Source organism: Sciurus vulgaris (genome assembly GCF_902686455.1).
Source record: "Sciurus vulgaris genome assembly, chromosome: 17".
In the NCBI taxonomy this organism is placed as follows: domain Eukaryota; kingdom Metazoa; phylum Chordata; class Mammalia; order Rodentia; family Sciuridae; genus Sciurus; species Sciurus vulgaris.
Genome location: NC_136478.1, coordinates 45,586,978 through 45,731,156, shown reverse-complemented (window position 1 = coordinate 45,731,156; position 144,179 = coordinate 45,586,978). Strand labels below are relative to the sequence as shown.

Genomic DNA, 144,179 nt, shown 5'->3' with positions numbered 1-144,179 from the left:
ATACCACAGTTTCTTTATCCATTCATCTGTTGATGACTTAAGATGCTATAAACAATGATGTGACTGCATCACTATGGTATGCTGATTTTCAGTCCTTGTGGTATATACCAAAGAGTGGGATTACTGGATCAAATGGTGATTCCATTCCAAGTTTTCTGAGGAATCTCCATACTGCTTTCCAGGGTGGTTGCATCAGTTTGCGGTCCCAGCACCAATGTATGAGGGTATTTTTCCCCCATATCCTCGCTAACATTTATTGTTACTTGTATTCTTGATAAATGCCATCTTAAGTGAGATGAAATCTCATTATAGTTTTAATTTGCATTTCTGTAATTGCTAGTGATGTTGAACAGTTTTTCATGTATTTGTTGACCAATCATATTTCTTCTGTGAAGTCACTGCTCAGTTCCTTTGCCCATTTATCAAGTGGGTTATTTATTTATTTTGGTGTTTAGTTTTTTGAGTTCTTTATATATCCTGGAGATTAATGCTGTATTTTAGACGAAGGTGGCAAAGATTTTTCTCCCATTCTGTAGATTCCCTTTCCACTTTCTTGATTGTTCCCTTTGCTATGAAGAAACTTTTTAGTTTGATACCATCCCATTTATTGATATGTGATTTTACTTCTTTTGCTTTAGAAGCCTTGTCGAGTAACTCAGTTCCTAAACTGACATGATAGAGAATTGGGCCCACTTTTTCTTCTAGTAGGCACATGGTCTCTGGTCTAATGCCTCGGTCCTTGATTCACTTTGAGTTTAATTTCATTTTGCTACATATGGATTTCCAGTTTTCCCAGAATCATTTATTGAAGAAGCTCTCTTTTCTCCAAAGTATGTTTATGGCACTTTTGGTCTAGTATGAAATAACTGTATTTATGTGGGTTTGTCTCTGTGTCTTCTATTCTCTACCATTGGTCTTCATTTCTGTTTTGGTGCCATTACCATGTCATTTTTGTTACTATAGCTCTGTAATATAATTGAAGGTCTGATATTGAGGTAGCATACCTTTTAGGCAGTTATATTAACTTTAACACAATATGTGTTGTATAGATTCATGTAATTACCACCATAGTCATCATAAAGAAAAGTCACATCAGAAAGTCCCTTTGTGCACCTCAAAAAGTTCCCTTGCATATGTGATTCCTTTATAGTCAAAAACTCTCCAGAATTCTAACCTCTGGCAACCACTGATCTGCTTATTGTCACTATAATTCCATCTTTTCTGGAATGTTTTTTAAAGGTAATTATGTAATATTTTGTCTTTGAGACTACACCCTTTCATTTGGCTGAATACCTTTTTAAAATTCACCCAAGTAGTTGTAGTTCATTCCTTTTTATTCATTGTTTGATGCACTGCAGTTTGCTTATCTATACACCTGGTAAGACTTGGGTTGTTTCCAGTTTTTTGAATTTGAATTTGATTATTCAGTTTGAGTATTCATGTATAGGTTTTGTGTGAATTTACATTTTCATTTTTCTTGGGCAGGCACACAAGAATGATACTGCTGAGCTATTTATTCATAAGCTTAGAGTTAACTTTATAAGAAAATGCCAAATAATTTTCTAACAGGGCTGTCCTATTTTACGTTCTCATCAAAACTTTTTTTTTGGGGGGGAGGGTGATACTGGGGATCGAACCCAGGGCCTCAGGCATGGTAGGCTAGTGCTTTACCAGAGATACATCCCCAGTCCCTGTCATCAGTAATTTATAAGTTTCAGTTCCTTTCCAAACTAACTGGTCCTTGGTATTCTCAGTATTTTTCATTTTAGCCACCCTAGTTTTAATTTGAACTTCTCCAATTGCTAATGATGCTAAACATCTGATAATTTGCCATCCTTTTATCATCTTTGGTGAAGTGTCTATTGAAGTATCTTACCCATTCCCACCCATCTGCTGTGGAACCTGCAGCCTTGCTCATTGCTAGGGAGCACTCCACTTTTGAAGTATACAAATTAATTTTACCCATTTTAAAGTTATATTGTTTGTTTTTTACTGTTAAGGTTTAAGAGTTCTTTATACATTATAGATTTAATTTCTTTGTCAGATATATGATTTGCAACTATTCTGTCTAGGTCTATAGCTTTTCTTTTCATTCTCTTCACATTGTCTTTTTAATTTTTTTTATTTGGTCCTGGGAATTGAACCCAGGGGTGCTTTACCACTGGGGCACATTCCCAGGCCATTTTAGTTTTTATTTTGAGACACAGTCTCGCTAAGTTGCTTAGTGCCTCACTGTGTTGCTGAGTTTGGTCTTGAACTTGAAATCCTCTTGCCTCAGCTTCCTGAGTTACTGGGATTATAGGCATGTGCCATTGCACCTGCCTTCTTCATATGGCTTCTAAGAGAAGAATTTAAAATTGATAAAGTTCAATTTATGAGGCTGGGGTTGTGGCTCAGTGGTGGAGTGCTTGCCTACCGCATGAGGAGGCCAGGGTTCAATCCTCAGCACCACATAAAAAAATAAATAAAATAAAGATATAAAAAAAAGTTCAATTTATTAATTTATTTTTTGATGGGTTGTATTTTTAGTGTCCTGTTTAAGAATATTTTACCTAATCCATATATTTTCAGTGGTTCATAGAAGGGCCAAAATTGATTCTTGGGGATTCAAGAAAATTATTCTTTTTTTAAAATATTTTGGTTTTTAGTTGTAGGTGGACATAATACCTTTATTTTTTTTAATTTATTTTTTTTAGTTGTAGATGGACACAGTACCTCCAATTTATTTATTTATTTTTATGTGGTGCTGAGCATCGAACCCAGTGCCTCATGCATGCTAGGCAAGTGCTCAGTCACTGAGCCCATCCCCAGTGCCAATACCTTTGCTTTTTTTGTGTGTGTGTGTGGTGCTGAGGATTGAACCCAGGGCCTCACACATGCTAGGTGAGCACTCTACCACTGACCCACAAACCCCAGCCCCTCACGAAAATTATTCTTTATATATAAAGCACATATATTCGTATAGAACATGAAGAGACATACAGTATATCTGTGATGTTAAAATTTAATGGGGACACAAAGACCAATTGCTCTTGAATTATGCAAAGACTTTAAAGATCTATATTGTAATGAAAGTTAACCTTTTAAAAAATGACCCAGTTAGTCAAAGAAACAATGTGCTCTAGATATTTTTTAAGCGAGAAAGAAAAACAAAACTAATTTAAAACTGCTTTTAAATTTAACTTTAAATGTGCTCAAGTCAGCCAGTCATAGTGCACTACATTAGCTACAAAGAAGTCTTAATAATCACTTCTAGGGCTGGGGAGATAGCTCAGTCAGTAGAGTACTTGCTTTGTATGCACAAGGCCCTGGGTTCGATCCCCAGCACCACAAAAAAAAAAAAAAAAAAATCACTTCTACAAAAATTTCAGGTTACCAGCTGGCACACAAAGGCTAATACTACATTCATTTTACTAAATCAGTTTTCCTTTTGAAATAGGAGGAAATAGATTCACCTTGTTTATGTTTATGGCAACTAATCTGAAATATGTACTAGAAGATATTGAATCATCACAAAAAGAAGTCTACTTCCAGCCAAACCCAACATGTTTACATTTTCTTTTGTAGTTTACAAATGTTTATAGTTTTCTTTTGATTTTCAGCTTTACTACATACTTTTTAAGGAAAAGTAACTACATTGTGTTGTTGAGATAATACTATTTGACCTGAGTACTTTTTTGGGGTGGGGGGGGGTACTGAGATTGAATCCTCGGGCGCTTAACCATTGAGCTACAGCCTCAGCCCCTTTTATTTTTTATTTTGAGACAGGGTCTCACTAAGTTTCAGAGGCTGGGCTTGAACTTGCAATCCTCCTGCCTCAGCCTCCTGAGTCACTGGGATTACAGGCATGTGCCACTGCGACTGGCTGATCTGAGCACTTTTAAAGTCAATTCTTAAGATTTTTCTGAAGATTACAATAAAAATATTTTGTGTTGTACTATGAATGTGTCTCCTGTAACAAGTAAATTTTTGAAAGTTTAATTTGGTATCAGTGCAAACTGTTCCTTTGGTAACCAATATATTATTTAAGGCACAGAGCTACTCAGTAAAATGCATTAGTTTTAGCATAACAGCCACAGAAAATCATGGGAAGTGGCCAATGTTTGACCTTAGTTATGCCAATTTTGGATGTGTATTTATTCTCATCTAAATGGAAGTATTATAGGAAGAAATATACTCCATTACTGTAGTAAAATGTGAGAATGATGGCAGACAGAGAGAGGATAACTGTTGCTTAATTCTTATGGCTAAACGCTTACTTTGATATTCATCTGTCTCTTTCAGTATTAATTTCTTATCTTCCTAATGTTTACCTTTATTCTTATTGAAATCTATTTGGTGATAAACTTGTTCTGTAATGAACTGCATTGTTCTAGGAGCTTTTTGTTTAGTGATATATGAATCAACCATTGTTTCTGCCCTTATGAAGCTTTAGGAATAAAGAAATAAATGCAGAGAACTGAAGACTAAAGAGGGGTGTCACCAAGGATAACAGACATAAATCTGAAGAAAGATTATTTAGCAGTTAACATCTTAACCACATATATTGGGCTTCTCTTTACAACTTAGAATCACAGCAAAAAGGAGGTAATGTAAACTTTGCAGGATTAGGGAGCAGGACACAAAGGGAAATGGAAGGGATAGAAAAGGATTAGGGAGGGAGGTGAAAGTAATTCTGCTAAAGACAACTTTACAAAGGGATAGCTCTGTTATAGCACCCCTAGAAACAAAGAACTTATAATTATTAGTTCCTCAGCATGACATGCAGTAGTCAGGCCTTATAGATATAGTAGTTCAAGTCTTTTAGAAGTCAATTAGGAGAAAACAGGGCCACAAAAGACATACAACCAGCTTTATTAGGTGGCAATTCACAGATGCATGAAAGGGGAAGTCCCTCCCAACAGACATGGGAGCATGAGACCACTGCCCAAGGGGAATAGGCGAAACAAAGATATTATGCATCTAGTGATGTTGTAGCAATAAGTGAGGCGTCTCAGAGAGTTCTGAAGGGCATCAGTGTTTGGGTGTTTTGTTTGTTTATAGTTACAGGGCTTGTCTGAACTGTTGTTAACATGTGTTGGGTTCTTCATGGGGTTTGCAAAGTAGATAGGATCTAAATGACCAAAAATATGTTTATATGATGTATAACTAATGCATAAAAAAAAGTGGAAAAATGTTTATGTGGATATGATAAAAAATATATTAATCAGATGTGTAAGAATTTATGTTTGCCTTTGGTGGGCTCTGAGCTAAAGGTCCTAGCCCTTCTGTGAAGAAGTACACAACTTGGGGGCCAGTTTTGGCTAATAAACAGGAGCCATCTTTGGTCCATTTATACATGAAAAGATTAAAAAGACCCCTAGTGTGGCCCTCTCATCATAGGGTCTCCTACCCAAATAACTCAGTTTGTTTTTTTTACTTCAGAGGAATTTCCTGAAAGCAATCAGTTTCAGGTGGTTTGCTCCTCCATGATATCATTTCATCTACCTCAGGACTATGAACAGATCTGGAAGTATTGCATGGAAAGTGCCAGAGCTGGGACCACCTTGAACATCTTATTGCTTTTACCCCAGGCTAAGTAGCTAGCTGAAGTTCTAAAAGTTCATAGTGTCTTTGAGAAGTAAGCTACTTTCTCTTAGCACTGGGAGAAAAGGAAAACTTCCAGGTGCAGTTCTGAAAACAACTGTTCTTACCCCGTAACCCCAGGCTTCCCCAGGTGCAGTTTTTGTCTTCTTTCTCTATTGTTACAACATCAGTATGTGCCATTATAACTTTACATTTTTTCTCATTATTTTTCTCATTCCTTTTGTTTGCAAAGGACAAAAGAGGGATAAAAGTATTTTCATGTTAAAATATTTGTATTTAATATAACCAGAAAGATACTTTAAAGAAACAGTTGGGACAAAATCCTGAAGCTTATGATTTTGTTTTCAAGTGAGTTCACATAGCTTTCCACCCATTTTATCCTGTTTATCCAATAAGTAACCCAGGAAGGAGCAGTTTCTTTCTGGGGAAATTTGTGTTTAATAATCAAACTGCTTTGCTAAAGTATGTGTGACAGTATAGATAAGAAATGCAGGGCTGGTGATATAGCTCAGTTGGTAGAGTGCTTGCCTAGCATGCACAAGGCCCTGGGTTCAGTCCCCAGAACCACAAAAAAAAAAAAAAAGAAAAAAAAAAAGAAAAAGAAATGCAGAGTCAGAGGGCTGTGGTTGTATGTAGCTCAGTGGTAGAGCACTCGCCTAGTATGTGTGAGGCACCAGGTTCAATCCTCAGCACCACATAAAAAATAAATAAAATAAAGGTATTGTGTCCATCTACTGCTTAAAAAAAGAAGAGTCTAGACTTTTGCCAGGTGTCCTTACAAACTTCATCTAATTTAGAAAACTGAATGTAACAGTCAACAATAGTAGTATATCTCCCAAGAAGAATGTAGTCTGTCAAGAGTGACATTCCCTGTGACATGACCTTCCCTAACTTGAATCTCTCAGAATGAATCATAAGTTGAGAATGAATCAATCTGTGCATCAGAATACAGAGCTTACCAGTAACTCAGTTTCAGATGGTCTCAACCAGAGAACAAGCCCTTTCCTATGGGCACCTGTAAGTGATCTAGCCAGTCCAGCTAGCATTCATGATGTTTTCATAGTTTAAAATTCTAGAAACTGGTGTTCTAAATCTTCAATACTTCTATATTCTGAGTCCCATTTATTGCAAAGAATCTTGGTGTGCTGAGGCTGAAACAGCTCAATGTCCAGTTTCAAATTAGAATCATATATAAACAATTTGGATATGTGAATTCAAGATTGCCAAAAAGCCATGGTTTTATTTATTTGACAGCTACAAAGCCTAACCTGCTTATAATTTTTAGAGTCCAAATGGACCCCTCAAAATTGTGTACATCAAGAGCCTAGGATGCATAAGGCCCTGGGCTTAATCCGCAGCACTGGGAAAAAAAAAAAAAAACAGAAAAAAGAAAGAAAGTGTACAGCTAAATGCCCAGCTGGTGAGTCAACCCTATCCATCCACTGGAACAGTATTCAGTCATATGAAGAAAAGGAAGTGATGATTCATGCTACAACATGGAGCCAGGTGTGGTGGTGCAGCCCTGTAATCCCATTGATTTGCGAAGCTTGAGGAAGAAGTATGGCAAGTTTGAGGCCAGCTTCAGTAACTTGGTGAGATGCTGTCTCAAAATTAAAAACTAAAAAGGTCAGGGATGTGGCTCAGTGGTAAAGCACCCCTGGGTTAAATCCCAACTACCCACCCAAAGTAAATGTGTACATGGTACAACATGGATTAACTCTGAAAATATTATCTTAAGTGAGAGAAGCCAGTCACATAAGGTCAACATATATAATTATATTTTAAAGAAATGACCACATGCCTTTCATCCCAACCACTCAGAAGGACGAGGCAGGAGCATTTCAAGTTTGAGGCCAGCTTCAGCAATTTAGTGAGACCCTGTCTTAAAATTTAAAAAAAATAAAAGAACTGGGATGTTTATTTCTGGGGAAATTTGCATTTAACAAACTGCCTTACTAAGGAATGTGTACCAATAAAGATAAGAAGAGTAGAGTCAGACAATTATCAGTCTGTCCTTACAAACCAGGTTCAATTCCCAATACTAAATAAATAAATAAATAACCAACCAGGGGCTGGGGAGAAGAAGGAACTGCCGTTGTCTGTAGTTTCTTTTTTTGATGTTAAAGTGTACCAGAGTATTAAATGGTGGTGATGATTGCACAACTTTGTGAATATACCAAGAACTACTGACTTGTATACCTTAAGAGAGTAAATTTTATGGTATACAAATTTTCAATTTAAATAATAGACTAAAAGGATATGCACATTAGCTGGAAGAGCATCACCCTCTAAGCTAAGTGTCAGGCATTTGATTTTCACAAGAGCATTAGCAAGATGATTGCTTTCTAAAACATTCAAAGTGTAATCCAGTTGACTATTCAAAGTGTAATCCAGTTGACTAAAAATTAGTAATGTAAATGATATGCAGAACCTTTAGATTTTGTAAAGACTCTAAAGATTAAACCTGGTGCAGTGGCACAAGCCTGTAATCTCAGAGGCTGAAGCAGTTGAATTACAAGTTCAAGGCCAGCTTTGGCAACTTAGTGAGACCCTGTCTCAAAATAAAAAATAGGAAAGGCTAGGGTTGCAGCTCAGTGATAAAGTATCTGTTGGTTCAATCCCCATTTGCAAAAAAAAAAAGTGGGGCAAGGGAAAAAGGATCATTGAAGAATTCACTGTTGTAAAATCACATGAATATTAAGTGGTATAGGAGAATCTTTAGAGAATTCATATTGGTGGTAAGTCTATAAAATTATGGAATATGGGAAGACCTATACTTGGGGAGAATACTCTTGAGTATATCAAAAGGTTTCTTGATGGGCTGGAGTTGTGACTCAGTGGTAGAGCGCTTGCCTAGCATGTGTGAGGCACTGGGTTCAATCCTCAGCACCGCATATAAATAAATAAAATAAAGGTCCATCAACAACTAAAAATACATATATTAAAAAAAAAGTTTGTTGATGAGAAACACTATGAAGTATATTTAAAATTGGATAACAATAAGATTTTAGTCACATGATGACTAGAGAATTTATATCTTGAGAAATACAAATGTAAGAAATGTATTAAGGTCTTTAACAATATTCCTCTATCAGAGAATTTTTTAAATATTTAACATATTAATGACTTTCATTTCTCTCCTGAATATCAGGATATTCATACTATAGAGAAAAATTCTGTGAATATAAAAATTGCTTTTTTTCATGAACACTTAATTCAGCAAAAGCAATTTCATGCTATTCATGTAATTTTGAGTAATATAAAGTGATGTCCAACACCATTCAATTCTTCTTTCATATAATCAAATTCATGCTAGAAAATAACCTCTTGGTATAATAAATGGAACGGGAATTCTTTTGACCAATCATTTATATAGCTACGTTTCTATTCTTCAATGTTTAGTTAGAATTTTTTTCACTATTTTAAAAGATAAAATATCTTCCTTTTTATGGGAGCAGAATTTTCTCTAAGGCATGTGTATATAAGTAGCATTAAGTCTGGACACAGGTGAATATAAATTGTTCATTTTCCATTGCAATAAAATATATATTTGGTGGCATTGCGTATATTCAGTTTGTTGTGTTTCATTAACAATATATGGTAATGAGATGGGGATTTAGGATAGAAAAAGAAATACTGAATCTTAAGGGAAATACCCATATGCCACTGAGATGCTGAAAACAGTTGAAAATCTTCAGCAAAATGCCCTTGCCCATACCCTTGTAAAATGAAGGAAGCACACAAGTGCAGGGAAAACTGGTATGAAATTGTGCAGCTCCACCCTGAATCCACCTCCAGTTCGGCCCCTGATATTAGTCCTTCTATAAAGAATATTGGACTACCGGCCCCAGGCAGGGCTGCTCACCCTTGAGATAGCCTGCAATCTCCCTTGAATGTGTGTCTGCCTTCCTAAATAAACCTGTCTATACCTTTGTCTGGCTCATGCTGAAATTCTTTTCTGTTTCCTATGCCAAGAACTCTGTTGGTCCTGAGTTGAGTTCCCCCTCTCTGGGAACTCCTCAAACCCTTCTCTGGAGACATCTCTTCTCCTGACAGTTTCAGGTGCTATACAAAATTGTAGTATAACAAGCTGCCTTAATACAGTATTTCCCATCAATTCCTTTGTGTCAATCTCCATCAATCCCTTCATGTATATCTGGGGTGTTATGTTGTCATGGATGGTTCGAGTATTGATTTTCACTAAGTAAAACTATCTTTTGCATACCACATATACAAATGAAGCAGGCTCAATTTCTAAAAATTACCTGTGCATTCTCACCTCATTGCCATCCTTAACGTATGAATATATAGAGAGAAAACCAACTCAAAATGGTTTTTCTTACTATAGTCCCATAATACAGATCACTTTTGATATCAGATATTTGGTGGTTTTCCCACACACCAAAGAAGCAATTTTTTGTTAACAGGGAGTATCATCTAATAAGTCCTACCTAGATTGCATCACATCCCACAATCTGAGGGCTGAGTACCAAAATTACCCCCCCCATGCTTTTGACAGGCTATAAATCAGGGTTACCACAATCCCCTCTTCCATTCTGATTAATTTTCTGGAGTTACTTAGAAAACTCAGGAGCATTTATTGTTAATTGGTTTAGTATAAAAAATATTACATAGATGAGATGCATAGGGCTAAGAATGAGGGAAGGAACTCAGGTCTTCCATGTCCTCTACAGGCACAATGCCCTTTAGGAGCCTCCATGTGTTTAGCAATCTGGAAGCACTCCAAGTCTTGTCATTTGTGAGTTTTTATGGAGGCTGACTTACAGAGGCAGGATTGATTCAATCAGTGACCACTGGTAATCAGCTTAACCTGTACACAAAACCCCACGACTAACCCTCTAATGTCTTTCAGGTGAGTAGCCCCCATCCCGAGTGAGCTCCTATCGATTGCAAGCCATCAGCTGACTCATTAGCATACACAATGACACTTTGAAGATTCTAAAGATTTTAGGCCTCATTTGCAAGGAAACAGGAAGAAGGCAATATCAACACAAGTAGAGTGGACGGCTCAGTCATAGGGAACAGAAACGTTAAACTTTATTAGATAATGCCAAATTGTTTTCAAGTTTATACCTCTGTTCTAGTCAACTGAGGGAATACATTAGTTCTAGAACCCTATTTCTTTTGGAGGGGGATTTATCTTTTTAAAAATTTGTTCTTTTTAGATACACATGACAGTAGAATGTATTTTGACATATTGTACATACATGGAGTATAACTTATATTTAGGATCCCATTCTTGTGATTGAACATGATGTGGAATTATGCTGGTCATGTATTCATATATGAACATGGGAAAGTTATGTCTTGATTCATTCTACTTTCATATTCCCACCCCCCTCCCTTCCCTTCACAATGAACTTCTATTCTTCTCTATACCCCTCGTTATTGTGTGTTAGCCTCCAAATATTAGAAAGAATATTGGCCTTTGTTTACATTTTTTTTAGTTGTCAATGGACCTTTATTTAATTATGTGTGGTGCTGAGAATCGAACCCCATGCCTCACACATGCTAGGCAAGCACTCTACCACTGAGCCACAACCCTCGCCCCTGGCCTTTGGTTTTTTTTGGGGGAGGATTGCCTTATTTCACTTATGATAAGTCTCCAGTTCCATCCACTTACTGGCAAATGCCATAATTTCATTCTTCTTTGTGGCTGAGTAATATTCCATTGTGTATACCACATTTTCTTTATTCATTCTTTTGTATAAGGGCACTTAGGTTGGTTCCATAGCTTAGCTATTGTGATTTGAGCTGCTATAAACTGATGTGGTTGTGTCACTGTGGTATGCTGATTTTAAGTCCTTTGGGTATATACCAAGGAGTGGGATAACTGAACCAAATTGTGGCTCCTTTCCAAGTTTTCTGAGGAAGCTCCATACTGTTTTCCGGAGTTGTTGCACCAGTTTGCAGTCCCACCAGCAATATATGAGTGTATCTTTTTCTCCACATCCTCCCCAACATTTACTATTTTTTGTATTTTTGATAAACGTCATTCTGATTGGAGTGGGATAGTGTAGTTTTAATTTGCATTTCTTTGCTAGAGATGTTGAACAATTTTTTATATATTTGTTGACTGTTCATATTTCTCCTGTGAAGTTGCTGTTCAGTTCTTTTGCCCATTTATTGACTGGGGTTTTGTGTGTGTGTGTGTGTGTGTGTGTGTGTGTGTGTGTGTGTTAAGCTTTTTGAATTCTTTATATATCCTAGAGATTAATGCTGTATCTGAGGTGCAGGTGGCAAAGATTTTCTCCTATTTGGTAGGCTCTCTCTTTATGTAGAACCCTATTTCTGGTATGATTCAGTCTTCCTAATTTACTAGTGACTTCAGTGTCTTCTCATGTGTTTATTACCAGATCATATTTATCATAATTTTCATCTTTGAGTTTTTCACTTTCATCCATTTGTTTATAGATTTGCAAGATTACCCAAATAAATTGTCTGTGTTCTGATTTTTCCGTTTTTACATAGGATATATTCCAGATATTCATCCAGATGTTTCTCCAGATAGTTAAAAATACTGGCAGACAGAATTTAGTTTTAAAAATTTGGGGGTTTTATTTAGCTGCTTTAATCTATGGGTCTTTCACCAAACTGGAAAGCTTTTAGACATTGTTTTTCATTTATTTTTCAGTCATATACCCTTTCTGATGACATTAATTTCAAATCTTACCCTCTATTATAGCTGGATATGAAATATTCCCTGACGACTCATGTGGTGAAGGCTTGGTAGTCATGGCAGCAATGTTCAGAGGTGGAGCTTTAGGAAATGATTGAATCATGATGATTGTAACCTCATCCATGTATTAATCCACTTGATGAATAATTTCAATATCCTACTGGGAGGTGATAGAAACTGTAGGCAGATGGAGTATGATTAGAGGAAGTAGATGGCTGGGGGCATTTCCTTGGGGACTATATCTTGTCCTTGGCCCCTTTCTTTCTGCTTCCCAGCTGCCATGAACTGAGTAGCTTTCCTCTGCCATGACCTTCCACCATAATGTTTTGCCTCACCTCAGATCTAAAAGCAATGGAGCCAGACAACCATGGACAAAAACCTCTGAAACCATGAGCCAAAATAAGTCTTTCCTCTTCCAAGTTATTTTTATCAGGTATGTGTCATTTTGATGAAAAGCTGACTAAACACACCCTTTTCCACTCACAGTTCTGTGAAATTCTATTTATATTTTTAAATATTTTTATTGCTGTTGTTCATATGAGTTAATTTCTATTGATGTGTCTTCAGGTTTGCTCAGTTCTTTACTCTGTAAGCCCATTTTTCTACTGAGCACAGCTGTTGAATTTTTCATTTGTTTTTTTCTTCTCATTTTTCTGTTCTCAAACTTCCACTTGTTTCTTTTAAAATATTATCTCTTTGCCAGGATTTCATGTTTTTCCACATTTCAAGAGCATTAATTGCTCGGGTACACTATAATCAAATTGCTGAAAACTAAAGACAAAATCTTGAAAGCAGCTAGAAAATAATAACATATTTCCTATGGGGGAACAATAAAAAGCATGATAGATTTCTCACCAGATATGAAGGATGGAAGGAAGTTGAGAAACAAAAGAACTATTAAGAACTATTGACTTAGAATTCCATGTCAAGAAAATGTCCTTTTAAAAAAAAGTCCTTTAAGCATGAAAAAAGAATTATAAGAATTTGTCACTAGCAGACTTGTTTGCAAAGAACAAATGGAAGCTCTTTTCAAAAAATGATAATAAAAGGGAATAAATCTAATGGACAACTCTTGAGTTTTAAAAATTGGGAGATGTTAGGGACCTAAATAGTGTTACAATCTCTACTTGTTGCTTGAAGTAATAAATGTTGATATTAGTAGACTAATAGTAGTGTTAAGTATAGGTATCCCTTGATACCTGTGGGGTATTAGTTTTAGCCCCCACCACACACACCAAGATTCTTGGGTGCTCAAGTACCTGCACCATTTTATATAAGGTGTATTTGCATGCCACCTGTACACATCCTCCCATGTACTTTAAAATCATCTCTATATTATTTGTGTACCTAATGTAATATACATGCCATGTAAATAGTTATAACACTGTATTGTTTAGGGAATAATGACAAGAAAAATATGTCTGTACATCATGCCCCTGCCAATGCAATTTCTTTTTCAGATATTTTCTATTCCCCACACTTTGTTGAATTCACAACCCATGGATATGGAGGACTGACTGGATATCATAATCCTTAGAGCAACTATTAACTAAAACTTAAAATACCTAGAAAGTACTCCCAGTTCTGCATTTTTTTGCAGGAGTTGGGGTTGTTCATTGTTATTAGAGTTTAATTACCAAATTTCTTATAACTTGTCTTGCTAAGGACAAAAAAATTTTTTTCCACGATATGCTGGTTTTACAAATAAAACCATGTTTGGAACTTTATAGGTAGCCATGAGACAATCACCAAGATTTGTTCTTGTAAAATGGGTGATGCTGGGCCAGGGTTGTGGCTCAGTTATAGAGTGCTTGCCAAGCATGTGCAAGGTACTGGGTTCGATTCTCAACACTGCATGTAAATAAATAAATAAATATCCATTGACAACTAAAAAATATTTTTAAAAGTGGGTGATGCAAAATCAAGTTTGTGGGCTAGGGATATAGTGCAGTTGGTAGAGTGCTTGCCTTGCATGCACAAGGCCCTGGGTTCAATCCCCAGCACACACACACAAAAACAACAACAACAAAAAAAAAAAAAAAAAAAAAAAAAAAAAACAAGCTTGTTCAGTGTATTCTCTGCAGATATTTAATATTATAAGAATTGTGGGAAGAGCTGTCAAATCAAAAAAGATCAACCTTCCCTAGATCAATTATGAACAGATAAAATATTAGCAGTATAAATATTTTAGAAACTATTCTCTACAAAAAGGCCTTGGGCTGGGACTGTAGCTCAGTGGCAGAGCACTTGCCTAGCATGTTTGATCCTTAGCACCACATAAAAATAAAAAGATAAAGGCATTCTGTCAATCTACAACTACAAAAAAAACATTTTTTTTAAAAAAAGACCTTAATGATACCTCATTTTGTTCAATATCCATAACACATTCTTATTGTTGGTAAAAAATTAAAATTATGTATTATATACTAATACAGAATTGTGATAATGTTCATCATAGTGACCAATTTGGATATTTTATTGGTATAAAGTAACCACATCCTTTTAATCTAATAAAAACAAGTTATTTCTGATTTCCTATCAAATTTGCTTGAAGGTTCTATAAAAGTCAGATTTTAGTTTTCTATAATGACAAGTATCAGAGACTCATGCAAATGGCTGTGCTTGGAATTTTAAACTGTCTAAAACTTCAAGAAATCACAGGCTTCCAAGATGACCCTGCTTATATACAATTATCAGAACAGATTTCCAGAACTCTTAAATCTGGAAATAAAATGAAAATAGACTATTGATTCAAGAGCCAGTAAAGTAGAAATAATTACATAAGACCAAAAAGTAATAAGGAAATCAAATTGTGAGTATTTATTTGAAATTATTTGGTATTGCCTTTATTGTCCCATTTTCTGATGGGCCTATTAGGAGGACTTTTCTTCACTCTATAATCAGCAATTTAGCAAAATATGCTGAAATAATGTTTTCAGTGACCTCCCCTTCAACTCAAATATACTGTTTTACTGAATTTCTTTGATGGTATTTCTTTGACTAATGGCAATGTTGTTTTGAATGTTCTGTCTGAAAAGAATCTGTTCTTCCTTTAGTCAGGACAAATGGACAAACTGATTATGCAACCAGGGTCACACTTAGAGAAAAATTTAATTTCTTCAAATTTGAGAAGCCTTCACGAATAGAACCAGGTCCACAAAATCCCTAAATACATGGAAGTTTAAAAAGAAGAAATGGAAGGCGGGCACAGTGGCTTATGCTATAATACCCGCAGCTCGGGAGGCTGAGGCAGGAGGATCTAGAGCTCAAAGCCGGTCTCAGCAACGTAGCAAGGCACTTAGCAACTCAGCAAGACCCTGTCTCAAATTAAAAAGAGGGATTTGGCTAAGTGGTTAAGTAACCCTGGGTTCAATCCACAGTACCAAAAAAAAAGGAAAAAAATGGAGCAGCATTAATCATGATAGGCAAAAAGTAGTGATGCAGAAATATGTATTTTGTCAAATTTTCTGAATTTGACTACTCTAGATACTTCATATAAGTAGAATCATATAAGTAGTTGTCTTTTTGTGATTATTTCACTTATCATAATAACCTTGAGGAACATCTCTGTGTTCCATGTAATTTCCTTTCCCTCTAAAGCTAAAAAATATTCCACTGTACGTATATTCCATGTCCATTCATTCATCCATTAATGGGCATTTGTGTTGTACCCCTCTTTGGACTGTTATAGAGCTATGTAATGCAGCTATGTTTATTCGTTTATAATATTGGTATTAGCATCCCTCAAGCAACATAGTATCTTTCAAATTTTGATGTTTTACCGTCACTGTCTTTTTAATTCAAAATATCTTCTAATTTCCCTTATTTCTTCCCTTGACCTACGGCTTACTGAGAAGTGTTATTTTCATGTGTTGAAGGATTTTGTAAATTTCTTATAACTGATTTCTAATTTATTTATTAAGATGTCAACCTTTTGAAATTTATTGAGACTTATTTTATGGTCCAGACCATAGTCTATCTTGGAGAATGTTCTTGTACATGAAAGAATACCTTTTCAGTTGATATGTCAGCTTACAGATTTGTCTATTGCTTTTGTTCTGTCAGCTTTTGCTTCATGAAATTTAACACTCTCATGATAGATTCTTTTTTAAAATTATTTTTAAGTTGTCGATGCCCATGATCTCTTTATTTTTTAATGTGGTGCTGAGAACTGATCTACAACCCAAGCTCCTCAAGGTAGATTCGTATCAGCATACCTGTTCTTGATGAATATATATATACACATTCCTAATGAATTGCTCTTTCATGATTTTTTTAGTTGTTGATGAACTTTTATTTTATTCATTTATTTATAAGCAGTGCTAAGAATGGAACCCAGTGCCTCACACATACGAGGCAAGCATTCTACCACTGAGCCACAACCCCAGCCTTATAATACCTTTCCTAGGGGTCTGTTATCTAATATTACTGTAGTCTAAATTCTAACTTTATTACACTTGGGTATACATTTTTCTTGGCTTTTTTGTTTTGTTGTGTTTTGCTGTACTTCTGATTCCACTGAGGACCTTGAGAATGGTAGGCAAGCCTTTTCCCTTTTCTCCCCTCTCCTTTCTTTTGAGATAGACCCTAGCTAAGTTTCTCAGACTGGTCTCAAACTTTCAATCCCCCATCCTCAGCGTCCCAAGTAGCTAGGATTACAGGCATATCCAGCACATCTAGCTTCTTGTCCAGTTTGTTGTTGTTGTTATTGTTATTGTTAGTCTGGTAAAGGGGATTGAACCCAGGGGTGCTTGACCACTAAGTCACATCCCCAAACCTTTTAAATATTTTATTTAGAGATGGGTCTTGCTGAGTTTCTTAGAGCTTCACTGAGTTGCTGATGCTGGCTTTGAACTTGTGACCCTCCTATGTCAGCCTCCTGCACCCTACAGGCATGCACCACCGTGCCCAGCTCTTGGCCAGTTTTTAAAATTTTTTTCTGTAATTTCTGTATCACACATGTAGAATTGAATATTTACATCCCATACTCCCAGATTTCCAAGTCCATGGTGACTTTCCCTCAAAACAATAAACAAACAAAATTTTCCAGTGACTGCCAGCCCTCTCATCTCTTTGGGCTACAGAGCAGAATTTTTCTAGAAATCTTTTTTTTTTTTTGTCCTGGGGATGGAACACAGGGACACTTAACCACTGAGCAACGTCCCCAGCCCTTTAAACATTTTTATTTACAGACAGGGTCTTGCTGAGTTGCTTAGGGCCTCACTAATTTGCTGAAGCTGGCTTTGAACTCATGATCCTCCTGCCTCAGCCTCCTGAGCTGCTGGGATTGAAATCTTTTATGGACTGAGTAGAGCATTAGTTTCAGCTCTGTGCTCTTGTGCCTGTACAGAAATTAGAGCTTGAGACCTCAGAACTCTTTTAAGCAGTCTATTTGGGATCAAAATCCTTTTAGGGTTTCTGAGGTGTTAGCTCAAGATTATAGTCAGTTTTGACTCATCTTTGCTTCTGGATGCAGAATTTTCCTTTCTTCTTTTCTTTTGAACTTGACAATATTGAAGACATTTTGTTATAGCTTAGTTAGAATTTCTATGTTTGTAGGCGAAAGGGACCAGTATCCATTTGTGTCCCTTTTTAAAAAAATTAAAACAAACAAATCCTCTCCTGCATTCTTTGTTCTTGTTCCTTACTTGGAGGAGAGTGGAGGGAAATGGGAATGTTTTTTCTCATTCTCATAAAAACTGTAAGGGAAGGTGTACAAGAAAAAAAAAAGGGCTGGCAGTATTAAATTAATGTCCAAATGGTGGTTTTTCTTTTTACACAGATTCAAGGCCTGCTGTTTTCCTAGGTTCCTGTCACTCTAGATCTGTTCCTCTTGTCCTGATGCTTTCCTGTGTAAAGGGAACAGACAGACTGGTGTTTTGTTTTGTTTTTGTACTGGGAACTTATGAACCTAGGGGCACTTTACCATTGTACATCTCCGTTCTTTGTTTGTTTGTTGTTTTCAGACAGGGTCTCAAAAATTTGCTAAGGCTGGCCTAGAATTTGGGGTCTTCTTACGTAAGCCTCCCGAGTTGCTGGGATTATAGGCATGTGTCATCACGCCTGGCACCAGCCCTGCTCTTTTAAACATAGATGACTCTCATGCCTTTGGTGACCATGGGAATGGACAAATGGGACAAGTTCCCTCAGAATGACTGGAAGGAGAGATGAAGCAAGATGATTCAGAAGAATTAAATGAAAAGTGAGGACATACTATAACAGGGAGACCGAACCTCTAGCCATATATTATAACCTACTGATTCAACTTCCATCTTTACTTACTAGAAGACTGAAGTCTGTGGACACAATGGTTTTCCCTTGTGTGGACTTTCCTAAGCACTTGCTTAGACATCAAGTCGCTGTATGAATGAGAAAGGTTCATTAAAGAAATAAGTGCTTCTTTAAGTGAGAATGCATTTCTGTTTATGGGAGTGAGAAAGGAACACAGTGAAATATCTGATTAATGAGTGAGCAGTAGTTAAAATTATGAGGGCAACTTGGAAAAGGGTACAGGTTTATCTGGCTAGGATAAAAGGAAATGGGGAATCTCCTGGAAGTTTCAAGATGAGAAAATGCTCATTTATGCTGGGATGAAAAAGATTATTTCCGAAAGGAGAAAAGGGGCATCATCTTTTAGATTTACAGGACAGGACCTTTGTTCTTTTGGATTCTTTTTTAGAAAACTGAACAAGACAAAGAAAAGGCAGGCAAAAGAAGCTACATGAAACTCCACTTTATGAGCTTCCATAGTAACTTGATTAAATTTGCCTAGTTATAGTAAATATATACTGTTCAGTATTAATAATAATTGTGCTCAAGATTAACTATTCAGGGCTGGGGTTGTGGCTCAGTGATAGAGCACTTGCCTAGCACCTGTTAGGCACTGGGTTCAATCCCCAGCACCACATAAAAAATGAACAAAATAAAGGTACTTTCAAAAAAAGATTAACTATTCAGTAATAAAGATTGGGGAAATAGAGAAGGAACTATACTATAGGCTCTAGACAGTTGGAAGAACTTTTTTCCTTTACATACTTTAAATTGTTTGAAATACTGATTTTTACAGTAAATGTTTTTCATTAGGAAATGATTTTTTTACTTACTATGAGTTTGATCTTGTGATCAGAACTATCTCAAGCACTTTTACTTGACTTAAATGTGCAAAGATGTTAATCACCCACAATTTCATCCAGTAATAGCAAGAAAAAATTCAAACTATTTTTGGTATGGGCAAAAGTATTTTTCTTCTGTGCTACTAACAATATGTCATTGCAATATATTGGCTTTAGTTTGTATGGTGTTTTTAATTATACAACCTTGTGATCTAGAAATTATAATTTACTTCTGTCATGTTTTACTTGCTTATTAGAAACAGTTATTCTGGAAGCAAAATGACATATATGAGACACATGAGTTTTTCAATAACTCAGTATTACATAGTGATCCACTTTCAGTCATCATGAAATGTACAAACACAACAATAAATAACCATTGGTACAGACACATTGAGTTTCCTGTGATCTCGTCAGAATCCCACAACTCACCGTGACATTCCATTCATAACCCCACTGAACCCATCTCATAATCCACATATGGACATCAAACCAAACTCAGAAAGCACTTGCCTTAAACATAACTCCTTTACAAGTAATATTTCTAAAAATGCATCGGTTTCTTAGAAAGTTAAATATGAACGTGTCAATTACTCAGTTGTTCTTCTAGATTTTACCCAGAAGAAATGAAAGTTGTTAACTTTATTCATAATGTTTAAAACCTGGAAATAAACCAAATGTCATGGAGAGTAAAATGAATACGCAAATTGTGGCACATTAACACAACAGCTCATCGGAAATTTTTTAAATGAACTACATTAAGAAATATGAGAGCCATTATGATCAGCTAAAGGAGACATGGAATTTCTACAGCTGAAAGGTGGCAAAAAACGAAACGGATTGGAAAAGGCCGCCAGCTAACTTCCTGGCCGCATGCTGAGCGTCCACCAGCGTGCGGGACGCAGCTCCGGCGCTGGGGCGGCCTCTTGGGGAAAAACTAACAAAGCCGGGCAGGAAGCCTCAGGTTCCCGAGCACGTACCGCGCTCGGGGTTCTGCAAGTACAGGCGGGAGTAGACAGAACGTCCCCCCGCCCGGCTCCCGGTTCTGGTCTCGGCCCTCCCCCGCCGGACCTCCCGCGCCCCTTTCAGGGTTCGGCGGTCCAGCTTTCTAGTGGTTGGGGCAACTCGCGCCCCCGGTTCACTTCCGGCGCGAGACCGGGCACGCACTCCTGGCTCCCTCTTGTATACTTTGTGGCCTGGGTGTCGGATTACTTTCTCGGCCGGTTTCGGGACGGCTGGCCGGCCTCAGCTCTCCTCCGAGTTCCTGGGAACTCCTGGATATTCCCGAGCCTGGTGCCGATTGAGTGGCCAGTGGGCTCTGCCTGGCCGTTTGGTCGTTGGACTACGTTTCCCACAGGGCCCAGGGCCACGGATGAACTTGGAGCGTGGGTTCCACTTCCGGTGTGGTGTGGCGCTCTGCCTGATGAGTGGAGGCGACCCAGGTCAGGCCCCCGCGGTGCGGAGCGGGATGGAGACTGCGGAGCGGAGAGCCACAAGCCTATGTCCGTGTGAGCTGCGCAGGAGGATTGGTAGTGCTGCTGTTTGTGACGGCGTCCTTGCCGAGTATCGGTGTATGACAGGGAAAGGCTGAATGTGTTCGTGATGGCGCCCTGGTGTGTGCCCTGACTGGTGCCTAATCGGGCTCCTTAGGTCGTGAGTAGGCACGGGGTCTGTTGTGTGACCCATCTCTTTGGTGACGTGGATGTTTGAGCCTGCAAGGTGCAGTCTGTTTTCAACAAGTCTGTGGCGTCTTTTTTCTTTTTGTGATATTCTCCGTATCCAACCTGGTGCATAACACAGAAGGGCATTTGTGAAGTGAGTGACCACCCAGGTTCTAGTTGTAGGTTTTGTGGTTTCTTGGAACATGTTTCCCCCATTCTCTTTTTCTGTCTCATGTAAGTCGTGCATTTCAGGCCAGAGTGGAAGTTCCAAGCAGAAAAGTACATTCTAAGTCATGAGGTGTGAATTGCACTGATCTCCCAGACAGCTCTGGGGAAGATTTTTGGGGGAATCCTTCAATGAACTTTGGAGGCATTTACACATTTCACAACCACAGTATTTCCTGAGCTGTGTCCTCTAGAAACTGACGTGAACCCTGAGGACAGGCTATAGGCATTTGTGATTCTGACACGGAAGAGTCAGCAGTTTTCTAGTTTGCCCTCTTAAATTTGGGTGTATGTGTATGATGGGTGCTTGTCTGGTGGTGGATAGTATTATTTAGCCAGTCCAAGATCTCACAAGTCAGACTGATCTCACAAATCCCCTTCTTCTTGATCCTCTTGTTCCTTAAGAGAAGGCTCCTGAAGTGGAAAGGAGCATTGCTGTTTACTGGCCACCTCAAGGACAGTTTGTTTGTTTTTGTTCTGTCAAATGCATTTTTCATTTTTTGTTTTTTTTTTCAGTTCTGGGTATCTAACCCAGGACCTTGTGTGTGCTATGTCAAATGCATTTTTGTTTTATGGAAAAGACTACTTTCTCCTAAATTGCCCTGCCTAATTATGACCTAGTCATTTACCTAGTTCCTAGATCTTCTCTTCCCAATTAAATTAATAACAGGACCAGAGAGATGGATCCCCTTTTCCTCCAGTGTCATTTATTTCTTGTTGTCCCAGGACCATTTCCAGAGGCCTTAATTTTTTTTTTTTGTAATAATATTTTATCAGTTTCACTGGGGAACATGCCCATGGAGCTCTACCCATTCTTATGCCAGAAGTGAAATTTCCTGACCAGTTCTTCACCGTTCTAACCATGGACCGTGTAAGTAATTTCTCTCTTCTTCATGAATATTTCCTTTTTCTTAATTCTCTACATGACAACTATAATAAAGAACCAATACCAGATCCTCATACTTTTTCATTTTCTAGTAAGGGCTAGAATCAAATGGTGTCCCTTCTGTGTGCCCATCTGTTCTCCAAATAACATTCAACACTCCGTATGTGTTCAGTCTTCTACTGTAGAGTAAGAATGGATTCCTTGGATTTTCCCTTGTCATATCTTTTTTGATTTTTTTTTGCTAATTTTTTTAGTAGTATATGGACACAGTGCCTTTTTATTTTTATGTGATGCTGAGGATTGAACCTAGTGCCTCACATGTGCTAGGCAAGCTCTCTACCACTGAGCTATAACTCCAGCCCACATATTCTTGAATATAGAAAAAGAGCAGATGAATATTTGATGACATGGGCAAACTCTAAAATTCTCCACAGACCTGAGTTTCCAGATCGATTTGATTTGATGTTGACGGGCCGGCCCCAAGTCATACAAAATGATGATTGAAATTAGAAAAAAAAAAAAAATATATATATATATACACTATATATATATGCTATATATATGACATATATAGCATATCATAAGGAAGTTATATTGTATTTGTTCTCAGAATTGCTATAGATTTGTTACGTTGTTTTCTTATCTACCCTGTTGGACAAATGCTTAAGTGTAAGTAAGGCTCTTTTAAGTAGGTAGGCTACTCTATAGCCATTAAAAAGCATTTACTAAATAATTTGTCATCAGAAGTAATAATTCTTATATAAAATATGAAATGAGGTTTGAATCCCCCAGCACCACCAAAAAAAAAAAAAAAAAAAAAAATATATATATATATATATATATATGAAATGCTACATAAAATATGGCATTGAACTTGGGGCTTCAAGAATTATGTAAGTTTTATCTTTTAAAGCACTGGGCATAGAACCCAAGGCCTTGTATTTGCTAGGCAAGTGTTCTGTTATTAAGCTATTATACCTCTAGCTCCTGCAAGAGATTTTTTCCTGCAAGAACTTATTTTCTAAGGATATTTTTCTTATGCAGGGGAATAAGAATATGGAAACTTAACCTTTATTGATAATTCATGAAGTGGCACATAACAACATGCAATGGCCTATGGACACTATTTCTTTGAATATGTGAACTTATTATTTTATTAATTTCCAGACATGTTTGGCTACCTATAAAATCCCACAGCATTCAGATTTCTCTGCATTAAATGGATTCTAAAGACATACATAGTCTGATTTGGAAGTACTAATTTCCTTATTTCCCAAACCATAGGCTTCTATCTACAGTGTACTTGTTTAAAATCTAATCCCCTTTCTATAATGCAGTGTTTCTTTTTCTTGAAAAGATTTCCCTGAATTTTACCTTTAAGGTTGGGTTTATTGTTTCAGGAATTGGTGACATTCAAAGATGTAGTCATCAGCTTTTCTCAGGAGGAGTGGGAATATCTGGATTCTGCTCAGAGGGACTTATATTGGGATGTGATGATGGAGAACTACAGCAACTTGGTCTCACTGGGTAAATTTATCTGCCTCAAATAATTTAGAATATGCTTTCTGGAATATAAGCTAATATTCAATGAAATCAAGACATCTTCTAAGAAATAACTGAATTTCTTCTCCCTGTTCCAAAGATATTGTTTCATTGTTGTTGCATTCCTGAGTATACCTCTACTAAACATCTTCCTGATATTCATACCAGGCAGTTCATATCATTTCTATCTTCCTTGATTCCAATAGAGCTAGAATTGACTTGTAGGACATATATAGCATATCATCGGGACGTTATATTGTATTTGTTCTCAGAATTGCTATAGATTAGTTACGTTGTTTTCTTATCTACCCTGTTAGACAAATGCTAAGATATATCCCAATTTTATGACTATTAGAAGAACCTCTACAATGTATACGTTGTTGGGTTGATAAACAGAAGTCTTCATATTCATTTACTGACACAAATATTACTATGGTTAAAGAACTTTGCATTTAATATTAACTACCAGTATGTCAATTTCATGAGAGTAGGGTTTGTTTTGGTCTTGGTCACCATTGTACAGAGAGCTATGTCTTCAACATAGACACCAAATAAATATGCCTCAGAAAGCTACTTATATTCCTCTCAGTTACCAAGTTTTTGTCCCACCTTAAGCTTTAAATAATTGACTCATTAAATTCTCAAAATAACCCTATAACACAAGTACTTTTGTATTACTGTTTTATAGAAGAGATTGCTTATGACAAAAAATATGAGGTACATCTTGGAGTTTACACCATCTCTTAGTATCAAGAGGCAGCTTTTCTACTCAGGCAGGCTAGCAACAAATACAGTGTTCTTACCTGTCACATTAAACTGTTTCTCAAGATGAAGAACCAGAATGGCTTTAAATAATACAAGACCTGTATTAAGTGTCTGGTTTCTCTGTGTGTTGTAATACTATAGTTATTCCCAAAGTGAAATATTCTTCTAATTCCCTCACATTTCTCTTCTATGAAGTGTTTATCATTATCATTTTGAGGACTGAGAATATAGCTCAGTGGTAGAGTGCTTGCCTAATCCCCAGTACCCCCCTATAATTTATTTATATATATGTTTGTGTGTATACATACATATACATATATATATTTTTTTTTTTGAACTGGTTATAATTTCTTTTAAACATACATTGTTACATTCCTCATTGTAAGCAGGGTATTGCATTTCTAAACCAATTATGATCCAACTTATTGGAGGAAGGGATATTGCTCTAGAGGATTTGCATGGTTGTGACAAGAAGACAGGGCCAGGTGAGTGAAGGCCTGTGAGGCAGGGGAAGGCCTGGCCTTGCTAGTCTGGGAGAAAGTGAGGCCCTGTGATATTGGCATACTCATTTCAAAAAGCTGTGTATAAAGGTCTGACAGTTAGGGAAGCAAATTAAAATTCTGCTGAATAGAACAAGCTCATCTGTATACTGTTATAGATTTGAATATATGTCTGTACTACACAAAATATAAATAAATGTTCATATACTTTTTTGATCTCTACACTGAAGACGGCTGTTATGCTAATCCTTTTTAAAATGGTGACCAAGACCAAAATAGACCCTACTCTCATGAAGTTGACATCCTGCTAGTTAAGAAGTATAACACAAAAGAAAACAAATAAGTAGAGAAGGTATATGGTGATATGTGTAAGAATAAAGGGCTTGAGGATGCTGGGAAATAGCTAATTCAGAACTGTAATCAGACAGGGATCTCTTTGGTCTTAGTCTATGACTATATACAGTTCCTTGTCGATAATTTACCTAATATTTTTACAATTGAAAATTCTCATCTAAGTCACTGTGTTTCTAAATTCATTATTCCTTTTCATGTATTATTGCCCTCATTTTTTTTTAAATTCTTTTCTGTATTTTTAATTCTATACTGAATATCCAGTCTTCTATCTAGGATAATGTCCCACCAGCTTGAATAACTTTCTTTGGTATTAGTTTTTGTAGTTCAGGTAGGCAGGAAATACATTTTTTGTTTTTTTTGCTTCAGTCTATCTAAAAATGTCATTATTTTACCTATTTTTTTTATGTGTTCTTGTTAGATATACATGATAGTACAGTGTATTTTGACATATTTTACATACATGGAGTATAACGACTCTAATTAGGATCCCATTCTTGTGGTTGTACATGATGTGGATTTTCACTGGTAGTGTATTCATATATGAACATAGGAAAGTTATGTCCAATTCATTCTACTTTCTTTTTCCCATCCTCGCTCCCTTCCCTTCATTCTCCTTTGTCTAATTCACTGAACTTCCATCTCCCCCCTTGTTGTATGTTAGCATCCACATATCAGAGAATATTCAACCTTTGGTTTTTGGGGATTGGCTTATTTCACTTAGTATGAGCGTCTCCAGATCCTTCCCTTTACTGGCAAGTCATATAGTCATTCTTTTTTACAGCTGAGTAATATTCCATGTGCGTATGTACCACATTTTCTTTATCCATTTATCTGTTGACAGGCATCTATTGGTTCCATGACTTAGCTATTGTGAATTGAGCTGCTGTGAACATTGATGTGGCTGCATCACTGTAGTACACTGATTTTGGTTCTTTGCGTATATACTGAGAAGTGGGATAACTGGGTCAAATCGTGGTTCCATTCCAAGTTTTCTGAGGACTCTTTGTATTGCTTTCCAGAGTGGTTGCACCAATTTGCAATCCCACCAGCAATTTAGACCTCATGCTTTTTTGGATGAACTTGAAATGTAATTTGAAAAGGAAAGGTAGGATGCAGGAAGACCATATCTTTTATATTATTTTATCTAATTAATGACCTTAAATAGTACACTTGAAATTCTCTGATCTTTTGTTTATATTTCATTATGAATTGAATGATTTTCATTACTTCAATATACTTTAGACTACCAGTTTTTTGGTTTTTGTTTTTGTTTTTTTGACACTGGGGATTTAAACCAGGGGTGCTTTTCCATTGAGCTACATTCCTACCCCTTTTTCTTTGTTGTTTTGAGACAGGGTCTCACTAAATTGCTGAGGGTCTCCCTAAGTTGCTGAGGCTACCCTTAAATTTGTGATTCTCCTTTCTTAGCTTCCTAAGTCTGGAATTACAGGCATGCACCACTGTACCCAGACAGTTTTTATTCTTTTATATTCAGTTATATGAATTTTGGAAAATTCCTTATGGTGATCTCCATGAGCCTTTAACTTGATCCTTTAATCTTTACATTTATGCTTTTTTGACACAGGCTTTCTGGCTATCCCAGTCTCAGACCTGACACCTAAATTAGTTATAAGTGTGTTTTCTAGCCTTTTGTAGTGTTTAACATGTTTTAGTACAAAAGCTTTTTTCTCCCTCTTTTTTTTTTTTATTTTTTTTAGTTGTTGATGGACCTTTATTTTATTTATTTATATGCAGTGCTAAGACTCAAACCCAGTCTCTTACACATGTGAGGCAAGGTCTCTACCACTGAGCCACAACCTATTTTTAAAATGGTGGTCTGCCTTAGTTTCCTCAGGTGATTTCTGCATCCTTTTGATATCATCCTTAAATATTTTCTGCTTTCTGGTACAACAGTTCGAGGCATATCTTGTACTTACCCTACTCTAGATCATAATTCAGATCTTTATTCTAGGATCCCTGGTTCATTACCTGATTTATTGTTACATCCTGGGTAATAGGCATGGTTTTGATTTTTTGTTCATGGGAGTTAAGTTTTTGAAATTTTTTTTCTCTTTCTAGCAAATTGATGTTTTTCAACTTTCATGGGTTTTAGGGTTTTTAATATCTACTTACTTAGAAATTAATTCATTATTCTACATTTTCAACTTTATTAGCATAGGGGTTGGGTATTATAAGACTTTTGTAAAATACACTCTGATGGTTTCTTTTACATTTTTTTCTGTTTGTTAATTCTGTTTTTATCACGTTCTGATTATTAATTTCCTCTTCATCTTTTCTACAGGTAAATTTTTTTTCTGTTTTTGTGAGTGGCATGTATACATTGGTCATTTTCATTTATTTATTTTTAATAGCATTTAAATCTTTTTATGTGACTAATATAATTTCATAAATTATGATTTATAAAGATTTCAACATCATGGTTCTTGGGAAATTTTGTTATTTCAATTACATTTCTACATTGACTCAACAATTATTTAGTAGAGAACTTTATTTCTAAGTGGAAATGCTTTTGGTTTATTGATACTGGTACTGGTTTACTGCTCTCATTAAATTATGGTATTTGAGTTATTTTATCTTTGTTATACATAACATAATTCACTTAAGAAATTATTCTTGACTTTTCAGTTTTCCTTAAGCTTTATCTCATTGCCAACCTGAAGTGTCCAAAAATATCTTTTGTTACAAAAGATTCTCCATGCTACTCTCTTAGAATATCTTCCTTTTCAACCACAAGACTTTGCTTAGAATTGCATAAGTTTAACAATATGGTATACACTGATTTTTGGATATCTGAAATATTGTGATACTTTTTGGGGAAACTACAGAAGTGACTGACTTCAAGTATCAGAAAATGGAAATAAATATCTGGGAAAGAGCATGAAGGAAAAAAATAGGTTTCACAAGGATAGATGAGTAATAGTAAAAATGTTACCAAAGAGAAATAAATAAAATATCTCATCTTGATTGACATGTGAGATGAAGAAAAGCAATCAGGGCTCTGTGTAGGAGGAAGAGCAATAGAAATGAAGATGTATAGGCTTAATGTGTGATAAGGTGTTGTTTTCCATTTGACATTTTTTTTTGTGTATACTTTCTTTTTATTTAAATTTCTTTCATTCAGTGATTTACTTTTCCTATAATTAATTGTCACATGCTATGTCCTTGGGGCCTGTTATTCATTGGCACATTAAAAAATTAAGACATTTGTCCTTGTGCAGTTTAAGGAATGAAGAAATTAATGGCATAATAAAAGTAAACAACTATTGAATATATAGTTGGAAACTGTGAGGGCAATGAACCAGATATTTGAATACAGACATTAAAGTGAACTTACTTTAGGGTCAGCTATCTGAAGGTAGTTGACTTTGAGACCTGAATAATGAAAAGGAGCTGGCATACAAAGAGATTATTTTTAAGAGATGAAATGCCCTTTGAGTTGGTGTAAATGATAAGAAATGTGTTTTTATCTAGGAGGTGAAAAGAGATTAAAAGAAAGGAAGGAAATTGATTAAACTGAGGTCTTATAAGCTCTACCTTTTTATCTTGGTAAAGTGTTAATCACAGAATTGTTGATATGTATGGATTATGAAATTTTGATCTGCATTAATAGTACCTCAATAAGATGCTAAGGATGAGTTCTGTATCTATATATTTTGATTCAGTTTGTCTGGATTGGTTCCTCAACATCAGTACTTATAACTAACTTACAAAGATGATCAACATCTAAATTTCAGATCCACTGACTTATCAAAAACCTCACACTGTTATGTTACACTGCTTTCACTGTCTGAATTCTCTTTCTTCGGATTTTGTAACAGTACTTTAACTATTTATTTATATTTATTTATTTAATTTTTTGGTACCAAGGATTGAGCCCAGGGGCACTTTACCACTGAGCTACATCCCCAGCCTCTTTTATTTTTTATTTTGAGACAGGATCTCACTAAGTTGCTGAGGCTGGCTTTGAACTTGTGATCCTTCTGTCTCAGCCTCCTTAGTTGCTGGAATTATAGGCATCCACCACCAGGCCCATGTAACCATTCATTTGTATTGTAAATTATATTGTTTGTTTCTTCTGCTTTCTATAAGTTCTGTTTTTGTGACACAGGGAAAAAATGTTTTTCCTTTTTTTTTTTTTTTTTCAGGTTTGGAGTCTAGGTATGAGACAGAGATGTTATCTGTAAGAAAGAATGTTCTTGAAAACAATGGTTCTCAGCTGAAAGTAATGGAAAGTAGCCATCTTGTTAACTCTGAAAGCTCCGTGTTCAGAAATGACTGGCAAAGCAAAACCAAGATTGAAGTAAAGGGACCTAAAGGGAGATGTTTCAGTAGAATGAAAATCACCTCTGACAAACAGCCCAATTATAAGAACCATAAATCTCTTACATTATCTCAGAGAATGCATGAGGGTGAGAAGCCCTGTGAATATAAGGAATGTGGGAAAGTCTTCAGTTGTGATCCAGACATTGACCACTATCAGAGAATACACACTGATAAGAAAACCTATGAATGTAGTGAATGCTGGAAAACCTCTGGGATGGATAATTCACAAATACTACAACTGAATATTCATACTGAAGTGAAACCATGTAAATATATGGAATGTGGTAATAAATTTAGTTTTTATAAAGATCTTAGTGTATACCAAAAAATTCATAGTGTTGGGAAGTTTTATAAGTGTAAGGCATATGGAAGGATCTTTAGAAGTGTCGGAGAAATTACTCCCATTCAAAGAATTCATGATGGTGAGAAACCCTATGAATGCACATTTTGTGGGAAATCCTTTAGAGTGCATGCACAACTTACTCGACATCAGAAAATACATACTGATGAGAAACCTTACAAATGTATGGAATGTGGCAAGGACTTTAGGTTTCATTCACAGCTTACTGAACATGAGAGAATTCATACTGGTGAGAAACCATACAAATGTATCCACTGTGAGAAGGTTTTTAGAATTAGTTCACAACTCATTGAACATCAGAGAATACACACTGGTGAGAAACCTTATGCATGTAAGGAATGTGGGAAGGCTTTTGGAGTCTGTAGAGAACTTGCTCGACATCAGAGAATTCATACAGGTAAGAAACCCTATGAATGTAAGTCATGTGGAAAGGGCTTTAGAAATAGTTCATCCCTGACTCGACATCAGAGAATCCATACTGGTGAGAAACCCTATAAATGTAAAGAGTGTGAGAAAGCCTTTGGAGTAGGCAGTGAACTTACCCGACATGAGCGAATTCACAGTGGTCAGAAACCCTATGAATGTAAGGCATGTGGGAAGTTCTTCAGACTTACTTCAGCCCTTATTCAACATCAGAGAATTCACAGTGGTGAGAAACCCTATGAATGTAAGGTCTGTGGGAAGGCCTTTAGGCATAGTTCAGCCCTTACTGAACATCAGAGAATTCATACTGGGGAGAAACCTTATGAATGCCAGGCATGTGGAAAGGCCTTTAGACATAGTTCATCTTTTACAAAACATCAGAGACTTCATAGTGCTGAGAAACCCTATGAATGTACGGAATGTGGGAATGCCTTTAGTATGGGGGAGGATCTTACTTAACATCAGAAAATTTCTACTGGTGGCAATTATTTGAATGAAATGAGAGAGTCAGGGCCTTTTTGTGATTTTTCACTGGGAAAAACCTGTGGATATAAGATGTAATCAAGGATGATTCAGTGTCCCTCTCCTTTTATAATCCGTTCCCACACTTACGGCATTCTGTATTTCAAAATGGAATTTTTCAATCATTGGTGATGTATACACCCTTAACAGTTTTGTTAAACACTACCAAGTATTTCTCTTTTTATATTAACATTGTTATTGTCTATTGACTTATAATGGTCTCTGTTTATCCATGTCTGAAATGTGTGGAATATGTGTTCATCTAATAATTTGAATTAATTTTGTGAGCTTTTTGGCCATATGTTTTCTCTTAATAGCTTTTGGTGTTTGTTTTTGTTCTTTTGTCAGTTTTTTTATTTGTAATATTACTCAATTGTCTTTTTGTATTCTAATTCTTTGCTTCTTTTTTTTTTTTTTTTTTTTTTTTTTTGGCGGTGCTGGGGATTGAACCCAGGACTTTGTGCTTGTGAGGCAAGGACTCTACCAACTGAGCTATATCCCCAGCCCAATTTGTTGTTTCTATATATGATATATTTATCTTCATCTACAGAGTTATAACTCCTAGTTAGATAGAACATAATTTTAAAGTCGTATGGCCCTGCCTTATTTGTGAAATTTTCTTTTGTTTTCTGTTGCTTTCATCTTATTTGTAGATGTATAATCTCTCCAATTTCATCCGTTGATTGACTTATTTTTAAATTTCTATTTTGCTTTGCCACCATAGATTCCTTTAAATATCTATCACAAAACAATTCCATTAAGGAGCCTTTTTATCTCTAGGCAGTACCAGCCAGGACCAAAGTGAAAAGAACATTTTGAATTGTCTGATGAAAAGTACTAAACCCAATTTTTTTGGGGGGGTGGGGAGATACTGGAATTTGAACTCTTGACCACTGAACCACATCCCCAGTTCTCTTTGGTATTTTATTTAGAGACAGGGTCTCACTGAGTTGCTTAGTGCCTCACTTTTGCTGAGGCTGACTTGAACTCCAGATCCTCCTGCCTCAGCCTCCCGAGCCACTGGGATTACAGGTGTGCACCACTGTGGCCGGTTCTAAATCAGCCTTTCTAAATTTGTTAAGCACCTTTAACTATTGCAGTGTCTATAATCTAATCACTGAACTTAGGGTTTACAACTATATATTACCATGGTTTCAATTGTTTTCGGTGTAGATTCTTTTTATTTCCTCTCAGAATTACCTGAGTTCAATAATCAGTAGACTCTCTTTGGGGGTAGGGGAGTAGATTAGAAGTAGAGTTCATACTTAGCATGCATGAGACCCTGGGTTCAATTTCCAGCACCAATAAAGAAATGAATAAAATAGTAGACCTTTTTTATTTTAGTAATCTTTTAAAAATATTTTTAGTTGTAGACAGATGCAATACCTTTATTTTACTTTATTTATTTTTATGTGATGCTGAGGTTCAAATGCAGTGTCTCACATGTGCTAGGCAAGCATTTTACTACTGAGCTATAACTCCAGCCCTATTTTAATAATCTTACATGATTCAAATTGTCTGTTTTATGACAGCTGACAAAGTTATGCAATCAAATGAGATCATGAGCCACTGGTTTTTAGATTTTTAGAAGAAAATTTAACCATTATGTGTAGATAACTTTGTCACCATTATTCATTAAATTTTTAATTGTTTCCCAGAACTTGTGTACTCTTCAGAGTTTCATATGATCACCAGTAGTAATAACTTCCTCAATGGATATATTAAGCTATGATTTCTGTAAGTATTCCTTATTAGTATTTTATTTAAGTCATTTTTATACATATGTAGTTGGTGGCTAGTTTATGTCCTACACGGTAAGAAAATGAATCTGTGTTGTTAACTTTTTTTATTAGGGTAATCTCCTATTTTGTATCTTTCAAATGGAACAGAACACTATTGAATTACTGTGTGACCACCACTACTCTTGCATCTTACTTTTCCTTGTCATTCTGAGTTAATATCCAGGCTGATTAAGTTTCCTGTTCTTGGGCATAGTACTCTAGGACTATATGTCATATATTCCTTTGTGTGTGTGTGTGTGTATGTGTGTGTGTGTTTTTTTTTTCCTTTCCAATTTAAGAAAATGAAAACAGTGAGCTACCTAAACTGTATATAGACATAAAATTGATGATGGAAACAATAGGCATTTTCAATTTCTTGGCACTTAATTTTTGAAGTCATTCATGAATAAATGACAAATTAATGAGTGAAATGTATCTTTATTGTTTCACTTATTTTCATTATAGCTACATCTTTGTCATATATGAACATTTTCCTTTGAATTTTGTAGGACCTCAAAAGCCAATAATTGTTGCTGTTTGTGTTAATTATTGTCCTTGTTTTTACTATATTTTGGTGCAAAAAAAAAAAATGTGAAACTCTGCTGGGCACATGGTACACGCCTGTATTCCCAGTAGCTCAAGAGGCCGAGACGGGAGGATTGCAAGTCCAAAACCAGTCTCAGCAAAAGTGAGGTGCTAAGGAACTCAGTGAGACCCTGTCTCTAAAGAAAAATACAAAATAGGGCTGGGAATGTGACTCAGTGGTTGATTGCCCTGAGTTCAATACTCTGTACCAAAAAAAAAAAAAAAAAAAAAAGACACTTCACCATTTGTTTCCATTTTCACTTGCCCCTTTATCCTTTCTGAAATTTCCCTATTCTACATGGAAACTTTGTGTTTTTCCAAATTCAAGTTGATGTTCCAGACCCTCCCAATTTATTGCTGTCCTGAACCTTTAAGTTAGCTAGTCCTAAGAAAGTAATCCCACTTCTGTTTATTGGTGAATAGCATTAGGCTAGTGTGTATGTTAGGGATGCATGGAGAGTCTGTGGTTGTGATTGATTCCCCACATTCCTGCCCTAACCTGCAATGTGGCTGTATTTGGAGATAGGGCTTTTAGAAGGTAACCAAGGTTAAGCAAAGACATAAAGAATTGATCCTAATCTAAAATGGATGGTGATCTTCTAAGGGACATTTCACTCTGCATGCTCAAACACCAAGTAATGACCACGTGAGGACAAAAGAAGACAGGCATCTGCAGGCCAAGAAGAAAGCCCTCACCAGGAGCTGAATTTAGTACCTTGATTGTGGACTTAACAACCTCCAGAACTGTAAGAAAATACTTTTCTTTTATTTAAATCACATAGTCTATAAGACTTTGGTATGTTATCTTACTTAGACAAACACACATTTTGGAGATCAGAATTAGGGTATTGCTGTAACAAGTGCCTAAAAATATAGAAGCCAGGCTTTGGAAAGAGGGAATGGGCAGAGAGACTGGAAAAGTTCTGAGACTAACAGTAGATTGATTTATATTCAAAATAATTATTGATAGATAATATTTGGTACTATTATTCCCTGCTTACTACTTATTTTGTAGATATTTTTGTTCCTTTCTTTGTCTGTCTTTATGGTTAAATGGTTTTCTCTATCAGTAGGTTTTATTCCCCGCTTTTTGTTTTCTAATGTATCAAAGGATACATTAGATGGGATAGTCTTACTGGGTTGAATCTGATTGGTGAACTTTTGCCCTTCTGTACATAGACATTTGTATCTTTCTACAGGTTTAGAAAGTTTTGTGTTATTCTTTAAATAAGCCTTCTACCATTTTGTCATTCTCAAGCCCCTCTCTGACACCAAAGACATATAGATTTATTTTTTTATCATGTCCCATAGCTCCTGTAAGTATTCTTCATTCTTTCTCATTCTCCTTTATTCTGTGTTTTCAAGTAACCCATCTTCAAGTTCTTTGACTTTGTTGTACTTAATTGTTTCAATGTTGGTACTGTTATGAAATTCATTTTGCTATTGTTTTTCAGCTTCAGAAGTTTTTTTAATTCAGTCTGTTAAATTTTTCTGATATATTTCTGAGTTGTTTCTTTGGGCTTTCTTAGTATGTGGAGTTTTGTTTTTTTTTTTTTTTTTTATTTATTAAGGTGATTCAGTAGTACAGTGATGTTCTTTTAGCATTATGAAATCCAATGTTTTGAAATATTTTCCCTCATCAATTCTGTAATTTTTATAATCATGAAGAGATTCTCTCATCAGAAGTTTTTCATGCATTCAGGTATTTTGCATGTCTGATGTGATCTGCAATAGAGGTTGCAATGAGGTAGTAGCTGTGATCATAACCCTCCTGTAATCTAAAAGCAACAGGAATTTTCTTTTCTTCAGAGGCAGAAATGAAATTATCAGGGAGTAGTTGTCCATCTAGAAGAAACTGGTCATCTTTCCCTTGATCAATTAGGATGTCAAGCTGAGAATCTGGATAGGACTCCACAAGATGTGTTGTATCATATGCCTTCCATTTATTTTGATCTGTTCCCAAATATCTGCTAAAGGCTTTTTTGCCCCAAGGACAGAGTACTGGGTTGCAAATTAGAGCAAATGCTGACATAGATTTGTATTTTCCAGGATTTTTCAAAGCACAAATCAGAGCTCCATGACCTCCCACAGAGTGGCCAAAAATAGACATCCTTTGAGCTCCACTGGAAAATTGGCATTTATGAGTTGGGGAAGCTCCTCTGTTACATAAAAGTACATTCTATTGTTAGTCTTCCAAGGATCTTCAGTGGCATTCACCTAAAACCCAGCACCATAGCACACGACTGTAATCCTAACTGCTGGGGAGGCTGAGGAAGGAGGATTGCAAGTCGCAAATTGGAGGCAAGCCTGGGCAATTTAGCGAGACTTTATATCAAAATTAAAAATAAAAAGGGATGGGAATGTAACTCAGAGGTGGAGTGCCTCTGAGCTCAATCCTCAGCACTGGGGGAAAGGAGGAGAGGAAGGTTAATATAAAGTGTCTTGGGCCAGGATGCCTAGAAGGAGGACTAATCTCCAATTCAAGCAGAACCTTTAATACTCTTATGCACAATGCTATAAACGTCCACCTTGCTCAAAATACTTAACATTCCCCCTCATCACTATTTCATAAATAAAACCTTGATCTGTTTATTTACATCTTTAATTTTTTAGCATCATTTTCTAGTTTTCAGTGTATAAATAAATTTACTAAATTTATTTTTAAGTATTTCATTCTTTTGGATACTATTGGACTTGGGGTTCTTTTCCAACTTTCTTTTTCAGGTTATGCATTGTTAGTACAGAAATACAATTAATATTCATATATTGATCTCATATCCTATAACTCTGCCAAGTTGATTGTTAGCTCCTGTTGTGTATGTGTGTGCACATGTATGTGTGTATTTCTATGTGCAAAATCAAGTCTGTGAATAGAAATCATTGTATTGTTTTTCCAAAATAAATAGTAAAACATCCCCCCCCCCCAAAAAAAAAAAAAAAAAAAAAAAAAAAACAACCCCAGCATTAGTGCCAAAGTCCCAGCTCTCATCTTCTCCTTTACTATTACAGCCACGAGGGCTGGTATCTGGAGCAATGACAGTGTGGCCATGTTCTGAGGCAGCTTGATGATAACCAGATTTTGATATAAAATCTGTGCAAGTTAAACCAGGCAACCAGTGTAGCGCAGGGCACTTTCCACTTTCTGCCTTTGGTGGTAAGTAGATAGCAAATTTCATTTTGCAGTTCAGCTCAACATTGTCATGTTCAAACACTTTCTGCAATCTCCCGAAGCACTTGTTGCTGGAAATCTGTTTCAGTGCCATTCTTTTCCGGTCCAATTGCTACTTGTTTTTTTGGTGTTTTTTTTTTTTTTTTTTTTTTTTTGTCTTCAGCAAAAGGCAGATGATCCTACAGCTGTGGCAGGGGTGGCGGTGGGGACAGAAGCAGCAGCCAGAAGGGCTGGAGTTTTCTTAAAACTGTTTGTTTTTTGTTTTTTTTTTTTAAACTGGAAATTGAACCAAGGGACACTTTGCCACTAAGCTACGTCCCAAATTTGATGGAATACATGAATATAAACATCCCAAAAGCTCAATTAACCTCAAGTAAGATGAGCTCAGAGACTCACATTATGATGCATTATAATCAAATTTTCAAAGTAAAAGATAGAATACTGATAGTAGCAAGAGAGAAGTGACTCATAACATATAAGGGATCCATCCTCTCCAAGATTATCAGATTTCTCAAGAGACTTTGGTGGCCAATAGTCAATGTTCCAGTACTACATTTTGGATCTTAATTCTCTTTCAAAAGACATGTATTGAAAGATTGGTCACTGTCCTGCAGCACTTTTGGGAGATGGTGGAACTTTTATGAAGTGGGGCCTAGTGGGAGGAAGTTACATCATTGGATGTATACCCTTGGAGGGGATATTGGGACCCTAACCCCTTCCACTCTTTCTTTGCTTCCTAGCTGCTGTGAAGAAAACAGAGTTCTTCAATATATGCTCCCTTATATGCAAGAGAACTGTTTTTCAAAAGTGAGGGTTAAATTTTTTTTTCTTTATCTAGGAAGATAAAAGTCAAGGGAATTCATCACTATTAGACTTGCCTTGCAAGAAATGTCTTCGGAGCCCAAAAAAGAGAAATGAAAGGTCACAATACAGTAACTTGAAACCATATGAAGAAATAAAGATTTCAATACATGGGTAATTGCAAAAGCTAGTATTACTGTAATCATGGACAATAACATGATTTATGACACTAATTGTCAGGATCCAATTTGACATGACTACGGCCATCTTGGTTATAACCACTGTCTTGCCTACCAGGTGCTCGTGGCATACACTCAAATCCTGTAGAATAAATGAAGTTAAGATAATAAGACCAGCATATTGTGCCAGGAACTGATGGCTGGACTGTCTGTCTCTGACACTTAATAATAGAAATAGTTTCCAAGAAAGCCCAGGTAAGTTCCAATTGGCTGCAGGCCACTATTGTCTAGGTTAGCATACAAGCCTCTTGCTCCTGCCCAGGGGTATCTTGCTGCTACTCAAGACATGCTTCTGCTAATAAGTAGCATTTTGTATGTTCCTGGATTTGCCCACCTCTTTCTTCAGTCATAGCACCTTTTGTTTTGGGTGGCTGGTTCTAGTACATTGGGTTATTTCCAGAATACTAATATGTTTTAAAATCACAATTGTTAGTCTGAGAGCTAGTTTTATTATACATAGTTGGTAACTTCATGTTTTGTTTTATACATCGTTTATGACACTACTGCCTTCAAATATTAGTTTGTGATTTTGGACATACAATATATACAGCTGTAATTCTGTGACAAAAGAAAGGAGTGAGGTGGGAATGAACTTGTAAAGGAGATTTTTTGTATGGTATGAATATTAAGTATTCAAATTAAGAGTATTGCAGTGTTATGATGTTTAATGTAATTTCCATCATAACCACAGAGAAAACAGTTATGCACTAAAGGAAATAAAAAAGAAATCCAAATATTTCACTACTAAAAAATAAAATAAATCTAAAAGAAGACAGTAATACAGGGAATGAGGGACAAAATAGGCATTTTTAAATTTTTAATTTTAGCTGTAGATGGACACAATACCTTTATTTTGTTTATTTAGTTTTATGTAGTGCTAGGGATCAAACTCAGTGCCTTACATGTGCTAGGCAAGTGCCCACTGTACCACTGAGCTACAACCCCAGTCCCAAAATAGGCACCATGATATAGAAAACAGCAAAGAGACAGAAGTCCTTCCTTTTCAGTAATTTAAATATTTATAAAAGCTTATACTTTCAAATCAAAGGCAGAGAGAAAATCTGAACAGGAAAATTACCAAAGCAATTCTGATTACAATAACAACTGAAAAAAAAAAATATTCAGGGATTACAATAACCGAAGAGATGGGAGCACTGTAATCTCAGCAGCTTGGAAGGCTGAGGCAGGGGAATCACAAGTTCAAGGCCATAAGCAGAATTTTTAAAAGGAGGTGGGGGTGTGGATGTAGCTCAGTGGCAAAGCATCCCTGGTTCAATCCCCAGTACCAAAAATAAACAAGCTAAAGAAGTGAGACTTGTGCAAGGAAAACAACAAAATATTGCTAAAAGAAATTTAAGAAGACATAAATAAATGGAAACATATATCCTGTTCATGGATTGGAAAACTTCATTGTTCAAAAGTAAGCAAAATGAAATTTCACTATCCAAAGTGATCTGTAGACAATTCCATCCCTCCTAAAATAGCAATGGCTGTTTCTGTTCATTCTTAGTAAAAATATAAAAGCCCATCCTATGTATCATATGGGATATTAAGAAGAGATCTTGAATAGCCAAGTGAGTTGGGGGTGTAGCACAGTGGTAGAGCACTTACCTAGTATGTGCGAGACCCTGAATTCAGTCTCCAACACTAAAAAAAAAAAAAAAAAAAAAAAAAAAAAAGTATTGAGCACTTCCACTTCCTGATTGGTGTAGAGGTAACTATAATCAAAACCTTATGGTACTGTTGTAAAGAGACATGTTAATCATGGATTATAAAATTGCTTAACAATTCTACTCTTAGGTTGAAATTCGGAACTCAGGAGAATTGAAAACCTGCCCCATACAAAAACTTGTACATAATGTTTATAACAATATGATTCATAATAACCTAGAGTAGAAGACCCCAAGTGTTCAATGAATTTTTTAAATGTGGTATATCTGTATATGGAATATCCTGGTACAAAAAATGAAATTCTGATAGATACTACATGAATGAACCTTGAAAATATTAAACTAAGTGAAAGAAGTTAGGTACAAAAGGCCATATCTGTATAAGTCCATTTATATGAAATGTCCTGAATAGGCAAGAGACAGATTATACAAAATTTACCAGGTGCTGAGGTGACCACAAATGAGGATTAACTGCTAATGTATTTGGGTGTCCATTTGACAGGATGAAAATTTTCTGGAACCAGATAGTCATGATGATTCCACAACTTAATAAATATACTAAAATCTATGAAATTGTATATTGAAAAAGTGATTATTATGTTTGAATTATATCTCAATAAAATAATAGTTGTATAAAATTATAAAACAAAAAATAAGTAGGCCTTGTGAGCTTAGGTTAAGCGATAGCTTCTTACAGAATCACAAATAACAGGAATAAAGTTAAGATTGCTATGGTTTGGATGAGGTTTGTTCCCCAGGGGTTCATATGTTAAAGGTTTGGTCCTCAGTGTGGCAGGAGGAGGCCTTGGGTCTTTAGGAGCTGGAGGCTAGTGGGAGATCCACAGGTCATTGTGGGTGTGTCCTCCAAAGATATTGTGGAACTCCAGCCTCTCTGGCTTCCTTTTTAATGATAAAATATCTTATTCCTGCAAGTACTCATGCCATTTTGACATCATCCACCAAGAGATCCTTACCAAAACTGAGTTTATGCTGGCACCATACCCTTGAACCTCAGAAGTGTGAGTTAAATAAAATTGTATTTATTAAGTTAGCCTACCTTAGAATTTGTTATAACAGAAAAACAGATAAAATGAACTTCATCAAAATTTATAACATTTTTGCTGCAAAATAATACAACCAAGAAAATGAGATGGGAGAAAATTATTTTAAATCATATATCTGATAAAAAAATAAAACATATACAGAGTATATAAAGACCTCTTAAAACCCAATAATAAAAGTACAGTAGCTGTAATAGCTAATTTTATGTGTCAAGCTGGGTAGGCCAGAGTATCTAGATATTTGTTCAAACATTATTCTAGATGTTTCTGTGAAGAATAATATTTGGCTATAATTAGCACTTAAATCAGTAGACTTTAAGTAAAGCAAATTACCTTCCTTAATGAGAGTAAGACTCTTAGTTGAAGAACTTAATAGAAAAAAATATTGACCTCTTCCAATTAAAATTCTGTCAGCAGAGTTTATTTAGACTCATACTACAACTGTCCCCTATGTCACCATCTGCTGACCTACCATGAAGATTTTGGACTTGCCAGCTGCCACAATGTCATGAGCTAATTTGTTTCTTTAAAATGGAAAAATATACATATATAGTATGAATATCTGTATATGTGTGTGTGATATATATGTATATATAAATATAGATTTCCAATTGGTTGTTTCTCTGAAGAACCTTGACTAATAAGCCAACTTAAAATAATTAAAGGCAAAACCCCAGAGAGAAAAAAATGAGCAAAGGATTGAGTAGACATTTCTTCAAAAAAGAAATAAAGGGCTCGGGCTGTAGCATCAGGGATAGACTACTTGCCTAGCATGCACATGCCTCTGGATTTGATCCCCAGGACTGCAAAAATAAATAAATAAATAAAAATAGAGAAGTGGTAGAGCGCATGCCTCAAATGTGTGAGGCCCTGGGTTCCTTCTCAGCACTGCATGTAAATAAGTAAAATAAAGGTTAAAAAACTGGAGGAGATCTAGAAAAAAACGATTTAGAGCTCTACTAGAGAGAAGACTGAACTAGTGAAAAATGGCAAGAATGGGTGGATACGATGCTCTTGGACCCCCAGGTGCTGTTATTTCTCACTACTCACATCTCTAACTGGATACCCTTGGGGTTAGGCGTCCATGATGAGATGATGTGACTACAGAAAGATTTACAGGAGATCCTAATCTAGTGAGTGACCCTTCTACAAATGAAACTGCCTCCCCCAATGATAAAAATACCACTGCAGAGTGTCTGGATGAGAAATCTGTGCATCAGCCAGTCCAGCAATGCTGTCTGCTTCACCAATTTACAGTGTATATACATCATCAATGAAATCTGCTCTCATCTGTGAGGAACATGAAGTTATGAAAGATGAAATTTGCTATGAGATGGCAGGTCTGGCCCCAAGGTGACTCCAGTGCTCAAACTACTTTCAACTTCATCACTGTGAAGATGTGAATTTGCAGAGGCACAATGGTCTGTGGTCATCAAGGAAAAAGAATGAAGAAATATGGGTGAGAGGAAGGGGAAATTCCTTCTTCTGTAACCACTGTCAGCTAATTTACAGACGAGTAGTTCTTAAACCAGTCCCTCTGCAATGTCCAGCATTTTCTTCTACTCCCTAATTTTTACCAAGACTAATAATATTTATGGCCTTATAAATACTTAAAATATCTACTTTATTGCACAGTTTTGTTGCTTTCTAATATCATAGATGTATAGATCAAGATGGCTTATGTGCAAACGTTCTATATACAATTTCTGGAGAGAATAAACTTTAGGTTAATAATCTTTTGGAGAGGATTGGGATGTAGGTCAGTAGTGAGTGTTTGCTTAGCATGTACAAGGCCCTGAGTTTGACGCCCAGCATTGAAAAAATAATAATAATCTGTGTATATAATATGCTGGCTATTGAACCCAGGGCATACCAGATGCTGAACAAGTACTCTACCACTAATCTAGAGCCCAAGACCCTAATGATCTTTTTTTGGGGGGGGTGCTGGGGATCGAACCCAGGGCCTTGTGCTTACAAGGCAAGCACTCTACCGACTGAGCTATCTCCCCAGCCCCCCTAATAATCTTAATTATTAAAACTCTTGGAGATAGATCTTAGAGTAAGGAGCTATCCTTGTCTACTTTGGCTAACCATAGAACTTCATTTATTTTCCTTCTAAGAGTTTTCTTGATTAACTCTTTCCATCATTTCTTTCCATCATTTACATATTTCTCTTTACTCTTTTAACTGTTTTGCTTGAATTGTCCTAAACTTTGTCCGACAGATCTTGATGAGAAAGATCATGGTAGACCATAAATTTGTACTATTCTAATAATAATAATAGGGCTTGGCTGGGGCTCAGTGGTAGAGCATTTGCCTAGCATGTATGAGGCACTGGGTTCGATCCTCAGCACCACATGAAAAAATAAAGAGTATTGTGTCTATCTATGATTAAAAATACTTTAAATAATAATAATAATAATTTTTTAATGTTTTTAAAAATAGGAGATACAAAAAGTGGCCAATCACAGGCTCAGGATGTATCTCAGTGGCCTAGTATGTGTAAGGCACTGGGTTTGATCCTTGGCACCATATGAAAATAAACAAAGAAAGACATACTGTCCATCTACAACTACAAACATTTTTTTTTAAATAGCCTATCAACACATGAAAATATACTCAAGATTTTTAGTCACTTGGAAAAGGTAAATCAAAAGACCACATCATAGCAAGTACAATGGCTGTAATCAGAAAGTTATATAATAAAAAGTGGTGGTGAAGATGTGAATAAAGAGGAAAGCCAGCACATTGCTGGTGGGAATATAAAATGGTACAACTTTGGCAGTTCTTCAAAAGGTCATTAAACATTAAGAACTCAAATATCTTACTTACAACAGGGATGAACCTTGAAAATATGCTAATTGAAAGAAACCAACCAGTACAGACTACATATTTTAGGACTGCATTTATATGAAATTTCAGGATAGGCCAGTCTATAGATACAGAAAGCTAGTGAGTGTTACCAAGGAAATGGGACATGGGGAGATGGGAAGTAACTGCTAATGCATATGGATTTTGGCTGGGGGTTCTGACGGGTAATAAAGGTTTTTTAAGGCTGGGGATATGGTATCTGCCATGTGTGCAAGGCCCTGGGTTCAGTTCTCAACACTGCAAAAAATTGTTATTCCTCTAAAATTAGATTGTGTTGATGGTTGCAGAAGTTTATGTCTTTTATTATTTTTTATTTTTTTCCTGCAGTACTGGAATTGAACCTAGAGCCTTGAGTATGTTAGACAAGCACTCCACCACTGAGCTGCATTCCCAGCCCTTTTTTATTTTGAGACAGGCTTGCTAAGCTGACCTCAAATTGTGATCCTCCTGTCTCAGTTTCCCAAGTAGCTGGGATTACACACATCACACCTGACTTGTTTGTTTGGTACCAGGGTGAACCCAGGAGCACTCAACAACTGAGCCACATCCCCAGCCGTTTTCTTTTTTATTTTGAGACAGTGTCTTGCTAAGTTTCTTAGGGCCTTGCTAAGTTGTCCTTGTGGTTGCTGTTTTAATATTTTTTTTTTATTATAGATGGACACAATACCTTTATATTATTTAGTAATTTTTTATGTGGTGCTGAGGATCAAATCTAGGGTCTCACATGCGCTAGGCAAGCATTTTACCACTGAGCCACAATCCCAGCCCTGTCGCTAAGTTTTTGAGGCTGGCTTTGAATTTGGAATCCTCCTGCCTCAGTCTCCCAAGTCATTGGGATTACAGGCATGCACTACCACACCTGGCTCTGTAAACATATATATATTTTTCACATTTTTTTCTTTTCTTTAAATATTTTTTTTAGCTGTCAATGGATCTTTATTTTTTTATATGCAGTGCTGAGAATCAAACACAGTGCTTCACACATACTAGGCAAAAGCGCTGCCACTGAGCCACAACCCCAGCCCCTCTTTATTTTATTTTTTTTTTATATTTTTTTATGTGGTGCTGAGGACAAAATCCAGTGCCTCACACATGCTAGGCAAGCGCTACACCACTGAGCCACAACCCCACCCCTCTAAACATATTTTTTAAATTGATACTTTTATGGCTTGTTGATGACATCTCAATAAAACTTAAAGAAATGAAAGTTAAATAATATTGTTCTTGGAAGAAATAAAACAGAGAATTAGTTAGCAGACTTTCCTTATAAGAATTGTTAGCACAAAAAGACCAGGCAGGACGCAAACCTCAGGCGTCATCTCAGCTCTTTATTCAAGGGGATGAAATGGTGCCCACGGCCCCACTCTCCTGGTGGAAAATGAGCCACTGAACAGCGAGAGGGACTGGTTTATACAGGTTACTTTGAGGGGTGGACTAGTGAACATGTATCAGTTTGCTTGGACACTCAGGAACGGGCCTTTTGGTCAAGGTCTGGGGACAGCGTCTGGAGAGGATTGACTTTGGAGGAGATGCCTGCCTCCCAGAGACCGCTTCCTCTAAGGGTGATGAAACACCTCCTCCCTGTCTGCAGCTGGCTGGCTCCTGGAAGACGTTTGTCCTGGGAGACGAAGGCTGTCAGTGCGTGGCCTTCATTTTTACTTCTTTTCTCAGGCCTCATTATTTTGGGAATTTCTTATTCTCCATATCCATTAAGAATAACTAAGTAATGTCTTCAAAAGAAAGGTAATGATGAAAAGATACTTCAAACATTAGGTTTGAAAGATGAACAACAAAATGAGTAAAATATAGACTATATTTCTCCTCTTTTTTTTTTTTTTTTAATTTGTTATTTTTATTGCTATATGGAGCATTAAACCCCAGGGTCTTTTGCATGCTAGCCAAGTGGTCTTCTCAGCCCTTTGATTTTTAAGGGGTTAAAATAATATTATAATCATAACACTATCTTCTGTGGTTTTCAATATAATTAGAGAACATTTTTTATATAACTAAATTATAAAGAGAAGAGAATGAAAGGGCCAAAATGATGAGAAATTTTCTACATTTTACCTGAGAGGGCAAAAATGCCAACACTAGTGCTGGATGTGGTGGCACACACCTGTAATCTCAGCAACTTAGGAGGCCAAGGCAGGAAAATATCAAGTTCAAGGCCAGCTTTGGCAACTTGGTGAGGCCCTAAGCAACTTCTAAGATCCTATCTCAAAATGTAAAATGAAAGAGGGTTGTAGCTTGGGAATAAAACAACAGAGTTTGTGTTCCAGTATTGAAAGAGAGAGAGAGAGGTAAATATAAATGTGGTACTAACTTAGAATTTTTTCTGTAGAAACAGTATTTCAAATTTTGAATTTTGATGTTTTTCCTGGGCTTGCAATTATTGGCTACACTTAGCTCCCAGTCAGGAACACAGTCATGAGGATAAGCAATGGTCTAAAGTATGCTGTGTTGCTAAACTATGATGTTTGGTAGATTAGGTGTATTAAATGCATATTGATTTATAATATTTTCAATTTATAATGGGTTAATTGGAACATAACAGCTTCATATGTCAGGGAACATCTGTTCTGTAACCCCTTGAGCAATCTCTGAAAAAAATATATATTCAAAAATAATGTATGTCAGTATGGACTGCTAAAATATGTTCAAGTAAACCACAGAAATTTTGTAATAGACTTTATATAAAAATAGAATATAAGCAGGGTACAGTGGCACACACCTGTAATCCCAGCAGCTGGGAGGCTAAGGCAGGAGGATTGTGAGTTCAAAGCCAGCCTCAGCAACTTAGCAAGGCCCTAAGCAACTCAGTGAGACCCTATCTCTTAATAGAATATTAAAAAATGGCTGAGGTTGTGGCTCAGTGGTTAAGTGCCCAGGGTTCAATCCCCAGCACCAAAAAATAAAATAAAAATAGAATATAACAAATAAGTATGAAATTCTTAATTCTTTCATCCCAGTGAAATTGAATTGACATTCTCAATTGAGAAATGGTTATTCTCAGAAAATTACTAAAGTTTGGGTAAGAAGAGTGAGAGTCATGTTTGTTCCCAGCCCAGCTCAATATGGAGTAGTTCAGGGAAGACAGTGAAAATCAACAGCTTTAGTGCTGGAAAAGTCTAACGTGATTTGGTACAGAGTATGGAAAACCCCTATGCCCAGTAGCATTGCCACTAACAACCGTAATCTCACTGGCAAATAGGGATGATTATTGGCTGAGCTAGCCCAAAATTGAGGTCCTGGTAGGAACATGTAATGAACTAGCACACAAAGCAGGAATTTAGTAAGGCAATTTGGAAAATGAGAAAGCCATATTTGACCTTAAAAACCTTTCCACACTTGTGCAAGAGTTCACAGAGGGCCCAAGTGATTCACACATCCCTTGTTGACGTTGACTGTGCTTACCACCTCACACACTAATAGCAGATGAGATGGCCCAGAGAATAAAATCTGAGGACATAAAAATGTTCCTTAACCTAGAATGCATACACAGATACACACTGAGATCCATCTGCAGAGGTGGAGTTCTCACTAGCTGAAGATGATAGAGCAGATCATAAGTGGACCACTAAATTACACAGACAAGAGTGATAAGACTTTAACTAGACTTTAAAATACAAGAATAAAAATTAAAATCTCAGCAGAGATATTGGGAGCTATGGAAAAATGAGATTTCACCAATTGCCAGCAGATAGGCAGTAGAAAAATTTGTAAGGAAATTATGAAGGACGGTAACAAATCAACAAATCACAAAAATGAAGAGTACTTGAAAAAAGTATGTCGGTAAATATAAAAGAATATGGGCTGGACCCGTAGCTCAGTTGCAGAGCACTTGCCTCGCATGAATGAGGCACTGTGCTCCATCCTTAGCATCACATAAAAATAAGTAAAATTAAGGTATTCTGTCCATCTACAACTAAAAGAATTTTTTTAAATATATATTTTGTTTAATTAATTAATTTGGTACCAGGGATTGAACCCAAGGGCACTTAACCACTGAGCCACATCTCCAGCCCTTTTATTTTTTATTTTGAAACAGGGTCTCACTAGGTTGCTTACAGCCTCATTAAATTGCTGAGACTGGCTTTGAACATGCAGTTGTCCTGCCTCAGCCTCCTGGGTCACTTGAGTTTACAGGCATATGCCACCACACCTGTTTACTTTTCTTAAGATGCCTAAAACAATTATTTTAACAGTATTTTTGGGGAAAAGTTTACACACATGTACATGAAAAAATTTCCAGATGTAACTGGTATTTAGCATAACTGGAAGTATACTGAGGTAAATTAAGATGCATATTGAATCTCCAGGGCAACCATTAAGCAAATAAAATAGTTAAATAAAAGAACAAAATTGGTATATGAATATTACCTATTCCAAAACAATTAGTAAAGTAAAAATAATAATAATAATAATAATAATAATAATAATGTACTGCCAAGCACAGTGGTTCCCATCTGTGTAGGCTACTCCGGAGGCTGAGGCAGGAGGATCAGAAGTTCGAGGCTAGCCTTGGTAACTTATCCAGCAAGAACCTCTCAAAATAAAATTTTTAAAAGGCCGGGAGACAGGCGCAGAGGGTGAGCGCGCCACACTGCACTGGAGAGGGGGTCTCCCTCGCCCTCCCAACCCCATCTCGTTCACTCGGATTTGACCCTGTTCCCAGGTTCCAGGGTGGAAGGCTCTAGCTGGCCGGTTCTCTCTCCGGCTAGGCTCATTCCGAGGAGGCCTGGGGTGGGCTGGGGCTGAGGGCCGCCCTCCGCCTTCCGGCTGCCCCTTTCTACCTGTCTTCACCCACCAGAGGCCCAGAGAGCGCCCACAGGGCACCCCGTGCGTCCAGGCTGTGCTCTGTGATTCGAGAATGGGCAGGGGCGTGGCCCGGTGGCCCATGACTCCTGGAGAATCGCGGTTGCACCCCCGGCGGGGTGCACAGGGAGGGTCGTGCCCTGGGCCAGGCTGAGCTGGGCTCCTCCCAGTCCCAGGGCGTTTCTTAGCTTCCTGGGTAGAGCCAGTCCTCTGCTCGTTGCTGGAGGTGGGGGCCAGGAGGTGAGCCCCAGGCCTGCAGGGACCCGGGAACCCAAGGCGGGGCATGCACAGCAGGCGCAGTAGGTAGGCACTTGTCAGGGTTAGGGTTAGGTCAAGGTGAATGTAGGGTGGGGGTCGGGGGAAGTGGTCGTGGAAGTGCCTGAAATAACTGTGTGGCGAAGACCCAAAAGCCTACACTAAGGCTGGGAGTGTAGTTAAGTGGTAGAGTGCGTGCCTAGGGCCTGAGTCTCTGGGTTCCATCCTCAGCAGCACATGAAAATAAATAGACTAGAGGTGAAGCTCATTAGTAGAGAACTTGTCTAACATCTATGAGACCCTGGGTTCAATACCCAGGGAGAAGGGGAAGTAAAGTATAAAAATAACATGAAAACACAAAGTGACAGGCTTGGACCAATTATATCAATTATTCTATTAAATGTTTAAATGGATTTTAATTTTAAAAAATTAAAAGATGTTTAAATGGCAACACTTACAGAAAAATTGATCATACCAGTTTACAGAAGAGGCAGTGGTCCCAAACAGATCAGATTAGTATTAGACAAGCTGCTATGGAGTGTACTGTCAACATTCTGGAAGTCTGACATTGAATTTGCCCTTTGGAAGGTAAGCTCAATAGAAAATTGATGAAAATAAGCATGGGAGCGTATTTCTTCAGACACTTAAAAATTTGGCAGATAGGGGAGGCTGAGGCAGGAGGATTGAAAGTTCAAGGCCAGCCTTAGCAACTTCACAAGACTCTCAAAAAGGACTAGAGGTGAAGCTCAGTGGTAAAACATCCCTGGGTTCAATCCTTAGCACCGTCAAAAAGAGAAGAAAAAAAATTTAGTAGATGAAGATGCCAATTCTTAAATTGTGATATTGCAGTCCATTGGCAAGAAGGGGAAGAGGTGTCTCAATCTTGTGCAGAAAAATGTTAATATTTTCAAATTCATTATTCCTCAGATTGTCAAGTACAGTCCTGATTACATCATAATTGTTTCCAACCTGGTAAGCATGCTTATAAGTGTTACCTGGAAACTGTAACACTCTGTGACTTGATATGAGTGCAAACTGGATTTTGTTAGATTTCACTCTCTTATGACTGAGAGACTTGGCATTCATTCCAATAGCTGCCATAGATGGATTTTGGGACAACATGGCAACTCGTGTGTGGCTGGAGTGGAGTAAATATGGCAGATGTTCCTCTCTAGGATCTGAATCCAGCAATGGATAGTGATAGTAAAAACTGGCAGTAAGTACATAAGATAGTTGGTTGAAAGTGCCCATGAATTTATCAGGCTAAAAGGATCGACAAACTGGACTGCCGTATTAAGTGTAGCTCTCATTGAATCCCTGTTCAAAGGCCTACCCAGGATTCATCCAGTGTCAGCATGGTGAAGGAGGTGTATGGCATTGAGAGTGAAGTCTTCTCGAGTTTTCCATGTATCCTCAATGCTGGGGGATTAGCCAGCATTATCAAACAGAAGCTGAAAAAAAAGTACAGCTCAAAAAAAGTACAGATAACTTGTAGGACATCCAGAAGGACTTACAAGACCTATGACTTATGATTAACCCTGATCCTTAATTTTTATCTATGTATATGGGTCATTGTTTCTTTCTTCCTTAATATGTGATGTGAGCTCACAGAATCAAAGCCCATGCTTGGTTTACACAATTCCTGCAATGAGTCCTTATACAAAATTAACTTGTATATATCTAAAAAAAAAAAAAAAAAAAAAAAAAAAAAAAAAAAAAATTATAACAAGGACTTGATAATTATTCATTTAAAAACTTCCAAGGATGGGGCTGGGGATATAGCTTAGTTGGTAGAGTGCTTGCTTCGTAAGCACAAGGCCCTGGGTTCAATTCCCAACACTGAAGAAAAAAAAAAAAAAAAAACACTTCCAAGGAGAATCCTCAGGGGGCTGGGGTTGTGGCTCAGTGGTAGAGAGTGCCTGGCACCTATGAGGCACTGATTTCAATCCTCAGCACCATAAAGTAAAGGTATTGTGTCCACCTACAACTAAAAATATTTTTAAAAAAAGAATCCTCACAATCAGATGAAATCCATGAAATATTTTAAAAACAAATAATAACAATACTTACTTCAAAAAACAGAGGAAGAGGAGGAAACACTTCCAAATTCATTTTATGAGGTCAGTATACCTTCTGGTACTGAAGGCAGATTAAAAAATATCAAAGATAAAGACTCTGATGAACAGACCCCAAAACCCCAAAACCCTTACCATATAAAGTTTAAAAAGGAAAAGATGATCTTAATAGACCCAAAAAGATATCTGACACAGTCTAATGTATTTCGCAATTTAAAAATTTCAAAACACCAGGAATAGAAGTAGGAAAAAACCAAATTATTCATTTTGGTAAAGGGTATCGTGTCAGTCTTAAACCAAAGAAGCAGAACCAATAGGCGATAAACATGTATCTACATATTAAAGGATTTGTTAGAAATAATTGACTTGTCCAATCATGGGAGTTGAGTAAGCAGTCTCTGTAAGGCTGTGTCTCAGCTCAAAAAAATGCTGGAACTGTTAGAGACAAGCTGTTAAAAAAACAGAAGGTATCTTGTAGACCCGGGACTTTGTTCATAGAATTACCACATCCCAAGTGTCAAAAAGCTGAAGGAGATTCAAGAGAAGGTAGAATAGGTGCAGCCATAAATGCTGCTTGACAGTGAAGTGTCATCAGACTACTACACTGCATTCTTGTGCACTACAAAACTAAAAATAAGGGGTTGGGACTTAGCTCAGTGACAGAGCACTTGCCTAACATGTGCAAGGCCCTGAGTTCAGTTCTCAGCTAGGTGCCGGGGTGGGGGGGTGAGGCAAAACAATAAGTGACCCTTGAAATTTACTTTAGCCTACCCAAATGAAGGCACTATAACATTTTAAAGGCATCATAAACACCAAAACATCCAGCAATTGGGGCTGAGGTCATAGCTCAATGGTAGAGCTCTTGCTTAGCATGTGTGAGGCGCTGGGTTCAATCCTCATCGGCACCGCATAAATCCCAGCGGCTTGGGAAACTAAGGCAGGAGGATCACAAGTTCAAAGCCAGTGTCAGCAACTTAGTGAGGCACTAAGCAACTGAGTGAGACCCTGTCTCTAAATAAAATACAAAAAAGAGCTGGGGGTGCTATGGTTATAGCTCAGTGGTAGAGCACTTACCTCGCATGTGTGAGGCACTTGGTTCAATCCAGCACTGCATATAAATAAATAAATAAAATAAAGGTATTGTGTCCATCTACAACTAAAAAAATATTTCTAAAAAAGATCTGAAAGCAGGATTCTGAAGAGATATGTATACAACCAAATTCAGAGCAGTATTATCCATAATAGGCAAAAGATAAAAACCTGAGTGTCCATCATCAGATGAATAGGTAAATAAAATGTGGTTTATATATACAATAAAATGTTGCCATAGAAAAGAATGTTCCTGGGGGCTGGGGAGATAGCTCAGTCGGTAGAGTGCTGGCCTTGCAAGCATGAGGCTCCAGGTTCGATCCCCAGCACTGCCAAAAAAAAAAAAAAAAGAATGTTCCTGGCTATTCTGCCATCTTCAGTTTTCATATTATATGAACTTCAGAATCAACTTGTCTTTAATAATTATCAGATTGGGGTCCCATTAAATTTTTGTAAATTCAATTTTTAAATCTTTAGTGTTTGAAGCTTTCACATGGATTTTTACATATTTATTTCAATTAGTCCCTCCATATTCATGCTCTCTTTGTAAGGTTATGCTAATTCTTGCTAACTTTATTATTTAGTAGCTTATATTTCTCCCTCATCGCTGAAGTCTTTTAAAACTTTTTCAATTACATCCTGTTGTTTTCATATGTGTATATGATACATATGTATGTATATATAATACATTATTTTGGTGTATTGCACACCCAGGCACCTTAAATCTCATTGTTTAAAATTGCTTTCAGTTTATAAATATGATGTTGAAATAGAACTGTTTCCTCCTAAACTCCCAAAGGAGAAAAACAACAATAGATTCCAAGTATTCCAAGTACTCTACATTCCAAAATGAGCTTCAGGATACCTATACAAGATTTGAAAACTAGGAACTTGCTATAAACAATTTCGGCTACCCTTCGTTCATCATACCTCAGGGGTACTTGAGACATTGGAGAGGATGAGGAAGACTTAAGTGAGGCAAGACTATTACAGGGGAAAAAAAAAAAAAACCTTTTGGGGTGCCAAACTCCCAGCTCCCTTGGGAAAGGAGGTGGTTATTTCCTTCTTAAACAAAACAAGTTTAACCTTAATATTGCAGTATCTCCAAGATCTAAAATGGAGTACAACAAAGGAATTTATAGAATATTCTCCTTTTCCCTGACATTTGAAGGAAATGAAGATGGGGGCTTAATTCCTAACTGGTGACTGGATGTGGATCACATGGAGAGATTAGCTTCAAGTTATCTTGGATCCTGTCACAGAGCCCAGAGAATCACTGTGACCCACCAGAGCAGGTTGGCCCTTGTCTGCCTGGGGAGAATGTAAGGTTTTAAGTGTCCACTATAAAGAGGATGTTCTAGCACTGGGGCTTCCCCTGCAGTTGAAGATCTCCAGCAAGCTACTGGCTGAGATACCCGAAAAAGCAAGGTCAGCTCTGAATATCTACCAAGGCAGAAGAAAACCAAACACTAATGAAACAATACCACTTAAATAAGACATTTCTTATCTCTTTCTCCCCTTCCTCTTCTCCTACTTTAAGGATTTGGAACAGCCTACTCCTGGGGGGAAATCAGAACATGGAAGGGATATAGGGATGCAGCTCACACATGGATGCAGCTCACACATTCCTTCCCTCATGTGGGCTTCCATCCTTAAGATTCAGGTATAAGAAGGGAGTTTTAATTTTAACAGTTTGGAGTACTAATCATTACAATGTAGTGGGCATTTCATTTACCACACTAAGGCTGATCTTGTCCACTGATTTTTTTATTATTTAAGAATTAATGTGCTGGGCAAGATGGTACACACCTAAAATCCTATTTACTTAGGAGGCTAAGACAGGGTCCCAGGTTTAAGACTTGGGCAATTTAGCATGATCCTGTCAAGGCTAGGACTGAAGCTCAGTGGTGAATGCTTGTCCAGCTTGCACAAGGCTCTTGGTTCAATACCAGTACTGAAAAAAAGAAAAAAACAAGAATGAATGCAGGGCTGGGGTTGTGGTTCAGTGGTAGAGCACTCATCTAGCACGCATGAGGCCTTGGGTTCGATCCTCAGCATCACATTTAAAAAAATAAAATAAAGGTATTGTGTCCAGTTACAACTAAAAATATATATATTTTTCCTTTTTGAAAAAAGAATGACTGCAATAACATTTGCCAAAAATTTCATCCAAGGGCAGGAATTTTTTTTTTCTTATAGATAAGAGACAATTACAGGAGACTATGTATTTATGACAAAATTGGACTCTTGAATGGGATGGAGACCCAAATGTGTAGGGTTAAAGTACAAAGTTAATAGGTGAAAATATAGAAGAATATTTTCAGGACCCTTTAGCAAAAAAAGATTCCAAATAACCAATCAATACTTCCACTGCAAGGGAAAAACTATGGGATAACTATGATACTAAAAGAATTTTTTAACAAATGGAATACGTATACAGATGAGGATATCTGAGGACTGAAATTACCAGGAAGTTAATATCTAGAAAATTTTGCAAATGAACAAGAAAAATATAGGAATCCCAACTGAAATTTAAGCATGAGACACAAGCAGGCAATTAATAAAGAAGCTCAAAAAGCTAACAAGCATAAAAAGATGCTTCCAATCACTGGCAATCAGAGATGCACATTAATATGTCAAATAATATTTTAAAAAATATTTTTGTAGTTGTAGATGGACAAAATGCCTTTATTTTATTTTTATGTGGTGCAAAGGGTCGAACCCAGTACCTCACAGGTGCTAGGCAAGAAAATATGTATGTGTATATATATACACATACATATATATATATCTTTATGTGCATGTTTGTGTATATATGTAAAACGAAAATACTCAGCACACCAGACATACTGAACCATATGCCACATTAATAAAAAATTAGGGAGTACAAGGAAGATATTTCCAAAGAGAGTAGATTCCAGCTTACTTGAGAGTCTTTGTTAGGCATTTCCAAGAAAAAAAGAAAATGTCCTGAATAAATGAAGCATCTCAGGAACAAAAAGAAAACATTGAACAACGTAACACATGCATTTCTGATGTAAAAACCATTATTTCCTCCTCCTATGGGTATCTCTTTTGGAGGACAGAAATGGGAAAGGAAACAAGGAATAGACAAACATTCCTTGAGTCTGAGTTCTTTGGCAAATTTAGAGCTAAGTCAGTCTGCCCCTCACCGTGGGAGGGCTATCAGTAGAAAAGTGGGGCTTCTACTCAAACTCTGTGAGTCACAGAAAAGTGCTCCTTTACTGTCGAGGGGCCAAGCCGTCAAGTGCTCCCACATATAGCTGCGAATCTATACACAGTCACAAGGTCATAGTCTCCCGTCCATCTCCCACACCATGCTGCAGTCACAATGCCCACAAAGACCCAGTCACAGCCGCTGAGTCACAAAGCTCCCCTCATACCTGCCCACAAAGAGGAAACAGGGTCAATCAATCGCGCGCCCGCGCGCGCACACACACACACACACAGAGTCACATTCACAGCTAACCCACACCTGCAAGTACAGGGTTACTTATGGCCACACATTAACAAGCATACCAAAGGGACTTAAATACTTCTCACATCCGCACAAAGCGTGTTACAGCCACGCTGAGACCAAAAAAAAAAAAAAAAAAAAAGTCACACCATCACACAATTTCACAACCGCCGACCCTCCAGCTTGTTTTTACCCCACGGGCTTAATGCTCGTTCTCAATTCCCGCCCCGGGCTGTAGACTCTTCACCTCCGGCCTCCCCCGGATCGCGTCACCTTGCAGCTGGGAAGAAAGGTTCCAAGAGTAACTCCAAAGTTCCGGCGCTCCTCTAGGAGCCCTGGGCTCGCGCGGGGAGGAGCCGAGGGCCCGACGCCCTCTGGGAAATGTAGTTCGGAGCCGCGCCGCGAGGGACGTGAGGGCCCACAGACCAGTGAGCTGCTACATCCCTAACCGCGCCTGGGAGCCCCAGGAGCCCCTTCTTAAAAGTCGAGCCACCCTGTCTGGGCTGCGCTGATGGCTGGGACACCGCTGCCCTCTGCCGGAGGTAAAGGCAGGGAGAATTAGCCGAGTCCTGAAACACGGCCTACTCACACCCCTGCCACCAGGGAGACAGTCCCACAAACTCTGGCAGAGAGAGTTAGCGGGAAAAGCCGACTCGAACTCCCGAAACTTATGGGAAATGTAGTCCATAGCCAAAAAAGCAGAGGACGAGCCAAAACCGGTAGGTCAGGTTCGGAGCCCGGGCTGGCAGAGCCCAGGAGACCCCTGGGAACGCTAACCCGCCTGAGGAGTGCGCAGGCGCAGAACCTCTGGCTCGCCATCGTCGTCTTTGTCTGCTGGTGAGTTCGGTTTCGGCTCTGTAGGACCTGGCTTTCTAAGGCCCCATCCCGGCCTGGAAGGCTTTAGGGGAGGATTCGTAGCTCCTGCAAAGGAGCGGGGGAGGCTAAAGGGGCAGAAGTCACCTCCTGTGACTTGCAGAGTTGAGAGCTTGTGCGGATGGGGGCAGGGGTACTGGAGGAAACGGATGGGTTTGAGGGTGGGTGACCAAGGGTGTGAGGATGAGTTTGGGGTTGCAGTTAGAAACTAGTTCCAAGTTTTGAGGATGAAAGGGTGGCTTTGTGAGGTAGTAGCCTCTAATGCTCACTATTCTCTTTTCTTAAATAATAAAGGTGCGCTTTCCGGGAATTTAAGAAGGAAAGGGCTAAGGAATTGAATGGATAAGCAGTTTTAAAAGCAGAGCCATTGTGAGGTAGAAGAGGAAATCAACATTTTTGTTTGTTTATTTAGAAGAAAGATTTCCGAAAAATTTGTTACTGAGTGCTTAGACTAGTAAGCTTTGACTTTTCTTAGTACTTTGGAGAAACTTTGGTTGAGCTGCTTTGAGATGTCCTGAATGAGGAATAGCTTTAAAAGGTAGTTTCCACAGCACAGAATTGGAAAGCTAGTTGTCCTGCCTTTAGTGAAGAAAGGTCAAGGAACTTATTTTAGATTCCGTGATTTGTCACAAAGGGTAGGGAAGTCTGAGTCCTAACCAGTTTTTCCCCATACAAATTACCTATGTAAATGTAGTGAAACAAATTTCCTTCTATCCGGTCCCTTCAAGTGTTTTTTTCAATTAAATGCAAATGTACTAGGGTACAAAAATTCTTATAGAAATAATAGTTTTGAAATATACAAAAGAAAATAGTAAAAGTTATTAAGAAGGCAGGACTTGTTTCTCCTTGCCCATCTGACATTGGTGTTCCTACATTTTTGGCCTTGATCATCTTTTTCACCTTTAAGTACTCCATCAGCAACAGTGTGAGGGGTCCATTTTTATTGGAGTCTTGTTTGAAATCATACATCCAGCTGCCTGATGGGCAACTCCAATTGGAGTTGCATAGGAACTTCAAATTCTTTATAACCAAAATATTTTATTGATAGCTGCTTCTTACAGTCTGTCTCATTCATTTCCCCTTTTGTATTATCTGTTTCAGTATTCATAGCACTATCAAACCAGGTTTTTAGGCTATTTCACCTAAGTAAGAAAAAAGCCTCTAAGTTTGATCTTTTTCCCTGTCATAACACATTACAAATTTGAAACTTAAGATTTCTTCATAGCACATATTAGATAAGTATGTTTGCTGAATCAGTGAATGTACATATAATTATGGGACTCTTACTACATTTAATCTCTCCTAGAGTAACCTAATCTAAGTAAAACTTAGGCCTCTATTTTTAAGAGCTCTGAGCTATGAATACTATCAGAATAATTTCCTTAATATTTTATCCACCAACCATATTGTTCAAGGCGTATGACTTCATTTTTATAAGAAAAATGTTGTTATGGAGAAATGATACTCAAAAATTTTATTTCAATCAGGAGCAACGCCACAGGTGACACCTGCTTAATAAAACCTGTAAAGGGGGCTGGGGTTGTAGCTCTGTAGTAGAGCTTTGCCTAGCACATATGAGGCATTGGGTTTGATCCTCAGCATCACATAAAAAATAAACAAATAAATAAAACAAAGGTATTGTGTCCATCTGCAACTAAAAAATATATTTAAAAAAAAATATGTTGAGGGACTGAGGTTGTGGTCCAGTGGCAGAGCACTTGCCTGTCATTTGAGGTACTGGATTCCATTCTCAGCACCACATATAAATAAATAAAATAAAGGTCCACTGACAACTAAAAAAAAAAAAAAAGCTAAAACCTTGAGTTTGTGATTCTGGAGAACTATGATAACTCAGACTCATGGTTTCTGAAAATAAGTTACCTTCTGTTTTCCATATCTGAAATATGTGGAGCCTTGTTTTATTTTAAACTACTAGGTATTGAACCAAGGATACTTTACCACTGAACTACATACCTAACCCTTTTTACTTTTTATTTTGAGACAGTGTCTCACCAAGTTGCTGAGGGCCTCGCTGTGTTGCTAAGGGTGACCTCAAACTTGTAGTCTTCCTGCCTCAGCCTCCTGAGTCACTAGGATTTCAGATGTGCACTACTGTGCACATCAACCTTTTTTATTTTTTGAGACAGGGTCTCCGTGAATTACACAGACTGGCCTTGAACTTGTGATCTTCCTGGTTCAGCCTTCCAAGTAGCTGTATTACAGGCATGTGCCATCACATCCAACATGTGGAACTTTTGAATGGAATAATGGGTTTAGCTTGAGATGCAAAGCACAGATACTCTTCACATTTATACATGCCCAAGCCTCATCATAATATGTTAGTCAGCTTTTCATTGCTGTGACCAAAATACTTGACAAGAATGACTTAGAGGAGGAAAAGTTTTATTTTAGTTCATGGTTTCAAAGATTCAGTTTGTGGTGGGCTGACTCCAGTGATCTGGGCCCAGGTAAGATAGAACATCGTAAGGGAAGGGCATGGTAGTAGAGCCTTGCTGTGCCCATGGCACCCAGGAAAAGAGCAGGAGGAGCCATGGGTACATAATATAATCCCCAAGGGCAGTCCCCCAGTGACCTGCCTCCTCTAGCCATATCCCGCATGCCTACAGTTACTACCCATTATAGTAGTCCTTTAAGTTATTAATCCATCAAGTGGATTAATTCACTGATTAGGTCACAGCTCTCAAAATATAATCATTTCACCTCTGAACATTCCTGTATTATCTTATCACAAGAGCTTATTTGTGATCGCTTCATAGCCAAACTATAATAATCTTGTTATTTATTGCAGGCCAACTTGTATGTGCATTCCCAAGAGCTACACTCTCTTTGCCTTTGAAAACCTTTGAGGGTTCTAAGAACTCAGCCTGAATTCTGGCATGCTGCTTTGACTCCCAACCATAACGGCCAAGTCCTGTGTCACTTTGTGTATTTATAAGTTTAAAGTCACCAGTTCAAACAAGAAGAGCAATGGATGATTTGAGAAGAAATATAAAGAAGGGTCTCGCTGGGTAAGTGAGAATTTGGCAGTTATGAATGGAATAAAGGTTCATTATAGTTATTCAGGGAGAGTTTCTGGAGTCTTTGTTTCCCTTTTCTCAGATTCTAGAGGATTTGTTGCCCTACTAATCTCTAATTTAGAGACTAGTCTCTGTCTCAGTTGTAGCCTTAATTTTCTGATTTTTACAGCCTCTATCATGTTTGTTCTCCTTTCACTGACATTTTCCATTTTCACTTCTTGGTTGCCTAGCCTCATTTCCCTAAACATTCAATCCTTCACATGTCTGTTATCTTTAAAAGAACTAGTGTGTAGGGCTGGGGTTGTGACTCAGTGGTAGAGTGCTTGCCTAGCATGTGTGAAGCACTGGGTTTGATCCTCAGCACCACATAAAAAAATAAATTTGTGTCTGTCCACAACTAAACTTTAAAAAAAAAAAAACCTGTGTATTGATCTTTTCTTTAAAATTTAACATCTGTCTTTTCTCCCTCCTTTCACTGTTAAATGCCTCAGAGTTCAATTTTTTTTGGGGGGGGGCTGTGGTATCAGGGATCGAACTCAGGGGCACTGACCACTAGGCCATATCCCCAACCCTATTTTATATTTTATTTAGAGACAGCGTCTCACTGAGTTGCTTTTGCTAAGGTTGACTTTGAACTCGCAATCCTCCCAAGCCGCTGGGATTACAGGTGTGTGCCACTGTGCCTGGCTCAGAGTTGAATTTTTTCCCATTAGTTTCATTTCCTTTGGAGCCATCATAGTTTAACATTTCTCTACTTCCTGAATGGTATTGCAAGTTTGGAACTTATTATTGATCCTACTCGATCATTTCTCTGCTACTTTTAACAAGAAATAATGTAATTACTCTTAAAATTTAATACATATGCTTGGGTTGGGGTTGCGGCTCAGTGGTAGAGCACTTGCCTAGCATGTGTGAGGCACTGGGTTTGATCCTCAGCAAAGCATATGGATAAATGAATAATATAAAGGTATTATGTCCATCTATAACTAAACAAATGTTTTTTTTAAAAAATTAATACATATGGTTGATAGGATGTTAAGACATAAGACAAGAGATTATGTCTCCTTATTCCTGGCCCCTCAATTCTCTACTTCTGTTCCCCAGAAGCAACCACTATTAATATTATCTTGTATGTGCTTCTAAATGTTTTTATAAGTATAGTGGAAGGCTTCTAGGTAGAGCAGTGACCTGATATATTGTGACAACATTACTGTGACTGCTCTGTTGAGAATTGTAAAGACAAAGGCAAGACCAGTGAGGAACCTATTAAACAATCTACAAGATATAATGTGACTTAGACCTTGGTGGTCCCAATAAGAATGTGAGAAATGGCCAGATTCTGGGCATATTTTGAAGATACAGCCAGAGAGATGAGAGTATAACAGATGTGTGATCTGAGAGAAAGGGAAGTACTGCCTGAGAAACTGGGAGAATTAGCTTGTTATTTAAAGAGATAGAAGAATTGGGAAGGAATTGGTTTGGGAGATGGAGCAAGAGTTTGGTTTGGGGCAGCAAATTAAATACCCATTAGACATTTAAGTACAGAAGTTGAAAAGCTAGTTAGATATGTGAATCAGTTGTTGAAGAGAGAGGTGCAGGCCAGTGATTAACATTTATTAGGCATTTCAGAGACATAATGGACAAAGCAGAGAGACAGGACTAATTAGTGCACTAATCATATAAGGCTAAGTGACTATAATGAACCTCAAAATGTACTAGTTTAAGGAATGTGGGAATTGATTTCTTGGCATATAACAGTCATGTGGTAAATTGTACAGATTTGCATGGTAACTTTGGTCTTTGAGGTTCTTTAAGGATCAAGTGTCCTTCTAGGTTGCCTAGTAAATAGTTGTGATTAGATCTGATTTAACAATGCCCGTTGGAAGAGGGAGGACACGCTAAGGACAGGGAGGCAGCAAACTCTGTAAAGGGCCAGAAAACAGGTATTTTAGGTTTTGTAGGCCATGGGGTCACTGTTAAAACTACTCAACTCAGGCATTGTAGCACTAAAGTAGTCATAGACAATAAGAAAATGAGTGAATTTGGGCATGTTATAGTCTTTTTTTTTTTTTTTTTTTTGTGGTGCTGGGGTTTGAACCCAGGGCCTTGTGCTTGCAAGGCAGGCACACTACCAACTGAGCTATATCCCCAGTCCTGTTATAGTCATTTTTATTTTTTATTTTTAATTTGAGACAGGGTCTCATAAGCTGTTGACTCAGAACTTGCAATCCTCCTGCCTCAGCCTCCCAAATATTCAGTTACTTTTTAAACTCATTACATTTGGGAAAATATGATGTACAATAGATCAGGACTTAATATATTATATTCCTAATGAGAAAGTAAAAGATTACTTCTCCTTTGTAATTAAAGCCCCTCGTATTGTTATAGGCATTACATCAACATCTTTCACACACACATTATAAGTGAATTTTTCACACTGTAAATGACAAGTCTAAACTAGTCAACAATAAAAAAAAAAATGATCCTTTCAATAGTATTTTTTTTTTCTGGTTTAAAAAATACTTTTGAGATATAAATCAAAATGCCCTAAAGGCAAACAAACTCTTAATTGTACTCTGTGTAAATGATGACCTGTTAAAATGGGTTAGGGGCTTGGGTTGTGGCTCAGTGGTAGAGCATTTGCTCAGCACCACATAAAAGTAAATGAATAAAGTCCATCAACATGTAAAAAACTAATTTAAAAAAAAATAAAATGGGTCGGGAAAGAAACCACTACTACCTATTTTATTTGAGATAGTGTTTCACTAAGTTTTTCTTTTTATTTTTTTTTGTTTACATTTTCAGTTTCCGAGGTTATATTTGCTAGGTTTTTGCTTCTATTTTTTTCTTTCTCTTTTTTCTTTTATTCCTTTTTAAGTTTTTTCCTAAGAATCAATTCATGGGTGTTTTCATTTCTTTTCGTTTATTCCTTAATTTCTTTTATCTGTACATTCATTTTTCTTGACTACTTTTCCTTATTTTAATCACTTAAAGTGCTTTGTTGTTATTTCTTCTTTAAATAATGTAAAGTTTATGCTAAGGGTTCTTCTCTAAGCATTTGCTCAAATAAGTTCTGTAGTTTCTCATATGCTTTGTTTTAATGAGTAATATTTCTGAATATTCTGAAATTTATTAATATATCCTTTTGGCCAAAGAGTTTGTTAAAACTATTAGTTTTTTTTTCCCCCTTTGGTACTAGGGATTGAACCCAGAGGTGCTTTACTACTGAGCTTTTAATATTTTTTTTAGTTGTTAGTGGACCTTTTTTTTAATTTATTTGTGGTGCTGAGAATTGAACCTAATGCCTCACACATGCTAGGCAAGCACTCTACCACTGGGCTACAACCCCAGCAAGAGCTTATTTTTATTTGAGATAGGGTTTCCCTAAGTTGCTGAGGTTCTGGTTAAATTGCTGAGGCTGGTTTTGAACTTAAGATCCTCTTGCCTTAGCCTACCAAATTGGTGGGATTGAGGTGTATGCAACTGCCCCCAGCCAAAATCAGTAGATCTTAAACATTTTTTATTTTTGTTTTATAATTTCTGTTACTTTTTTGGTCAGAGTATTTTGCCTGTCCTTTGAAGAATACACCTAGTTTATAAGCCCTTTTTACTTATTTATTATATTTTTTATACAATACCTTTATTTTTTATTTATTTATGTGGTGCTGAGGATTGAACCCAGTGCCCCATGCATGTGAGGCTAGTGTGCTCTACCACTGAGCCACACCCCAGCCCATTTATTGTATTTTGATAACAGGCTCTCCCTGAGTTGCCCAAGTTGGCCTCAAACTTTCAATCCCAGATATGCACCATTGCACCTGGTTTATATTTTTCTTTATTTTTTTTTTTTATATATTCTTACAGATTTGGTTTCATAAATTGAGAGAAATTTTTTCTTCATTATTAATGTGCTTTTCTATGTGGGATTTTTTCCAGTTGATATAGTCTGGTTATCCTCTTTTATCATCATTGTATATTATTTTCAGCATTTCTGATACATATTGTTTTAGATACATGTCTTTTATGTAGAGAGTATAGATGAATTTTGCTATGTGAAGAATTGCTAAACTTAGGCATGTAAATCTTGTTAAATACAGATTGTTTGGACCCCAACCTTAGATTTGTCTGTTGGAAGAGTTCTGGGATAGGGACTGAGAACACTCTACATAGTTTATCATAGTCCTTTTTATAGTTATGTTTGCTCTAATTGCATTTATTAGCATGAACAATATGGTTAGTTTTGTTTCTTTTTTTTGTAGTCCTGGGAATAAAACTCAGGGCCTCATGTATGCTAGGCAAGTACTCTACCATGGAGCAACATCCCCAGCCCGGCTCTTTTATATGACGTTATGCATTATGTTTTATATTCTACTCCATCTTTATCTTTATAGAATCTTTTGACTTTGCTTTGTTTCAAGCATGTCTTTTCTTCTGGAAAACCTGGAAAGATTGTATTTTCTTCCTTTTCTGAGTTACCTGTATATTCATCAATTTTTTTAGTCTTGATTCTTGATTTCTTTTCTTTTTCCACAGCTATGGATTGAACTCAGGGCCTCAGGGTCTCATCATGCTAGGCAAGCACCCTACAGAGAGCCACATTTCAGCTCCTAATCTTTGATTTATTTAAGCAGTACCTATTTACACTCCACTGGGAATAATGAAAATATCAGTATATTTTTATTCTTCTCTCTACCACAATTGATTTAACATTTGCAACCTTTTTCATGGGTTTGACATGCGCTTCATAGGTGAACATGAGCTTCTTTGTATCTCTGCCTTAAATCCATCTAATAAGGTCCTGTCCCTCATTTAACATTGAACTTCTTTTTAATTATTGACATACATTTGTTTATGTGTTTATTTATTTATTTGTTTATTTATTTTGCCGTACTAGAATTAGACCCAGGGATATTCTACCACTGAGCTACATTCCTGGCCATTTTTATTTTTTGAGACAGTCTTACTGAATTGCCCAGACTGACCTCAAATATGTAATCCTATTGTAACAGCCCATGCAAATAGCTGGGATTATTGCATCCTGCTTTGAGCTTCAATCTTATGAAAACATTTCTATTGCTTCTAGCCCAAAGTCCCCAAAGTTTGCATATCATGGCTTCCTGAGCAACTTAGATCCTAATTGTATAATATCTTTTTTTTCTTCTTCTTTTTTTGTGGTACTGGGGATCGAACTCAGGACCTTGTGCTTGTGAGGCGAGCACTCTACCAGCTGAGCTATCTCCCCAGCCCTGTATAATATCTTATATTCATATTGTCATTTTGATATATAACACGTACATTGAAGCTCAGTGAGAGAAAGGCAGCATTTTATCCTTCTTGTCTACAGTCTTGAGCATAAACTAGGTGACCATTAAATCACTCGTGATTATTGTAGAGCAACAATGGGGAAGGATTTGCCTTTTCAACTTGATTGAAATGTAATTTACATAAGTCACCACCTTGAGGTATATTATTTGATGAATTTTGTTGTATATAATCACATAACCAACACTAAAATCAAGGCATAGAGCAGTTTTCCGAAGTGGCTATGCCATTTTTTATTATGACCTGCAATGTGAGAGAGTTATGGTTTCTTTGAACCTGCACTTAGATTGGCAGTCCTTTTTATTTTTTTTAATTGAATGTGTATGTGTATTTTTAAAGATTTAAGTTTCTCCCAATTTGCAGCTTGCCCTTTCATTTTCATTTTTTTAAAAATATTTTTTAGATGTTGGTAGACCTTTATTTTATTCATTTACTTATATGCAGGGCTGAGAATCGAACCCAGTGCCTCATACATGTGAGGCAAGTGCTCCACCACTGAGCCACAGCCCAACCCCACATTCTTCACTGTTTTTGAGGAGCATTAGTTTTGAACTTGTGATGGAATCTACCATTTTTTTCTTTCATATTAATAGTATTAGTGCTTTAGATCCATGATTTATTTTGAGTGAATTTTCACTTATGTGAATGGGTTGAGGCCATTTTTTTCTCTAAATTATGAAAGTTAAAGCATTGATATGAGTGACAGTGCATTTACCAGAGTCCGTTCTTACAAAGGTTTATGAGAAAATAATAATATTCTGACAAAAAGATCAGGATGATGTTGAAGGATAAAAAACAAATGTTTTAGGAGAGAGAAAGAAAAGGGCTCTTTACAGAAGAGTTTGGGTATCAGTGTATCAGGCCTAGTAAAAGCAAACAATGAAGTGAATACAGAAATTGATGCTAATGACAGTTTTCACATCCAGAAACAATAATATCTATAATTAAAACACCATAGTAACCAGATTTAGATGCAAAGATAGCTTTTTTGGCCTATTTCCTTCTTTGGTGAGAGATCATTAGTTATATGTATACTTTGGTTTTTAGCATATGTGAGCCTCAATTGCAACTAGATAAAAAGAGCATTGTCTCTAGTTACACAGTTATAAATGGGTTCAAGTTAAAAGACCCGAGTCTTCAAGACCAACTCTGTAGGTATAATGAGTAGGAACTTTTAAAAGTCAAATAGGAACCAGGCATGGTGGCACACGCCTGTAATCCTGGCAGCTCAGGTGGTTGAGGCAGATGAATTGGAAGTTCAGGGCCATCCTCAGTAATTTAGTGAGGCCCTAAGCAACTTAGGGAGACCCTGTCTCAAAATAAAACAAAAAGGACTGGAGATGTAGCTCATTGGTAAATCGCCCCAGGATTCCATCTCTAGTCCCAAATAATAATAATGATTATATTTTTATTAATTATTGCTATATTTATTATTTGGGATTGGGATTGTCCATTGTCTTGTTAGTTTCTAGAGTTAAGTGTTTTTTGATACAATAAATCTTTTTACTTCTCTTTATATGATAAATAACTTTTAAAATAAATATTTAGGGGGCTGGGGTTGTGGCTCAGTGGTAGAGAACTTGCCGGCATGTGTGAGGCACTGGGTTTATCCTCAGCACTGCATATAAGTAAATGAATAAAATAAAGGTCCATCAACAACCAAAAAAAAATTTTTTAAATAAAATAAATATTTAGTATCCCTTTTTATCCGTAGCTGAAGTTTCACCGTGATATGCTTTAGGGTAGAGCCTTGTAATTTTTTAATTTTAATTTTTTCATATTTTATTTAGAAATAGGGTCTTGTTAAATAGCTTAGGTTCTCGCTAAATTGCTCAGGCTTTTTTTTTTCCCCCAATTATTTTACCTTCATTTTATTTATTTATTTGTACACGGTGTTGAGAATCGAACCCAGGTAGGGCCTCACACATGTCAGGTAAGCAGTCTACCACTGAGCCACAACCCGAGCCCCATGAGACTGGCTTTGAATTCATGATCCTCCTGCCTTAGCCTCCCAAGCCACTGGGAGTACAGGCGAGCACCACCACAACCAGCAAGGTAGATTCCTTTTAAATGGAATAATGTTCTTTGTACTTGATGGGCCTGTTCAATATATAGATTCAATCTATAATTCTGATAAGTTTTCTTATATTTTTTGAAAATTACCTACATTCATTTTTGTTCAGATTTCCTCTCCAACTCTTCTAATAGTTGTTGGACCATCCAGTCATTACTCTCTTTATTCCTTTCGTTACAGAGCTGGGCCTTCCAAGAAAGTAAGGCAGTGTTAAGGTCCCCCCTTCAAACCTTTATTTTTATAAGCATGCCAGAAAGATTTCAGACATGTCACTCAGAGTAACAGGCATGAGTTTATTAGAAGGGATAGGAAAGGGAGCTGGGCATGGTGGTATACACCTGTAATCCAGCAACCTGGGAGGTTAAGGCAGGAGGATTGCAAGTCTGAGGCCAACCTCAGCAAATTAGAGAGGCCCTAAGCAATTTAGTCTCAAAAGAAAAAAAAAATTTTAAGAAAGGGCTGGGCATATAGCTTAGCGATAAATGGCCCTTGGGTTCAAACCCCAGTATTCACCCCCACAATATAAAGGCTCCCCAGAGTTAACATATCCTGTCCACTTAAGCCAAACAGGGCTACAGGTAAATTGCTTTTCAGAGTGAAAAGTAGCCAGGCATGGTGTCACATGCCTGTCACACCCAGCTGGGGAGGCTAAGGTGGGAGGATTGCAAGTTCAGAGCCAACCTTGGCAACTTAATGAGGGCCTAAGCAATTTGGCCCTCAATTTTTTTGAGACCCTGACTCAAAAAAAAGGTGGAGTTGGGGACTGGAGATGAAGCTCTGTGGTAAGGTGTCCCTTGGTTCATTCCCTAGTACCACCCCACCATAAAAAAAGCAAAAGTATGTGGGGGAGGGTTGGCACAGTGGGCCCAGTTTGTAGAATTATTCCCTTAACCTCATCATGTTTCCACCACTTGTGTCTGTATATCCTTATCACTTTCTCCCTTCCTTCCATTCTTCCTTTTTTTATTCTAGATTTCCTAGACCTTTTTTTTTTTCTTGCATTAAATTTTTAAAGTTAATTTCTAAAAGCACTTTTTTTTTAGAGCCCTGTTAATATTTCATTGCTATAAGAATCTTCTCTTGGCTTTTTGTGACATTAAATATAATGTTTATTTTAATTTTTTCAGTACTGGGGACTAAATCTAGAGCCTCATGCATGCTAGCAAGAGCTCTATCACTGAGCTACATAGCCCAGATATATTGTTATATATTTGTGTTCTATTCTTTGCCTTGTATTTGCCTATTTGTTTTCATCTGTCTCTGATGTTAGGGCCTTCATCAAATGTTTTATGATCTTTTAACTCTACATTAATATTTAACATTGAGGATCTAGAGAGATTATTATAATCTCTCTGTGCTTGATAAGGTTTAAAACACTGAGCTTCACTGTGCAGCAATCAGTTAGGAATCTAGATGTTTTTTATATTACTCCAAATAGTGTCTGTAAGTATTCTTATGGATAATACTTTTTTCAGAAAAGAATCCATTCATCATTACACATCTGGCAACAACCAACCTTCTGGGAATCCAGTTCCTATTATATATGTAAACATTTACTCATCCCCTTGTATACGGTTCTCCATTTACTTTCCTTCCAGAATTCCCCAATACCTTTTGTTCACTTGGGGTCTTGACCTTACAGTTTTTGTATTTGCATACCTTCATCTTTTTTGATTTTTTTAATCATTTATTGGAATTTCAGGAATATGTAGAAGTAAATACCTTATTTATATTCTTCTGTTCATTTTATGTTTTGCTCTGTTATCCTACATTCTGCCAGTCTCATATTTGTCATTCATCATAATAATTACCTAGTCTTTATGTGTTCTCTTATTTTACTGTTCATGATATATATAGGGTTACATTTAAAAGCAGTTGAAGGGCTAGGGAAATAGCTAAGTGGCAAAGCACTTGCCCAGCATGCATGAGGCTCTGGGTTCAATCCCCATCATCAAATAAAAGATAAACAACAACAATAAAATAATTTTAAATTAATTAATTAATTAAAAGCAGTCGAAGATGTATATACTTATGAATGTTACATGTATTTGAATGTTTATACTGATTAGTCTTGAATAGTCTATTTTAAAAGCACATTTCTGAAATTTTATTAATGATTGTGGGAAAATTCACAGGTGTTAATGATGTTGATGATAACAATAAGCTAATTTATTGAATGCTTACTACATGCCAGGCACCAGGCACTTGTTAACTCTTTTTCCATGATTTTTTTTTTTTTTTTTTTTTTTTTAAGCAAAAGCCTGGGAAGTTTATAAACAGATAAAGACACAACTTGAAAGTGAAGTCTCATTATTCTCTGTGAAAATATAGTCAGGAAAAACTTAGACAACCTAGGAAAAAGGATTTCCTTGGAGCACAGACATTGTTTCTTCAAGGCTACACTTCTGTGTATGGGATTCAGTTGAAGAGCTTGAAACATAATTTATACTTAAATATGGAAGAAGCAGAGTAAGAAAGAACCATTAATATAGAGAATGCTATATCTAGCTCATTCCTTTTTGTAATCATCTCATCTCAGGATAACCAATGTGAGAAAAATCTTCCATCATTAACTCAAGTTTGTTAGATACCTGAGAATTAATACTAAAAAGAAATCACACAAATTAAGTGAAAGGTGGAAAAGCTTTCATCCTTACTGCATTTCTGTAGCTACAAGGGAAACCTAATAGAATAATCCCTGGGCAGGACAGGAATGTTGGAAAGTCTTCAGCCTGATTCAGATCACCTTCAGCATGATGAAATTTATACTGGACAGAATCCTTATGAGTGTAGAAAAACCTTTAGCCTAAAGCAAAACTTAATAGAGCATAGGAAAATGCATACTGAAGAAAAGTCACATGAATGTACTGAATGTGGTAAAGTGTTCTCTCGGGTCTCATCACTTACTCTACATTTGAAAAGTCATACAGGAAAGAAATCATATAAGTGTAATAAGTGTGGAAAAGCCTTTAGCCAAAAAGGAAACTTCCTTTCTCATCAGAAACATCATACTGGAGAGAAATCTCATGAAAGTGGAAAGACTTCTATTAAGACGCCATCCCTCATTAAACATCAGAGAAATCGTACAGGAAACAAACCATATGCCTGTAAGGAATGTGGCAAAGCTTTTAATGGAAAATCATATCTCAGTGAGCATGAGAAAATTCATACTGGAGAAAAACCTTTCGAATGTAATCAATGTGGAAGAACCTTCAGCCAGAAGCAATACCTCATTAAACATCAGAACATCCATAGTGGGAAGAAACCCTTTAAATGTAATGAGTGTGGGAAAGCCTTTAGCCAGAAGGAAAACCTCATTATCCATCAGAGAATCCATACTGGAGAGAAACCTTATGAATGTAAAGGATGTGGGAAAGCTTTCATTCAAAAGTCAAGCCTCATTAGACACCAGAGAAGTCATACTGGAGAGAAACCATACACTTGTAAGGAATGTGGGAAAGCCTTCAGTGGTAAATCAAATCTCACTGAGCATGAGAAAATTCATATTGGAGAGAAACCCTATAAATGCAATGAATGTGGAACAATCTTCAGGCAGAAGCAATACCTCATTAAACATCACAATATTCATACAGGAGAGAAACCCTATGAATGTAATAAATGTGGAAAAGCCTTTTCTCGAATCACATCACTTATTGTACATGTGAGAATCCATACAGGTGATAAACCTTATGAATGTAAAATATGTGGGAAAGCCTTCTGTCAAAGCTCATCTCTTACTGTACATATGAGAAGCCATACAGGTGAGAAACCCTATGGCTGTAATGAATGTGGGAAAGCCTTTTCTCAGTTCTCAACTCTTGCTCTACATATGAGAATCCATACTGGTGAAAAACCTTATCAATGTAGTGAATGTGGGAAAGCTTTCAGCCAGAAGTCACATCACATTAGACACCAGAGAATTCATACTCATTAAAGCTCTATGAAGGCCTTGGAGGTAGGAAAAACCCCAGCAGAATTAATACTTAATAATATATCAGAAAACTTGTTTTACATTAAAGTGACAAAAATGTGAGAAATCCTGCAGCATCTCAAAATATAAAGATGTTTAATAAGTATCAGTACAGTGAAAACCTATACCTCCAAAGGGAAAAAGCTTCCACAGTAAACACTTAACATTGTACTTTTATAAGCATTCATGTTGAAGTTTTGAAGACCACTTGCATGATTCTGGGAGGCCTGTGGAGATACATTGAGACAACAATATGAGAGCTATAAGGACTTAAAATTGAAGAGACACAATTATTTTTTTGTTATGTGCTTTGCTACATGTGTACTTTGTAAAACTAATCATCAAAGTATTTGACAGTGCAGTTGTAGAAAATTGAATTTGGGGCAGAATACTGAATCCATAAAGCATGAATTTAGGGGTAATTGGTAATGCCTAGAGTTGGCATCCAGAATTTATGGATGAATTTTAAAATGGTCTCAGGGTAATTGATTCTTAATTTGAAAAATAAATAGACCTCTGTCATCATTTTACATTAAAATATTTATTTCTTATGAAATCTGAAACTGTTGAATGCTAGAATGCAAAAAGCAAAACTTAATATAAATTTTATACATGCGTGTTTTTAAAACCTTAGGATGGGAAATAATTTCTAAAATAGATTCCAGAATAGATTTCTATTTTAGAAATTAGTAAGTATATACTAAGAAGAAGTATATACTAAGAAGAAGTAAGTATATATACATATACCCAAGATACTAACACCTGTACACAGGGAGTATAATGTTGTTATCAGTCTGTTCATTGCAGCATGAAAAATGGTAGCCAAAAATTGGAAACAGATGTCTGTTGCTTGTGAAATAGATGAATAAAATGTAATATAGTCATACAATAGAATATGCTTTGGCAGTTAAGTACAAATTAAATCTATGTATTAACAGTGAAAGATAAGAAAAATTATATAGATTGAAGAAAACTGAAGTTATGAAAAAATTGTAGAGATACCTGTGTAAATCTAAATAAAATTAACACTAACCAACCCCAGTTACTTGCATTGGTTATGGATAAACACTTTTTTGTAAAACTTTTTTTTTTTTAGTACTAGGGATTGAACCCAGGGTACTTAACCACTGAGTTACATCCCCAGCCCTTTTTAATTTTATTCTGAGACATAGTCAAAAAGTCTTACTAAGTTGCTTGGGGCCTTATTGAATTGATAATGCTGACTTTGAACTCAATCCTCCTGCGTCAGCTTCCTAAACTTCTGGGATTATAAGCATGTACCACCATGCCTGGTTTCGCATAAAACTAAAGAGTGAATTGGAGGGCTGGGACTGTGACTCAGTGGTGGAATGCTTACCTCTCATGTGTGAGGCACTGGGTTTGAACCTCAGCACCACATTAAAAAAAGTTATTGTGTCCATCTACAACTAAAAAAAAAAAAATTTTTTTTTAATTAGTTGTGTGTCAAAATAGTCTATTTCTCCTTAAAAATTCTAAGTATAAGTAACAAAATGTTAGTTAATTCTGAGTTGTAATATACGTATTCATTCTATTCTTTCTGCTATTTTCTTAAAAAGGAAGATGGTGCCAGGTGTGGTGGCAAATGTCTGTAATCTCGGGTTCAGAAGGCAGAGGCAGGAGGCTCACAGTTTTGAGGAGCCTCAGCAACTTAGTAAGGCCCTAAGCACTTAGTGAGACCCCTGTCTCAGAATAAAACGTAAAAAAGGACTGGGAATGTGGCTTAGTGGTTAAGTGCCTCTGTTTTAGGGAGGATACATTCTAAAACCCCCAGTGGATGCCTGAAACTGAATGGTGCTTCACTCTTTATATGTTAGGATTTTCCTATACATATCTAATATAAAGTTTAATTTTTAAATTTGTGTCATAAGAGATTAACAACAATCTACTGTACAGTTTAGCAACCTCAGTGTGATTTTTTTTTTTTTCTTATTAAGCTGAGAACTTTTACCTTTTTGATTAAAGGTAAAATACTGTACTTTGGCACACCCAGATTGCCAGCATCACTAGTTTTACTTTATTAAGTAAAATAAGACTTATTTAAACATGAGCATTGGGATACCACAGCAGTTATTCTGGTAACCAGAGATGCTAGGCAGGTAGGACATACAGTATGGATACACTGGATAAAGCAATGATTTACATCTGTGGACAAATGGATTGAGAGGGCATGAAATTTCATCAGGCTCCTGAGTGCTCAGTTTACAACGTGAATTATTTCTGAAATTTTTCATTTGATATTTTTGAGCAGCAGTTGAGCATGGGTAACAAATTTCAGAAAGTCAAACTACAGTCTAATACTAGTATGTTCAAATATGAGATAAACTTTTTAATATTGAGGTGGCAACAAATTCAGTTATTTAAATATACTTGTCACATTAATCTGTACAGTCTCTACTTAGAAGTTACAACATAGGGCTGGGGATATAGCTCAGTTGGTAGAGTGCTTGCCTCCCATACACAAGGCCCTGGGTTCAATCCTGAGCACTGCAAAAAAAAAAAAAAAAAAAAAAAAAAAAAAGTTATAGCATTATTTTGGAACAGGTTGGATTACATATGTTTAAGGATCCTATCATTCAGTTTATATTGTAAATTGGAGTTAGTTTTTACTGAAACATCAGAAATTTTAATACTCCATATAATCAATATTGGCATTAGGAATTAGACATTTTTGAAAAGAAAGCATGTCACTCAATTTTTTTTTAATAAGCCAATGAGTAAAACATTAACTCTTGGATTTCAATTTTGACCTGCCAAATAATTTTGTTTTCAGTTCTACCAGACACTGTCAGTCCCCACTCACGTTGTTTATTTCCTTGGGGAAAAGTGTCACTGCAAAGGGAGCTCTTGGACCTCTTACAAAAGTCAGTATCTTTGTAAGGATTTTTGTTTTCTTCATCCCTTTTCATGATAACTTGACAGAAATTGTTAATGGTCCTTTTGAAGAGTGATAAAAATGAAAGTACACAGCATTTAAACCTTAGACTCATTTCAGATATATTAATTTAAATTTAATAAAATGATAATATAACTACAGTACTTCACTGATTGTTATTAACATGTTTTTGAAGGTTTGTCCTGAAATAAGATAGAAAATATATCAAAATGAATAAACCATTCTGTTTTCTTCCATTTGTCAACATTGCTTTACTTGAACATTCTTTCAGAATACTTTTAAGTATTCTGCCCATGTTCTAGTGCAGTGTTAGCATCATGAGAACAACTAGGAATTAATTCAGACTAAATTAGGAAAGCTACCTTAGGATCCTTGACCCAGCAGAAATGAGTAGTTGTGATGGTCACACAGAATTAGAAGCAATTGCTACATAGTACTTCTGTGATAATATGTACTGGGAATTTACTCAGTCACTTCCTGTTGATTCACTTGTTGCTTATTTGCCACTATAAACAATAAACATATAATCAATAACCACTGAATACCCACCAGGATGGCAAGTATCAAAAAGTACAAAGCAAGTGTTAGCAAGGATGTGGAGCTTGGAGCTCTGGTGAATCACTGGTGGAAATGTAAAATGGTGCAGCTGTGGGGAAACCAGTTGGTAGCAACTCAAAATGTTACAAATAGAATTGCATGTTCTCCTGTGGGAAATGGTTCATCCTCCGCTCCCTACCCTGTTCCCCAGAGTTCACGAGCTGGAAGCTTGGTCCCTGACATAAAGAGTATGAAGATGGAAAAACCTTTAGGAGGTAGGGCCTCCGAGAAGATAATCAGGTCATGGGGTTGACACCCTCAAGAATGAAAGAATGCTGTCATGAAAGTAGGTCAAGTCTCCTGACTGGACTAGCTCTCATAAGAGTGGGTTGTTTTAAGCTGACACCACCTAGAGGCTGGAGTTGTGGCTCAGTGGTAGAGTGCTTGCCTGGCATGTGTGAGGCCCTGGGTTTGGTACTCAGCACCACGTATAAATAAAATTAAAAACAAAAGATCCATTGATCAAAAACATTAAAAAAATAAAAAGACACCACCTAAACCTTGACCTCCTCTGCATGAGATCAGTTTGCTTTTGATATCTCTGTCACATGACAATGCAGCGAGGGGCCTGTACTAGGATACCAACACCATGCTGCTTGAACCACTCAATCACCAGCGTTGTGAAGCAAATAAACCTCTTTTCTTGATAATTATCTAGCATCCTGTATTTTGTTACAGCAGCATAAAACAGATCAAGCTAACACCATGTGATCCAGCAATTCAGCTTCTTGGTATATACCCCAAAAGACTTGAAAGCAGGGACTCAGAGAGATTTATACATACATGTTTATAGTAGCCCTATTCACAACAGCCAAAAGGTGGAAACAACCCTAATGCCCACCAACAGATAAATATCAAATAAACAAAATGTGACATACACATACAATGGTATATTATTCTGACTTATAAGGGAATGAAATTCTGATGCAACATAAATCTTGAAAACAATATGCTGTTCAATAGCTCAGACACAAAAGGACAAATACTGAATGATTTCACTTACACAAAGTACCTAGAATAGGCAAATTCAAAGGGATAAGGAATAGAGTAGAGATTATCAGAGGTTGGGGGAGGAAAGGGAGGGAAGTTTTTACTTAGTATGGAAGTTTTGTTTAACAGAATGAATAGTGAGGCACTGGGTTTGATCCTCGGCACCACATAAAAATAAATAGAGGCATCATGTTCAACAAAAATTTTAAATAAATAAATAATATACATAGTATTTTCATATACTTTAAATCATATATTTTCAAATTCTTTAAATCATCTTTTCACCACTTGAAGTACCTAATACAATGTAAATGCTATATAAAGAGTTGTTCTACTGTATTAAGAAATAATGCCAAGGAAAAAAGTCTATGCATGTTCAGAACAGATGCAATTTCCCCCCAAAATATTTTAAATCTGCAGTTGGTTGAATTCAGGGCTCCAGACGCCATGAATACAGAGGGCAGACAGTATAGGATGTATTGACTGAGAACGACTGGTCTTGTCTTCACTATGTAGGAAGCAGTAAGAGCTTAAGTGAAAGCAATAATCACAGGGATGATATGACTTCTTAGAATTGTTCTAATATTACCATTTTATTGAATACTCATTTGTAAGATGCACTATTTTTTCATGTACTACCAATTAAACAGATATGCCATCAGCTATGCATTCTTTACCACTGCTACAAAAGTGCTGGAAATCAGTGGGTTAAAACAGTAATCACTTATTCTCAAAGATCTGTGGAACAGCTGATGTTGACAGGGCTCATCTGAGCAATGGTACTTATTTCTGCAGGGCTCACACATCTATTTGGAAGCTGGCTGGGTGATGAATGAACATTGACTCATTTAAACCAAGTGTGACTGAGGAAATTCACTTCTGTTCCTTGTGTGTCTCCTCCTCCTATGATTAGTGTGCTAGCCTACACCTGGTCTTACCTTGGTCATGGCAGGGGGAAAGGAAAGCAGAAATGAATGAGGCCTGTTGTAACTACCTACTGTCCCTCAGCTTCATCTTGCTTGCCAAAACAAGTAACATGAGCAACCCAAGTCAGGAGCTTGGTAAATATTAATATAATTAAAATGTTTATACTATCCAAAGCAATCTAAACATTTAGTACAACCCCCATCAAAGTTCCAGTCTCCAGCGCTGCAAAACAAACCAACTAAAAGCATAAAACCAGACACACTAAACATATAGAGAGCCCAGAATTAAACACACATTTATGGTCAATGGATTTTTGACAAAGGTGCCAAGAACACACAATGAGTAAATGATAGTCTCTTCAATAAATGGTACTGTGGGCTGAGGATGTGACTCAGTGGTAGTTTGCCTAGCATATATGAGGCCCTGGGTTCAATCCCCAGCACCACGAAAAGTAATAATAAAGTTGAGAAAACTGGATATTCACATATAAAGAAATGAAATGGAACTCTTACCTCACAACTTACACAAAAATCAATTTAAGATGGATTAAATACTTAAAAGTAAGAACTGAAACTATACTACTGGACCAAAACATAGAGGAAAACCTCCATGACTTTGGTCTGGGCAACCAAAGCAAAAATATACAAATGGAATTGCATCAAACTAAAAAGCTTCTGTAAAGCAAAGGAACAGCAGAGTGGAGAGACAGCATAAAGCAGAATAAAATACTTGCATACCATACATCTAATAAGAGGCTCAGGTCCAAAGTTTAAGGAACTTAAACAAATTGATAGCAAGAAAACAAATACATGCTTTAAAAGTTAGCAAAGGACTTGCCTAAGCATCTTTCCAAAGAAAACATGTTTCTTTTTCTTTGTGGTACTGGGGATTGAACCCAGGGCCTTATGCTTGACAGGCAAGCACTCTATGAACTGAGCTATATCCCCAGCCCTAAGAAAACATACAAATGGTCAGCAGATATATGGAAAAAATGCTCAACATTACTAGTAATCAGTGAAATGCAAATTAAGATTACAATGTGATACTACTTCACATACGGGAGGGGTGTAAGAAACAAGTGTTGCTGAGGATGTGGAGAGAAGGGAAAACGTGTCCACTGATAATGGGAATGTAAGTTGGTACAACCAACTTAGAAAATAACACAGAGATCCCTCAAACTAAAAATCACTGTGTGATTTAGTAACTCCACTTCTGAGTGTATATCCAAAGGAACTGAAATTTCAAAGAGATTTCACGCCATGTTCACTGCAGCATTCTTTTTTAAAAAATATTTTTTAGTTGTAGACGGACACAATCCCTTTATTTATTTATTTTTATGTAGTGGGCAAGCACTCTACCACTGAGCTACACCCCAGCCTTGCATTATTCTTCATAATAACCAAGATATGTAAATAAACTAAGCGCCCATCAAAGAATGAGTGAATAAAAATGTGATACACACACACACACAATGGAATACTATTCAGCCTTAATAAAGGAAACTCTGCCATTTGTGACAGCATGGATGCACCTGGAAGACAATATGCTAAGTGAAATAGACCAGACACAGAAAGACAAAACACCACATGATCTCACTTATGTGTGGAATCCAAAAAGGTCAAACTTACAGAAGTAGGAATGTAATGGTGGTTACCAGAGGCTAAAGGAGATCCAGAAAAGGGCAATGTTAAACAGGGACTACACAATGTCAGCTAGGAGAAATAAAGTCTTATGATCTACTTTACAGAACAGTGACTTTAGGTAAAAATAATATATTTTGTATTTCAAAGTTGCTAAAAGAGTGGATTTTAAATGTTCTCACCACAAAAAATAAGAATGTAAGGTGATTATTATGTCAATTATCCTGATTCAATCATTTCACAATGTACACAATGTGTGTCATCATATTTTACCCCATAAGTAGATATAATTAATTATCTATTTAAAACCTTAGAAAGCAGATACTGGAAATGTAATACAAATAACAACTCAATAATAAATGTTTCATTCACTTTTTATTTTTCATAGATGCTGGTTTATGTATAATGTCTTGTTTTGCTAATAAATGTCTATTATGTAATGTAATAAAGAGATTGTTTTTGTTTTTGTTTTTGCAGTGGTTGGGTTTGAGCCCAAGGACTTGCGCGTGGTTGGCAAGTGCTCTACCCCTGAGCTGCTTCCCTTGCCCCATCCTGTTGTTTTTATGTGATTAAGCAATAAAAGAATATATACAGGGAACCATCAGAAGCCAACCTCGAGAGCTTTGGGTTGCCAGGTATCAGAATAGCCAGCCAATTAAGATAAGACAAAATAAAGTAACAGTCAAGTCTTTATACATTTCAATTGCATATGCAAGAAGCTAAGCCAAACAAAATGTCAACTACCCCTCTCCTATTCCATTTCCCCCCATAAAACAGCCAGTCCAGGGTCCAGTGGATCAGCACTGACTTGGGGAATAATCTCACAGCCAAGCAAGTCCCAAACAAAGGCTCCTACAGTTCTGAAGAATCAAGGTGAAGGGATGTGGGGAGAGAAAGGAGGGTGAGTGTGAAAGATTGTCTTTGGCATTTCCATCTATTTTCTCTGCTGCCACAAGGAGATCTTGGCAGAAATGCCTGAGGAAGGCCACCACCCAAGACCCCTGGTCAAGAGGATTCTGTGGGGAAGTGCCTAGGCTAGAAGTGCAAATATGTATAAGAGCATGGCCCACCAGGGACCTGAGACCTCAGTGGTAACTTCTTCCAGAGATTGGGGTGCATTGGCTGTGCACCAAGCCTGGTGGATGGATGGCAGCTTTTCCTTGTGACACCTGCCAGGTAAAGCCTTTGTATTTGTCTATTGGTCAGGCATGACAAATTACACATATATTTTTAGCCATGAGCCAGATTTCTTAAAACGTATGTTAAGGAATCATGGGACTAAATCCAGTTTTAAATTTAATATTAACTTTATCTCTAACTTTGATATAACCTACTAGTACCCTGCCCAGTATGTATGCCTTCCATCTCCTCATAGTAAGAGGTTGCAGAATGAATAAATTCCACAGCAGCATCTATAATGGCACAGAACTGAAAATAGCTATTTCGGGAGATGGAGAAGGCCATAACTTCATTTTGACCCCACCATCAAGGTGGTTCTAGAGAACCCTTAAAACAGAACTCAGAGAAAAAGCAGAAATGAAGATGCTCTGAACATGCACAATGGGAAGGAAAAGGATCTCAAAATCTGGTGACTAGATCTGCCATCATTACATTTATAAACCTTAAGGAAGAGGGCTGGGGGTGTAGCTCAGTGGTAGAGCACTTGTCTGGCACGTGCAAAGCCTTGGGTTCAGTCCCCACTACTGCATAAAAAAAAAAAAAAGACAGCTATTTTTCAAATATGAATTCAGAGAAAGAAATGGGGAATATTGCCCCAGAGTTGGTAAACATGCCATAATTTCCTCTAGCATTTGAGATTTCCAAATGCTCAGATTCACAGGTCATAAACCCCTGATGCAGAATGACCAGCATTCTCGTAAAACCAAAGTGAAGATTTTCTTCATCCATACTCTCTCCCGGGAAACAGAGTATTTGTACTTTGGCAGTTCAAATTACTGACTCTCTACACATTGCAGCAGCTGGGCTAATTATATCCATAATTGGGGAGTGGTGTGTGTGCTTTTAATTTTAGTTATAATTTTTTTTTTATTTTTGCAGTGCCAGGGACTGAACCTGGGGCCATGCACATGCCAGACAAGTGCTCTACCACTGAGCTACATCCCCAACCCAAAAGGCATTTTCTAACATTTTTTTGTACTAGGAATTAAATCGGGGTGCTTAACCATTGGCTGAGTCACATCCCCAGCCCTTTTTATTTTTTTATTTTGGACAGGGTCTCACTAAGTTCCTTAGGGCTTCATTAAGTTGCTGAGGCTGGTTTTGAAATTGTGATCCTCCTATCTTAGCCTCCCAAACTTTTGGGATTACAGGCATGAGCCACTGGGCTCAGCTATATTTTCTAAATTTGGGATGAGTTGGCAGGCATTATGATGATATGATGTGCTCAAATAGCTCCTTAGAGTCAACAAAAGAGCAACATTTGCACTATCTAAATTGTTACATCTGTAACAATTTCTGTGAGAGGCAACCCAGGCATAACTGTTAAAAGCATCTAAATTCAAGTCAGGCTTGGGGAACCCATTTGTTTTAAGGATGAGCCTAAAAAGGGTTTGGAGACAATGACTATTTTTTATTATTATTTACTTTGTGAAATTTGGATTTTGGAATTTGTTTTTCCAAGAAGGAAGAAGATAAATTTCAAATTCTACTTTTTTAGATGTTGTCTACTTTGGACTTTAACTTTTCAGGGGTTTTAGTGTGGAAACTTTAATTTCTCCCTGGAAAATTGAGAAGGAAGCACTTTTCTCAACTTTTATATATCTTATGTTGAATATTTTATTATTCCACATTGTGGAACCTCTGTGTTGGATAATGAGGCTGAGCATAATTTGGAATAGAAAAAAAGTAGGGACTTAATTGTTCTTGAAGTAGGAAAACTTTGGTCCTTTGCAAGTAGCCTCAGATGAAGAAACCAGTGGAGATATGAACTCTGCTCTCATCCTGACCTTCTGAATTTCTGTAAACTCTATTTCCAGAACCTCTGAGTAAAGCCTCATATAAGAAAGTCTTAACTAATTGCTTCAGTTATGTATATCATTGCCCCTTACATCCAATTTCCACTATTATTCCTAGATTTCCTGGACTTGAGCTGGCTCTGAAAATTCCCCGAACATAGCAAATCCTATTTTCTAAGACCCCACAAATGTTAGGCAGCCTTGTTGATATATGTGAATATAAACCCACAGTGGGGAAAGACATAAAATCTTTTTTTTAATTTTTTTTTCTCTTTTTTAGTTGTAGATGGCACAATACCTTTAATTAATTAATTAGTTAATTAATTAATGTGGTGCTGAGGATGGACCCAGCTCCTCACATGTGCTAGGCAAGCGCTCTACCACTGAGCTACAACCCAGTCCCAACACAAAGTCTTTTGATCCCCTACTTAGTCACAAAAGAACAGACCTTGGACGCAGAATGTTTCCTAATCAAGAGATGAAAAGCTCATGTAGTTTATGCTGAGCTTACTGCCTTGAGTGAGAATTATCTTTCTCTGTTGCAGGCCCAGTATTAAGCCTTTGTTTTGCTGAAACGTGGGTAACACACCATCTGGCCAATCTCATTATTGTAATCTGTTCGCCAAGGAAAGGGGAAAGGATGGGGTCCTTCTACTGTAGCAGGAGAAGGATGTTTGTAGCCAACTGCCCTATGTTGATTAATGGGAACCCCTGGCCCAGGGGGATTGAGGCACATTATGAAAACCGATCCTTCCCCCCACCCCCCCATGTAGGTAAAGCATTGTTTCATCATTGTTTGACTGGATGGAAAAATGTTTGTTTCCCTAGGCAACCAAGATACTATAGGCAGAAGTGTTTAGAATTTTCCTTTGGGACTAATAACTGGTGCAGTGTTCTGTTCTCATAGGATTGATAACTGGTGCATGGTATTACTTTTAACATTTATAAGATGCATTTTCAATGACTATCTCACTGCCTCTACCACAGATTTATTTACTAGCTTGTACATGTAATGGATGGGAAAATGATTGACAGTAAGAACCAATACCTTGAATTCAGTTTGTCATCTTTATGTAATCTTAATTTACATAAGAATTTCGGAGATTCCAGTTCACTCCAATGCCACTTCCTTGGGGAACTGGCAGCCTGTTTTCCGTGTGTCTGAGTAGCACTTGGCAAAGTACAGAGTCAGAAGCTGGGGGTGGGTGGAGAGGGTGACCTAGGATACATATAAATATATCACATTTTGTTTATCCATTCATCTGTTGATGGGCATCTGGGTTGTTTCCATCTTTGGATGATTGTGAATAATGCTCCATTGCTCATTGTTTGAGTTCCTGCTCTTAATTCTTTTGAGTAACAACCAGAAGTATAATTACTGAATCATGGTGAGTCTGCGTTTAACATATTGACAAACCTCCAAACTGTGTCCTGCAACTCTAACACCAACAATGCACAAGTTTCCAGTTTCTCCATGTGCTCACCAAAACCTGTTATTTCAAAAATTTTTAAACAATAGCCAACCTAATGGAGTGAAGTGGTATGTCATTATGGTTTTGATTTGCACTTCCCTAATGATTCATGATGTTGAACATCTTTTCACTTGCTCATTGGACATCCGTTTATCTTCTCTGGAGAAATATCTACTCATGTCCTTCATCAGTTTTATTTATTTATTTTGGTTCTGGGGATGGAACCCTGGGGCAGTCTACTACTGAGCACATCTGATTTTGAGATAGGGTCTCACTACGTTTTCCAGGCTGACCTTGAATTTGGGATCTTCCTGCTTTAGTCTCCCAAGTCACAGGAATTACCGATGTGTATCGCCATGCCCAGCGTGACTCTCCTCAGGCTGCTCTTATATTCTGGGGCTCTTTCTGGTACCCATGCTGACTTCAAAATGGAATATGAGAGACTGGGAAAAAAATTAGTCAATAAATGCAGAGAAGACTCAGCAAGCAAACCAAAAAATTAGAGAGGAAAAGAAGGACACACACACAGAGAAAAGGCTTTCCAAAGAGATTGTACCAGTCTGTGGTCTCTCTAAATTACAGGTTTTCAATTTTTTGTATTGTATTTATTTATTGCCACTCTAAATTCCTAAAAAACTATCTCTGTAAAGTTATAGTCCCAATACCTCTATATAGTTATCAACAGAAACCCAGTTTTGTGAATTATTTTTCTCTTATCTTTTTAAATTAGACTGTTAGTCTTTTAAAAGTATCAATTATTTTGGTGCTTCTTACATATTAGGGAGATTGTAATATAAAATATTTTTTCCAGTTCATAATTTAAAAAAAAAACTGTCACATGGTAGGGATGATCAATCCCTTATATTCAAAGTTTTACATGTTGAAGTTAGGTTTTCTCCATTACATGGTCATAAAGTCATTTGCTCAACTTTTAGCCCTTATAATTTTTCTTTAAGTTTTAAATTTTGACCTATTTGGAGTTGAATCTTTAAATATAGGTTGTAGGTCATTCTTTTCCCCAGAAAGATTAATAAATTGACCCTAGTATTCTCACTGAAAAGTCATCTTTTCCCAACTGATTTGAGATGAGTCATTCACCATACACTAAAATGCTTTATTTGGTTCCATTTCTAGAGTCTTTATTCAGTTCCACTGGTCAGTTCAGTTAGTTGATTGTCCCATATTATTATTATTATTACTATTATAATTAATTTTTAGTTGATGGACCTTTATTTATTTTAATTAAAAATATTTTTTGTAGTCATAAATTAACAAAATGGCTTTATTTTGTTTATTTTTATGTGGTGCTAAGGGTTGAACCCAGTGCCGCACACATGCTAGGCAAGTGATCCACCACTGAGCTACAGCCTCAGCCCTGGACCTTTATTTTATTTATATATGGAGCTGAGAATCAAACCCAATGTCCCATACATGATGGGCAAATGCTCTACCATTGAGGTACAACCCCAGCGTATTATTTTAATTTTTGAAAATTTAGAGTATGTTTAGTTACATTACTTTCTTTCCACCTGATTTACTGATTTTTTTTTTTTTTTTTTTTTTTTTTTTTTTTGTACTGGAGATTGAACTAAGGCACTTGACCACTGAGCCACATTTACTTAGAGACAGGGTCTCACTTAGTTGTTTAGGACCTCACTTTTTTCTTTTCTTTTTTTTTTTTTTTTTTTGAGGCTGACTTTGAACTTGTGATCCTACTGCCTCAGTCTCCTGAGTCCCTGGGATTACAGGCATGCACCACTGTGCCCAGCTTGCTTTTGTTTTTAAATTGAAATTTTAAAATCATCCTTATTTAGAAAAATATACTATTTTCTTTTTTAAAAAATCATTTTTAAAAATATATTTTTTGGTTGTCAATGGACCTTTATTTTTTATTTATTTATATGTGGTACTGAGAATGGAACCCAGGACTTCACACATGCTAGGCAAGTGCTCTGCCATTGAGCCACCATCCCAGCCCCTTTTTTTCAATTTTTGAATTAGTACATTATAATTTATAACGATGAGATTTGTTGTTAGATATTTGTATATGCACGCAATATAACAATATAATTTGGCCAATATCATTTCCTAGCATTTCCCCTTTACCTCCCACCTCCCTCCTCCTGTTCCCTTTCCTTCACTCTACTGATCTCCCTTCAGTTTTCATGAGACCCCCCCAACCGCGCCTTTCCTTTCCTTTTTCTTTACTAGCTTCACATATGAGAGAAAACATATCACCCTTGACTTTCTGAATTTGGCTTAAAAAATACAATATTTTCAATGGGTTTGTGTTAAACTCATAAGTTAATTTAACATGACATGTTTAAGATGGTAAGGATTTCCATTCAAGAATATGATACAGATTTAAGTCTTTAGTAGTGTTTTGAAGTTTCTTGTATATATTGTATATAGATTTCTTGTATATATTGATAAAATTATTCTTAAGCATTTTATACTATTTCATGGTTTTGTTTGGATAATTACATGAATTTTCTATTAACTATCTCTCTTTTTATTTAAAATTATATTAAAAGAACTGGACTAAAATACTTCAAGAAAGCATCTTTGTAGTTAGAAGCTACTTATTTTCATACCTAAAAAAATAAAAAAAAAATAAAAAAAACAACCTGGCCTGGGGATAACTCTCATTGCTTGCTGTAAACTCGGCCTCACCACCCCTCAGCCACCTCATACCCCACAGTTCAAACAGAGGTTGGTAGTTCAGAATAACAGACCCCTTCGCAATTCTTTCATGGTTGTCTCTTCACTGCATAACTCACTTCTCTGCTAACTGCAACGGTCAACACTACTCTTCAAGCTTTGAAGTTATTGTTTCTTAATCCAGGGCTTCCCAAATCAGATCCCTTAGACCTACACCTGCTCCCCAGTATCCTACACCACCCAAAAAGAACCCAGCTTCAATAGGGGGACAAGTGCTCCAAAGAAGAGCAAGAACCCACCTCTAGAGGGAGCGCGCGCACACTCTCGCACGAAGTTCTTTGAAATCGAGTTTCTTTCAAGAAACCAAGAACGATTTCATCTTCTATTTCATAATAGATGTTTCTGATTTTACATAACAGTTAAGCCTTAAGTCATTACAAGTTCAGTTACATAACCTTTCTCCCTTAAAACCTTCAAGAAAAACTGATGCTCCAGAATGATCCGTCCTTACTGTTTTACAGATGAGGCTCAAAGATGATCTCCAATATACAATTCCAGACACATGTACAATTACATTTATTTAAAGTATCGATCACACACACACAATTCCCAAATGCAGTTTCTCTCTACGAACCTCCAACACCCAAGTGATACACCCTCGGACTCTCCTTGCTTGCTGCAAACTCCGCCTCATCATCCCCTCATCCTCCTCATCCCCCACACTTCAGAGGTTAATAGCTCAGAATAACAAAAGATCCCTTCGCAATTGCCGAAACTCCTCTTTTAGTGTCCCGGAACCTGTCGTACGTTTAAGCGACTTCAGCCTTCCCAGTCACTGAGTGCTCCTGCTCTCCACCCCTTCGACCTCCCAGAACAGCTTTGAGTCTCAATGCCTCAGATCCCACAATCCCTCTGCACAGAAGAGCGCCAACCCAATTTATCCCTGAACAAAGACCATAACGGCGCCCCAGGAAATCTGAACCTGAGTACCTCCTTGGCCGACTAGCATTCCCAGGCGTCAGTCACCGGGGTGTGGCCAAGCAGAGGGTTATCTCTGAGATGACTTTTGAATAGTCAGCCCACAGCGTCCCCCCGATCCGAACTACATTTCCCAGAAGGCTCAGCGGTGCAAACTTCCTTCCTAGGCAAATTTGCCCTTTTTTTTTTTTTTTTTGGTGCTGGGAAGTGAACTTTGTGCTTGACAGGCCAGCACTCTACAAACTGAGCTATATCCCCAGCCTCAAGTTTGCCCTTCTTTTCCTGAGGCTATCTGCTTCCTACAGACAGGAAGGGGCGGAGAGTAAACCATGTCAAACGCGCCAGAGCGGCCTTCTGGGGGAGCCGCGGTTGGAAGCTGATCCAGGACTTAAGCTTTCGGGGGCGCGTTTCAATGAAGGGTACAATCTTTTCCGGTGGCCGCAGCTAATCGCTGATAGGAATCCTGAAAACCCGGAACCACCTCGTCCGCCTCTGGTCCCTTTCCGACTACATTTTCCAGAGCACTACTCGGCATTACCTGCTTCTCGCGGGAATTCATCCTTAAAGTCACGCGCTGGCGGGAGCCTTGGAGCTTCACTAGCAATTAATCCAGTGCTGTGGAGTGTTTTACTGCCTTGGAAGTTTGGGAGGCCTGAGGTAAGCATCCCGAGAGGAGGGCGGGGCTGGAGCCGAGACTTGTCTTTGTGCAGCGAAGGAGTTGATTGAAATTGTGTGGTTATTATTGTCTGTGTGGTAGTTTCTGAAGAATGAGCGTATGGATGTAGCAGACTTGAGTATTTGCTTCTGATGATAACACGGTGTGCAAAACCTGCTGTGGGTGTGAGAGAGAGAGAGGTTAGGACCACGCGCAGCATTGTGTGCGGATATGGGGAGCTTGTGACTGGTTGGGTCTCCATAGTAGTGTATGATTGTGTGACGTTGTGGCCACGTGCAGCAGAGTACTGGAGGGAATACAGATAAATACTGTGTGGTTGTATTTGTGTGTGCATGTGGTTAGTGTGTTATGTTGACTGTGACCAGGTACAGGTGAACAGTGTATGGGACTGCAGTTGTAACTTTGAGCGTCCTCTTGGTAAACGTGCAGTTGTGTTTATGGGACTTTCTGAGGCCCTGGGTGTGTGACCTGTGGGTTTGGGCATGGGTTTTCTGTAACTGAATGGTACCTCAAAGCAGTATACTCTGGTTTTCCCAGTTTTATTACTTAATATGAATGTTATCTTGATATCCTTTGTCTTTTATTATGTTTATTTGTTCAAATGTTTTTAAGAATCATTCATATTAGATATAATAATAATTCATTCAGTTTTTTTGCTGCGTTGTGTTTCATGCTTTGAAGTATACCACACTTATTCATCCCTTCTAGAAATGAAGGATATTTGAGTTACTTCTGGGTATTTATTTTATAAATAATGCTGCTGTTACCAGACTGTAGGCCAGAAGCTTGATTCTGGGGATCCAACAAATCATGTCTAGCCATATACCTCAAAAAAAATAAATAAATAAATAAAAAAATAAAGGAAAAAGTAATGGGGAAAATTATGAAAGCAACTAATCAGTGTAGCTACACTGGGGAAGACAAGGGGACCCACGTCCTTTGCCCTATCTTTGAAGGGCTGACAGTGACTTTGAGATTTTATAAAAAGGTGAATGAGGGCAAGGTTTGAGAGTTTACATAACTGGAAACTTTTCACAGTTGCCAGAGCAGGTGGTCTTGACCAGACATGGTCTGGTCCATCATTATCTCAGGATTGATCAGGCAGAGCCTTGTCTAAAATAAGAAAGTTACTGTTGCCTTGGGGGGGTAATTTCAATTAATCACAAAATATATATATTGATCAGACCTTGTTTTGCATCCAAGGTTACTCTGAGCAAAGGAGATGGATGTGAAATGGAAACAGAGAGATGCCAAGTTTTTAATCCTTTTAGCTACTCATTGGATATTTGCAGACAAAAGTGAAGAGTGTAAGTCCTTATTACCCTGCCACTAACATTCTCTTTACATAGGGTACACATGCTTGTTTGCCAGAGGAATTGCTTTATCAAACGCTATTTTGCACTTTACCAAATGGTGCAAAATATATACCAAAGTGAATGCACATATTTACACTTGCACAGCAACATTTAAAACATCTTATTGTTTTGTATCCCTACCAAAACATGGTTAAAACTGTGTTTAAAAGCAAATTTAAAATTTTTTTATGAGATATAGACATATAATAAATTGCATAAATGTTTTTTAATAGGAATATAAAACTACTTATTGACCATTGTTCACCAGTATTTACAATAAGGTAAACAATGTACAGTTGGGTAACATTCTGATTACTACAAAGTAATTTTCTTGGCTTATGTTGAACCAGTCATCCAAATACTGAAAAGATTGAACCTATATGTAAGGAGTTAATTGGGGTAAAGAAAAAACATTCAGGTCAATAATTTAGACTATAAAATTTTCCTCACCCTTTTATGTGAGCAGGTTGTAGATTGCCAACATCTCTAGTCATCTGATCCGATTCCCATGAGCCAAATCTTAAGACATTCCATAAATTATGACCTTTTAGTACAAAGATTTCAACTTTTAAGAAAGAAATGGCTAACTAGAGGAACACTTAAATCTTGCTAATTAAGACACACTAGGATTTGTCTAGTTTACGTGTGTGGGTTTTGCAAATAAAACTGTTGCATTTATGTGACTATAGATGTAGATTTAATGGGGCTGCTTTTAATTTTCCAATTTAAGCTGTCCAATTAACTACAGAATCATTTAATTTTAAGGGTTATGGTTTCAGGAAAAAATTCAGTTGAACTTGAAGTGAATTATTTGTTAGGTTCCACCCAAAACATGTTGTTTTGGTGAATGCTTAAAAAACAAAAACTGCTATGTAAGATTTTGTGTACACATGTTCTCTCTCTCTCTCTCTCTCTCTCACACACACACACACACACACACACACACACACACACACACACACACATCAGCAAACAAAACCCCCAGAATGGTCCTTAGGCATATGAGTTAAAAACAAGTTCTTAGTAATGACTATGGAAAATTTCCCCAACTTTTAGAAAAGCAGAGGAAATATGCCATCATATCAAGTGCTCTTTCCTGATAAAGGAAGCAACTACCAAAAGCTTTGATTTGTTCATTGTAATCTGTGCTATTGATGCAAAACAAAAAAATAAGACCCCAAAACTCCCCCACTTGGGTCTGGCTCAGTGGTAGAGCGTGTGCCTAGAAAGCATGAGGGTTTGATCCTCAGCACCACATAAAAATATATTGTGTCTGCCTACAACTAAAAAATACATATAAAAAAAAAACCTCCCCTACTTTCAAAACCAACATATCAAATTTGATTTTCATTATAATGTAATTATTTTTCACACTAGTAAATCAAAAACCAAAAACTAGATTTTATATATGTATTTAAGTATATATAAAAAATAATGCAAACAGTTATTGAGCTTCATCTTCTGGACATGAATACTAGTCTCTCTTCATAAAAAAGCAATTATAACTTGAGGACACTTCATATTTGCTTCTTTTGCCAGCACCAAGTCTGCCTCATCTGAATCTTTCCATTTCACGAGAAACCACCGTGAAAATCAATTCTCCACCACTGTCTGTGTCACCAATTATTTGTTCAGGATCAAGATGTCTGGCAAAGCCACTTATACTCTTTTTTTTTTGGCAGGGAGTGTGGGTATACTGGGGATTGAACTCCGGCATTTGACCACTGAGCCACATCCCCAGCCCTGTTTTGTATTTTATTTAAAGACAGGGTCTTGATTTGTTGAGGCTGATTTTGAACTTGCCATCCTCCTGCCTCAACCTCCAAGCCTCTGGGATTACAGGCATGTGCCACCGTGCCAGGCTAGCATACATTCTTATGCCTGACTTCTTTTGTTCCATATTTGTTTGTGAAATTCATCCATGTTGTTCAGTGTAATTGTACTTACTCATTGCATTTGGGAATATATTGTAACATATTAATTGATTACACTGTTGATGGATATTTTAGTAATTCTGAATTTGAGACTATTGTCCATTATTTTCCTTCTGTGAACATCTACCATGTTTTTCATAAATATATGAATGCTTTTTTATTGGCCAAATACTTAAAATTGCTAGATTATATGGTGTTCCATTTTATGCTCAACCCAGCAATTTATGAAGTTCCAGTTGATCTACATCCTCTGTAATTTGATATTTAATCTTTTACCTATTCTGTTCATTGTGTAAATTTCATAGTAGTTTTTTTGTTGTTGTTGTTGTTGTTTTGTGGTACTGGGGATTGAACCCAGGGCCTTGTGCTTGCAAGGTCATAGTAATTTTAATTTGTATTTCCTTGATGCATAAATGATATTCAGTGCCTTTTTCTATGTTTATTGGCCACTTGGATCTCCTCTTTTTTGAAATGTCTGTTCAGGTTATTTTGTCTACTTTCTCTTCTTTAATTTTTAAAAATTTTAATTTCATAATGTGAAAATAGTATAAAGAATTCTCATATATTCTTCACCCATCTACCTATAGTACAACTGTGAAAACTGAGAAGTCAATACTGATGTAAAATTAACTAAGACCTTATTTATAGACCTTATTCAAATTTAAAATTTTGCTAATTGTACTTTTCTGTTCCAGAAACTAATCAAAGATCTCATATTGGTTTATTTGTCTTGTGTCATTAGACTTCCCCCTTTTGACATAGTTCTTTAGCCCTTTTTATATTCCCACCCCTTTTTATTTATTTGTTTATTTTTATTTTGAGTCAGGGTCTCACTGAGTTGCTGAGGCTGGCTTTGAACTTGAGATCCTCCTGCCTCAGCCTCCCAAGCTGCTAGGGTTTACAGGCACATGCCACTGCCCCCAGCTAGCCCTTTATATCTTCCAAGAAGATGCTTTTGAAAAATACTGACCAGTTATTTTGTACACCTTTTTTCTAAATTTAATTATTGCATTATTCAGCTTGTGACCTGAAATTCAAAACTCTTAAATATAAAAACATATCTCCTCTGTATGCTGGCTCCTGAAATCCTGGACATTTTGCATATTAGAGTCAGGTTAAAAAATAAACTTGTCATATAAACCTGTTTTCTTTTTGAAGTAATGTTTCTAGTTCTGCTTATCAATAGATATGTTTGCTAGGCCTGCCCACCCACTTTTGATCATTTGCTTTTGATCTGTAACATAAAAGTTGTTCTGAGGATTGGAGTGAAATCTGTAAACTGACTAGTCCAGAGTCTAGCTCTTGACAGCCACTCAGTCGATAGAAGGAAAATTGCCGTAGTCCATCCAAAAGGCAATACGTTTAATAGACTGTAAGAAGAGAAAGTTCTACTCAGTTGTGGTGGCTCACGCTTGTAATCCCAGTGGCTCAGGAGGCTGAGGCAGGAGGATCTCAAGTTCAAAGCCAGCCTTGGCAACTTAGTGAGGCCCTAAGCAACTTAGCAAGGCCCTGTCTCAAAATAAAACATAAAAAGGGCAGGGGATGTGGCTCACTGATTAAGTACCCCTGGGTTCAGTCCCTGGTACCAAAAAAAAAAAAAGAGAGAGAGAGAGAGAAAGAGAAAGTTCTATTTGTTTTTTGTAGGGGGATATACATATATACACATAATTTCTCTTTCAATTATAAATAACAAAACAACCAAAATGAAAACACCCTAACAGTAAAGATTTTAAATATAATATAGGAATGGAGAGTATATTGTTTTCTACTGCTGCTTCAAATAACTACCAAAACCAATTCCATGGGTCTTAAGTCCATGGGCACAGCATTGATCACTTGAGTCTTCTATTCAGGGCCTCTGTACTAAAATCAAGGTATCAATTGTACTGGCTTCTCATTTGGAGGCTCTTGGGAAGCTTTGTTTTCAAGTTCATCCAGGTTGTTAGTAGAATTTAGGTCCTAGAAGTTATAGGACTAAGGTTCCCATTTCCTTGATATAGTCCCCTTCAGCTTCAAGACAATAGCAGATTGAATTGTTCTCATTCTTCTACTAGAATGCCTTTTTGAATTTGGGCTCATTCTCCATGTTGCCTTATGTTTAAACTTAGACTATGTATTTTTGGCAAGAATATCACAAAAATGGTGGTGTTCTTCTCAATTGTGTTGAATCAGAGTTATGTGATATTGTATTTTGTTATTAATAATGTTTCTTTGATCACTTTATTAAGTTGACTTTTACCAGATTTCTCCTATGTAAAATCATTGCTGTTTCCATTTTACTTAATAAGTGTCTTGTGGGGAGAGAGATACTTTGGGATTGAACAAAAATCTTATTTCTCACCATATTTTTTCCCATTAATTTTACCCTCAATTTATAAATCTTATCTGTAATAACACTGTGATGTTTGACTAATGGTGATTTCTCTGTGAGTCCTTCTACATTTCTTAATTTAAATTTTACTGTAAGAAAGAACTGTCTCTTCCTCAAATGTATATTTAATTATTTATGGACTCTGGATATTTATTTTATTATGAGTTTTAATCCATTATTGTCATTATTCATTTTGCTGCTCAGATTTTGGCTCAGTTTTGGCCATTAGAGTTCCTTAAGTTGGATCCTTTGTTCTTTCAACATGTCTTTTTTTTTTTCTTTTTATAAGCATTTTCTTACTTTCTAGCACCATTCAATATTCAAAACTTATCTAGGGCTGGGGTTGTGGCTCAGTGGTAGAGCGTTCACCTAGCACGCGTGAGGCCTTGGGTTCCTTCCTCATCACCACATAAAAATAAAATAAAGGTATTGTGTCCACCTACAACTAAAAAATACACATTAAAAAAAACTCTTATCTAGTATTTTCCCTCTTCTAGTCATAAAATCGCAATTTCATCAAGGAGCTCTAGTTTCTTTTATTGGAAAATAAAATTATAAACCAAACTCTGAGTGCTTGGGGTGCCACTGCTGGATTTCAGTCAGCAGAAAGAGCTTAAAAAAATACACACACACACACATACATATATACATACATACATATATTTTACTACATGCATTTATATCTAGTGTCTATTTACATGTGTGTGTGTGTGTGTGTGTGTGTGTGTGTGTGTAACTTGTTTTTATTATAGAGATTTAAACCCAGAGGTCCTTTACCACTGAGCTATATCCCTAGCCCTTTTTATTCTTTTTTAGCCAGGGTCTCACAAAGTTCCTTAGGGCCTAGCTAAGTTACTGGGACTGGCCATGAACTTGTGATCCTCTTGTCTCAGCTCTCCTGAGCTGCTGGGATTACAGGCATGCACCACCACACCCAGCCGTTTATATATATTTACAACTACAAATTCAAACCCATACCTTCAGTTCCAATCCAGAAACCACAGGTTCTGTCAAGAACAGTAAAGTATCTGAAATTTGACCCTGCTTGTCAGCTAACAAGTTAGTATGACACAGTTTCACAGGTGCTGGCAGAAGACTTAATTAGACTTCTGGGTCAGTAATATTATTTTGTTTGCTTTTCTGGGTTTCAGTTATCTTAAACCAAGACCTGTTATCTCCCAAATCCTCTCAAACTAAGAAGGATCATTTTTTTCTTGGTCAGGACTTGGGACCTAATCATATAAACCAAGCTTACTGAACACTGTTTGACCTACTTTTAGGAATTAACCATTCAGAATTTATATACCATACAAGTTAAATGATATATACACAAAGATATATATTATAGCATTGTTTGTTATAGTGAAAGACTAGAAACAACCAAATGATCATTGACTGCAGATGGGTTAAAAAATTAAGATATATTCATTCAACAAAATACAATATGATTATTAAGACAATTATATATAATATGTACTGGTTGGGACTCTTTAAAATATACGAATTCCATTGGTAAAAATAGCAATGTCTATAATAGTGTAAAAGAATTTTATACTTGTATATGTGTATGTTTCAATATATATTCTTCAAACCATCTTCATCTTTCTGAAATATTCTTGTTCCAGTCCAAGGCCTGTCTCTTTGGAGTTGGGGATGATAGGAGATTTTCCCATTCTTCTCCTTGATAGCTCTTAAGAGTTTGTGTGGAGTGAACAGAGGGGAGATTATTATTCTGGGAGCTTTGAAGCAAGTAGGGTCTCATGTCTCTCCTTTTGCCTTTCCCAGCTCTACTGTTTTCCTAAAGAGGAACCCAGAGGAGGTCCTTTCTACAAATATCAAAGCCATGGCTCAGGTGAGATACTGTTTCCTGATGCTCAGATAGAGACATTTTTACCTCTAGCACATAGGAACATTTGCTTTCTCATCATAGTGCTTTTTATTGTTTTAAAAACTCCTTTTAGACGATCAATTATATATAGTGTCAAAGTGATCTTACCCTTCTGTAAAAGAAAGGGTCTTTAATAGACCAGTTCAAAAATTTTTCCGCTATTAGAAATATTTATAGAAAAAAGAAGTGGCTATATAATCTTGTTTAAAATTTTATACCCTTGGTGGGAGGGGTGGGGGAGAAGGAAAAAAATAATAGAATGAATCAAAAACTATTACCCTAGGTAAATGTATGATTACACAAATGGTATGCCTCTACTTCATGTATAAACAGAGAAACAAGATGTATCCCATTTGTTTACAATAAAAATAAATTTTAAAAAATATTATACTCTTAAATTACATATAACCATTAGGCATTCAAGTGGGTGGATAACAAATTTCTCTAAAGAACTTTTAATTAGAATTTTAAAAATGGAAATTTCATCAGAAAATTTAACAGTTTTATCTTTATTTATTCTTTTAGTTATAAATTTCTTAATGTAAAAACCATCTGACTGAAAGCCAGGTGCAATAGTGAGTGCCTGTAGTTCCAGCTATATGGGAGGCTGAGGCAGGAAGATCACTTTAGGAGTTCAAGACCAGTATGGGCAACATAGTGAGATCCTGTCTCTAACAACAACACCTAGACCAGGTTTGGAATAATTTTTTTTACACAGGTTACCAGTTTCCCCTTTCAGGAACTGAGCTCCATTTCCTCCTAAACAATTCAGTACCCTTTATAGTTGTCCCTTTTTTTAAACAACGTTTACATGTTCTTACTCAGTGCTTCAGCATCTCCTATCTCAGACTTTTGCCACAAATACTGATAGTACAGAAATATGTTCCTCACATTGAATTAATGAATTTAATTTGCCTGGACAGTTGAATGGGATGGAAACGAGTAATTAGGACACATCATAAAGAAAAGCACTAATTACTCCACAAACCTTGGTTTTACAATAAGAGAATTTGTATAATGGTTTTATTCAACTTCAGTCTTTGTACATGGCAAGATCTCCTGGTTTGTGAGCTTTTTAGGTTTGGGAAATTACTGCTGATTGATCAAAGCTCTAATACTCCAATAAGCATCCATGAAATACTGACATCAAGTGAGACATAGTAGCACATGCTTTTTATCCCAGCTACTTGGGAGGCCAAAACAGGGAGATCACAAGTTCAAGGCCAGCCTCATCAAATTAGCAAACCCTGTTTCAAAATAAAAAGGGCTGAGAGTGTAGCTCAGTGATCAGGTGCCCCTGAGTTCAGTCCCTAATACTGAGGGAAAAAATTGATAATACCATGATGTTAATCTGTATCATCCTTCATCATTTTCCTATAACTCAGGAACAAGAGGGACTTAAAATTGGATAGTGGATGGTTATAAATAACATTGGGCTATTGTTAGGGAGGTCTTAAAGATCACCTCTGGCCTAAATGTTTAATTGAAGGCAAAAAAAAGCTAACATTTATATTTTTATAATACAGTATTATTCAGTGAGAAATAAATATGCTTATAAAAAGCATTTGTTGTAATAACTATTCTTATATGATAGTGGCATAAGGATAAATTAGTCTTAAATTATATGCAAATTTAATTTCTAAGATAAAGGCATTTTCTTTTTTTAATTTTTTTAGTTGTTAATGGACTTTAAAATTTTATTTATTTATTTATATGCTGGGAATCAAACCCAGTGCCTCATACATGCTACGACTGAGCCACAATCCCAGCCCTACATACGTTTTCAAGTAAAGTAAAACTGTTCAGTCTTGCCCCATCACCAGTTCTGCTTCTAAGAGGCCACCCACTGCCTTCAACTCTTTTTTTTCTTGTACACCAGTATGTAATTTTTAATTAGAATTAGCTATCCAAGATATTGCGCCTTTCAAGTCTGACTGAGCTAAACAATGTTTAACAGTGCCTTTCTTTATTAAGTGAATGCTTGTAAGTACTCTAAATTCAATTTACTTCACATTCATGTTTGCAAGTACATTATTAACAATTCTTATATATTTCAAATCAACCAACTTAGAAGTATAGGAGGCTTGCCTTCAACTCTTCTGAGGTGACATGAAGAATGAAAGTGGTCTGGGACTTGTGTTCAAGTCTCTAACCAACAATCACTATATCATCACTGGTGAACTCACATGAGGGAACCTTAAGGTTGAGAGGTGCAGGCCCCTTCCTGATCCTGCCTGATGCATCATAGTGTGACCCATGGCAAGGGCAGTAATAACCATCCAAATCTCCTGCATTTGCAATGGGTGCACAACCAAGATGAGTACAAACACCTATCAAGATAACCCATTCAGGTTTCTTACTCCATCCAAATCATTCTGTGGGTTCCTTAATTGGGATACTTCAACTACAGCTTCCTGGTCAATCCTCTTCTTGGGTTTGCCTCTCCATTCAAAAGCCATGTTCTTGCCTTCAGGAATATCGAATAACTTGATTTCAATTTTTGACCTGGCCCATACGTCAGCAGAAGTACTCATGCTGGAGACAAACTGGGAGACAATATTCTTGGCAGCATATGCAACACCCACAGTAGCTGTTGCAGTTACCAAATAAGAGAAACCTTTTCTAGCCTCGCTGCTCTTTTGAAGACTTTGTGCCATCTAACACTTCGGTGTGACAATAGTCAGAGACATCAGCCACTTTGACATCCGTGTGGGAATAATGAACAGAAGCAGAACATTGTCCCCTGGCTTCTACTCTTGAATGTGGTTTAATTGCTATCTCTTGATGAATTGGTTATATTCATTATCCCTTGATTTACTTCAAAGTGAAAGGGGACATCATATTCCCATATTTTACCTTTCATTTTTCCTCTGTTTAAATATCACCATCGTATCACTATTTGGTTAAATTAATATTGTAATGTTAACATGACTTTAAATATCATTCTCACTGGGTACAGTGGCATATGCCTATAAATCTGGTAGTTCTGGAGGTTGAGGCAGGAGGATCACAAGTTCAAAGCCAGCCTCAGCAACTTAGTGAGGGCCTAAGCAACTTAGTAAGACCCTGTCTTGGAATAAAAAATAAAAAGGCCTGGGTATGTGGCTCGGTGACAGAGCACCCCTGGGTTCAATCTCTGGTACCAAAGAAGAAAAAGAAAAAATTATTCTCTATCAAGCCAGTCATGGCTTTATTCTAATACAAACTGTCATTTTTCCTGGGGTTAATTGTTTCTTCCACTACTTGCTTAGTTGTTTGTGTATTTATATCTAAGATTTCCCAGTATTGTTGCCATGTGCCAATCAATAAGTTTTCTATCAAGAACATGTCAGTTCCCTTTGAACATAGAAACTTCCTCCCCATTCCTTTGTCTCCTACTCCCATCTGATCTGGTTATTCTCTACGCCTATGACACAGCTTTCCTAGGACTTTCCCTTTTTCTGAATTTTCCCCCTGCTATTCTCTAGCATTCTTTACCTGTTTCTTGAATCCCATGAGGGTTTATTCCTTCATTGTGGTGGAATATATCCTCCAGTAGTTTTCCTAGAAAATTGTTTGAGTCCTTGTGTGTCTAGAAATGTCATTTTTAAGTACTCAAAACAGAGTGATGGTTTTGGTTTTAGAATTCTAGGTCAGAATGTATTTTCTCCACCAGGATATTGAAGACTTGTTCTTATTGTTTCTTGTTTTTGAATGTTCTTGGGAATTTCATTGCCCTGCTGATTCTTGATGCCTTTTATATGACCTGCTATCCTCTGGATGCTTTTAATGTTCTGTCTTTATTCCTTATTCTGAAATTTTACTTTTACCTGTTTGAGAGAAAGGGAAGAAAATGAATGATTTTCTTCATTCATCACAGTATTAATGATTTATTGTATGTCAGGAGTCATGTAAGGCATTGTATATACAATTCCATTTAATTACAGTACTCCTCTTAGGTGGATTTTTGTACCTTCCGATGATAAAAATATCCCACTAAATAGAGAGTTTTGTCTGGAGAAAACAGAATGACTGGAAGCACAATGATCCTGTTGTGCTCATTTTTTACAATCCTCTGCTTGTGTCCCAGACATTCAAATGCTCACTGTATTTCACTTCCACTACCTTAATCTTTTTCTGTTACACAAAACACTTCTTCTTACTAATCAAGTCATATACGTGGTTGTTGTTCCAGGAGTCAGTGGTGTTCAGTGATGTATCCATAGACTTCTCTCAGGAGGAGTGGGAGTACCTGACTGATGATCAGAGACATTTATACAGAGAGGTGATGTTGGAGAATTACAGCAACCTGGTTTCAATGGGTAAGGACATCTGTCCATAGTAATTCAGATTTGCCCTTGGAAGGTCTGTTTCCTCCAATATGAAATGTTCCTCTAACTTTGAAAAACCAGAGTCCTACATCTTATTCTCATAGGAATGTTCTGAATATTGTAGAGTTAGGAAAAGAAAGTTGCAATGAGTTATGGAAAACACTTCAAATCTTGGGTTATGTTCCATAGATCTGTTGTACCTTTCTTTGATTCTTCCTATAATGTCATATCTTTCTTTACAATTAAGGAACTAGACTTGAATTCTGAGACAATTCTCATCATACATTTGTCTCATTACTTCTTTTGTAAGCAGGACATTCCATTTCTAAACCAAATGTGATTTCCTACTTGGAGCAAGGAAAGGAACCCTGGTTGGTTGACAGAGAGATGACAAGAGGCAAGTGGCCAGGTAAGTGAGGCACAGCAGATAATAAACCAGTTGGTTAGTGGAGAGGCTGCTTCTTTGACATGCTCTCTGGGAAGCTCCCCTCAAAAGCTTTAGTCCTCCTGTGCAAATGTAACACCTTTTCTGTATGAGCTTTCAAATAATCTTACCTTTCCCCTTCTGTAACACATTTTGTCTGCTTTTATGCTCTTATTCCTCTCTCCTAATTCTGTCTAGCCAGTGCTCTCCTCTACCCTATCTAATGATATTGCTTTCTGTCCATATTTTGGATCCAGTTTCTTCCTAGCTTCTCATCCTCTTGTATTTATTCTTATCAAAGCATCACTGTCTCCTGAAATACATGTTTTCCTACATTGCTAAAGGCTTGTTTTCTGTAATTTTTCATTTTGTATTTGGGAGCTCCAAATCCTCACTGATTCAGTCATACTTTTAACCAGTATTTACTGTTTTCCTAACATGTGTTGCAAAAGCAAGAGCAGTTTTGTGTGTGTTAAGTTCAAGCTGTTAATTGGATATAGCACAAATGTCATCTAGACAATTCAGTCCATAAGTCCAGAGGTCAAATCAGGTTTGGAGAATTTGGAGAGCCTTCAATATAGAGATACACAGCATTGTACTGGATGAGATAACCTAGGGAATAAGTACAGATAAAGGCAAAGACAGCACCCTTAAGCACCCCAGTGTCCATAAGTCTAAAGAAAACAAAGGTATACTGAAGAATTATAGGTTCAGCAGAGGGGGGTAGAAGGTGAACTCATAAGAGGCAATGTGCCATAAGGATTAGATATAATAGTTTCTACATGCATTTTCTCATATCATTCTTATATATATGCTCTCTCTCCTTTTTTTTTTTTTTTTTTGTGGGGCGGGGGCGGTACCAGGGATTGAACCTAGGGATGCTTAACTACTGAACAACATCCCCAGCCCTTCTTTTATTTTTTATTTTGAGAGAGGGTCTAAGTTGCTTAGGGCCTCACTAAGTTGCTGAGGCTGGCTTTGAACTTAAGATTCTCCTACCTCAGCCTCCCAAGCTGCTGGGATTGTAGGTGTACACTACCATGCCTGGCATTTGTTTCTTTAACTTTGAGACAGAGTCTCACTTTGTTGCCTAGGCTGGTTCAAGTTATCCTTCTCAAGTAGTTGGGACTACAGGTATGTGCCACTATACCTGGCTTAGTTATTTTTAATACTTTTGTCTTTTAACTGGAGTAAAAAGCAGTTTATGCACTACTAGTATCTTATTAGAGTATTCTGAATATGACTATTTGTACCTTTACAGTGAGTTTTGTATTTTCATATTTTTAATGTCCTTTTGTTGCTCTTTGAAAAAAAATTCTTTGGCATTTCTTTAGAGGACGGTCTAGTGGTTATGACCCATCAATGTTTGTTTATCTGGGAATTCATTCTTTATCTCTTTATTTCAGAAGAATACCTTTGCTGGATATAGTATTCTTGGTTGGGAGATTTTTTCCTGGCACTTTGGATATATCATATGCTATTTTCTTATCCCGTAAGGGTTCTGCTAAGAAATCTCCTTCTAGTTTTATGGTGTCATCCGTAAATATGATAAATTCTTTACTCTTGATGCTTTCAGAATTCTTTGTATTTGACTATTGAGAATTTGATTATATTTCTCAGTGAATATCTCTTTATATTTAATCTACTTGAGGTTCTTGGGCTTCATGGATCTGGATATTCATGTTCCTCTCCAGATTTGAGAAGTTTCTTTCATTAGTTCTTGTATAAACTTTCTGCCCCTTTCTCTTTCTCTGCTCCTCCTGAAACTTATATTGATTTACTTGATGGTGTCACATAAGCGCCAAAGGCCTTCTTTACTTTTTTCTTTACCTTTTTTTTTATGGACTTTTTTTTAAGTTGTCAATGGACATTTATTTTATTTACTTATTTATATGCAATGCTGAGAATTGAACCCAGTGCCTCACACATGCTAGGCAAGTGCTCTCTACCACTGAGCCACAACATCAGCCCTACTTTTCTTCTTATTCTTTTTTTTTTTTTTTTCCTCTTTGTTCTTCTGACTGGTTAACTTCAAATAACTTGTCTTTAAGCTTACTGATTCTTCCGCTTGATCAAATCTGCTATTGAAGTCTATGGAGTTTCTCAATTCAGCCATGTGTTCTTTGGCTCTAAAATTAAATTTAAAATTTTTTTAAATTATGCTTTGTATCTCTTTGTTGAATTTCTCAACTTGTCCATGTGTTCTTTTCCTTACTTTGTTTAGTAGTCTGTGTTCTCTTCTAACTCACTCCAAGATTGATTATTTTGTATCTTGGTCAGGCAGTTTGTAAATTTCCGTTTCTTTAGTGTTTATTGCTGGTACTTTATTTTGTACTTTTAGTAGTGTAATGTTTCCCTGATTTCTCATGACTTTTGTGGCCTTGGTGTTCACAGATTTTCTTTTTCATGGTATTGGGGATTGAACCCAGGGGTGTGCTACCACTAAGCTACATTCCCAGCCCTTTTTTTATTTTTATTTTTTCTTTTGAGACAGAGTCTTACTAAGTTTCTCAGATTGACCTTGAACTTGCAACTCTCCTACCCCAACCTCCCAAGTTGCTGGGATTATAGGCAAGGGCCATCATGCTCAGCAGTATCTGCAGACTTTAAGAAGTAGGCAGCTGGGCTGGGGTTGTGGCTTAGTTGCAGAGCACTTGCCTAACATGCATGAAGCACTGGGTTCAATCCCTGGCACCACATAAAAATGAACAAATAAAATAAAGGTATTGTGTCCGTCTATAACTAAAAAGAGGAAAAAGAAGGAGTAAGTGCCTCTCATTGTTTGTCAGGGAAAGCCTTGACATTGATCAGGCCATCTGTGGGTTCTGAGCATGCCATCTGGTAGTGTCCACAGACACATTTGCTGTTGGAATCCTCAGATGGGTCAGTGGTGAGTGGTCCTGGTGCCTAGGTCCATAGGGATTGGCTTGGTTCCTGGTTCTGTGAGGTGGTCCTGAAATTTGGGTCCACTGGGTTTAGTCCAGAGCTTGTGCACATGGGGGCCCTGGATTCTGGAACCTAAGAGATCAGCCTGGTGCTGGCCTCCACATAGGTGGGCCTGGGAACCCATAACATGGGGGTGTGTTTAGAGCCTGGGTACATTTGGACAGGTCTGAAGTTTGTGTCTGTGTAGGTAGGCTTGCAACCTGAGTATATGGGGATGGGCCTGAGTTATTTATTTGTGGGAGCTGACCTGGAACCTGCATCTCTGTGGGTCAGCTTAGAGCCCAGAGGCTATCAGGACTGGTCTAGAGCTTGGGTCCACAAGGGTGCTGGCCTGTTTCATTGGTCTGCATAAATTGGCTATCACGTGGATTGACCTGGAGTCTTGGCCAACATGGGTCAGCCTGAAACCTGGGGCCATTGGCTTTAGTCTGTCAGTGTTATGTGCTCAAAACTTTGTGCTACCTTGGTACTGAGGTTAACTGGGACAGGCCTATTGTTACTATCTGCAGCAATCAGATGCTCAATTTGCTCCTTCCCTGAAATGTTATCTCTGTTCTGTTTCACTGCCTGGGCTTTGCAAAGAGGTGACATGGGTAATATAACACTGTCTTCCTACCCTCTTCAGTGTGTCATTTTTCTTATTTCTATACTCCACTCAGCTGCTATAATCTTTCATCTTGATTGCCTAGCAATTGTGAGGGTATTTTCATACATGTATAATTATTCAAATTGATATTTCTGCAAAGGGACAAACGCTGAAAATTTCTATTCTGCCAATAGTTTTTATTGTCTGTTTTAAGGTTTTATTTTAGCTATCATGACTCTCACTTGTAGGTATCTCACATCTTTTTTTTTTTTTTTTTCTGATAAATTGCTTTAGTTTATCAATGCCATGTTTCTGTTAGTCTCACTGAGAATATGGTATGAAGTGTTTATTTCTATTCTGTCCTCTACCTTTATCATAATGATCAGATTTAATACCTTATAGTTATCAAAATAAAAGTTGCAGTGTGATACATTGCCTATGATTTTGTGTTATTTTAAGCTCCTTTCCTTATTTAAGAATGTTAATCCATAGTAATATTAATTACCTATGTGCCACATATTTAACAGTGTTCCTGTGTGATCTCCCTATTATCTTCTTTTTTTTTAATTTTTTTAAGTTGGCAATGGACCTTTATTTATTTATTTATATGTGGTGCCGAGAATTAAACCCACTGCCTCAGATATGCAAGGCAAGTGCTTTACCACTGAACCACATCCTCAACCCCACCTCCTGTCTTCTTTTCTCATCTATTTTTTAAAAATTCAGTTTAATTCACTCATTTTAATTGAAGTTTCATTCCTTCTAAATAATAAAAATGCGAGTGATTGCTTTCATATTTTCTTTCAGTCCTGGAATCAACATGTGAGACCAAGAAGTTATTTCTGAAAAAAGAAATATATGAAATAGAGTCAGCCCAATGGGAGATAATGGGAAGATTTACAAGACATGACCTTCAGTGCTCTAATTTCACAGATGACTGGGAGTGTAATGGCCAGTTTGAGAAACAATATGGTTCTAGGGACAGGCATTTCAGTGAACTGATAATCTCTCATGAAGATGTGCCTGCTTTCAGTAAACATCCATCCTTTACATTACAGCAACTTATTAATAATAAAGAAAAATACTGTGCAACAAAAGAATACAGAAAAAATGTTAGACATGACTCTCAATTTACTGCACATCAAATAATTCATACTGTTGAGAAACCCCATGAGTGTAAGGATTGTGGAAAGGCCTTTAGACATCCTTCAAGACTTGCTCATCATCAGAAAATTCACACTGGCAAGAAGCCCTTTGAATGTAAGGAATGTGGGAAAACATTTATTTGTGGCTCAGACCTTACTCGACATGACAGGATTCACACTGGCGAGAAACCCTATGAATGTAAGGAATGTGGAAAAGCTTTTAGTAGTGGTTCAAACTTTACCCGACACCAGAGAATTCACACTGGAGAGAAGCCTTATGAATGTAAAGAATGTGGGAAGGCTTTTAGCAGTAGTTCAAACTTTACTCAGCATCAGAGAATTCACACCGGAGAGAAACCCTATGAATGTAAGGAATGTGGCAATGCCTTTAGTCAGAGTTCACAACTTATTAAACATCAAAGAATCCATACAGGTGAGAAACCCTATGAATGTAAAGAATGTGAAAAAGCTTTTCGTTCTGGTTCTGACCTTACTAGACATCAGAGAATTCATACTGGTGAGAAACCCTATGAATGTAAGATTTGTGGGAAAGCCTACTCTCAGAGTTCACAGCTTATTAGTCATCATAGAATTCATGCTGGTGAGAAACCCTGTGAATACAAGGACTGTGGAAAGAACTTTAATTATGGCCCACAGCTTATTCAGCATCAAAATTTGTACTGGTGATAAATCAGAATATTCAAAATGTGTGGGAAGGTTTTGATTATGGCTCACAACTATTCAATATTAGAGAATTTATCTTGCTGATAATCCCTGCATATATATTTATTAACTGTGGCTTATTCAGTCAAAGAAAAATCATACTAGAGATACACCATACAAATAGAATATATTTTGGAAGACTTTTAATACAAAATCATTTTTCTTTTAAACTCAGATTATTCAGTCTAGCAAATATTGAAAAAAATAACACTTGACCTTTGTGTTATACATCATAGAATTCGTGCACACATATAATCCTGATTTTCATTTTCTTTTCTCCTGTATTTTTTCTGTAATTCTTATTAATATTTTAATCTATCTTAAATTTATAGCTATAAAGGTCTTTTTACATCATGATTTGTAAAATGCCTTTATTTAAAAAATATCTCTACTGTGAAAAGTAACCTTTTTATTTTTGAAGGTGATTTTTTTTTTAATGGTATTGGGGATTAAACCCAGGAGCACTCTACTACTAAACTACATCCCTATCCCCTTTTTATTTTTATTTTGAGATGGGGTCTCACTCAATTGCTGAGTGTGGCCTTGAACTTGAGACCCTTCTGCCTTAGCCTCCTGAGTATTTGAGATTCACATGTGTGTGTATCATCATGCCTACCTGGCTTGTTCCTTTTTGCTCTTACAAAAGTAAGGAAGTCTTTTTGTAAAAATATGAAAAATGTTCCACTCAATAAATAGGGATTCTTTCATAATGTTTCATTGTGCTACATTAATCTTTTATTAAATCCCTATTAGTGGACATTGTACTATTTTGCCATGATACATGCAAAAATGCATGTCCCTCATGAAAATTCTAGGCATATCTATGTACTATGTGTTTTATTTTAATGTAGAGATAAGTTATGAAAATGTTTTCCTTATTAAAAGTTTTATAAACATTACAAATAAGGAAAACATACCCATTTGACTGCCATCTTTCTATCCATTCCCCTTTCCAAAAAATAATCATTGTCAGTTTGTTACTTACCCTTTCTGATACTTTTTCTATTTGTGAGACAAGGAGTCACTATTGCCCAAATGGGCTCAAACTCCTGGGCTCAAGTGACTCTTGCTTTGGTTTCCCAAGTGGCTGGGACTACAGATGTGTGCCACCATGCCCAACCCTGTTTTTATAGATTTATTTCTCAGTGGAAACTATAAAATGGAGATGTTTATAATACCTACCTCATAATATTTTGTGAGGATTAAATGAATTAAGACACGGTGCTTAGAATTGTGCCTGCCATGTAATAAATCCATATTTGCTGTGTGTTGTTTTTATATTCATTGTTACCATTAGTATTGTCTGTTGAAGGCATTGAATTTCTACAGACCTTACCATTAAGTAGTGTATTAAAGACCATGTAAGAGTAATGTGTTAAGAAATTTTTCCATTATCACTTCTTTCCTATTGAACATGAAACATCCTGGGTGTTGATGGGGGAAATGTGAAAAATATGTGGGAAGGACTTAGGCTGACCTCCTCTTTGCTACATCATTAAATACCTGGTATGAAAAGAAACTATAGATAGAACATTGGTGATGATGAAGAAAAAGGAAAAGACAAATAGCATTGTTTCAAAAATGATATGGGGGCTGGGGATTACAGCTCAGTTGGTAGAGTGCTCGCCTCCCATGAACAAGGCTCTGGTTCAATCCCCAGCATCACCCCCCCCACAAAGAAAAAGGTATAGGAGAAACATTGTAGTTATAGACTTTGTTATTCTGAATATGGTGTTCTTTCAGATAACATTTGAAAACCAAAAAAAAAAAAAAATTTTTTTAGGAAAATATAAATGTAAATTTAAACAGAAGGAACAGGATAAATTAGCATATCAATTAGCTAGTAGTTATAATGAAGCAGCAAACCCAACTTTTTTTAAATGTGTATTTGTATCTTAAATTTTTTTTTTTATTTTTAGTTGTGGATGGACATAATACCTTTTTTTAATTTATTTATATGTGGTGCTGAGGATCAAACCCAGTGCTTCACACGTGCCAGGCAAGCACTCCACCACTGAGCTACAGCCCCAGCCCCAATTTCTTTTTAAGCAAAACTTGTATCAAGTGTTCAAAGAACTGTTATATAAAAGTAGATGTCCTTTTGCCAATCTGAAAATCTTGATGTCAGCAATGGATTAGGAGGGTATGAAAAAGACAGCTGTTTTTCACTGTCAGATAAACCATATGTATACCCTAAACAAATGATCCAACAGTAAGTGTCTATTAAATAAAATTAGAAATGAACCTAGTTGGACACTACCTAAAGAGGATGCCCAGGGCCCAGTTCAAGTCTACCGTAATATTCTGAGGAAATACAGGCCCAGAAAGAGAATCCACAAATTCACTTTATCATTGTTGGGGTTTTTTGTTACTAGGGGTTTTTAGTTTTTGTTGTTGTTGGCATGTTGGCAGTACTGGGGATTGAACCCAGGACCTCATGCATCCTGAGCAGGTGTTCTACCACAGAGCTATGTCCCCAGCCTTTTTTTTTTTTTTTTTTTTTTTTTTTTTTTTTTTTAATAGGGTCTTGATAAATTGCCCAGCTGGCTTTGAACTTGTGATCCTCCTGCCTCAGCCTCTGGACTATTGTGGATTACAGGTGTGTGCCATTGCACCTGACCAAAAATCTACATTTTTGAAGTGTGTGATAGATCCTGATTTTTAATTGATCATTCACATTAAAAAAAAAAGAAAGAAAGAAAGAAAGAAAAGTTGGGCATGATGGTGCACACCTGTAATCCCAGTGGCTCAGGAGGCTGAGGCAGGAAGATCAGAAGTTCAAAGCCAGCCTCATCAATGTTGGGGCACTAAGCAACTCAGTTGAGACCCTGCCTCTAAGTAAAATACAAAATAGGGCTGGGGATGTGGTTCAGTGGTTGAGTGCCCCTGAATTCAATCCCCAGTACTAAATTAAAAAAAAAAAAAAGTGAAGGCTAAAGATCTGTTGTCTCTACAAGTAGCAAATGGCTCTTTGTTGTTGGTTTTTGTTTTGTTTATACAAGGAATGCTTAACCACTGAGCCACATCCCCAGCCCTTTTTATTTTTATTTTAAGATAGGGCCTCACAATCCTGCCTCAGCCACCTGAGTTGCTTGGATTACAGCCATGCACCACTGGCCAGACAGAGCAGGAGCAAATTCCTTGGCAATTAAGATGGCAAATTCCTTGGCCCCATAAAGGTTTGGGGGCAGGGGAGAAATAGTACAGTACAAGGTAATTTTCCTAAAGTTTCATAGATGTGAACAGTTTCCAATTGAAGTTTTTTCCATAGATGAAATAGCTGAATCCAAATACAAAGTATGAAGATTTTTCTTTTTTCAAAGTAAAGACTTAGTCCATTCCCAATATTTTCTCCTAAAGGCAGTTTTTACTTATTCCAAGCACCATGTCAGTTAGAATGTGCCCTTTTTACCATTCTTGTACTGTAGATAAATACATACATGAAAACAAAACTTTTTAGGGTTACCTGTTGAGAACCCAGACTCATAATTTTGCAATAGCAACAAATACATCACTGAAATTATATATTGTGTTCTAGACCAAATATTGGCAAACATTTCCAAAAGGGCAAGAAAAGTAAGTGGGCCATAATATTTCTGTTGATACTACTCAACCCTGCCATTGTAGTACAGAAGCCTAGTAAAAAGTATCTTAAGAAAAAGTAAAAGTATTTTAAGAAATTCTTAAGTTGTTTGTGATACTGGAGATTGACCTTACGGGTGCTCTACCACTAAGCTACATCTCCACCCCTTTCAATTTTATTTTGAGACAGTGTCTCCCTAAGTTCCCTGGACTTGCCTCCGACCTGGGATCCTCTTGCTTCAATTTCCTGAGTTGCTGGAATTACAGACTTGTGCTTTCACACCCAGCTCTTTTAAGTTTTATTTTTTGGTTGTGTTTTTTTAACCCACAATTGGGCTATATTTAGGATTAAGTCATGTTTTCAGATGGGCTTTTCTTGTGTATATATATATATATATATTTTTTTTTTTTAATTGTTGATGGAACTTTGTTTTATTTATTTATTTATATGTGGTGCTGAGAGTTGAACCCAGTGCCCCACACATGCCAGACAAGTGCTTTACCACCAAGGCATGACTGCAGCCCCAAGACATGGGCTTTTCTTGTGCCTCAGTTTTCATGCTTGGCAAACAGCTGTCTGGTTTACGGACACATAACCATTGTGGGGAAGGAAAATCCATGTATGTTTGCCAGGCCATCCTTTCATGCACTACCACTCCCATTTTTCTTAAATCCTGTGCAAGCAGGCTTTTTGCTTTGTTTTGTTTTTGTGGTATTAGGTATTGAATCCCAAGCTTTATGCATACATGGCAGTAAGAGAGGGTTTTTGGACATTGAATTACTTCATTTTTTCAGGTATAAAGAGGTAAAATTTTGGGCTGGGGATATAGCTCAGTTGGTAGTGTGCTTGCCTCTGAGCACAAGGCCTCTGGGTTCAATCCCCAGCACCACAAAAAAAAAAAAAAAAAAAAAAAAGGTAAAATTTTGCCAGGTGTGGTAGAGCACACCTGTACTCCCAGCAGCTGGGGAGACTGAGGCAGGAAGATCGCAAGTTCAAATACAGCCTCAGCAACTTAGTGAGGCCCTAAGCAACTTCAAAATGTCTCAAAATAAAAAATACAAAGGCCTGGGAATATGGCTTAGTTGGAGTGCTTGCCTCTGAGCACAAGGCCCTGGGTTCAATCCCCAGCACCACAAAAAAAAAAAAAAAAAAAAAAAAATGGGTTTGAGACTGGGGCTTGACTCAGTGGCTCAGTGGTAGAGCACTTGCCTAGCATATGTGAGGCACTAGGTTTGAGTCTCAAATAAATGAATAAAATAAAGGTCTATCAACATCTAAAAATATATATATTTTTTAAAGGACTGGGATGTGACTCAGTGGTGAAGTGCCCCTTAACCACTGAGTTCAATCCCCAGTACAAGAAAAAAAAAAAAAAAAAAAAAAACATAAAATACCTGCAAATGGGAGAATTATTATAGATGATTATGGTCTAATGTTTCACATTGTTATAAAAAAAAGCTGGTAAAAAATGAGAATTGCCAAATGCATTTCTATTTTGTTTTATGTGCATATTTGAAGTATTAAGTCCTCATCTAAAATTACAGAGATAGTGCTTTTGTACTAAACCAATGAAACAGTGCCATTAAACTGCCCCTGTCCACTCCTCACTCTCTTCCCACATCTATTCTCTTTGAATAATGTCCAAAGCTTTCCCTTCATGTGTTTCTTCTTGCTCAAATGTTAATACACAAATGAATCGTTATACTTTTACCAAAAAATGGAGAATACTTTATATATTTCTCTGAAATTTGCGTTTTTACATTGACTACATTTTAAAAATTTTCCCTTCAATAAATTTAATTTAGTCTTTTTAATAGTTAGAATATGTTCCACAATATGTGTATGCCTTTACCTCTTCAAATATTTCCCCAATTGTGTTATTTCTGATTGTCTTCTGTTCTTTGTCTTAAAAGTAATGCTTCGGGGATGGGAATATGACTCAGTAGTAAGAGTACTTGTCTAGCATTTTCAAGGCATTGAGTTCAGTCCCTGGCGCTGGAAAAAGAAAAAAATGGCAACAAAGAGTAATGCTAGAATAAACTTTCTCATATTCTTATCTATTTTGTTTCTCAAGCTATTTCCAATGTTTTCTTTTTCTGTGTGCATGTTTTCTGGGGATGGAACCCAGCAACTTGTGCATGCCAGGCAAGACCTACTGCTGAACTATACTCCCAGCCCTATTTCTAGCATTTTCTGTTTCTTAGGATAGTTTTGCTTATAGAAAATTTCAGACAGCCAGGGACTAAAGGAGCCAAGTGCAGTTTTCGTGACTGTGTATACAGACACATAGATTTAACATTTTAATCTATCTATAATTGATTATGATTCATAGTATGATACAGAGTGTCAGTATTTTTCCATCCAGAAATAAGGTGAATTGTGCTAGAACAATTATTAAATTTTCAATCTTTCTCCTACTGAAGTAAAATACTATGTCATGTATTAAATATTTATATATTTACATCTATTTCTATCCTCTTTGTTCTGTCAGTATTCGACTTAAAATTTTCAATTACTTTTACTGCTTGGAAATAAATAATATGCATATTATTAATATATAGTTTATTATTTGGAAATAAAGACAAATGTTTCTCCATAAAATTTAAGTTGTTTTATCCAGTTTCAATAAAAAACTTATTGGGGTTATATTTTGAATTTTATTTTATTTAAATACAGAGAACCCCAAATGACTGCACATTTGACACTGAATGGATGGATATTCCTTAATACATATGTTGTGAAATTTCTTTTGACTACTCATTTTTCTCACCCTCTTATATCTAATAACAATACCTTATAATGTAATGCTGCACAATATTTAAAGTATGCTAATAATGCCTGAAATTTTAACATTTTATCAGGTATTGGTTATAATGATAAATTCTCTCAGGTTTTACCATCATAAATCTGCAAATAAAGATGATACACCCATCTTACGATATTTGCATCTGTTTTATGTCTTTTTGCATATTGAAGACTTGATGATGGTGGATGTTAGGATTTTTTTCTTTTTACTGTATTTTCCTCATCTTTATGAACAGAAGGATCAGTTTTTTAGGATTATTTCTGCTTCCTATTTTCATCCCTATTCTTTTTATTTGCATATCATAAGAGAAATGATTTATTGTCCTGTGAAACATGTTAAAATGTACACTACTTCCCTTTATTGGGCTCATAATTTCTTCATGGTTCCCAGGGCAGACTCTAGACCTACTCTGCTAGCCCAGTGCTCTCCGTGTATACATTCCAGTTATCTAGAGTTTCATTGCAGCATTGGAGTGTACATTTTAACTTCAAATTCAATCTGCCTCTTTCAAAAGTATTGCCAACAAAAATGCTGTACTTCTCAATCTAGAAATCAGGAGGAAAGAGGTCTGACTATCGCACACTGAAATGTTTTCTTAAGCCCGCTTATTCCCTCCAATAATGCAAACACATTGGTTACAGACAATATGTTCTAATTTTTGTTACGTTGAGGAGATAAGGAACTCAGTGTAAGATTTAGTTTTCTAATTATAAAAATGTAAAGGAAACCTGGTGTTGTGGCACATATTTGTAATCCTAGGACTCAGGAGACTGAGGCAAGAGGATCGTGAGTTTGAGACCAGCCTCAGCAACTTAGCAAGGCCCCAAGCAACTTAAGTATACCCTGTCTCAAAATGAAAACAAAAACCAAAAAAACAAAGAGGGGTCAGGATATAGATCAATGGTTCAATCCCTAGTATTTAAAAAAAAAAAAAAAATTTCACCAGCTATGACTCCTTTACAGAAAATCTCCAAAGGGGAAGATGCCTTAACTGGCTATGAATGGACAGGATGCTCTGTTAACTTCAAAAATTAATGGCTGAAGTCTGCAACCATCCCAGATCACTGGTCCCAAAATGAAGAGCTTTCTGTGATCTCCTTTTCCTCTAACTTTTCATCACCCAGACCTAATTAATTTTTCACGTATATATGATGTGTGTGTGTGTGTGTACACTTTGCTTTTCACTTGCATTGCTGAGTAATTAGAGATTATGTGTTTACTTATGAGTAACTTAGCCTAGGATGGCATTTGACCTGAAATGGCATTTAGACTGAGAAAGTAGTTGTTATCAGAAGAACAATAGCTGGATCCTTAATGAAGCAAAGAATTCAGGTCAAATCTTTTTTTTTTAACTATTTTTTAGTTGTCAGTGGATCTTTATTTATTTTTATGTAGTGCTGAGGATTGAACCCAGTGCCTCACACATGCTACCACTGAGCCACAACCCCAACCCTCAGGTCAAATCTTGTTTTTCTGTGTATATCTCCATTAGAGAAGAAATATAGGCATGAAAGTAGCTGATTTCCTGAAATTTTTCCATTTCTCCAATGAAAAGGAGGAAACCCCTTATAAACTGTGTTGGACTTACCTCCAAGGGTTCACCGGAGAAATACCTATTCTCTATTTACAAGAAGCACAAACCAAATATTCTGCCTGTAGCGCAGGTTTTTCTAAAATGCCAGAAAGATCTCTGTTGCTTAATCATGCTTTGGCAATCACTCACCCCTTTGGTTCCTTTTCCAACAATGACCTGGGTAAGGAATACATTGCAAGCATTATTTTCCTGGAAAATAAACCTTTTAATTGAGGGTGATTTCTGCACTTGAGGAATTTAATATAGGCCAGGATAGAATTCAGTACCCAACAACAACTTAAGCAGGAGATGAAATTACGTTTTATTAACAGGGACTATGAACAGGGTTAGATATGTAAATCAGAACTTTTCCTTATATCAGGCAGAACAAGACCACTTCCCTCTCAAGGTAAACTCCATGTGGGCATGAAATAAACAGCCATATCCAATACAAAGGCATATTATACATTCATTAAAATATTTATTAAGGGTATACAATAAATTGCTGGTTATATCATTTTAACTTTTGATGTTCCTAATGAATTTGAAAATGCAAAGTGACATTAAACTGATAACTAATAGATTTTTGTAATACATATAAAATAAATTAATTATTTTTCTTTCTTTATGAATATCTAAGAAGCACATTTTTCCTGAAATCCTACTAAAGATCATACAGGGTTAGATGATTTGCATAATCTAATTTAATTAGGAAATAATAAGTATTTATCACTTATCTTCAGACCAGACTGTTCATGCCATCTTTTATCTAGTTGAATAGTCTACATATGGGACCCTGTGTTGGTCAGCTTTCCATCACTATAACAGATACCTGAGACAATCAACTTATAAAGAAAAAAGTTTTATCTTGACTCACAGTTTTGGAGGTTCCAGTTTATGATCAGTTGGCCTTGTTGCATGTGGTGAGGCAGTACACCAGGGCTGGGAGCAAGCAGTAGAGCAAAGTCACTCAACCTATGGCTAGAAAGTAAAGGAGTAAAAGAGGAAGGGACAGAGATGCCTCCCATTCCTATCAAGTGCACACATTCAGTGACCTGAGGCCCTCGCATTACTCCTCACTTCTTCACTTTTTTTTTATTTTTTTGGGGGGCGGGGGGTGCTGGGGATCGAACCCAGGGCCTTGTGCTTACAAGGCAAGCACTCTACTGACTGGGCTACCTCCCCAGTCCCCTACTCCTCACTTCTTAAAATTTTCACCATGTTTCACTAGCACCATTCTGGGGACCATGCCTTTAATATATGGGCCTTTGGGGCACATTTAAGATCCAAACTATAGCAGGCCTGCAAATTTAACTACTTCCCTGATTATGCACTACTTCCAGTTTTATAAACAGCTGTGGTGTCCCACTACTTCCTTAAGATTTTTAAAATATACTTTTAGTTGTAGATGAACACAATACCTTTGTTTTATTTATTTTTATGTGGTCTGAGAATCAAACCCAGCGCCTCACATGTGCTTGGCAAGCGCTCTACCACCAAGCCACAACCCCAGTTCAAGATAATTTTTTTTTTCATGGTACTAGGGACTGAGCCCACGATTCAGGGGCACTCTACCACTGAATTACATCCTCAGCCCTTTTTATTTTTTAATAAAAAATTAAGTTGCCAAAGCTGGCCTCAGACTTGTGATCCTCCTGCCTCAGCCTCATGAGTGGGTAGGATTAGAGGTGTGTGTCACCACCCTTAGATAACTTCTTAAAAGTTGAATCATTGGTCTTCACAGATATATTAGCAAGCAGCCTTCATGAGCATGACTGTTTTACATTTCCACACCTACATCATTGTTTTTTTAAATTTTATCTTCTCAATTTAACGTAGTTTTAATTGGAATCTCTTTTGAGATTTCTAATTAACTTAGTTAATTTTGTGTGTTTATTTGCAATGTGTTGTTTTCTTTTACAGGTTGAGCATCTTTTATCTAAAATGCTTGAGATGGGAAGTATTTAGAATTGGAGGTTTGGGATTTTTTCAGGTTTTGGAATGTTTGCATATTCATGAGATTTCTTGGTGATGGGACTCCAGTCTAAAGACTAAATTCATTTATTTCATATGTATCTTATTACATAACCTGAAAACAATTTTATAGGCATTTTTTATTTATTCATTTATTTTTATTTATTTATTTTTTGGTACCAGGTCTTGAACTCAGGAGCACTCAACAACTGAGCCCCAGCCCCAGCCCTATTTTGTATTTTATTTAGAGACAGGGTCTCACTGAGTTGCTCAGTACCTTCCTTTTGCTAAGATTGGCTTTGAACTCACGATCCTCTTTCCTCAGCCTCCTGAGGTATGTGCCAGTGTGCTTGGCTTATGCAGCATTTTAAATAATTTTGTGCCTGGAACAAAATTTTTCATGTGGTATTTTCCACTTATGGCATCTTGTTAGAATTCCAAAAGTTTCAGGTTATAAAGCATTTCTGATTTTGGATTTTTTGATTAGGGATGTTCAGCTGTTACTAACTGCCTACTCAGATTATTTTTCCATTGCTGTGTTCAACTTTTGTTTTCTCTCATTCCATTAATATATGAATACACTGTTGTAAGGTGTATTCCAAATATCAAAATAACAATAATAATAAAAGAAACAAAACAAACTAAAGAGATACAAATGCATTTTCAATTTCTCACTTAGATAATGCAAGAATGCCTTGTCCTTTCAGTCTTGAGAAGTGCTTCATACTGAGAAGCCACCTGCTCATGGTAGCGATGTTAATAGAGAGTAAGAAAATATGGGGTGAGATCCAGAAAGTCTATACCTGAGAATCAATGATACAGCAACAGCCACTCTTCCTGCATAGGGACCAGTAGCCATGTAGTCCTAAACCCCGATGCAGTTGAGAATGCACTGACCTTCTACGTAATTCTTATTGTAGAAACATATTTTTTTCTATCTCTGGCTCAGCTTAAGAAAAGCTAATTCTTGGATACCTTGTTTTCACCACTGTCTACACACTGAGTAGCAAGGCTCTGTAAAGAAACAGGAGAAGTAGTCATTAGCAGGCAAGGCAGACATCAAGCATTGTGAGAAATCAGTCTGAGACTGACTTCAAATAAAATTCAGTATTGCCGGATAAATTTTGTTATCATATTGAAACCAAAGTTTTGAGATGAAACTTGATTCTGTGCATCTGCTGACAAGTGAGACTGGAGTTTTTCTGCTGCTGGCAGGTGAGGTCTGCACAAGGTTGCAGGTCTTTGCAGCCAAGAAGTGTTGCAGCTCTTACTGGTGGGCTGTGCCCTCCAATGTTGCAGCAGACCCCAGCAGCTCACCTTCAATTTCTTCTTCATTCCAGGTGCTTGTCTCATATATTGGGAGAATAAAATCCACAGACAACAGGGTGGGTAAGTATAAGAATAGGACTTATTGAATAGAAACAGGAACAAAACTCTCACAGTGCAAGAAGAGACCCAAGAGCAGATTTTCTCCATCCAAGTGTGCCAGCCTAGGGGTTTGTATAGCACTTGGGTCACTGCTATTGGTCCAAACTTATACTAATTAGGGTATAGAAAAAGACTAAAGCTATTGGTTATCCCTGAATTCCATTCTGGTTTGCCTTACTTCCATTCCTCACCCCTACTTTGGGAAGCAGGAGGTTGAAGTCATTGAAATTGTGCATGCTCAGTGAGATGTCTGGAGCTGCAGTGCCTGTGTGGAGTGCACTTTTGCGGTGGACATCTAAACCATGTGTAGTCTGGGCTGCCATGGGGTGACTGGTCAGTTTGCCCTGACTCACCTCTGCCTGGCCCACCAGCCCTCAGCCCCATGCCTCCATTGCAGAACAGCAGCCAGTGCTTGCTGATTGTGCTTCAGTTCACCTGGGATGCTGTTCTGTCACTTCCCATACTGCTTCTCATCAGGGACCAGGGTGCTGGCTCCATGGCTTGGTGACTGGAGAGCTATGTCAATATTATCCTACTAATGACTATCCTTTGTGCCATGAAGATGTATTAATTCTAATGATGTTGCTGTCTTACCTAAGGCAGGTGAAATAAAAATGACTTTGAACTGAAAGAAAAACATCATACTATAAAAATTCCCATCAAAACTAAATATTGTGGGGCTTGGCACAGTGGTGCACAAATATAACCCCAGCAGCTCAGGAGGCTGAGGCAGGAGGAGGTTCGTGAGTTCAAAGCCAACCTCAGCAAAAAGCAAGGCCCTAAGCAACTCAGTGAGACCCTGTCTCTAAATAAAATACAAAATAGGACTGGCGATATGGCTCAGTGGTCAAGTGCCCCTGGATTCAATCCCAATACCAAAACAAATCTAAACTAAACTAAACTAAATATTGTAAATGTATTTAATGCAGAATTCATGCATCAAGTCAAATAAAACATTTTTATCTCATTTTCTTCTACAAAGAAAGCTGTCTTTACCCTTTTCTCTTTCATTTGATGTTTACAGTCCCTTACAGATACATATTTTTCCCAAACATACAGATATTATTGATGACATAGGGAAAATAATCTTTTAAATAGTTTTTAAATATTAATTATATTTATACACTATAAATATAGGGGCTGGCAAACTTTTCTGTAAAGAACCAGATAATAACAATAATTAATCTTCGTTTATATATTCTGTATTTGTAAATTCCTTACCCAAAGTCAATATTTGCAGCACTTTGGGTGTCATTTATGTCCCTTCATTTAAGGGATGTTTGATTTCCCTAAATTGTTGAAAAATATCAAGTTTCATTCATGGAGTTTGGAAAGGCCTGAAAGAACATTACTTTAACTACATGCTGACCTTGGTTTCTGTTTCACTCATCCTGTCCATGAAGTTTCTTCACACAGCTAACTGTTGTTGCTTAGGCTCCGACTGGTTGAACCTCTGTTGATGCTTGCCGTCAACGAGCTTAGACTTAAGCATGAGACACACAGGAGTGGCTAACTCTGAGTGAGGGCAAGATGAAAGCACCCAACAGACCTGACAAGGAACCAAATGTAGTGTTCCTGGAAGTGTCTTTCTGACTCTAAATGAGTTTTTTATTCCTTTCATTAGCTGGCCCTACCCTTTGCCTTACAAATGAGCTTACTACCTAGACTGGCCATTCAAATAACTCAAACTTTCCCAAGGTAACACCAGGCTGAATGTGGAGACATGCTCCATATGGAGATTATCCAAGTCCTGAGGTAACTGACTGCTGAAAAAGACAATTTGTCTCTCTCTGAGTCAAGGACTAAACACACTGTGAAATGCTGGGGTTCCAGAGAACTGCTTTTCCACCATGCTTGTGTGGAGGGTTTCCTTGAGACTGTGATGAACACAAAGGACATGAGAGCAGACATCAAATGGAAGAGAGATTCTTGAGGACAGTTACCCCAGCACTGTGTTCAAGCACCTCAACTACTGAGTTTTCAGTTACATGAGCTAATTCTTTTACTTTAAAAAATTCTCCGTTTAATAATAAAGTAACCCCAGGTTACTATAACATGTTTACTCTGAAAGGTTTTTGATCTTTTGATTCTGTTAAAATAACCCTTAGTTTAAAACATAAATACATGTATGCTTGTAAAAATCCATTTTTTCATTATACCCTTATTTGATTGTTATATTAAATGTTGCATTTTATTTGAATTTTACTCTTGAACAATCTGTTAAAAACTAAGAAAAAAGTACACATGAGCCAATAAATATTTCTTTTCTTTACCCTCATTTGTTTGCTTTATTGAATCCTAAATTATCTCTAACATCAACATGATCCCTGAATGGATTTGGATTGTAGGGTAAACCTTTTTCAATGTCTCATCTATGAATTTTCTCCATTTGAAGGGTAGAGGAAAGGAGAATTACCTTTAGCTTGGAATACACCCAAGGTGTCATGAAGGAAGCTGAGTTTGTACTGTGTTAGGGTTTCCAAACATGTGAAGGAATAAGGACTTCCCAGAGGAGGAAGAGAAGAGAGACAAATGTAATGGAATCTGGTGCATCCCTACAGCCCATTGGGACAGAAATACAACACACGGAGTGTGGAGAAGAAGCTGAGACTGGAAGGTGTTTGGGAGGGACTGTTGGAAGAGCTTGAAGGTTTGCCAGCTGGCCTAGAGAAGTATTATGCAAGGAAATTTCAATCATCAAAGATTTTGTAAGAAAAAAGTCAAGATTTCTCACTTAGTTTTTAGATAATCCTGTTAACAGCTTAAAGAAATAATTAGGAAAGATGGGATAGGAAGAAATGAAGAGTCTTCTTGTAGGCCTGGTGAGAAGTGTTCACAATATAAATACAGTAAGAGCTTTGGAGAAGGGATAAAACTCTGACACCCAACTTCGAAATCAGGATAGGTTCCTCGTTCCCCTTGTTTGAAGATTAACACCTGAGTAATGTTGAGGCAAGCTGTTGTAGTCACCCTTTGATTAACAGTTCCTACAAGAACCATTTTAGAGAAGAAAAGTTTATTTAGGGGCTCCCAGGTTCAGAGGTCTAGTCCATAGACAGCTGCTTCCATGTCCCAGGGCTGCAGGTGAGGCAGATCATCATGGCACAAGAGTATGGCAGAGGGAAGCAGCTCCCATGATACCAGGAAGCAGAGAGAGACTCCTTTTGCCAGATACCAAATATATACTTAAGGCACACCCCCAATGACCCCCCACCTCCATCAGACCCTGCCCACTCTCAGCTCTCAGCCAGGTAACCCCAGGTTACTATAACCAGGGATTCACTCTTAAGGGTTAAGGCTCTTATCACCCCATCACATCTGCTCTAAACCTTCCTTTATTGTCTCACACATGATTTGCGAGGATACCTCATGTCCAAACCATAACACAAGCATAGAAAACAAGTTCTGTTTTTTTAAAGAAAGAACGGAGGTGACAGACATATCCAAAGGGAAGTTCGAGCCCACAGCTGGGTGCCCATGCAGGTGGTGTGTCATACTTTTTTATAGATCCCAGGTTTCCTCTCCCTCCCCACCTTCTCTTTCTTCCCTGTGTACAGGATAATGTCAGGAGGAGCAGCCCAGGGGTGATCACGTGTGTTGGAATGTGCAGATCAGAGCTCACAGATGGTGCTTTGGGAACTTGCTTACAGACGCATCAGATAAATGCAAGTGGCATGAACTTTGCAGTGGCAGCTTCAGACCTAATTCATGAAGTAGTCTATGTCACTGACTCCCTTCACAACACCAGGCTTACATTCTTCCTGCTGGCCTGTTATGCACAGTGCTCCATGGGCCGTGACATGTGCATTTAGGAAGCAGTTTGACAGATCAGGAGCCAAATGGTGCAGGCAGGCAGATGGCACATGCAGAAGCCGCCTGAATCTTCAGATAGGCTGTGGGGAGCCCTCCCTCGGTGACAGTGAGGATCCCATTCTTCCTTTGGCCAATTTGAACCAGTTCTCAGTTTTGTTGGGTATGCACAATTTGTAAACTGCTTACCCTAGGAGTTGGGAAATGAGAATGTTCTGAGGATGTTTTAAAGACAACTCTCCACGGGATTTCAGGTGACAGGTTTTTGCTGAACTATCAGGTTCCCCATCTTCCTATGGGCACCACAAGTTTCAGTGCTGATCAAGGCAGAATGTGGCTCAACTTTGAGCCAACACAGACTCACAGTGTATCCCACTGAAAAGTCCTTGGAGAGGTGAGCATGGAGGCAACCTGCTGGCACAGGGGTCCTCAGAAGTGGTTTTCCATGCTCAGTCGAACAGGCATGCAAAGGCTGCAACAGCCATGGTCCCCAGACACTTGGCCACTGCTTGAGGTGGTGGCTGACCTTGGTGTCGACCACGGGTGCTGGTTCTGCAGGAATGGGGGATGCTGGAGTCAGGTGGTCATGTGTGCTTCCACCAAGACAGAAATAAAGGCCCCGCAGTTCAAAACTTACGAGGTCAGACTCCGGGTAAGTAGGCCCTGACAGGCTAATGTGGGAAGCTGTGAGATGGAAGGTGAAGCTGCCATAGACACCCCTGGGACTAGGAAGATGCCAGTAACTGTGGACCATGTGGCCAGGAATGTTGCCGGCTGGGGATAGAGTGAGGCCATGGGGCCAGGCTGCTCAGGTTCCTGGGAACACACTGCACACCCATGTGTCCCAGATGCTGGCCATGGAGACACAAGACTTGATGACCCAGCTTGCTTTTAGTCTTGACTTGATCCCATTTCTTCTTTCCATGTGCCTATTTCTCCGTTTTGAAATAGGAATATCTGCTGTATGCCAATGTATGTTGCAGATATGTGTTGATCTGAATTTGTGCTAGGACTCATAACCAAGTTTGAATTGAGACTGGAAGGAGGCTTTCCACTTGAAGTTTTTGGCAATGATAGCATTGTTCAGATTAGGGGGACTCTTGGAGAAGCAGTGAGTGTATTATGCATGGTGAAACGGACATAACCTTTTGGGGACCACGAGTGGCAAGTGATGGCCTGGAGATTAGGTGTTCCTCCAAAGCTCACGTGAACTAATGCAGAATGTTGAGAGGCAAAATTATTTGATTATGAGCATGGTGACCTGATCAAGAAATAAATCCTTTGGGTGGATTAATAATTAGAAAGGACAACTGTATCAGGTTGTAACTGTGGGGGGGTGGGGTATGGCTGGAAGATGGAGGTCACTGGTGGCATGTCCTTGGAGAAAACATTTTCTCATTCGCTCTTTCTTACTCTCTGCTGTGTGGCTGCATGAGGTGGGCAGCTTTCCTTCAAAATGAACTTGTGCCATGGTGTTCTCCACTTCAGGCCCAGAGCAATGGGGCTGGGGCCCACGGACTGACACCTCTGAAACAGGAACTGTTGTGCATCACCTGGGGCCCAGAGCAATGCAGTCAGCCACACATGGACGGAGATGTCTGAGAAATGTGATGCAAGGCAACAGGCACAGCATTGGGTACCCTCGACTCAATTTACACCATGGATGTGCAGATGTTTGACTTAGGAGGAAAGGGAATTCTTCCAAAGAAGACACATTGGACCTGAAGAACTATCAAAGAGTCCGGCACTATTACTGGCTCAAGAATCCTGTGGGACACTTCCAGGTCCATTCTCCTGGTTTTCTAAATTGATAGTATGGTGGGAAACCATGGAGGAAGAATCAACTAGAGCTATTTGGGGGCAATGGATGGTGGTTTCACTCTAGGTGGATGGAGTCCTGTCAAGCAGAAGCCATACAGATATTCTTGGGAGTCATGGAGAAGGGCTGCCTGAATAAGCAGAAGGCAAGCAGCCTCAGAAGGACACCCTGAAGCGGTGGGAACAATGGTGTGGCCGGTGTGGGAAAAGCTGCAGCAGCGTCCAGAGGAGCATTAGGCTGAGCGCAGCAGTGCGGGTGGGGGTGGGGCGGCCTTCCTGTGCCGACCCTGCTTGGCCCGCGGTCTTTCCTCCTTCAGGCGTTTCAGCCCCACGTCACAGGGGCTCAACTCAACTTTGTCTCCAAGGAGCTGGTGTGTTGGCCGAGGTCCTCTGGTCTACGGACTCGTTTCGGATCCAAGTACACCAGGTGCCCAGAATGGGCACCTGCTCTAGCAAAGGGGAGCGCGGACCTCGCCGCCTGGCGTGGGCCCATCGGGCGCCCATCCGCCTCTGCCTCAAAGCTCCCTCTTGTCACAGGGAGCACCCTGCAGCTCCTGTCCCGAGTGCCTGCAGGAAAGTCCAGCAAGATCCCGGACGTAGGGCGCCTCCCGCAGCTGGCTGCTTGAGAGGCCCGGTCCTGCAGGCAGTGGGCGCCACCATGGGGATCCTGCCGCCGCTGTCCTGGGGGGCCTCCGGCCCAAAACCAGCGCTAACATCTCGGTCTGTGCGGATCTTGGGCCCCTTCACAACCCTAAGGATCCCTCCTCCAGCTCGGAGCAGACCTGTCCTCCCGCCTTCATTTGGTCAGCCAGTCCACCAGGCTGAGGAGCCCATGACACCGGCTCCGGGCCCTGGAGCTCCTTCGGAAGAAGTAGAGCCCAGGGCCCAGGAACATCTGGAGGAAGGCGTGGAGGAGGAGCAGGAGGAGGAGGAGGGGGACATGGAGGAGGAGGAGGACAAGGACGTGGAGGAAAAGCACAAGGAGGAGGAGCCGGAGGAGGAGGAGCCAGAGGAGGACGAGGACGAGGAGGAGGAGGAGGAGGAGGAGGAGGAGGTCCAGGGAGAGAGTGGTGAGCCACGAGGGAGGCCTGAGGAGCTGGATACGGGGCCCCTGAGCCAAGGGGCAGCAACAGCAGCAAAGTCTGCGGAGGCTCAGGGAAATCTCAGTGCCCTGGAGCCCAGCTCTGGGCCCCTGGAGACCAACAGCAATCCAGACAGGGCCCAGGTGTCTCCACAGCACTCGTCTGGTGGGAACCCTGCCACCTGCAACTCCCAGCGCCCTGCTCAGGGCGTCCTGGTTACAGCCGAGGCCCAGGCAGCAGTGCGGCCCGAGCCACACCAGGGCTGCTGCTCACTGCCAGAGGAAGGGAGCAAGGGGAGGCGAGATGAACACCACCGGACAATCTCTCCAGGCCCTCGGGCCTCCATCAAGGGGCTTCAGAGCGAAACATCTTCCTGGGCTCCACCCCATTGCTCTCCCTCACAAGGGGCTGCTACCTGGAGGCCCAGGAAGAGAAAGTTGCCCATGGTAACGGCCCTGCCACTCTTGGTGCCCTGGCCTGAGGAAGAGCTGCCCCCACCTGCCAAGCGGCCACGTCTGTGCTTCCAGGAGGACTCAGGCAGCCTGAGGAGGGAGGTTCAGGCTGCAAGGAGGAAAAAGGGGGAGGATGGACAGGCCTTGGCAGGTAGAAGGGGGGGCTCTGAGGGGCCCCCGCACCAGACAGTGGCTCCACTCTTTCTTCCGACCTGCAGGCCCTGCCCGCAAGGCACACTCAGTCACCCCTCCCAGATGCCCCATATTCTTTCCAGCCACCAGATCCAATTCCAGCTTGCTGAACCCCTGAACCCATCTGGCCCTCTACCTTCCCCCGTGCCAAAGAAAGATGAGGGGGAAAGCCCCAGTTCAATTCCTCTGCCTCTTCCCACTCACACTCCTGCTTGGAGCAAAGTGGGAAGCAATGTGGGAGTTAACCCCAATGACTGTCACCCACCTACACACCTGCCAAGACCTGTGGCACCTCCCAATTCCCACCTCCCCACACCTCTTATCCAGGTCCCTTTCCCCTCCAACCCGACCCGCTGCAGATCCATCTCCCCCATCCCCATGTGTATTGATTCTCCTCCTCCCACTGCTCCTCCCCCTCCTCCTCCTCCACCTCTTCATCCTCCTCCCCTTCCTCCTCCTCTTCTTCCTCCTCCTCACCCTCCTCCTCCATTTCATCCACCTCTTCTTTCACATCTTTATCCTCCTCCTGCTCCTGCTCTACCTCCTCCTACCCGCTGCAGATCCATCTCCCCCATCCCCATGTGTATTGATTCCCCTTCTCCTCCTCCTCTTCCTCCTCCCCCTCCTCCTGCCCCTGTTCCTCCTCCTCCCCCACCTCCTCCTCCTCCTCTCTCTCCTCCTCCTCCTCCATTTCATCCACCTCTTCCTTCTCTTTATGCTCCTCCTCCTCCTGCTCTTCCTCCTCCTAATGCCCCTTCTCACTAGGCTGCTCTTGCTCCTCCTCCTTTTCCTCCTCTTTATCCTCCTCCTCTCCCTCCTCCTTCTCCTCCTCTCCCTCCTCCTCCACCTCCTCTTCTTTATCCTCCTCCTCCTGCTCTTCCTCCTCCTAATGCCCCTTCTCCTTGGGCTGCTCCTCCTGCTGCTCCTGCTGCTCCTATTCCTCCTCCTCCTCTCCCTCCTCCTCCTCTTCATCCTCCTGTGCCTCCTCTTCCTTATCCTCCTCCTCCTGCTCTTCCTCCTCCTAATGCCCCTTCTCCTTGGGCGGCTCCTCCTGCTCCGCCCGCTGCTCCTCTTCCTCCTCCTCCCCATTCCTTCCCAAGCCCTACTCTCCTCCCTTGCACCTGCAACCTCCATTGCCAGGGCCACAATGGACCTGCTACCAGCATCTCTGCCACCAGCATAGCCAAGTCATCGGCTCCCCTTGCTGGCCATGCCATTCTGAAGCCTGAGGACATTCACATGGACACAACCCCTCCATCGATGGCATTCATTTTTCAATCTTCTGCTCCCTGGGGCAGCTCCTGCCCTCACCCCAAGGGCCATGGCCGGAGGAAGAACAGGCAGCCAGCTCACGCAGCTGTCTCCACTGGACCCCTGGTGCCTCAGGTCAGCCACCCCAACTCCAATCTCTACCCTGCTGTTGTCCTACAGCCCACCCCTCAGCCTGTATCCAGGAACCCTCAACAGAACAGAGCCTCTGCCAACGCCCCCAGGCTTCTCGTGCTGCCACTTGTCAACCATCCACTGGCCTCCACCCCGGCACACAGGGCCTCTGCCCCTTCAGCCTCCAAGACCTCCAGCGAAGAAGCCATGGATACCACCCCTCCTTCGTGGGCGGTCCTCTTCTAATCACCTCCTGCCTGCCAAGCTCTCATACTCACTCCATTTGGTAAGCATGGCACACACGTTGACAGCTAGTTCTAGATCGCAGGCCTGGTGGCACGTGTTTGATGTTCCGATTGCTCCCAGTGTGACTTTGGAGCTGAAATGAGCTTTGCCAATCTGGGTTTTTGACATAATAGCTGGACGTAGAATCACCAAGGTAGCATCGTGCATGCACACACACCCGCACACACAAACACCCACCACACACACACACACACACACACACACACACACACACACACACAGGAATGCCACAGTCTTTGACTCTATATTTCAGAATTATGCAAACTTGAAAATTTTCTAAGACTATCAAGAGACTAAAGAGATGTGACAAGTGTAGGAATTTGGTGGCCCTGGACTTAAACCAAGTATGGAGGATGCAAAATATTTTCCAGGATTTTCTTAGGGCAACTAACAAACCTGGGCTAGACATTGGAGGAAGGTATCTATGTTAGTTTCCTGAATTTAGAAATGTTCCAGAGTTAGGAGAGACAATGTGTTTCCTGGACAATTCACAGCACAGTAAAGGCATTAAAGGGTTCAGGGGTATGAGGCACACATATTCTTCTCAAAATGTTCAGAAAAATGGAATTAGGAAAAGAGACAATGATAATGGATATGTGACAAAATGTGAAAAGTTGGTGACTCATCCTAGAAACTCAAAATAATTCTCATGAAGAGGCACTCAATCAATTTTGTCCAGCCAGCAATGAAGTTATGTAAGTCCTCAAGAGTCTGACAGCACCCTGACTTTGACCATGACACAGTGCCTTGAGGTGTGGCCTGGTGAGATCCCTGAGGTGCCCACTGAGATGCCCTGTACACTATGCCTTGTTTGTCTTCACATTCTTTAATTTCAGAGGCCTGGAGTAGAGCAGCTTTGCTTTGCTCAAAAAGATGGCGTTGAGTCTGAATTGGAGTAAGATATTTCTATCATGTGGGAGATGAGAAGTCACCCTGGGTGTGGCCTAGGGACCCCACGTGGGGATATTTGTCAGAAAACATACCAGGTTTCCTTAGGGAGGTAAGCAGCAGAGGCTTCAGCCCATCACACGTGAGCAGAGCATTGCAGCATCCGGGAAATAAGGGCCCTGCACTGTTCTGTCATTTACACCACACAGTGACACTTTTCATTTTACACAGGAATACTCAACTATGACTGATCGACTGTTCTTCCAACAGGAATATCCAGTTTTCCTTTCTCAGGAGAATGAATACCAATTTTAGCATAAAAATCACTTTTGCCAAGAGTCCTTGTATTCCTTTAGCCTTTATAGTGTGTCTCATGCTCTGTGCAAATCATCACATCATTTTCTGCAAGTTTCACAATTCTCTGAACCACATACTGTGAGCCCCATTTTAGGTTTGTAAAATGAGCTGAATGGAGGCTGAATTCCTTTTCCAAGATTCCAGTGATAAGAGTGCCAGAGGTGATTGCATAGGATTTTAAATCTCATTCAAGTCCATAATGATGAACCTGTATACTAAACAGACTCTACGACATGGACTTGGGGAACAGAAGCTTACAACCTGCTTTATTAAGAGTCTGTTATAGGAAACATCACTAATTAGTTACCATCCATGTGGTGATCCCATGAGCCAACTGTATTATAGTACTGTGACCATAAAAGAACTAGTTGGAATAAATCAACCAATCTATTGAGAGGATAAAATGCAAAGCAGGGATATTTTCACAGATCATTGAAAATTACTCAGGAAAGAAAATTTTAAAAGAAAATATTCCTTAGTAATCCATTTTGAACATTTAAAACTCTTGGCACGGTGCATACTTCTTAAGACTTTAAAGGGAAATCCATTTCCAAATTGGAATCAATTTTAAAAATACAAGCTTTAAGTCCTGTTTGCACTTAGCAATGCCAAAACATTAAAACAAAGTTTTCTTTCCAAATACAACAATTTTGATGAGGAAAAAAAATTAACTTCTTGTTCTTAATGTTAGTCAGATCCTAACTTCATTTGGGGTCAGAAATTTCATATTAGTTGGTTGCATCTTAAAACCTGCCCCTATCCCTTCCTTTCCTGATTGCATTTTAAGCAGTAACACTGTCCCTTCATTTAAGGGATGTTCGATTTCCCTAAATTGTTGAAAAATATCAAGTTTCATTCATGGAGTTTGGAAAGGCCTGAAAGAGCATTACTTTAAGTACATGCTGACCTTGGTTTCTGTTTCACTCATCCTGTCCATGAAGGTTCTTCACACAGCTAACTGTCGTTGCTTAGGATCCGACTGGTTGAACCTCTGTTGATGCTTGCCCTCAACGAGCTCAGACTTAAGCATGAGACACACAGGAGTGGCTAACTCTGAGTGAGGGCAAGATGAAAGCACCCAACAGACCTGACAAGGAACCAAATGTACTGATCCTGGAAGTGTCTTTCTGACTCTAAATGATTTTTTTTTCCTTCTCATTAGGTGGCCCCACTTCCTGTGCCTTAGGAGTGACCTTACCATGTAGACTGGCCATGCAAATAACTCAGACTTCTGCAAGGGAACACTGGACTGAAGGTGGAGACATCTTCTATGGACATTATCCAAGTTGCTGATTGCTGCAAACGACAATTTGTCTCTCTGAGTCAATGACTAAACACACTGAAATTCTGGGGTTCCAGAGAACTGCTTTTCCACCATACTTGGGTGGAGGGTTTCCTTGAGACTGTGATGAACACAAAGGACATGAGAGCAGACATCAAATGGAACAGAGATCCTTGAGGACACTTACCCCAGCACTGTGTTCAAGAGCTCAAATATTGACTTTCCAGTTACAAGAACTAATTCTTTTACTTTAAAAAATTCTCCTTTTATTAATAACATAACTCCTGGTTACGGTTACTATAGCATATTTACTTTGAAAGGTTTTTGACATTTTGATTCTGTTAAAATAACCCTCAGTTTAAAACATAAATACATGTATTGTTGTAAAAAAAAAAATTCTCATTATACTTAGTTGGTAGTTTTATTAGTTTGTTTTAATTTATATTTGATTTTTATTCTTAAAAAATGTTAAAAACTTTAAAGAGAACACATGAGCCAATAAATATTTATTTTCTTTACCCTCATTTGTTTGCTTTATTGAATCCTAAATTTTCTCTAACAGGATCCAAAAATGGATTTGGAATGGAGGGTTAACCTTTTTCCACGTCTCATCTATGAATTTTCTCCATTTGAAGGGTAGAGGAAAGGAGAATTACCTTTAGCTGGGAACACATCCAAGGTGTCATGAAGGAAGCTGAGTTTGTACTGTGCTTGGGTTTCCAAACCTGTGAAGGAATAAGGACTTCCCAGAGAAGGAAAGAGAAGAGACAAATGTGATAGAATCTGGTGCATCCCTACAGCCCATTGGGACAGAAACACAACACACAGGGAGTGTGGAGAAGAAGCTGAGGGTGGTTTGGGAGGGAACGTTGGAAGAGGTCAAAGGTTTGCCAGCTGGCCTACAGAAGTATTATGCAAGGAAATTTCAATCATCAAAGATTTTGTGAGAAAAAAGTCAAAATTTCTCAGTTAGTTCTTAGATAATCCTGTTAATCCTGTTAATTAAAGAAATAATTAATTAGGAAAGATGGGGATCAAAAGTAATGTAGAATCTTCTAGTAGGTCTGGTGAGAAGTGTTCACAATGTAAATACAGCAAGAGCTTCGGAGAAGGGATAAAGCTCTGACACCCACCTTGGAAATCAGGATAGGTTCCTCGTTCCATCTGTTTGAACATTGACACCTGAGTAATGGTGAGGCAAGCTGTTGTAGTCACCCTTTTCCCTGCTGTGATTTAAAGTTCCTATAAGAACAATTTTAGAGGAGGAAATGTTTACTTAGGGGCTCCCAAGTTCAGAGGTCTAGTCTCTATAGACAGCTGCTTCCATGTCCCACCCAGGGCTGCAGATGAGGCAGATCATCATGGCACAAGAGTATGGCAGAAGAAAGCAGCTCCCATGATGACCAGGAAGCAGACACTCCTTTCTCCAGATACCAAATATATACCCACGGCACACCCCCAATGACCCCCCTCCTCCATCAGACCCTGCCCACTCTCAGTTAGCTCTCAGCCAGGGATCCACTGCTTGGGTTAAGGCTCTTATCACCCCATCACGTCTGCTGTGAACCTTCTTTTATTGTCTCACACATGCTTTTGGGGAATACCTCATATCCAAACCATAACACAAGCATAGAAAACAACTTTTTTTTTTTTTTTTTTTTTTTAATGAAAGAGAACAGAGGTGGCAGACGTATCCAGAGGGAAATAGGAGCCCACAGCTGGGTGCCCATTCAGGTGGTGTGTCTTACATTTCTATAGATCCCAGGTTTCCTCCCTCTCCCCACCTTCCTTTTCTTCCCTGTGTACAGGATGATGTCAGGAAGGAGCAGCCCAGGGTGTGATCATTTGTGTTGGAAAGTGCAGATCTGGGAGGTGTGAGCAAGTGGGTCAGTGGGAATTGCAACTGGAGCGGCCCATTTCTTATTCTTTTATAACCCTCCTCGTCTTTCCCACCTGATCATTTACTCTCTGTCTTTTTTTCCTGTCTCATTCCCCCTCTGAGTAAGGGCGCCCTTAGTGCTGAAAGGTGAAATGGGCAAGGACTGCTCTGGCTGCTTCAGGCTTAGATGGGGTGACATGGGACAAGCACTTTGGTTTCCCTTTTAGACATGTTGTGGGAGTGTTGATGGGTCTGAGGGATGAGTCTAGTTTGGAGAAAACAGGTTGTTAAGTCACCTGGGAAAAGGGTGCTGTACAAGAGACAAAGAAAACATGAGTTCTGGAATGAGGTTAATACAACAATAAATATCCCAACATCAGAACATGTCAGGGAACATCACAATGATGATGATGATTATGATGGTGATGATGGTGATGATGATGATGATGGTGATGATGATGGTGATGATGATGATGGTGATGATGGTGGTGGTGATGGTAGAGACCAGCATATTTTTCACCAGGAGATGCCAGATGACCAAGAGCTAAGAAGTTGTTACCATGACAAGGCCTGTGAGGACATTGCCTCTAATGGGAATGTGAATCTTTAAGGATATTAGTTACATTGCCAGAGCTGTCAGGAATGTAACCACAGCATATAGTTTGTATAATGTCACACATGCTCCCATAAGTTGTACTTAAGATATCTAATGCCATCTGAATTTTGTAAAATACATTTTTATTGGCATAACCTCTGGGTTTATTTAATAGAGATCCCTTTATTTCTGGCACTTAGGGTGGGTAATCATATTAGCAAAGACAGATCAAGCCTGCCTATGTAGGAGGTTAGGAAATTTAGGTCTCAAGTTCCTTACTGTCATGTACATCTAAGAGGAACAAACAGATTTAAAAATTAAGTTTAGAAAAGGCTTATGTGAGAATTAGTGGAATGCAAATGGCAGCCTCTCCCAGAGGCAGTTTCCAATTTAATTCACCAAGGGATCTGAGTTTACTCTTCTGGCAACCCCAGGTTCTCTTTCTATCTAGAAACTTAGTAGGTGTATTGCACAACTGGTCTGAGTATCAAAACTAGAAGAATACAGACAAAATGTACCAGTAGCAAGATTGCAAATGCAGAATCAACCTGAATTCATGATCTTATCTTTGGGAGACACACCTTCATAAACAATGATCTTTGCATAACTCCCTTGAACTTCAGATCACTGTCTCAGATTTTACACCGATGTGCAATTTGGCAACTGCTTGTTGAAGGGAAAATTAATTTAAAGTTGTACAGTAGTTCCAAGGCTAATTATAAACATGAATTTCCATGTGACCCTAAGGAATTCTGCTTTCTTGCAGCAACAGTTTCCTATTTGTCCTAAGGGAACCTTAGGGCCTGTACTCAGTACAAGAGCATGTGTGCTCCCAGGAGCAGGAATGAGGAGCAAGTGGAAGGCGGCCTCCAGCAGCAGCTTCACACTGATTTCATGAAGGGCTCCTGTTGATTTAAGCATTGCTTCAACCCCAGGTTCACTCTCTGCCCAGGGGCTTCCTGGGTGTAGGACACAGCAGGGCTGACAGAGGTGAAATGATGCGAGTACAAAGGTTCCACAAACAGGATCAAATGAATTCTCAACAGTATTACTGGGAGTTATCTTTTGATAATACGTAATTTTCCCTGTTTGATTCAGCTCTTTTGCCAATGTGACCAAAAGACCTGACAAGAACAATCTAAGGAGGAACATTTTATTTGTGGGCTTATAAAACACAAGAGGTGTCAGTTCATTGACAATCAGCTCCATTCCTTGGGGCCTGAGAGGAGGGAGAACATCATGGCAGATGTGTGTGGTGGAGAAAAGTGCCCCAGGACTGGGCTCAATTCACAAAATAGACTCCCCAAAGTCTACCCCAATGACACTCCTCCTCCAGCCACACCCTACCTGGCCTAAACTCCCATTCATTCATCCCTACCATGGTGTTAATTCATTGATCGGGTTAAGGCCCTCATGTCCAAATCATTTCACCTCTAAACCTTTTGCATTGTCTTTCACATGAGCTTTTGGGGGACAACTAACACCTAAACCATAACACTCCCAAATCTCGCTTGTGCCCTTCACTCCAAGGTCATAATTTTAAAGCCCATGTGCAACTTGGAAACTGCTTTTGTAGCAGATAGGAAATGGTAGAAAGTAAATCCCAAGATTCACAGGAAGGAAATGAGTTTTAAAATTCATAAATTCTCTATGGTTTCAACAAAAGTGCCAGAAAGAAGTGGTAATAAAAATTCAAGCCTCTCATACTTCAGATACAGCACTAATTTCCAGAATATATAAAGAACTCAAAAAACTCTACACCAAGAATACAAATAACCCAATCAACAAATGGGCTAAGGAAATGAACAGACACTTCACAGAAGAAGATGTACAAGCAATCAACAGATATATGAAAAAATGTTCATCATCTTTAGTAATAAGAGAAATGCAAATCAAAACTACACTAAGATTCCATCTCACCCCAATTAGAGTTGTGATTATCAAGAATACAAGAAACAATAGGTGTTGGAGAGGATGTGGGGAAAAAGGTACACTCATACATTGCTGGTGGGACTGCAAATTAGTGCAGCCACTCTGGAAAGCAGTGTGGAGATTCCTTAGAAAACTTAGAATAGACCTACCATTTTACCCAGCTCTCCCACTCCTTGGCCTATACCCAAAAGACTTAAAATCAGCATACTACAGAGATACAGCCACATCAATGTTCATAGCAGCTCAATTCACAATAGCCAGACTGTGGAACCAACCTAGATGCCCTTCAATTGATGAATGGATAAAGAAACTGTGGTCTATATATACAATGGAATATTATTCAGCTATAAAGAATAATAAAATTATGGCATTTGCAGGCAAATGGGTGAAATTGGAGAATATCATGTTAAGTGAGATAAGCCAATCTCAAAAATCCAAAAAAGGAATGATCTCACTGATAAGCGGATGATGACACTTAATGGGGGGTGGGAGTGGGACAAGAATGGAGGAAGGAGGGACTGTATAGAGGGAAAAGAGAGGTGGGAGGGGTGGGGGGGAAGGAAAAAAATAATGGAATGAATCAAACATCATTACTCTATGTAAATTTATGAATATGCAAATGGTATGCTGTTACTCCATGTACAAACAGAAACAACATGTATCCCATTTGTTTACAATAAAAATAAATTTTAAAAAAATAAAATAAAATATCAAAAAAAAGAGTGATATTCCACAACTTTTGCCATATTCCGTGATATTTACTGACCTATTCAGATGCTGGGACATTTATTGTTGTATTAACCTCATTCCAGAACTCATGTTTTCTTCTTTCTCTCATACAGCACCTTCCTCCCAGGTGACTTAACAACCTGTTTTCTCCAAACTAGACTCACCCCTCAGACCCATCAACACTCCCACAACATGTCTAAAAGGGAAACCAAAGTGCTTGTCCCATGTCACCCCATCTAAGCCTGAAGCAGCCAGAGCAGTCCTTGCCCATTTCACCTTTCAGAACTGAGGGCGCCCTTACTCAGAGGGGGAACGAGACAGGAAAAAAGACAGAGAGTAAATGATCAGGTGGGAAAGACGAGGAGGGTTATAAAAGAATAAGAAATGGGCCGCTCCAGTTGCAATTCCCACTGACCCACTTGCTCACACCTCCCAGATCTGCACTTTCCAACACAAATGATCACACCCTGGGCTGCTCCTTCCTGACATCATCCTGTACACAGGGAAGAAAAGGAAGGTGGGGAGAGGGAGGAAACCTGGGATCTATAGAAATGTAAGACACACCACCTGAATGGGCACCCAGCTGTGGGCTCCTATTTCCCTCTGGATACGTCTGCCACCTCTGTTCTCTTTCATTAAAAAAAAAAAAAAAAAAAAAGTTGTTTTCTATGCTTGTGTTATGGTTTGGATATGAGGTATTCCCCAAAAGCATGTGTGAGACAATAAAAGAAGGTTCACAGCAGACGTGATGGGGTGATAAGAGCCTTAACCCAAGCAGTGGATCCCTGGCTGAGAGCTAACTGAGAGTGGGCAGGGTCTGATGGAGGAGGGGGGTCATTGGGGGTGTGCCGTGGGTATATATTTGGTATCTGGAGAAAGGAGTGTCTGCTTCCTGGTCATCATGGGAGCTGCTTTCTTCTGCCATACTCTTGTGCCATGATGATCTGCCTCATCTGCAGCCCTGGGTGGGACATGGAAGCAGCTGTCTATAGAGACTAGACCTCTGAACTTGGGAGCCCCTAAGTAAACATTTCCTCCTCTAAAATTGTTCTTATAGGAACTTTAAATCACAGCAGGGAAAAGGGTGACTACAACAGCTTGCCTCACCATTACTCAGGTGTCAATGTTCAAACAGATGGAACGAGGAACCTATCCTGATTTCCAAGGTGGGTGTCAGAGCTTTATCCCTTCTCCGAAGCTCTTGCTGTATTTACATTGTGAACACTTCTCACCAGACCTACTAGAAGATTCTACATTACTTTTGATCCCCATCTTTCCTAATTAATTATTTCTTTAATTAACAGGATTAACAGGATTATCTAAGAACTAACCGAGAAATCTTGACTTTTTTCTTACAAAATCTTTGATGATTGAAATTTCCTTGCATAATACTTCTGTAGGCCAGCTGGCAAACCTTTGACCTCTTCCAACGTTCCCTCCCAAACCACCCTCAGCTTCTTCTCCACACTCCCTGTGTGTTGTGTTTCTGTCCCAATGGGCTGTAGGGATGCACCAGATTCTATCACATTTGTCTCTTCTCTTTCCTCCTCTGGGAAGTCCTTATTCCTTCACAGGTTTGGAAACCCAAGCACAGTACAAACTCAGCTTCCTTCATGACACCTTGGATGTGTTCCCAGCTAAAGGTAATTCTCCTTTCCTCTACCCTTCAAATGGAGAAAATTCATAGATGAGACATGGAAAAAGGTTAACCCTCCATTCCAAATCCATTTTGGGATCCTGTTGATGTTAGAGATAATTTAGGATTCAATAAAGCAAACAAATGAGGGTAAAGAAAATAAATATTTATTGGCTCATGTGTTCTCTTTAAAGTTTTTAACATTTTTTAAGAATAAAAATCAAATATAAATTAAAACAAACTAATAAAACTACCAACTAAGTATAATGAGAAATTTTTTTTTACAACAATACATGTATTTATGTTTTAAACTGAGGGTTATTTTAACAGAATCAAAATGTCAAAAACCTTTCAAAGTAAATATGCTATAGTAACCGTAACCAGGAGTTATGTTATTAATAAAAGGAGAATTTTTTAAAGTAAAAGAATTAGTTCTTGTAACTGGAAAGTCAATATTTGAGCTCTGAACACAGTGCTGGGGTAACTGTCCTCAAGGATCTCTGTTCCATTTGATGTCTGCTCTCATGTCCTTTGTGTTCATCACAGTCTCAAGGAAACCCTCCACCCAAGTATGGTGGAAAAGCAGTTCTCTGGAACCCCAGAATTTCAGTGTGTTTAGTCATTGACTCAGAGAGACAAATTGTCGTTTGCAGCAATCAGCAACTTGGATAATGTCCATAGAAGATGTCTCCACCTTCAGTCCAGTGTTCCCTTGCAGAAGTCTGAGTTATTTGCATGGCCAGTCTACATGGTAAGGTCACTCCTAAGGCACAGGAAGTGGGGCCACCTAATGAGAAGGAAAAAAAAAAATCATTTAGAGTCAGAAAGACACTTCCAGGATCAGTACATTTGGTTCCTTGTCAGGTCTGTTGGGTGCTTTCATCTTGCCCTCACTCAGAGTTAGCCACTCCTGTGTGTCTCATGCTTAAGTCTGAGCTCGTTGAGGGCAAGCATCAACAGAGGTTCAACCAGTCGGATCCTAAGCAACGACAGTTAGCTGTGTGAAGAACCTTCATGGACAGGATGAGTGAAACAGAAACCAAGGTCAGCATGTACTTAAAGTAATGTTCTTTCAGGCCTTTCCAAACTCCATGAATGAAACTTGATATTTTTCAACAATTTAGGGAAATCGAACATCCCTTAAATGAAGGGACAGTGTTACTGCTTAAAATGCAATCAGGAAAGGAAGGGATAGGGGCAGGTTTTAAGATGCAACCAACTAATATGAAATTTCTGACCCCAAATGAAGTTAGGATCTGACTAACATTAAGAACAAGAAGTTAATTTTTTTTCCTCATCAAAATTGTTGTATTTGGAAAGAAAACTTTGTTTTAATGTTTTGGCATTGCTAAGTGCAAACAGGACTTAAAGCTTGTATTTTTAAAATTGATTCCAATTTGGAAATGGATTTCCCTTTAAAGTCTTAAGAAGTATGCACCGTGCCAAGAGTTTTAAATGTTCAAAATGGATTACTAAGGAATATTTTCTTTTAAAATTTTCTTTCCTGAGTAATTTTCAATGATCTGTGAAAATATCCCTGCTTTGCATTTTATCCTCTCAATAGATTGGTTGATTTATTCCAACTAGTTCTTTTATGGTCACAGTACTATAATACAGTTGGCTCATGGGATCACCACATGGATGGTAACTAATTAGTGATGTTTCCTATAACAGACTCTTAATAAAGCAGGTTGTAAGCTTCTGTTCCCCAAGTCCATGTCGTAGAGTCTGTTTAGTATACAGGTTCATCATTATGGACTTGAATGAGATTTAAAATCCTATGCAATCACCTCTGGCACTCTTATCACTGGAATCTTGGAAAAGGAATTCAGCCTCCATTCAGCTCATTTTACAAACCTAAAATGGGGCTCACAGTATGTGGTTCAGAGAATTGTGAAACTTGCAGAAAATGATGTGATGATTTGCACAGAGCATGAGACACACTATAAAGGCTAAAGGAATACAAGGACTCTTGGCAAAAGTGATTTTTATGCTAAAATTGGTATTCATTCTCCTGAGAAAGGAAAACTGGATATTCCTGTTGGAAGAACAGTCGATCAGTCATAGTTGAGTATTCCTGTGTAAAATGAAAAGTGTCACTGTGTGGTGTAAATGACAGAACAGTGCAGGGCCCTTATTTCCCGGATGCTGCAATGCTCTGCTCACGTGTGATGGGCTGAAGCCTCTGCTGCTTACCTCCCTAAGGAAACCTGGTATGTTTTCTGACAAATATCCCCACGTGGGGTCCCTAGGCCACACCCAGGGTGACTTCTCATCTCCCACATGATAGAAATATCTTACTCCAATTCAGACTCAACGCCATCTTTTTGAGCAAAGCAAAGCTGCTCTACTCCAGGCCTCTGAAATTAAAGAATGTGAAGACAAACAAGGCATAGTGTACAGGGCATCTCAGTGGGCACCTCAGGGATCTCACCAGGCCACACCTCAAGGCACTGTGTCATGGTCAAAGTCAGGGTGCTGTCAGACTCTTGAGGACTTACATAACTTCATTGCTGGCTGGACAAAATTGATTGAGTGCCTCTTCATGAGAATTATTTTGAGTTTCTAGGATGAGTCACCAACTTTTCACATTTTGTCACATATCCATTATCATTGTCTCTTTTCCTAATTCCATTTTTCTGAACATTTTGAGAAGAATATGTGTGCCTCATACCCCTGAACCCTTTAATGCCTTTACTGTGCTGTGAATTGTCCAGGAAACACATTGTCTCTCCTAACTCTGGAACATTTCTAAATTCAGGAAACTAACATAGATACCTTCCTCCAATGTCTAGCCCAGGTTTGTTAGTTGCCCTAAGAAAATCCTGGAAAATATTTTGCATCCTCCATACTTGGTTTAAGTCCAGGGCCACCAAATTCCTACACTTGTCACATCTCTTTAGTCTCTTGATAGTCTTAGAAAATTTTCAAGTTTGCATAATTCTGAAATATAGAGTCAAAGACTGTGGCATTCCTGTGTGTGTGTGTGTGTGTGTGTGTGGTGGGTGTTTGTGTGTGCGGGTGTGTGTGCATGCACGATGCTACCTTGGTGATTCTACGTCCAGCTATTATGTCAAAAACCCAGATTGGCAAAGCTCATTTCAGCTCCAAAGTCACACTGGGAGCAATCGGAACATCAAACACGTGCCACCAGGCCTGCGATCTAGAACTAGCTGTCAACGTGTGTGCCATGCTTACCAAATGGAGTGAGTATGAGAGCTTGGCAGGCAGGAGGTGATTAGAAGAGGACCGCCCACGAAGGAGGGGTGGTATCCATGGCTTCTTCGCTGGAGGTCTTGGAGGCTGAAGGGGCAGAGGCCCTGTGTGCCGGGGTGGAGGCCAGTGGATGGTTGACAAGTGGCAGCACGAGAAGCCTGGGGGCGTTGGCAGAGGCTCTGTTCTGTTGAGGGTTCCTGGATACAGGCTGAGGGGTGGGCTGTAGGACAACAGCAGGGTAGAGATTGGAGTTGGGGTGGCTGACCTGAGGCACCAGGGGTCCAGTGGAGACAGCTGCGTGAGCTGGCTGCCTGTTCTTCCTCCGGCCATGGCCCTTGGGGTGAGGGCAGGAGCTGCCCCAGGGAGCAGAAGATTGAAAAATGAATGCCATCGATGGAGGGGTTGTGTCCATGTGAATGTCCTCAGGCTTCAGAATGGCATGGCCAGCAAGGGGAGCCGATGACTTGGCTATGCTGGTGGCAGAGATGCTGGTAGCAGGTCCATTGTGGCCCTGGCAATGGAGGTTGCAGGTGCAAGGGAGGAGAGTAGGGCTTGGGAAGGAATGGGGAGGAGGAGGAAGAGGAGCAGCGGGAGGAGCAGGAGGAGCCGCCCAAGGAGAAGGGGCATTAGGAGGAGGAAGAGCAGGAGGAGGAGGATAAGGAAGAGGAGGCACAGGAGGATGAAGAGGAGGAGGAGGGAGAGGAGGAGGAGGAATAGGAGCAGCAGGAGCAGCAGGAGGAGCAGCCCAAGGAGAAGGGGCATTAGGAGGAGGAAGAGCAGGAGGAGGAGGATAAAGAAGAGGAGGCGGAGGAGGAGGGAGAGGAGGAGAAGGAGGAGGGAGAGGAGGAGGATAAAGAGGAGGAAAAGGAGGAGGAGCAAGAGCAGCCTAGTGAGAAGGGGCATTAGGAGGAGGAAGAGCAGGAGGAGGAGGAGCATAAAGAGAAGGAAGAGGTGGATGAAATGGAGGAGGAGGAGGAGAGAGAGGAGGAGGAGGAGGTGGGGGAGGAGGAGGAACAGGGGCAGGAGGAGGGGGAGGAGGAAGAGGAGGAGGAGAAGGGGAATCAATACACATGGGGATGGGGGAGATGGATCTGCAGCGGGTAGGAGGAGGTAGAGCAGGAGCAGGAGGAGGATAAAGATGTGAAAGAAGAGGTGGATGAAATGGAGGAGAAGGAGGGTGGGGAGGAGGAGGGGGAGGAGGAGTGGGAGGAGGAGAATCAATACACATGGGGATGGGGGAGATGGATCTGCAGCGGGTCGGGTTGGAGGGGAAAGGGACCTGGATAAGAGGTGTGGGGAGGTGGGAATTGGGAGGTGCCACAGGTCTTGGCAGGTGTGTAGGTGGGTGACAGTCATTGGGGTTAACTCCCACATTGCTTCCCACTTTGCTCCAAGCAGGAGTGTGAGTGGGAAGAGGCAGAGGAATTGAACTGGGGCTTTCCCCCTCATCTTTCTTTGGCACGGGGGAAGGTAGAGGGCCAGATGGGTTCAGGGGTTCAGCAAGCTGGAATTGGATCTGGTGGCTGGAAAGAATATGGGGCATCTGGGAGGGGTGACTGAGTGTGCCTTGCGGGCAGGGCCTGCAGGTCGGAAGAAAGAGTGGAGCCACTGTCTGGTGCGGGGGCCCCTCAGAGCCCCCCCTTCTACCTGCCAAGGCCTGTCCATCCTCCCCCTTTTTCCTCCTTGCAGCCTGAACCTCCCTCCTCAGGCTGCCTGAGTCCTCCTGGAAGCACAGACGTGGCCGCTTGGCAGGTGGGGGCAGCTCTTCCTCAGGCCAGGGCACCAAGAGTGGCAGGGCCGTTACCATGGGCAACTTTCTCTTCCTGGGCCTCCAGGTAGCAGCCCCTTGTGAGGGAGAGCAATGGGGTGGAGCCCAGGAAGATGTTTCGCTCTGAAGCCCCTTGATGGAGGCCCGAGGGCCTGGAGAGATTGTCCGGTGGTGTTCATCTCGCCTCCCCTTGCTCCCTTCCTCTGGCAGTGAGCAGCAGCCCTGGTGTGGCTCGGGCCGCACTGCTGCCTGGGCCTCGGCTGTAACCAGGACGCCCTGAGCAGGGCGCTGGGAGTTGCAGGTGGCAGGGTTCCCACCAGACGAGTGCTGTGGAGACACCTGGGCCCTGTCTGGATTGCTGTTGGTCTCCAGGGGCCCAGAGCTGGGCTCCAGGGCACTGAGATTTCCCTGAGCCTCCGCAGACTTTGCTGCTGTTGCTGCCCCTTGGCTCAGGGGCCCCGTATCCAGCTCCTCAGGCCTCCCTCGTGGCTCACCACTCTCTCCCTGGACCTCCTCCTCCTCCTCCTCCTCCTCCTCCTCCTCGTCCTCGTCCTCCTCTGGCTCCTCCTCCTCCGGCTCCTCCTCCTTGTGCTTTTCCTCCACGTCCTTGTCCTCCTCCTCCTCCATGTCCCCCTCCTCCTCCTCCTGCTCCTCCTCCACGCCTTCCTCCAGATGTTCCTGGGCCCTGGGCTCTACTTCTTCCGAAGGAGCTCCAGGGCCCGGAGCCGGTGTCATGGGCTCCTCAGCCTGGTGGACTGGCTGACCAAATGAAGGCGGGAGGACAGGTCTGCTCCGAGCTGGAGGAGGGATCCTTAGGGTTGTGAAGGGGCCCAAGATCCGCACAGACCGAGATGTTAGCGCTGGTTTTGGGCCGGAGGCCCCCCAGGACAGCGGCGGCAGGATCCCCATGGTGGCGCCCACTGCCTGCAGGACCGGGCCTCTCAAGCAGCCAGCTGCGGGAGGCGCCCTACGTCCGGGATCTTGCTGGACTTTCCTGCAGGCACTCGGGACAGGAGCTGCAGGGTGCTCCCTGTGACAAGAGGGAGCTTTGAGGCAGAGGCGGATGGGCGCCCGATGGGCCCACGCCAGGCGGCGAGGTCCGCGCTCCCCTTTGCTAGAGCAGGTGCCCATTCTGGGCACCTGGTGTACTTGGATCCGAAACGAGTCCGTAGACCAGAGGACCTCGGCCAACACACCAGCTCCTTGGAGACAAAGTTGAGTTGAGCCCCTGTGACGTGGGGCTGAAACGCCTGAAGGAGGAAAGACCGCGGGCCAAGCAGGGTCGGCACAGGAAGGCCGCCCCACCCCCACCCGCACTGCTGCGCTCAGCCTAATGCTCCTCTGGACGCTGCTGCAGCTTTTCCCACACCGGCCACACCATTGTTCCCACCGCTTCAGGGTGTCCTTCTGAGGCTGCTTGCCTTCTGCTTATTCAGGCAGCCCTTCTCCATGACTCCCAAGAATATCTGTATGGCTTCTGCTTGACAGGACTCCATCCACCTAGAGTGAAACCACCATCCATTGCCCCCAAATAGCTCTAGTTGATTCTTCCTCCATGGTTTCCCACCATACTATCAATTTAGAAAACCAGGAGAATGGCCCTGGAAGAGTCCCACGGGATTCTTTCTTTTTTTTTCAGGAAGATTCTTACTAAGTTGCCCAGCCTAGCAGCAAACTTGCAATCCTCCTGCCTCAGTCTCCACAATCACTGGGGTTATAGACCTGTGCTTGATTTTTTTTGCCTTTTTTTTTTTTTTTTTTTTCATTGTTTAATTTTACTAACTCGCATCTGGAGCCTCAATTTTTCTTACATAACCTGTAACTTCTGCTTCAGGAGAGCTGTAGTTTTTTATTTATTTTTATTTATTTTTTTCTGCAGTTGTAGATGAACAGAATGCCTTTAAAAAAAAAAAAATTTAGGTAGTGCTAAGGATGGAACCCAGTGCCTCACACATGCGAGGCAAGCGCTGTGACGCTGAGCTACAGCGCAGCCCAAGTTGCAGCTTTTTCAGTTTGTTTGTGTTGTTTGTTTGTTTGTTTCTGTGCTGTTGGGTATCTGTGTCTAACCTAGGGCCTTGTGCAGGCCAGGCAAGGTCCCTACCACAGCTCTGGTGGGAAAGCTGCAGCTTTGTTAATAGGCTTTGTTAATAGGCTCATTATTGCTCCATGTTCATTGTGAACTGTAGATTATGGTCTTGAGCATCTTAAAGGTCATGACCCTTGCTTTCTTTTGTTTATTTGCCTTGTATGTATTCCTCCCCAGGTAAATTTTATTAGTTTATCATGCGAGCAGGAAAGTCTGTCCAGGATAATGCAATCAAGCAACCAGTGCAATCAGAGTTGTATGACTTAAGTAAAGGACACAGGGGAACAACCCTGTAAGTACCCAGGTCCAGCCATACCTGCAACCTAGAAGCTCCTGTGGAGCTTTTGTTCAACCAGCAGCTCCCACACAGTAACCACGCTACATCAGTTTTGTCTCTTTGAACTGCTGTGTAGATGGAATCAGGCAGGGTGTGTACCACGTTGTGCTGGTTCTTTTGTGCAACAATGTTTGTGAGAGCCATCCACATTGTGTATGTAGAAAGTTTATTTGGCTAGGTGTAGGGACATACACCTGTATTCCCAGTGGCTTGGAAGGCTGAGATAGGAAAACCTCAAGTTCAAAGTCAGCCTGCAAAATGGCAAGGCCCTAAGCAACTCAGTGAGACTCTGTCTCTAAAAAAAAAAAAAAATACAAAAGAGTCCTGCGAATATGGCTCAGTGGTTGAGTGCTCCTGAGTTCAATCCCCTGTACCAGAAAAAAGAGAAGAAAGACAGAAAAAGAAAAAAAAAAAAAAGAAGAAAGCAAAGGAAAAAGAAAAAAAGTGGATTTGTATTAAATAGTGTTCCAGTGCATGAATATACCACTTGTCTGTGTCCAGTCCTTCTGTGTGCTCTCATGAGTAGTGATGCTTCGAGCTTTCTTGCCCTTGTCACTTTGTGTTCATACAGGCGCGTTTCTCTTGGGTTTATTCCCAGGAGAGCAACGACGGATCACCCAGTATGTGAGTCCACAGAAGCAGTTACTGAGGGTTTTCTGCAATGGCTGAGGCAGTTTTGAGACTCAGTCAGAGTTTATGCAAGTTCCAGTTGCTTCACCTTCTTCTTAATACATGGTTTTGTCAGACTGTAATAAGTGGTGGGTATGTAGTGGTAAGGCCATGTGGTTTTCCTGATTGATGAGCAGTGAAGTTGGGTGTCTTTTTTTTTGTTGTCTAATTACCATTTGACATCTTTGATGTTTTTAGCCTGTTTTTCTTTTTTCTTTTTCTTTTCTTTTTTTTTTTTTTTTTTTTTTTTTTTTTTTTTTTTTTTTGAGCTTGTCTGTCTTTTTATTGTTGGTTCTTAGGAGTTCTTTATGGAATCTGAATGTAAGTCCTTTGTCAACTATGTGTATGCAGATACTCCTAGTCCATGGCTTATACTTGCACTCTCTTCTCACAATCAAATCGCCTTTAAAAATCTCATTTATTATTTATACTTTTTCCCCTATGGTTTTTACTCTTTACGTATATGTGTCTTTATGTTAGAAGAGTTACCTCACTATTTGGGATACTGAATTTAGCAGTGCAGAAGCTTACTGGCAACTGAATTTCCTTTTTCTTGAAGGTGATTGGGTGTTTTTACCTTGATTCTTCATGGATTTTAGTCTCACATTTATTAGGCAGTCTTTTGGTCCTGATGATTGGGATGATTTCTTCCTACAATATGTTGTCTTTTCATTATAATTATTTATGTTTTATTGCTAGGACTCACTCTTAGATGTTAAAACAGTTTTAGATATTTTATCTGAAGTTGGATTTCAGCTTTAGGGGCTCTGTTTTTGTCTATTGGATCACCTCTCACTTTCCTTTTTTCTTCCAATAATTTCCATCAGTTTTTTCCATTCACTAAGTTCCATATTCTCTTTTTCCACACTATAATTTGTGTGGTATTTGTTGTATTTTGTGCTTCTTGTAGTTGATTCTTCTTTCTAAAGTGGTTTTGCTCATTTTTCTTTCATTTTTGAACTCTACTAACTCCCATCTCTAGTGTATTCATCACTTTGTCCCTTTTCCTGCAATCATGTACTTGTGCAGGGGGTCTGACTTTAGAGCACTGGACAAATTGCAAATTATTTTTTATTCCTGTTGGAATCATATGACAGTGTTTCTCTTCTGTGGTGTCTTTCAGTGAGTCTTCTTTGTACATATGGGAATTTGGCACAGTTTTCAAAACTGGAAGTATCTTCAGACACAGTGTTTCTTATTTATTTAGTATTCATTCATTTATTTATTTATCATATAGAAGAGTTTCTTGGAATAATGTCACTGGTAGTTTCCTGTGAAATTGGCTTTGCCTGGGCAAAGGTACATTTTTTTGTTTTCTTTTGTTTTTCTGCTCAAATTGAGAAGATTATTTCTTTAAATTGGTCCCTTTGAATTGCCAGGCCTCTACATTTAGAACCTAAGCAGGATCAGGAGACCTGCTCTCAGCTGTGAGTCACCCAGTGTCTCTCTGCTACAATTGAAGAATACAGCCAAGCTCTCTGCTTATTTTATAGGTCAATACTACCTAGATAGCAGGACCAGTCAAAGTATATCTTATAAGAATAAGGGTGCAAAAATCCTCCACAAAGTACTAGCAACCCAAACCCCATAACATATGAAATGAGTTCATGATACAGTTTGAACATATCCCAGGAACACAGGTTGGGTCAACATCCCAAAGTCAATTAATGTAATGCATCATGTAAATGAAATATAAAAGAAATCACATGATCATCTCAATGGAGAAAATGAGCTTTTGAACAAAAGTCAATAATCTTTCACAATTAAAATGTTCAAAAAGCCAGGAACAAAATGGAATTTCTTGAACATGACATAGAGCATGTAGGAAAAAGCCACAGCTAACATCTTACTTAATGATCAAAGACTGGCTCTTTTCTCCCTAAGATCAGGAAGAAGACAAGGATGTCCAATTTTGCCACTACCACTCAAAGTCTGAAGTTTCTTCCCCAAGGGCTTTTAGACAAGGTATGTTAACAAAGTTTTCCAAGTTTGAATAGCAGTAAAACCATTTCTATTTGCAGCTTTTATAATTTTCTATGTAGAAAATTTTAAAGAATCAACACCAAAAACAAAGCAAAACAAAACAAATAAAAACTCCAAAAACTTAGGATTAGGGCTGGGTATATATATATATGTCAGTTGGTAGAGTGCTTGCCTCTCATGCACAGGGCCATGGGTTCAATCTCCATCACCAAAAAAAAAAAAAAAAAAAAAAAAAAAAAAAAAAAGGATCAAACGCAGCAACACTCCTGCCTAGAAGATCAATGTATATATCAGTTGTACATTTGTACACTTGCACTAAACAATTTCAAATTGAATTGAGGAGGGCAGTTCCATGCATCAAAAAGAAGAAAGTACTTAGGAATAAAATTTAAAAAATAAATTATACTCTGAAAATTACAAACACTTGCTGAAATTCATAGCAACGTCTTTTATAATAGCTAAATCTTGGAACCTGCCATCACTGGGGAATGGGTAAACAAGGTGGCCTGTCTTATGCAGAATTTTATTCAGCCTTAGGAAGGAATGAACACATGGATGAACCTTAAAAACATTCTGAGAAATGAAAGAAGCCAGTCGTGAGTCTGCATATGAATGATTCCATACATATGAAAATCACAATAGGGTAATTTATAGAGACCAGAGAACGACATCCCCAGCCCTTTTTTGAATTTGATTTAGAGACAGGGTCTCACTGAGTTGTTAGGGCCTTGATAAGTTTCTGAGGCTGGCTTTGAA

At 38.6% G+C, this 144,179-nt stretch overlaps 3 protein-coding genes and 2 pseudogenes across 16 annotated transcripts; 3 read left to right on the top strand and 2 right to left on the bottom strand.

Annotated features, from left to right (window-relative positions):
* Positions 1 to 19,220: 19,220 nt before the first annotated feature.
* Positions 19,221 to 44,283, top strand: ZNF529 (zinc finger protein 529). 5 transcript variants are annotated; one of them, XM_079118034.1, is made up of 6 exons: positions 19,221 to 20,906; positions 22,062 to 22,155; positions 23,571 to 23,697; positions 29,498 to 30,433; positions 32,640 to 32,718; positions 37,355 to 44,283. In XM_079118034.1, exons 1-5 carry the CDS (start codon positions 20,272 to 20,274, stop codon positions 32,711 to 32,713), a joined length of 1,866 nt encoding a protein of 621 aa, XP_078974160.1. In that variant the 5' UTR covers positions 19,221 to 20,271; the 3' UTR covers positions 32,714 to 32,718; positions 37,355 to 44,283. The 5 variants fall into 5 exon arrangements, with proteins under 5 accessions (XP_078974160.1, XP_078974161.1, XP_078974159.1 ...); XM_079118035.1 differs by lacking the exon at positions 37,355 to 44,283 and having other exon boundaries at positions 32,640 to 33,187; XM_079118036.1 differs by lacking the exon at positions 32,640 to 32,718 and having other exon boundaries at positions 19,222 to 20,906.
* On the bottom strand, positions 34,902 to 36,624 carry LOC306648182 (S-formylglutathione hydrolase-like; annotated as a pseudogene). Its single transcript has 2 exons — positions 36,302 to 36,624; positions 34,902 to 35,564 (listed from the first exon to the last, which is right to left on the bottom strand). The product of its transcript is annotated as an S-formylglutathione hydrolase-like (transcript).
* A 14,269-nt stretch (positions 44,284 to 58,552) lies between the features above and the next one.
* ZNF260 (zinc finger protein 260) lies at positions 58,553 to 71,188 on the top strand. Its single transcript, XM_079117304.1, has 2 exons — positions 58,553 to 58,772; positions 68,432 to 71,188. Exon 2 carries the CDS (start codon positions 68,891 to 68,893, stop codon positions 70,109 to 70,111), a length of 1,221 nt encoding a protein of 406 aa, XP_078973430.1. The 5' UTR covers positions 58,553 to 58,772; positions 68,432 to 68,890; the 3' UTR covers positions 70,112 to 71,188.
* A 14,357-nt stretch (positions 71,189 to 85,545) lies between these two features.
* Positions 85,546 to 117,231, top strand: ZNF566 (zinc finger protein 566). Of its 8 annotated transcripts, none has more exons than XM_079117300.1 (7): positions 85,546 to 85,958; positions 93,423 to 93,489; positions 97,700 to 97,826; positions 98,146 to 98,244; positions 102,599 to 103,369; positions 114,936 to 114,984; positions 116,732 to 117,231. In XM_079117300.1, the coding sequence occupies exons 2-7, from the start codon at positions 93,481 to 93,483 to the stop codon at positions 116,775 to 116,777; spliced, it is 1,101 nt and encodes a 366-aa protein (XP_078973426.1). In that variant the 5' UTR covers positions 85,546 to 85,958; positions 93,423 to 93,480; the 3' UTR covers positions 116,778 to 117,231. The 8 variants fall into 8 exon arrangements, with proteins under 8 accessions (XP_078973426.1, XP_078973427.1, XP_078973428.1 ...); XM_079117301.1 differs by lacking the exon at positions 116,732 to 117,231 and adding an exon at positions 116,648 to 116,696; XM_079117302.1 differs by lacking the exons at positions 114,936 to 114,984; positions 116,732 to 117,231 and adding an exon at positions 105,579 to 106,158.
* LOC306647677 (cytochrome b-c1 complex subunit Rieske, mitochondrial-like) lies at positions 95,280 to 96,413 on the bottom strand (annotated as a pseudogene). The gene is made up of 2 exons: positions 96,382 to 96,413; positions 95,280 to 96,280 (listed from the first exon to the last, which is right to left on the bottom strand). The product of its transcript is annotated as a cytochrome b-c1 complex subunit Rieske, mitochondrial-like (transcript).
* Positions 117,232 to 144,179: the final 26,948 nt, after the last annotated feature.

Coding starts and splice junctions, on each gene's coding strand:
- ZNF260 (XM_079117304.1), top strand. CDS start 68,891: ATGTTGGAAAGTCTTCAGCCTGATTCAGATCACCTTCAGCATGATGAA.
- ZNF566 (XM_079117296.1), top strand. Junction 97,827..98,145: donor CAGCAACCTGGTTTCAATGG/GTAAGGACATCT, acceptor TTCTTTTGTAAG/CAGGACATTCCATTTCTAAA. Junction 98,245..102,598: donor GACAAGAGGCAAGTGGCCAG/GTAAGTGAGGCA, acceptor ATTTTCTTTCAG/TCCTGGAATCAACATGTGAG.
- ZNF529 (XM_079118032.1), top strand. CDS start 20,272: ATGCTGAGCGTCCACCAGCGTGCGGGACGCAGCTCCGGCGCTGGGGCG. Junction 20,907..22,061: donor AGCCACAAGCCTATGTCCGT/GTGAGCTGCGCA, acceptor ATATTTTATCAG/TTTCACTGGGGAACATGCCC. Junction 23,698..29,497: donor CAGCAACTTGGTCTCACTGG/GTAAATTTATCT, acceptor TTTTTTTTTCAG/GTTTGGAGTCTAGGTATGAG.